The 144,179-nt window shown below is 40.2% G+C and overlaps 1 protein-coding gene and 1 long non-coding RNA gene across 4 annotated transcripts; one reads left to right on the top strand and one right to left on the bottom strand.

Annotated features, from left to right (window-relative positions):
- Positions 1-67,304: 67,304 nt before the first annotated feature.
- CPEB4 (cytoplasmic polyadenylation element binding protein 4) lies at positions 67,305-141,462 on the top strand. Of its 3 annotated transcripts, none has more exons than XM_020806715.3 (10): positions 67,305-67,444; positions 67,846-69,892; positions 95,900-95,981; positions 121,050-121,073; positions 123,908-124,081; positions 125,777-125,866; positions 128,138-128,256; positions 133,264-133,378; positions 133,632-133,813; positions 136,855-141,462. In XM_020806715.3, exons 2-10 carry the CDS (start codon positions 68,768-68,770, stop codon positions 137,080-137,082), a joined length of 2,139 nt encoding a protein of 712 aa, XP_020662374.1. In that variant the 5' UTR covers positions 67,305-67,444; positions 67,846-68,767; the 3' UTR covers positions 137,083-141,462. The 3 variants fall into 3 exon arrangements, with proteins under 3 accessions (XP_020662374.1, XP_020662415.1, XP_020662408.1); XM_020806749.3 differs by having other exon boundaries at positions 67,315-67,444; positions 68,741-69,892; XM_020806756.3 differs by lacking the exon at positions 121,050-121,073.
- LOC144586852 (uncharacterized) lies at positions 96,781-99,091 on the bottom strand. The gene is made up of 2 exons (XR_013541910.1): positions 99,010-99,091; positions 96,781-98,977 (listed from the first exon to the last, which is right to left on the bottom strand). It is a non-coding gene; the product is annotated as an uncharacterized LOC144586852 (long non-coding RNA).
- Positions 141,463-144,179: the final 2,717 nt, after the last annotated feature.

The following is a 144,179-nucleotide window of genomic DNA, read 5'->3' as shown; positions in this document are numbered from 1 at the left end:
TGGGAGGTTTGTCTAGCCCTTGCTGTGGAGCCAGAGGTTCGGAGTTCAATTTCCCCAGTACTTGGGAGAGCTGCACAGTTCCAGGATGTTCTCCCTAGGGGGAAAATAATAATCACGTACCATCAAGTTCATTCTGACTTAGGCTTAGCCTTTTCTGAGTTTTCCAGGTAGAGAACCACTCAGAAGTGGTTTAACATTCCTCTCGTCTGGGATGGTGCAGCTTGCCCATGGCCACAAAGGTTGGCTATACCCACATGGGGCACAGTGGGGAATTGAACTCCCAGTGTCTGACTCTGCAGCCAGATGCCTAAATCACTGAACTATCCAGTCAGCACTTCTGGGTTACTCTCTACCTAGAAAACTTTGACAAAGAGTTGCCATAAGTCTTGATAGCATGTAATTTTAATTATCTTGATTTTAATGCTTAAAAAACAACTTACCAATTGTTCTGTCAAATGTTTATGGACTTTTTAAAAAAAACTTTATTTTTTTTAGTAGTAAGATGAAATAAAATTACCTTAAGGGAAACAAATAAATAAAGGGATAAGAGATACGTATATTAAGAGTTCAAAAATCACAGAGAAGATTTGAATGAAGTTTGGTGAAGATTGGGTTTCAGACATCCAAGTTATACACTCACTAAGTTGATCCCCCCAGGAAATTACCCTTTAATAACTGGCTGGGGAAGACCCAATCTTCACCAAACTTGGAGGGATTGTAGAGGAGAGTGAGCAGAAGCTTCTCTGCAATTTTGGTGTCTCTAGGTGCCTTGGGGGCTGTTTTACAGCCAAGTGAATGAACAAATCAAAATTTAAAAAATTGCTAAACATTCTTTGATTTGTGATTTGTCAGGGTCATTAATTTGTGTGAAGACAAATAGATGAATTTGCAATGTTTGAATGAATTTGGTGATTTGTTTTTTAATCTGTGCCCATCTCTGCACTTAACTGCCATAACTGCCATATCACTGAGGGGCTACTTTGTAGCTCCTAATTCTTCTGCCTCCAAGGTTCCCTGAAATTGATTGTTTCAGTGTTGAGGAGTCAATAGCAAGACGAGCGCTTCGTTTTACGACGAAATCACATAACGACGAAGTTTTTGTGATCGCAAAAACGATTGCAAAACTATGTGTCCTATGGGTTTTTTTCGCTTTGCAATGATCGGTTCCCTGCTTCGCTAACCGCTTATTGCAAAATGACGATTTTCGCACAGCTGATCGGCGGTTTCAAAATGGCCACCGGGTAAAAAAATTGGCCATCCGCTGTTTTCTGGGACGGATTCCTCGCTGCACGGGCAGCGAAAATGGCTGCGCTATGGAGGATCTTCGCTGGGCGGTGAGTTTCAAGCCCATAGGAACGCATTAATTGGGTTTTAATGCGTTTCTATGGGCTTTTAAAAATCACTTTACGATATTTTCGTTCTACAGCGATTTCGCTGGAATGAATTAACATCGTAATGCGAGGCACCACTGTATATTCTATACTGTATCTGTTATTGTTTGTATTGTAATGCTTTTGTGTTATTTTAATTTAGTTATGTTGTGTTGTAAGCCACCCAGAGTGGTAGAATATACCAGATGGGTGGGATATAAATCAAATAAATCAAATAAAATAAATAAATAAATAAATAAATAAATAAATAAATAAATAAATAAATAAATAAATAAATAAATAAATAAATAAATAAATAAAAGTTGTTTACTTGCTCAATACTGTACCCATTACACCACCTGGGAATACCACTTGGCCTACAAGCTGCAGGTAGTCTCAGAGGGCATTTATGTAGTGCCCCCCCCTGAGCCACCCTGGGGCCTCTCAATTTTAGCATTGCAAACAGACATAGATAGGCCATGGTAGTATGGAATGTGTATGTGTATGTGTATGTGTGTATGTGCATTTGCAAACACCCCGTCCACAAAGGCTGGAAATGTCCATCTTGTCCATCTGCCCACCAAAAATGTGTGTGTGTGTGTGTGTGTGTGTGTGTGTGTGTGTGTGTGTGAGAGAGAGAGAGAGAGAGAGAGAGAGAGAACACTCAATTATGTTATTTTAAACAAAGCCAGAGCTGTCTTGCGGGCCTCAAACTCCCCCCCCCAGTGTAGTTGCGGAGACCTTGAGATATGATTATGTACATCCTCCATATCACATGGCAGTGATGCTGCAGTTAAAATGCCTGATGTTTGATATGCCAGAATTAGAAACCTCTTTCAATTAAAAAGACATTAGCAGGCATGACCAGGCTGTTAAAAGGACAATCATTACTGACTGCCCTGTATGTAGTATTCCAGTAAGTACCTGCAATTGACTCCAAAGAGCTCCATTGATTGAAATGGGCTCTCATCACAAGCAGAGAGAACAATACCCACAATGGGATACGGAACCATTAAAAATTACGGCAGACAAAGGTCCTGTCATGTATTTTTTCTGTTTTGTTGAGCTGCTATTCTATTTGTCCCATCATTTGGGAAATTACCCTGCAATCACTCTTACAGCTCTTCCATAAAAGGGAAAATGAGTGTAAAATCTAACAACTGGGAGCCAAATTCATCTGCATTTATCTGTTTATATTATGAAAGGGCTCTCTAGTTCCTCAGATCTTCCTCCAAACGTCAGTTTTCTCTCCCCCCCTCCCCCGGCCCTGTTTCCTTCAAGGAAAATTTGGCTCTAAACTTGATGCACATGACTTTGTGGTCAATGTGATCCTCCTTGGCAAGTCACAGGATTCAGTTCAACTTGTACTCATTCGTGTGCTCAGCTAGTGGGAAACCCTATAGATAATTCTTTTATCCATGGGCACAGTTGATCAAAATGGCTGAAAGAGGTGAAGTGAGTCGCCCCCTCCACTGTGCATTGCTAAGAGTAGCATCACAAGAGGAGAAGGGGACGACCGAGGATGAGATGGCTGGACAGTGTCTGCGAAGCAACCAACATGAACCTGACACAACTCCGGGAGGCAGTAGAAGACAGGAGGGCCTGGCGTGCTCTGGTCCATGGGGTCACGAAGAGTCGGACACGACTAAACGACTAAACACACACACACACAGCATCACAACCACACGGTTGTTACTTAGGAGATCAGGGGTGCTGCATTAACACATCCCGGTCCACCAGCCCACAGGGCTTCAATGCCCTCTGAAGTCCAAATGTGGCCCTACAAAACCTACTGGAGGTGCCCCCCTTTGTTGCATTCCTACCCCCATGCCACAACAAAAGCAATGTCTTCCCCATGAGAACCAAGGACATGCTTTTCTTTTCAAAGCGTACGAGTAACTGCCCTTTAAGGAAACTCTGGGATCAGAAATGGGCTATAAATGAAGGTATACATACCAAGTGCTTAATTTTTTTTATGAGAAACTGAGCTTTTGTTTATTTATTCTTTGCCACTATCCAATATGTTGTTGAATGTGGGTGCCACGCAGGTAGTTTCGATAGCAGAGATGTGTGAGTAGAACAGGCTGTGGACTTAGATTGGGAAACATCTAGTTCATAAACCATGTGTTATTTATTTATTTATTATTTATTTACTTCTCCTTGTTTTAAAGAGATGCTTGGTACTGAATCTGGGGCCTTACAACACCTACTAAATGATGTACTTCCAGGTCTCCATTTAATATCAGGCATAAAGGGCAGCATAGAAAATGAGGCAGCTTTACATCTCACCATGCGTTCATTTAGTAATTCGTTTTTTTCTTGTTACTCTTCACTGTAGGCACCCAGCATCACTGGAAAATTCCTATTCCAATTCTGCAAGGAATTCCCCACGTTTATTAATAGAGACTTCAGCTTCACATCCAAAATGGACCGCTTTGCCCTTCCAACACATCATTCCCTAAGTGCCAGCCAAATAAAATGCCCTACTTTTAAGAATTATGGTTTGCACCAAAGGAATGTATGCCCTTCCTCCCACCCTGTTTTCTGGTTTCTTAGCCTCCTACTTGCTTAGGAAAATGACAGATCAAAAAACAGTACCCATGAAATTGTTCCATCAATAAGACTGCTGAGGACCTCCCTCCCTCCCTCTCTCTCTCTCTCTCTCTCTCTCTCTCTCTCTCTCTCTCTCTCTCTCTCTCTCTCTCTGTGTGTGTGTGTGTGTGTGTGTGTGTGTGTGTGTGTGTGTGAAAGCAAACAATCTGTCTGAATAATACTCAGGGGGAAAAAATTAAACTCTGCTCTCTAAACTAATTAAACTGTACTGTGTGTCCTTGTGTAGTTCCTAGTGCTTTTCTGGTTCACTCAGTTTCAATAGCGACATCAAAATTGGAGCCAGGGCTCCTGAATGACTAACTCAGAACAAAAGCAGGTCCCCTGAGTATTCTTGAGCAGCCAGCAAACTGAGGGAAAGTTATTTCGGGTTAATCAATGTACTTCAGTTACAACAATCACATTTAACCCTAACAGCAGAAAGATTACAAACAAGGCCTTACTGTTCTTGGCTTAAAAAGTGTTACTAGCCAGACTGCTCTTCTAAAATGCTTTTGCTTACACAGGCATGCACATGGACATGCATACACATATACGCACACGCATACACCACGGGTTCTCATGGAGTTTTCAGGAGACAAAATACATGCTGCTCAAGGTCCAAGAAAACACTCTTGAGGGTATCTGGGGAATGACAGCAAGCCTGGGGGGGGGGCTCATTTCCACATAAGTGCATTGGGCAGAGATCTCTTTACTGGGCTCACCCAAGGCCTTTTGCTGCCTGGATCAGAGCCCATATGGCATGCTTTTTCCACTTTTAAAAAACACCTAAACCTTGCTGTACTGTTAAGATGCCAGTCCCTGCTTTTATTTATTCCCCTGTGTCTCCTCCATGGTCTGTAACAAAATCCTCTCCTGGTGGAGTTAATTAATTAATTACCTTTTTTTAAAAAAAATCCTGCTTTGTCACCGAAGAGCTTGTGGCTGCTTAATTGTTCCTGCTCTATCCCCAGTTGTCCTCGTAGGAGTCCCATTGGATAGACTGGATTGAGAAAATGACTAGCCAAAAGCTCGCCAGTGAGCTTCATGCTACAGTGTGGATTCGAATTCTCCCCTATTGTAGTTCAGTCTTCTATCCAGTAAGAGTGGCCAGTGTTTGCTGCATGTGGGGCCAAGAGGAACAGGCAGATTAGGCTGCCATCTGGACTGAGGTTCAGAGGAGATCCTGCCATTCTGTCCCATGTCTGAGTTCTTTCTCCCGGAACCCCTCCTATATGATGGATGCTTCAGAGGGTTTTCACTATGAGCTGGAGTCAGTAATATTTAGATTCACGTATTCATACGCATGTCTCTGTGTATACCTCTCTTTCATTTTTCATGGCCTGGGATAAATGTTGAATGGATAGTATGACCATCATATGAGCAGCACATGCTGATTTCTGAGTAACACGGCCAGCAGTTTTTACTAGCCTGCCCACTGAATATACACCACAGTCTTCTCTGCAAGCAAGCAGGAAATACTTGGACATCAATCTCAGGGCCAAACTACATAATTAGAAGATCAAGAATTGTTATTCCACTAGAAACACATTCCTTCAAAGCTGTTGCCTCTGTGCTTGTGAATGGAACTTCATGACCAATTACAAACCAAAAACAAGTGTTACACAAACTCACAAAGCTATAGAAACCTCATGGTGCAGTAAACAAACATCTTTTAACTCTTAAAGATGTTCCACTTCTGACTGTGACTCTGGTGCAGACTCTGTGTGTGTGTGTGTTCAGTCATTTAGTCGTGTCCGACTCTTCGTGACCCCATGGACCAGAGCACGCCAGGCCCTCCTATCTTCCACCGCCTCCCGGAGTTGTGTCAAATTCATGTTGGTTGCTTCGATGACACTGTCCAACCATCTCATCCTCGGTCGTCCCTTTCTCCTCTTGCCTTCACACTTTCCCAACATCAAAGTCTTTTCCAAGGAGTCTTCTCTTCTCATGAGATGGCCAAAGTACTGGAGCCTCAGCTTCAGGATCTGTCCTTCCAATGAGCACTCGGGGTTGATTTCCTTTAGAATTGATAGGTTTGTTCTCTTTGCAGTCCAGGGAACTCTCAAGAGTCTCCTCCAGCACCACAATTCAAAGGCATCAATTCTTCGGCGGTCAGCTTTCTGGTGCAGACTCTGGTGCAGACTCTGATGTAGAGGAAACCAGCAAACCAATCAACCAGGGAACCTAAGTCAGGTGTGAGTAAAGAATTGATAGATGCTCCTGGCGTGTGTCACAGCATAGCTTGGGCATGTATTTATTTTTTTATTTTTTATTTTTGGACTACACCTCGCAGAATTCCCCAACCAGCATGCTCAGTGGCCCCACTGACCAGGGGATTCTGGCCACTGTGATTCAATAAAGTAATATGCCCAAGCTCCGGAATCTGCACAAACTGTTTCTACTGGCATTACAAGGCTACCTGCTTTGGTAGATGCTTTTAGTCAAGATCAGGAGATGGTGTTGTGAGTCTGCTGCAGAGAACCACTCCCAAGAAAAGGTGCTGAGTCACCCTTTAGTCATCATCAGCTGCTTCCCTTTACTAGTAAGGCAGGCCTCTGCCTCTCTGCCACTTGTCCTTGTGCAGACTCTTCGGCGCTTCTGTGCTACTCCTGTCTGACTGTTCTGCTTGTCAACTTCATTTTGCTAATCTAGTCCATTTTCAGCATATCCAGATGGAGGGCTCCATGTACTAGCAATTAGAAAGCATTGTGTGTGCAGCTATTCTGTCTTTTTTTTTCCTCCTAAATTTTCTGCAGTAAGGAAAAAAGATGGAAGAAGTGGTGGTGAGGGGGATGGGGAAGAAGGTGGTTACAAGCAGAGTAGCTGAGATCCTTATAAAATTCACTGATTGAGGCAAAGCAGTGGCATCATAAAAGCTCAGTCTAAAGCTGTCCTTCCTTACCCTCCCAGTTTACTGCTGCATACAGTTCCAATATAATCGCATGTTTCATCCCATAAGATCCATTCCTAGCTTTGGCCTTGGCTCGTAGTGTCCTTGAATGTGGCTTGCAGCCATGTCTTGGCAGCTCATAGTCTTGTAGAGAACCTTGATAACAGGGGAAAGGTTGGTTATTGGCTGGAGTCAGTAATATAAATAACTGAAATAAAATAATATTCAGATTCACATATTCAAAAGCATATCTATGTATACCTCTCTTTCATTTTGGATAGCCGGGAATTAACGATGATAGATAGTGTTTATATTTATTGAAGAAAAAGGAGGAGGTGGAGGAGGAGGAAAAAGAGAAGAAGAATTGGCTCAGCAGGTGATCCAATGCTTTGGCCGTTAGACTTCAGGGGCATCCTGATAGCAAAGTGGAAAGGTGGCTTGTACAGGGGCACTGAAGTAAATTTCATGTCAAGCTTAGGGCGCTGGACTGGGTTTGACTTCCTACCCAGATTTCCTGCACTGAGCAGTGGATAGGTCAGGTGTCTAAAAAGACACAGTCCTAATCTGTCACCCTGTCTAACAGAAGCTCAGGAGGCCAACAGGATGAGAGCTCAAATGGGGTCACGGGGAAACCAGGAGGAAGCATTCGTATGCTACAGAGAACCCCAAAGTTGGTGAAGTAATATTTTTAAAGAACATAAAGCTTGAAGGGATACCCTCCCACCTTCAGCAGTCCCATATAAGGGTGTGGATGGGTCTAGGTGTGAGACTAAAATGTGTTTGGACAAATGTATTGGAATGATATAGTCTGGAAAAAGGCATTGCTAGTTGGCAGGAAAACTGAGCAGGACCACTCTGTGTTGAAACAGTTCCTGATACAGCTTTTTGTGAAGGGACACAAGAATGATTTATAAGAATGTTTGGGCCAAAATCTCGCTGAGAAAAACTGTGCGTGCAAGAGCAATCATACAATGTTTTCTTTTCTCTGGTGGGCTATTCTTTGCGTGATTGGCTTCATGACTGGTCATGAGCCTGATTTCCTAACCTGTGCACAATGGATTGCACGAAGGACAGCTGGCTGGAGGGTGGAGAAAAGCACATGATCGCTGTTCATGCTGTGGTGTCGGTGAAAGAATTCTGTCCTTGCTGTAGCTGTATTAACAGAGCAATAGGCCAGCGCTAAGCTTGTGGTAACGACATAATAGAAACTGCTCTGGTAATGTATAATTGTGTAGAACAGAAGATTTGCATGTGCTACCTCTGGAATCTATTTAGGAGTAGTGCAGAGAAAAGCATCCTAAACTTCAGCGTGGATGCCCCTCCAATGGCTTTTGTATGCAGGTTTGCTCAGCCTGTATGGAGAAGCTGTGAGCCGGAGGAAGTGACCTCAAAGGAAAGAGGGGAAGAAATGAGCTCAAGAATTGTAACCTGACCGTGGATCTTGGAATGACAACAAGGGAAAAAAAGGAAAGCAGGGGGAATCCTGTGCTTTCCGTCCCTAGTCCAGAGCACTGGCCACATGTGCTAGCTCTCCATCTCTAACTCTAATTGAGTGAGCCTCGGAGTATAGGTGACAATGATAAGCCCAGGTCTGGCCCAATTATGTATAAATATGAGTGGTGGTGGAGATGGAGAATCCCTGTTTAGAAGAGAGAGAGTGAGCTTGTGGTGGTGGCACCACTCCCCCTCCTCTGACAGAACTTTGTTTTTCAGCCATGGTCTGAAACTAAGAGGGAGCTTGAAAGTGAGAATATAATCACCTGTGTTGCAGGAATGGATGCATTGGCTGCTGTGGGTTTTTCGGGCAATAGATGTATTGTTATGTGTCATAAAGTCATTTCTGATGTATGGCAACCCTATGAATTAATGACCTGTCCTTAACAGCCTTGCTTGCAAACTAAAGGTCATGGCTTCCTTTATTGAGCCAATTCATCTTCATGTTAGATCTTCCTCTTCTTCTACTGCCTTCAACTTTTCCTGCCATGGCAAGTTCAATGGGAACAGATACATACACAGTGTATTACATTTACTCTAACAATTGGATTGCCTTTGCCTTGGGAAAGGCTGTAACTCAGGGATAGTTCACATGTTTTATACACAGGAAATTGCAGGAAGGCCTGGAGGAGTTGGAATCATATGTCAGAAACCCTAAGGAGACACTGCTAATGCCTACAGGAAGCCCTGAGCTAGATGGGCCAGTGGTCTGACTTTCTACATTGTCGCTTCCTCCACTTCTTCTCAGTGTTGACACGTGATTGCTGCCTGAAGAAGAAGACAAGATGGCATCCTCTCCCCTTGTTTGAATGAAACATGAGCCATGAAACATGAGCCATGAAACAGTTTCATCTACCGCAATTGTGAGCAACGTTAATTTAAGGGCTTCAGGACAGCCTTGGTCCTCTAAGAGGGATGACAGAAGGGCTAAACAGGGATGGCTGGTGTTTCTTCCTGTTGCCCCTCTTCATGTATCATTTGCTTCACGAGTCAGCTGCCTCACAGTCCTTAAAGGTGAGGCCAGCCCTCTTTCTTCTTATCTGTGACAGGTCAGATTCAGGTTTAGATAAGAGCTTTTGCTGCTTTCTTGTTTGTGTCCCCTGCATCTAAAGAAGCCAGTGGCATTTTCATATAGCTAGGGGTAAAATTTATTGAATCCAGTAAGACTCTTGGGCCTCCATGTATCTGATACTGGCTGCTGTAAGACTAAACCATGGGTAAGGTTTCAATGGAGGCTTTACAAAATATCGATGGCTTAAATTTCTCCTCTGTGTCTCTCAAGTAGCGGCAGTGACCAAAGGAAGTTGTGTTCATATTGATTATTTCTGTGGTCCAAGGTAGTAAAGACCAGTGAGCTAATTTTTTTTTTAAAAAAACCCCAAAAGTCTATTGGTTTCAGTATTGGTCTCCTCAGACCTGTGGATTCAACCACCATGAAGATCCTCTGAGCTAATTAACACTTGCTAATCGAATCTCCCTCATTCTCATTCCTTTTGACAGGACAGATTTAAAACATACACAGAATTTGCCATCTGTTAATTATGTGGGGAAAATAAATATATGATTAATTAGAGCCAGAGGTATGTGGAGCAACCAGGGCCTTAACACAGGGCACCAAAATCAAGAGGGTGGGAAAAAAATTTCTTTGAGAATGGCATGAACCCACTGGCTGGTATTTGCTGCTGGAAGGGTTTGAATCCACCCGCCTGGAGTCTGTACATCACTTCTAGCTACTCCTTCCTATAAAGAAGGAAACAGAAAAAAGATGCTCATAAAAAAAATCAGTACAACTGTCATAGATTCGGATTCATATGTTCCTTCACATTTCGCTCTCTTTTCCCTGTGTATGCCAGTCTCATGTGAACCATGCTTAACCAGTAGCATACCATGGCTCTAGATACCAAAACTGCTGGTTACACTGATTAGAGATGGCCACTTGTCACTGTAAAGGAGGTTTAACTATGCTTGGCTTATCTTCTGTGGGAAGAAAAACAACTGATTTACCAAAGAAAAATATGAAGTAGCTTGCTCCTTCATATTCATAGAATCACGATCCATCATACATTGAGGTCTGCTCTTCAAAGTTTTCAGAAGGAATTGGTTACATTGATAGCTCCACCCCCCTTATCATTACAGCTGCAATTTTAGAAAGTAGCTTCTTTTTTTCAAATGTAATTGAAGTGAAAATTCTGAATGCTATAGACCAATGATCTGTGGATCAAAACAGTATCTAGCCACCCACTTTGTCATTACCTCAGTGGCCACAAAAGAACATGAGATAGCAGCACAAGTTCCTCCTTCCTCAGTTAGTGAGGCCATCCCTCTAACTGGCCATTGGTGCTGGCTATAACTGCAAATAAAGACCTATTGGCCTCACTCAGCATGTACATACCAAATAACTCGAGGAATAGAATTAAGCCCTGCAGCGCCCCACAGCTCAATAGTCATGGGGCTAAAAAGAAGTTCATCTATAACAGTTTCTGGAAATGTCTGTCTCACAACATTTAAAGATGGGAGCAGAACCACGATAGCAGAGTGCCTCCTGTTCCCATCCAACACAGCCTGTCCAGGAGTGTAGCACAATCAGTGGTGTTAAAAGTCAGCAAGTGATCTAGGAGGGACAGTGAGGCAACATTCCCTCCGTCCTGCCCCTGGAGCAGGTCTTTGGTGAGGGCAACCAAGGCTGTTTCAGAGCCAATCCCTGGCCTGAAACCAGACAGAAATGGGCCCATATAATCTGCTTACCTCTGACAATATGTAAAACTGCCCAGCCACCTCATGCTTGACAACCTTGCCCTCACTGAGATATTTGCCCTAGGGCAGTAGTTCTCATATACCTCCAGACCCAGGTAGTGTTTTCAAGAGAAGGTTCAAGGCTTCCTGTTATAATGAAGTACTTAGCACAGCTGGACTCCACCCACCAATCTATCTCTGTGAGATCTTAGCCACCAAGATGACATAACTAATTGTATGTTATTTGTAATTAGTTACTGTACTTCCAAGCTCTGGCCTACTCCAGGATCCTTTCCCCACCAAGAGCAAGCAGCCTAAGACTTTGCAAAGTTTAAGGCAGGAGGCACAAATATACTAGCCATCCTTCATTGCTTGATCCTAATAATTGGTTTTCTGAGATATTCTGCCCTTGAACATGGGGATTCCATTCAGCTGTCAGGGCCAAGAGCCATTTGTGTTTCTAGCCCCCATTTAATTTGTGCATCCTCCCCCCCTTGAACACTAGCTAGGGTAGCGGCACTGCCACGTCTTGTGACAATCAGCCCCATAACACAGAGGTGAACTGCACAAAGAAAGGCTTAACTTTTCTGCATCCCAAATTTAATGCGGAGCTTGGAAAAGTAACCTATGTGGATTACATAGCCGCCCAGAGTGGTAGAATATACCAGATGGGCGGGATATCAATCGAACAAATAAAATAAAATAAATATTACAGATCCAAGAATTGACCATCCAGTGTGGCCAGCAGCTGATTGATTTGGAGAGCTGAAGTTCAAAAAGCAGTGTTTCAAAGCTTGAATCCAATCCCAGTCAAATTCACTGGGTTCCAGTTTTATATCAAACACGCTAAATAGGGCAGAGAGTGATTTCTTTAAACTTTACTTTCTTTCTAGTTATTTACTTAATTGGTTTTATACTCTACCCCCTCACGATACCTTGGGACAGGTAAGAAAGCAAACACTGTAATTATTCTCTTCTGCCCTTCCCTATTCTTGGCCACCAAAAGCCTATTTGAAGAGCAAACCACAATAAGATGTTCTTGTCAAAGTCAATGGTAAGGCTGGGGCTGGGGATCTGTGCCATGGCACAAGACTCCTGTAAGACAGGTGCACACACCTGTGAAACTAACACACGTGTGTGCTAGCATACCACCTAATTGGTTCTCTGTACAGCTGAGAATTAGAGGGACATGGTGGTGCTGTGGGCTAAACCGCAGAAGCCTGTGCTACAGGGTCAGAAGACCAGCAGCTGTAAGATTGAATCCATGCAACAGAGTGAGCTCACATCACTTGTCCCAGCTCCCACCAACCTAGCGGTTCGAAAGCATGCAAATGCGAGTAAATTAATAGGGACCACCTCGGTGGGAAGGTAACAGCATTCCGTGTCTAAGTTGCACTGGCCATGTGACCACGGAAGATTGTCTTCGGACAAAACGCTGGCTCTATGGCTTGGAAATGGGGATGAGCACCGCCCCCTAGAGTCGAACACGACTGGACGAAAATTGTCAAGGGGAACCTTTACCTTTACAGCTGAGAACTAGGTACAGTGGACCCTTGACTTACAGATGGCTTGACTTACAGACTTTTTGAGTTACAGACTTCTCTGGCCGCAAAATTTAGGTTTGACTTGCAGACTGAGATTTGACTTACAGACCAGAAAAAAACCAAAATGGAACAAAACGGCCTGTTATGGGATTAATCGGTTTTCAATGCACTGTAGGTCAATGGAGACTTGACTTACAGACTTTTTGACTTGAGAACCGCCTTCCAATACGGATTAAGTTCTCAAGTCAAGACCCCACTGTAGGTGTGCTGATTGCATGGAGATGCTCCTATATGCCTAAATTTGGACACACTGTATATTTAGGTTGGTAATGGAAAATTACTGGTATGTGTTCCTTTTCCACTGTAACAATGTCTGAAAAGAATGATAGTCTTAAGAGGACTAGCCTAGGAGGTTTTGCTGCCTGATTCAGAAAACTGAGATGGAGCCCTTCCTGATTCTACATATGGGGGCAGGGGGGGGAGGATTGAAAGTTTCATTATATTTCAACAATGGTAATCAGCCAAGGTCTACAACTGAACTTAAGGGAAGCAGCTTAGCTCAAAAATGCAGGACAGCCTGTGTGCCGTACATAGACCTGTGTTCCCCAGTAGAGTGGAATGGCTGCCCAAAAGGGCTACCATTGCTGACCTCAGATGGCTGAGACACTTGTCCTGTCCTGCTTATCTTGTTGTCTGGAAGATGTCAGGGATAATGCCAAATGATGCTGACTTCTGCAATCCTGAGCATAGGAAATCTTGATGCGACTACTCTTCTTTGTTGTTCTTGTTGCAACTTCCAGCCATCTGAACAGTCAGTATGTAGTAGTTTTACTTTTTGTTTCTGTTAGCTTTTTTTTGCCCATCCCTTTTTGGAATATAAATCTCAAATGGAGCTTCCAGACCCTGAGTGCTCATCAGCACTAGAGCTGCTTGGCTGTTTGCTTTGAGCATCATCTGCCAGTTTTCTGTGTCTCATCATTATGGAGGGTCATGTACTGGACCTAAAATATTTACCTGGTTTCCTTGTCATCATGGACAAATAATGGATAGCTGAGCCAGGGAAAAGATACTTCCTGCAGCAAAGTTCTTTGGTTTTTAGCATCCATTTTAACACGTGTAAATCCTTATGCTTTTAAAAGACACCACCATTTTAAATTGTTTATACAGTATGTCATTAAAGTCACAGAAAACAAATCCATAAAATCATAAGCATTTTGAAAAGGACTGGACTCCAGTCATTGTCCAGTTCATTTGACCATTGTGCATTCCAGTGCATTAAGTATAAGTGGAAAAAAACAGTGCATTTTCAGCACTGACTTTACTGTAATATCAGTATTCAGCGGGAGCCTTGGGTGTGAAGAAGGAAGGTCTGGGTGACTCATCAAATTGCAAATGGTTTTCATGGCATTATACAAAGCTGTAGGCAGGGTTTAACAGGGTGTGCAGACCTGAAGGATTTGAGTCTTGCTAAATTAATTGAATGTTGAGTCATGTACTTTGTGGAGTATGGAGCATAAGCACTAAAAACTCTGGAATGGGAGGCACCACGTCTGAAATTCCTACACAGAGCAGTTTTAAGAAATCAAATGTATGTGCCCATCTAAGCCTCAGCAAAGTTGAATCACTGTATATTCCACTTTTCTGAAAGATGTTTTCTTCAGTGCCCCATTTCTGTTTAACAATAAAAGATAAATGATCGGTATAAATATGAGCTAAGAGAGTGCTACGGTTATTGGGCTATACCTCCAGTCCTTTTATCTACAATGGTGTATTGAGTGGACAAGGCTCGGCAATGGGAAGGCCCCTCTTTGTCGGCACTTTGGGGATGATGCTGATGATACAGTTCAAGACTGCTAGGAGGCTTTAAAGATCAAAGATAGGCCATAGGGGTATTTATTTAAAGACAGTTCTATGATGTTTTTGATATCACAGAGTATACCATAATAGAATTATCTGGCAGCATTTTGTAATTCAGGTCAGGCTTTCCCCTGTCTCATTGTCCCTCTGATTCTTAAAACAATGAGCACTTTATCCCAACAAGAAGCTCTAATTAGATTAATCTGCTTCTGTATCTGACAGGTCAGATGTTTCTGCTGAAATAGATGTCTGCGCTTTTATTTTGTCTTTATGATCAGATTAAATTTTGATCAAGGCAGAAACAGATTTCCTGATATAGGCTTCAAAAGTGTCTACCCTTCCCTGGCTCCAGCCATTGGGAGACAATGGATGGGAGGGTGAAATGTAAAGTCAGTGTGAGGTAAATGGAGGGAGCAGGAGGTTGACCCAGAAAACTTGGGTTCAAGTCTTGCTCAACTCATGAAGCTTAATGGCTGACTTTGGGCCAATTCCTAATCTTTTTGATGGGTTTGGGTCTGAAGTAGGATAAATTCTAACTACTCTTTCTTGTGCTTCTTGGAGGAAGAGTATGAGAGGCATATGATGAGGGCACCAATCTTATGCGTTATTACTTGGAAGTAAATTCCCAAAAAATTGGTAAGGATTGCCTCCAAGTAGAAGTGCTCATGACTGGGCTGAATATTTGCAGTGACAACAAGAACAAGCGGAATGGACAACCTGTGGACCTCCAGATGTTCTTGGATTATAGTTTCTTTCATCCATCACTATAGCTATGTTGTTTGGGTTTGAAAGGAGTCACAGGAATAATGTCGAGGCCCCGAGTTGCCAGCCTCTGCTGTACATACTTACCTGGTCTGTAAGTCTCATTGAATGAAATAGGAATGACTTGCATAGAATTGCATTGTAATGTTAGGGATAAACAATAAATAACAATGGTTGTCGTAGGTTTTTCTGGCTCTTTGGCCATGTTCTGAACACAGCCAAAGAGCCTGAAAAACCTGTAACAACCATCGGATCCCGGCGGTGAAAGCCTTTGAGAATACAAAAAATAACAACTTGCTCTGTATCAATCCTTGCCCACCTATGGACTATGGGTAATAAGAACTACAGAGCTTTTGCCGCTAGGTACTTGCATACCTTGCAAGGATATAACAAATAAGTCAAACAGTTTCTCATCCTCAATGAAAAGGAATGCCTTGACATATCAAAACAACAGATGGAAAAAACAACAATCACTGTGGAGATTTTGTTGTTGTTGTTCTTTCACAAAAGCAAAAAGACCAGCCCATCATTTTCATCAACAGCAGAACTTGAGTTTGGCAACAGTTTTTCTTTTTTCTGAAAAAACCCTTCTGCTAAATAAATAAATAAATGAATAAATGAATGAATGAATGAATGAATGAATGAATGAATGAATGAATAAACGAATGAACGACTGAATGAACGAATAAATAAATAATCAGTTGAAATGCAAAAACTTCCATAATCTTGCCTAGTGGGAAGAAAGCTGTTGAAAGTTTTCCTTCCCTCCTGCAAAATGCAATAAGGAAAGATCTGCAACACTGGTACATAGAGCTGCATCAGATTCCAGGCTCCACAGAACTCTCACATACTAGGAACACTGATCATATCATATTCATAATCACCTTAGAACTGCAGAGCTGGGAAGGACCTTATGGATCACTGAATTCAGCCCCTATCAAGGAGGCCCTGTAGGGAACTGAACTCCAAACCTCTGGATCCACAACCAGATAACCAAACCACTGAGCTATCCAGCAGTTGTTAGTCACCAGCAGATAATACAGGGAAAGAGTGGGTTAATAGACCATGGCAAAGGGAGGCACTGTTCATTCTTGGAGACTTTAATGCTAGAGTTGGTGCTGATCACAATTCTTGGCCCACTTGTCTAGGCCATTTTGCTGTTATTATGGTCTTTGTGTCAACAACACATTCTTTAATACAAAGCTTCAACACAGTTTCCTGGAGGCATCCAAGATCCAAGCATTGGCATCAGCTCGATCTAATCCTCACTAGACGTTCTAGCCTTTCTAGTACAGTATTACGATCACACACAGTTACCAGAGTGCTGATTGCCATACTGATCACTCCCTGGTGTGTAGTAGAGTAAAACTGCGAACAAAGAGATTGTATCACACGAAAAAGGAAGGAAGACCACGTATTGACATCAGCAAGATGCGCGATCAAAGAAAAGTGAGGGAATTAGCCCAAGCACTTGAGGAAACCCTTCCAGGTCTGGCTAATGTAAATGCACCTGAACGATGGGAACATCTCAAGAACGCTGTGTATAACACTGCCTTGTGCACCTTTGGCAAGAAGACCAGAAAGATGGCTGACTGGTTCAAAGCCCACTCGGAGGAGCTGATTCCAGCCATCGAGGATAAGAGAAGAGCTCTAGCAGCATACAAAGCCTGTCCTAGTGAGTACAACTTGCAGGCTCTTCAAGCTGCTCGTAGCCAAGTCCAACAGGCTGCCAGGAGATGCTCCAATTATTATTGGCTTCAGCTCTGCTCCCAGATCCAGATAGCAGTGGACACAGGTAACACCAAAGGAATGTATGATGGTATCAAGCAGGCCTTAGGCCCAATACAGAAGAAATTGCTCACTTGAAGTCTGCTACAGGTGTGATCATCCAGGACCGAGCACAGCAGATGGAATGCTGGGTGCAGCACTACTCTGAGCTATATTCCAGAGAGAATGTAGTAACTGAAGAAGCATTAAATAACATTGAGTGCCTACCTGTCTTGGAAGAGTTGGATAGTGAACCAACTTTAGCAGAAATAAAAGCGGCCTTGGATTCCCTCGCCTCTGGCAAGGCACCTGGAAGGGACAACATCCCTGTTGAAGTGCTGAAATGCCGTAAGGAGATCATCAGCAGTGAACTGTATGAAGTCTTTTGTCTCTGCTGGAGGGAAGGTGGAGTACCACGGGACATGAAGGATGCAAACTTCGTCACATTGTACACGAACAAAGGAGACAGGGGCGACTGCAATAACTACCGTGGCATCTCTCTTCTTAGCATTGTAGGGAAGCTGCTTGCCTGTGTTGTGCTGAAGAGGCTCCAGGTGCTTGCAGACAGAGTCTATCCAGAATCACAGTGTGGATTTCGAGCTAATAGATCCACCACTGACATGGTATTCTCCCTCTGACAGTTGCAGAAGAAATGCAGGTAACAACAACAGCCACTCTTAGCGGCCTTCATGGACCTTACAAAAGCATTTGACTTGGTTAGAAGGGAGAGCAGGCTTGGTTAGCACAAAGAGAGTATGGCTCAATAAGAGGCTGACGACACATATCAAGATCCAGGTCTATAGAGCCTATGTCCTGAGCACACTCCTGTACTGCAATGAGTCTTGGACCCTTTGTGCATGGCAGGAGAGGAAGCTGAACACCTTCCATATGTGTTGACTCTGACGGATTTTTGGTATCACCTGGCAGGACAAAGTTCCAAATAGAGTAGTCCTAGAACGAGCTGGAATTTTCAGCATGCATACATTACTGAAACAGCGACGTCTACGCTGGCTTGGGCATGTCGTGAGAATGGGTGATGGTCAGATTCCAAAGGATCTCCTGTATGGAGAATTAGTGCAGGGAAATCGCCCCAGAGGGAGACCACAGCTGTGATACAAGGATATCTGCAAGCGGGATCTGAAGGCCTTAGGAATAGACCTCAACAGATGGGAAACTCTGACGTCTGAGCGTTCAGCCTGGAGGCAGGCGTTGCATCATGGCCTCTCCCAATTTGAAGAGACCCTTGTCCAGCAGGCCAAGGCAAAGAGGCAGTCACAAAAGCAGCAGAACCACAGAGCTGGACAGGGGACAGATTGGATTTGTCTTCAGTGTGGAAGAGATTGTCATTCTCAAATTGGCCTCCTCAGCCACATTAGACACTGTTCCAAGTCCTCCATACAGAGCACATTACCATAGTCTTTCGAGACTGAAGGATGCCTACTAAGAGTCTGGATAGGTGGAGAAAGAAAAACAGAGATAGTCACCTAGGTATTTCTATCCATTCTAAAGGAAATCAACCCTGAGTGCTCACTGGACGGACAAATCCTGAAGCTGAGGCTCCAATACTTTGGTCATCTAATGAGAAGAGAAGTTTGTGTTTAGTCGTTTAGTTGTGTCCGACTCTTCGTGACCCCATGAACCAGAGCACGCCAGGCCCTCCTATCTTCCACTGCTTCCCGGAGTTGTGTCAAATTCATGTTGGTTGCTTCGCAAACACTGTCCAACCATCTCATCCTCGGTCGTCCCCTTCTCCTCTTGCCGTCACACCTTCCTAACATCAAGGTTTTTTCCAAGGACTCTTTTCTTCTCATGAGATGGCCAAAGTACTGGAGCCTCAGCTTCAGGATCTGCCCTTCCAGTGAGCACTCAGGGTTGATTTCCTTTAGAACTGATAGGTTTGTTCTCCTTGCAGTCCAGGGGACTCTCAAGATCCTCCTCCAGCACCACAATTCAAAGGCATCAATTCTTCGGCGGTCTGCTTTCTTTATGGTCCAGCTCTCACTTCCATACATCACAACAGGAAAAACCATAGCTTTGACTATTCGGACTTTTGTTGGCAATGTGATGTCTCTGCTTTTCAAGATGCTGTCAAGATTTGTCATCGCTTTCCTCCCAAGAAGAAGGCGTCTTTTAATTTCGGGGCTGCTGTCTCCATCTGCAGTGATCATAGAGCCCAGGAAAATAAAATCTGTCACTGCCTCCATCTCTTCCCCTTCTATTTCCCAGGAGTTGATTGGACCAGTGGCCATGATCTTAGTTTTTTTGATGTTGAGTTTCAGACTGTTTTTTGCTCTCTCCTCTTTCACTCTCATTACAAGGTTCTTTAATTCCTCCTCACTTTCTGCCATCAGAGTGGTATCATCTGCATATCGGAGGTTGTTGATATTTCTTCCGGCAATCTTAATTCCGGCTTGGGTTTCTTCCAGTCCAGCCTTCCGCATGATGTATTCTGCATATAAGTTAATAAGCTGGGGGACAATATACAGCCTTGTCGTACTCCTTTCCCAATTTTGAACCAATCAGTTGTTTCATGACCAGTTCTAACTGTTGCTTCCTGCCCCACATATAGGTTTCTCAGGAGACAGCTAAGGTGGTCAGGTACTCCCATTTCTTTAAGAACGTGCCATAGTTTGCTGTAGTCCACACAGTCAAAGGCTTTTGCATAGTCAATGAAGCAGAAGTAGATATTTTTCTGGAACTCTCTGGCTTTCTCCATAATCCAGCGCAAGTTAGCAATTTGGTCTCTAGTTCCTCTGCCTCTTCGGAATCCAACTTGTACTTCTGGGAGTTCTCGGTCCACATACTGCTGAAGCCTACCTTGCAGGATTTTGAGCATAACCTTGCTCAAAGAAGAGAAGAGAAAACTCCCTGGAAAAAACCCTGATGTTGGGAAAGTGTGAAGGCAGGAGGAGAAGGGGACAACAGAGGATGAGATGGTTGGACAATGTCATTGAAGCAACCAACATGAATTTGGCCCAGCTCCGGGAGGCAGTGGAAGAGAGGAGGGCGTGGCGTGCTCTGGTCCATGGGGTCACAAAGAGTCAGACACGACTAAACGACTAAACAACAATTGCAGTCAGAAATATTCTTCTGAGGTGCATTACTCAACCTACTGTGGGGAGTGAAAGAATCCTGTCTCTGCAGCTCCACTCATCAGCAGGACCAGTAACCCTCATCAGTGCATATGCACCAACACTGTCATCCACTACAGAAGTGAAAGACAAATTCTATGATGATCTGGCAGCTACTATCCAGACTAGTGATGTGTATATTTAACTAGTGCAGGGTTTGACACATGTCTCATTCTGGTTCATCAAAGAATCCTAGAGGAATTCACACAGGGGTTCCTACATACAAAAGAATTCTCTTTGTGGATTCACCATTTTCTTTTGCATTAAGCAAGTTTAGTTTTGTCACTTAGGAATATCATAGATCCAATTGTACGCAATGGGGCTTAACACACTTTTCCTATCCTATCCTCCTGCTATCACCCCTACATGTACTCCAAATCTGCAACACTCCCCACCCCAAAGATGGGAAAATTGTTAGGAACAGAGTGATCTGGTTTTGTTTTGACAATGTATTTGCTTTTGTGATTAATGTAACAGTAAAGTTGTTGTGTCTATATCTGTTGTGAACTTTGAGTGCAATAATTGCAGGAAACTGAAAGGGCATATATAAATAAACCTGCCTTGGCTTCCTTCTGAATGAATATGCTTCAAATTACCCGACACATCTTTCAGAAGAAATGTCTCTGAGTGCAATGCAGCGCATTTAGAATATGTACACCTGCAAGCATAATTGGGCAGCAAACAACCATAACATTATTGCAATGCTAGAAGCACTTCTAGATCACGATAATCACTGAAACATCAGATTTGATATCTCTTATTAGAACTCCTGACAAAATCTAGCCTGACTGAACTTTAACACAATAGAGGGCAAAGAAATTGCTTACTGGAAGTGGGAGGCTTTATGGCTACAACTTCAGGGAGAAGAGCACAAATATAACTGCCCAAAGCAAACATTATGAGGCAGCTGACTAGACAAGAGGCATCACTCTTTCCCTACTCATGACTAGAGTTGGCAACACACACTAGGGGAAAAAAAAGAACACAGGTTTTAAAAAAGCTGGCCTTAGAAAATAACAAAAATTCTGATTACTTGCTAGAAGAGAAAAGGGCAGGGGAGTTTGATCCTGAAGAAAGTTTTTTGAAAGACATATCTTGCTTTATTATTATTATTATTATTATTATTATTATTATTATTATTATTATTATTATTATTATTATTATTATTATTATTATTATTATTATTATTATTATTATTATTATTATTATTATTATTATTATAGATTTATATCCCACCTTTCTTCCAACAAAGGAACATAAGGCAGTTTGCAACAATTTTAAAATGGACATGTGAAATTGCAAGAAAGGGGTTATCATTAAAATAGGATTAAAGTGGGAGAAATTTTAATTTCTCATTGGGTTGGAAAAGCTAAAACAAATTTAAATTTTAAAATATATTGCATTCCTTCTAAAACATTCAGTCCTGCAAGGGCATTTAGAGGTTAAACACCGGTTTAAAACGGAAGGTGTTCACCATTCAGCCAAAGGGCCGGGCCAGCCTAGCCTTTTGAGGCAAGGAATTCCATAGACTGGGAGCAGCCCCGGAAAATGCCCCCTCTCTCAGGTCCTTTACCTTACCATGCCTGCAAGTGCCTCCAGTGATGGTGGGACGAGAGAATGCCTGTGCTTGAAGGTTTCAGAGACTTGGGGAAGGGAAGGGATTAGGTGAATAAGCCTAGAATTTGGAAACAGCTCCCAGAACAGCCTGCAATTGGCATGGCTAGAGATTCTGAGACTTTTTTTTTTCTTTTTAAACTTTACTTTTACTGAAATAACTTTCTCACATTCTGCTTTGAACTGTTGGGCTCTTCTCCTCAGGTTTCCCTCCTTGGACCAGCTCTAACCCAGGCACTATACAGAAACCAAGAACCCATTGATTGGTTGGTTGGTTGGTTGATTTCATGAGCTGGCAACTCTATTCATGATATAGAATATGGAAGAAAATGTTCTATGACCAGAGATGCTGGCTTCCTTTTCTTTTATGCCATTCTGCTAATGAACCATACTCCCAGTTCCAAGTCCTTGCTTCACTGATGCATTTCAGCTAAGAAAGAAAAAAAAGGTGTGCCAAATTTCCCAGTGACCATATATATATTGCTTAGCCAGCAGAGAGGGAGCCAACTTCATAGATCAGAATGGAAACAGATTCTGGAAACAAGACATCAGAAGAGCAAAGTAATTTTTCCCAAGGGATCAATGTTTGCCCAGAGGTTTTTCTCCCAAGAGTCTTGTTACACTGTAAAGACTAGCAGGTTTGTTAGTTAGTTGGTTAGTTTGTTTGTTTCGACATATGCTTTTATGAACTGCAGCTCCCTTCTTCAGGCGAGAACAACTAATGTCAAATTAAACTTCTTAGGGTGCAACTACACTGCAATTTGATTTGCAGCCTGTATTACATCTGAAATCATAATCAGTGTCCACACAGGTGCTGCATATTGATTCATCACTCATACTAGATGCAATGCTAGTCACATTCCAGTCCACACACCTCTCCCTTCTTTCCTTCCTTCCTCTGGATTCACCACTGCTGATCCTTTTATGGTTCATTATGAAACAGCTTTCCAATTTAAAGCTTCAGACTACTATATTTCTCAAAAACATTTCCATAGAAAAATTATCATGGAACAGTACTTAACAATCTAAGAATACAGAACATCAAAAGTCTGAACAGTAATTTTGCAAAATACACCCCAAATCACATCAGAATGATTCCATAATTGTTGTTTAGTCATGTCTGACTCTTTGTGACCCCATGGACAAGAGCACGCCAGGCCCTCCTGTCTTACATGGAGTTTGGTCAAATTCATGTTGGTAGCTTCGATGACACTGTCCAACCATCTCATCCTCTGTCCTCCCCTTTCTCCTTTTGCCTTCATTCTTTCCCAACATCAGGGTCTGTTCTGTTCAGTCCTTTATTCTTTCCAGCAAAAAGGTAGAGCTTCCCTGCATCATTCAACACCCCTAAATACCAATATTATAAATTAGCAATGGACTATTAGATACTTCTGATGTTGTTGTTTTTTTTGGTTGCTCCCCATCATTGCATGCTTTGTGGCCCTAGAGAAGATTTGGGAAAGAAAATGGACCTCCAGACCAGCTGAAGTCACCCACCTTACTTTGGAAGCTTTTGCACAGTGCTTAAACTGCAGTACTGCAGTCAAGCCTCTGCTCACAACCTGAGTTCAGTTCCAGTGACCTCAGGTCATGGCTTGAAGCCAGCCTTCCATCTTTCTGAGGTGGGTAAACTAAGTAACCAGCTCACTGGGGGCAGTGAGGCAATGTGTAGCCTGCATAGTTAAATTGCAAACCACCCAAGAGAGTGCTTAAGTGCTGTGGGGTAGTATACGAGCAGCACACTTTGCTTTTAAAATGTATTATGCGTAAGTTGATTTGGCAATTAAATCATCACATCTAGATACATTAAATTTAAAAATATAGCATTTGAGTTTGATTTAAAATGAGACATTTGTTTCTCGAATTTACCTTTAAATCCCTATTACCTGTGGACCTACAACCTGCTGAACACTAAGAAATGTCACAGCCCTTTGTTACTGCTATTTTATGAGAAGGAGGCAAACAGATTAATATTGGAAGCAGATGAAACCATTGTCATTACCCTGAAGTTATCTTGTCTTCTGAACTTAGACTCCTCCACAGTGTCAAAGAGACATTCATTTTCAGAAAAAAGAGATGAGGGGAAAAAAGTGGGGAATTAGAAACTGGAAGCTTTATCACTCCTTTGAATGTTAGTGTATTTTTTTACATTTTTGTATTTCTGGAGAGAGGGCTTGTATTCCGTGCTAAACATCTGCTGGCAGAACAGCAGAATCCAGTGAAAGAGAGAGGAGGTGAACTCCTCTTCCCTATGTATCCCCCACACTCCTGGGCATTAAGACAAGAACCAATGGAGAGCCGATAAATCTCTGGAGCTCATTTTAGAGCTGTAGGGGATAGAAGGTAGGATGAAAGTTCCATAATATAGGCCATCTTTATGATGGATGTAGGCCACAGACTGGCTTCTCCTGTGATGATATAGGTTATGGAAGCTATCTGTTTCTTTTAGGAGAACGGGCAAGCTTACATCTCCCACCTATTGCAGAAAATGAAAGAATCTGAAGCAGGCATGAAGTAAGGCACGCTGGAGTCTGTGTTCTGCAGAGGTCTTTCTACTGTACTTTGATGGTTGTTGTGGGTTTTTTGGGCTCTTCGGCCGTGTTCTGAAGGTTGTTCTTCCTGACGTTCTTTCTACTTTGTTCTATAGAGGGTTACGCTTACTCCATACTGTGTCCCTGGACTCAACATATGAAAACATACAGCAATATTTTAATATTCTTTCCAGCTAGAGCTATGTACCTAATCTGGGCCTATGCTTAATTCCAGACTGATTTGGACCAATTTATATAAGCAGAATGGCAGATTTGGTGGTTCCAGGGAAGGGCAAAGCAAAGTGAGTTCACAAATCTATTCAGATTCAAGGCAAAAACTGAATCAGGCACAGCAGAAAGGGCTTCAGGGTTTTTCTAAAAGCACTTTTTAAAAGTGTTTAGTGCATAAACCTCTGAAGCTAGCCATTTGAACCTGGGCAGGCTTATAACCCTCTTTAGAGTAATGTATCATGCCTCCAAATTTCATATACATCAGTGCAAAAAAAAGGGATATGTTTTTGTTTTTCTACTAGTTGAGCTTTGTAGTTTTATATAGTGATTTGGATGTAGTACATAAATTGAATTGAATTGGGGGCAAAAATAACACCAGGTTAAACTGTGATACATTCCAAAGCCCTGATTTGGCCCCCAAACTTAATAGGGAGACCCATGCACAGTGCTGTTTTCAATGTCAAGTCCTACATATACTTAGAAACCATCCCCCCCCCAGTATTTTAGATTTCCCTCCTAATCCCAAGGGGTGGTGGGAGATGTTTTTTGCTCCAGCAATGTTCCCATTCTCTGTCCCCTTGCCTCTGTCCCCTTGCCCCTTCTACATCTCCTATTAATGTGTATGTCTGTGGTTTTGATGTAGGTGCCTTGCTAGAACATTACACTTCTCATTTCATGAAGATCCACAGCTCAGACACATGTTTGCCCATAGGTTTCCAGACTTCAGTCTTGCCAGAGACCCTTGGTTTTATTTATATTGCTGTTTTCATGGTCTTTGCCATCCTCCTAATCCTGCAGCGCCCATCCGCCCTGTTGCCATTCCAAGTTTGCCCACTTCACTGTAATGGGTGGCTGATAAAAGCAACGCAGGAATAGCAACACCAGGAATGACGGAGATGTTTTCATGACATGGGGGTGGCAGGGGAGCAGGAGTGGCTAGAGGTGAACAGGTTGACATGCCTTTCACTGAGTGAGTGGCTGCCTAAGTGAGGTATTTAAATGGATAGTTGTACCTTGCTGCCTTTAATGTGTTTTCATGTTGCTAATGTTTTTTAGTATGCTATTCATTCATTCATTCATTCATTCATTCATTCATTCATTCATTCATTCATTCATTCATTCATTTGACTTGTACAGCGCCTGCACTCTGCGAAAGTCTCTGTCAGAGTCTCTTGCGTACTTGCTAACGCTAGCTTTAATATTGTCTTTTAATGATGTAAGCTGCCTTGGCTCCTTTTAAGGAGAAAGATGGGGTAAAATATTTTAAATAAAATAATAAATAAATATAATAATATGTGAACCTCTGTGTTCCGGGGTAGCTTTGTCCCTGCTCACAGTTGGGTCCAGCTCCAATCCCCATTACAGGCACGCAGCCTCTAGTAGGTTTTCCTTGCAGGAATGGGGCCTTTGGGTCAGGAAAGTTTCCACACCCCTGAAGTAAAGGGAGAGGATTTTCCCTACAGAAAATTCTTCCGGTAGGAACAGCGAAGACAGTGCCAGTGAAGAGGCTTGCTCTACTTCTTCTAGCCACCACCCCTCCCCCCCCCCCGCCTTTTCTCTCCCTGCACCTTCCTTCTATTCCTCTGCCACCCTTCCCTCCTGTATCGACTCTGGCCCTTATACACAATTCTTAGTGTGTGAGTGTGCACATGCACCATCTGCTTGTCCCCTGTCCTTTCTTTAAACGAATAGATGGTCTCTTCTGTGTGCTTTGGAGGTGAAGACTAGGAGTCCTGGCTGCTGTTACTGCTGCTTTTTCTTTTCATATTCCCACCAGCAGCAGACAATGAATTTGAAATCTGTTATGGAGGTAAGAGGAAGGGGGCAGGGAAGTCCTGCCATCAAAACATTTAGGCCAGAATCCTGTTCATGAGGGGTTGCTTAACCTGGGTGGCTCATTGCAGCTAACTGATGAAGTGCTGCGGCATGTCGGAACTCTCGGTCACGTCCCTTGCCATGTGCCCGACGGCATGATGGAAATGTACCCCATCATCTCTTGAATTAGCTATAATTATCCATGACAAGTTACAAGAACGTTACACAAACACCAGTAGGATTCCAGCCGAAAACACACACACACACACACACACACACACACACACACACACACACACACACACATACACACACACACAGAGTTTCAAGGCCTTTTGGAAATGCTATGATGACTCGGCAGAAATTGCTGCACTGCCTGTGTGAAGCACAACTTGTAGCCCTTACGGGATATTGTCATTCTAATCCTCACTAGTGATTATGGGGAAGATGTCAGTGGGTGTGTTAGTTTAATACTGTACATCAAAAACTCATATACAATCATACAAAAATACTGTTGGGAGAAGGACGGATCAGAGGTTGCTGGTCAAACTGATGGTGTACAAAGGAGCTTCTGTTTTTCTTTCAGTCAATGCCATGAGTCAGAGGGCAATCCCACACTATACATGTAAAACAGTTTCAAACCTGTCCAAACTTGTTACAGCTGCCCATCAGAATGCCGACCCCTGGTTGTTCATTGATAGGTTACAATTTTCTAGCAAATAATACTAATCAGGAATATTGGCAAAGTGAAAGTCCCTAAAGCTGTCCAAGAGAAACATGACACCTGAAACCATTTGAGTATGGTGTGTAGACAACGGCAGGAAAGATAAGGCAATGCTGTCCGCTGAGATTCACTGCAGATTAAGTCCATGGAGTGACCGAATGTCAACATTCTTCTGAATGCTAGACAGGCAGATTACATTCACTTGAAAGTAGTTGCCATTTATTTTTTCTGGTGGATTGCTGCTTGGCTGTGTTGTTTCTGCCTGGCAATCAGGTATGTAGCCTCAGAATAAAGTAGGGGCAGGTCACTCATAAAGAAATGTGGAATACTGTACTAGAAAACACAGTATCCTACTGATCCAGGCTCTAATAAGGGGGGGGGAGGAAGCTACCCGCATGCCCGTAGTATAATTTTCATCCTCTCCAAAGGACTGTAAACAAAATCAAAGATGCATGTGCTGAAAGGACCCTCATTACTTCAGATGGCTATTCTAATCAGTTTGGAGGCTAATCAGTGTTTTCCTTCAATGGAGAGTACTGTTGTGACTTCACATAATTATGTCTGAGCCAAGGCTCTGTAATTTAATTGTACTATAGTAGGAAGAACGTCACCACACCTCGTTCTCACCCAGGGTATTTTTCCCATCTCCGCTTTGAAAGTAAAGCATTTATTTTATGAAGCAGACGATCCCAGACAACCTTGTGGATGCTCTTCACAGTAATTCCTAAGCTTGCTTTTGGTGGCTAAACCCTGTCCTGGGAAGCAAATCCCACCGAAATGAGAGAAATTGTTTCTATGTAAACATGTACAGGATGGGGAACTTAAAATGGTGGTTTGCCATTCTGAAATGCTTAATCTGGAAGAAAAGGGAGAGTAATGTGCCTCTTTTGAAAAAAGAGCTTGATAATAGCAGAACAACGGAAGTAATAGCACACTTTTTGTGTCTCTTTCCTACCCTATAATATTCTAGCTGTCATATTGTCAGACATACCCCTGCAGATATGGAGATCTTTGAAACTTTTACTTACCTGGGTTGTGCTATTGTCACACCTGCGATCCCATCCTTCAGAAGGTTAAGATCTGGGAAAACCTCAGTGTACAAGAATAGATGGAGTAGTGTGTCTTCCTTGCTCACTTTAATCCTAAATTTTTCCAATTTAATGTTATGTTGACTAGCGCTTTGCACTCAGGGAAATGGGTGTGTCAATTGCTTACTTGAAGAGCAACAAGGGATCCATTGACAGCCTTACTGGTTCAAAAGAGGTAAGATATTAACTCTCTGAAGCCCTCTATTAGTCATTCTGACCCAGCATTTCAAAAGAACTGGCTGTTTAATTAAAGGTTGCCCACTTTGTGTCAGTCAAGGTCTTCTTGGCAGGACAATATGTGCATTGTTGGTGTGGTGCTATTCCTTGTCTAATGGGATTGACTGCTGTAATGGAACTCTAGGCCTGTGTCAGGAGGAGAAGAGCCTTCCAAATGGCGCTGTTTACTAATAATAAAGATGCTAACAGCAGTAGCAGCAGCAACAACAAAAAGATGTAGCACCCTTCTCATGTGTGGTAGTTTACAAAGAACGATATGATGTGTCTCCATCACAAGAGGTTACAATCTGAAGTATTCTATAAGAAGAATAGGAGAAGGGGAGGAAAAGATGAAGAAAAGAATATGGTACTATTTCAGGGCCAAATTTTATGTTATAGCTAGCATATCATTAGAAGAGAAAATTCTCTAAGTGCTGAAAACATCTGGTTATCACAATAGGAACTGTTCACTCCTCCTGTAATTTGCAACGTAACTTGCTGTGTTAGTGAGATAAGCACAGGCTCAGTTGTAAAATCTACCAGAAAGTTTCCCCTGGAATGCTAGTCGTATTTGAGCTTTTACTGACATGCTATCTATAACGTAACACAAGAATTCCATGCTTAGTTGTACTTCTGCAGGAGAATTATTCCAGAAGCTTCACAAAAAAGTAGGGCAGTGAGGTGGGATATGAAGAAGGAAGAGAGCTGGCATGCCCCATGTGTCCTAGGAGGCAGCTACAAGCATACGTAAAGGGCAGCAAGGGGAAAAGGTAGAGTCTCCAGAAAGATCCAGAGTGTGATGGGCTCCAGTGACTTACTGCTAGCACCCCTTCCTACCTTGCGTTATCCTCATGCCATGTCTTGCAGGGGTGATCCTTTTGTGCTCCCACTAGCACCTCTGTGAGTCAGGAGCCAGCTCGGTCTGAAGAAGTGGTGCCACCAACCCCGCAGACTGCAGGTTAGGAGTGGGCCCCAAGGTTCCAGCCTGGGCCTTATCCTGCCACCGCAGACATACATGCAGACCCAGCGACCACAGTATTGAGTTTTGATCGAGCAACCATATACTTACGTGATGGCACTCCTTTGTCTTCCTCAGTTTTTTTCCCCACCTTCCCACTTCTACATATGGTGCAGAAATGCCAGATATAGTGTACTGCACAAGGTGTGTGAGTTTGCCACTCTGCCCCCTTAATGCTCTTTGCTCCAATCTGTGGTAGCTTGGAAAATACAAAAAAAAAACAAAAAACAGTTTGATTTCATTTTTACACATTCATCCAAAGACAATATATATGCCTAATTGTAAATATGTCTCTGGACTGGACGGTTCCAGACTGAGCAGTTTGTGCATGCGCGGGTATGTACAAACGTGTACGTCATGACAGAATACATGTTGATACTAAAACTGTCATATATCTAGAAACAGAGAATTTGTGAGAAGACTGTCCTACAGCTGTTCTTCTCTCTGATACTAAAGTTTCTATGTGCAGGAGTTATTCTTGGAGAAGGAACCCTGACTTTTCGGCCTGGAAGTGATGGGTACAGTCAGAACCAAGCCTTTGGCTAAAGAGAAGCACACTCTGAAGAAGGCAACAGCCACCTCTGACAGCTAACAATGATTTGTTGGTAGAGAAAATTATAGAGAAATCCTTTCCCTGAAATGTTGCTGCATGGTAAGTGGCGGCCAATTCAGTGAGAGGGCACAGTTCAATTTCTGCTGGTTTGGAGGGACAAGAGTTTTAATCAGGCAAAGTATCTGAAGGTTTGCAGACAAAACAATAGGAGCATCTGTTCCCAACCTCCCTCCACAATTGTTTCACTGCATCCATTCGTAAATTACAACCCGTTTCTCTTTCCATGGGGGCCAGGAAAGCTAACCCCGAGACAACAATCATATTTCCTTTGTAAGGAATTTCACTTCCTGCCTAATAATCTATCCTGACAGGCCACAAAGATACACCCATGGTTTTAAAATGGTCACAACAGTTGCAGATACCCTCCACGTTTTGTAAGAGAAATGTTCAAAAGTAAACAATAGAAATCAAAGTGACAACTCTTGTTGATGACTTTTCCTGGCAACTGAACAGCTAATGTGAGAAACGCTGGATTCTACAGTACTTTTAAATATTTGTTGTAGATTTATCTCACCGTTCCTCCAAAGATATATCGATACACATGAAACTGGTTCCCAAGTTGAAATGAAACAGGCCTAAGTTGTTCTCTCCTGTTAGCTCACTCTACAGGTTACCTGGAAATACCACATTTTTCCATGTATAAGACTATACTTTTGTCTAAAATCTTTAGACTAAAAATTGAGGGTCGTCTTATACAGTACATGGAAGTAAGCTGAGGAGAGAACAAAAACAAGTGGAGGGGAAAGCAGGGATCAAAGCAATCTTGCAGTGCTTTGATCCCTTTCCCCTGCACTTGCTAAGCCCCACTTAAGATTTCTTAATTTTGGATTAGAAAAGTGGAGGGCGTCTTATACATGGGGGCATCTTATTCACGGAAAAATACGGTATGTTCCTTAAACTCTTATTGCATGGGAAGGGACAGCCACAATTGCCACATAGTAAAAGCCTGACACATGAAGGTGATAGCAGGATATGCTGACATTTATATTCTAGCCCTGGGCATCCTCCAGCATCTTTTTAATAAGGACTATCCAACTAAGTGGCCTTGGCCTGAACTAAAAGCGCTTGAGGTAACTTAGTTGGATACAAATTGGCCACACAAACACCTGTCCATTAGAATACTGGAACAAATTAAGTCTCCTCTGCCTGGGCCGAGTTGTCATTGCACCTGTACAGGTGTTGTGCGGCCACAGTGCCTCCCTCCCCTGCACACTTGCCCAGATTCCTGTTCCACTGCCTTTGAGTGGTTGGCTGAGGGAGAAGGTGGAAGAGGACACAGCAAATGATGAGTGGGTTGTCCTGCTGGGGAGGTGGGGAGGGAAGTGCATGTCACCTGAGGAATGGGCAAGTGTGCAAGGGAGGTGGGTGTCGTGCGTGACAGGGCCTCAGCCTGGACAGGGATGACTTTATTTGTGCCCATGTCTACTGCCCATTCACCTTTCAGTCAACGGTCTTTTCCTGAAATTATATCCTTGCCTTTATGTATTGCAATAGTACTATAGAAATGTGAATGTTTCACTAAAGGGAATGCTAGTGTCAGAACTGGAAAGGGTAATGCATTTAACCTTTTATGAATAAAAAGGGACTTCCTCTCATTTACAACTTGGGCAGGAGACATATAAAGTCTCCCTTTTTGACCATGCTTACTATATTTCTCCTGTTTTGTCCTTCTCTCCTGTTGTTCTGAATCACTTCCAAGTTCTTCCATCTGTGTTACTAAGAGAACAGTCCTGCCTGTTTCCCTGACTCTCTTATTTCCTTTTGCCAAATTACTTTTATTGTACTTCTATTTTACTGATTGATCTATTGATGGAACTGTTCTTCCTGTTCCCGTTTATAATGTCAGAAACATCAATGAGCTGTTCCTCTTTTTATTTTTAATATTAAGGCTTTTGTGAACATAAAAAAGAGACTTAAACATACCTTAGCTAAAATAAATAATTAGATAACCATGAATGATGCATGAAATTTCTTGTTAAAAGCAACTAGAAAAATGTTGAATGCCCGGACTCTTCCCTCTTTCCTGCCTCTTGTGAGACCGGGAACAGAGACAGCAAAATGGCATCCATTTCTTCTCCCAGTCTCAGGCTGCTAAACTGCCCATTTTATGAATTCATGAGAGCTGGACCCATTTTCATAGAGAAAGATGATCCCCAGTTTTAATGATAGCCCACAGGCCTGACTATAAATATCATCTGAAATACTGCATGTAGATAAGCAAGAGAATGTGACCTTTTGCTTAATAGTCACATTTGGATGGAAGGTCATGACTAACATTATTTTGATCTTTCACTGTCATGTTCTGCAGTGCATTGTTAAGTGCCAAACCAAGAAGTGATGCAAAAAATTCATGTGTTTAAATAGAGACCTGCCACAGTGGCATAGAAAACAAAGTGAAAAGAGCCTGTTTTTAACAGCCAAGGTTGGGGGATGTGCCAAACTTTCCACATGTCTATCTTCTCCTTCCTTGCAACTAATCCTCCAAGCAATTGCCTTTTGGACCAGAATGATTTGAAACAGTAATCATCTAATGGCTTTTAACTGAAATAATATCAGCTGTAGGTCTGATGGCAATTTTTAGAATATATATTTTAATTGCATTTTAATTATTTTGCCCTTTTATTTTGCCTTTTTATTGTATTTTAAATGCTGTAAGCCGCCCAGAGAACTTCGGGTAGTGTGGGCAGCATATAAGTTAAATAAATAAATAAATAAATAAATAAATAAATAAATAACACAGGGGTCCCCAACCTTTTAACCCTGTGGACCAGCTGGGGAAGGCGGGGCACCCCCTCGTACTCACACGCATGCACAAAGGAGCATGTGCTCTCTTGCACAAGTGAGTGCTCGCTCATGCGCATGCACAAACAGTGGTGCTGCGCTCATGCAGGCACACCGGCGCTTGTACGCATGCACAAAAGGGTGGGGGAGTGCTTCCGTGCGCATGCACAAAGGGGCTGTGCAGGGGGGAGTGCGTGCGAGGTGGGTGGGAGGTCTGTCTCTGTGGCGGGATCTGGCTCAGGCCATGGACTGGCACTAGGCTGCGGACCGGGGGAACCTCTGGTCTAACAGAAAAGTGCTTGAGCAGAAGAGTTGCAGGAAGTTTTCTGGACTCCTCCCACATACACCCTTTTAAAATCAGTCTGCCCTCTGCTCTTCCATATTCGGTGGATCTGAATATTCTGCTAACTCTTTTTGTTGGCCTTCTCAGGTCTATGTCTGGTTAAGATTATTGTCTTCTGTTTTCTCTGGTTTTACTTTTTTTCTTCACCTCTGTTCAATTTTAGTTCTCTTTCATTTCCCGGACACCAAGCAGGGAAGCTGCAGCAGGCTTAGAAATGGAAGAAAGAAGGGCAAAAAAGGAGAGTTGGAGATGAGTGACAGACAGGCCAACCTGAAAACATCCGTGTGCTGGTGTGAATGAATATGCACAGCTGTGGTTAGAGAGCAGAGAGCTATCTGGAAGAAATAAGCCCAGGGAGAGGATCACAGAGGGAGGAAAGGGAAGGGGGCAGGGGAAGGCCTAGGAAGGTGGAAAAGAAGAAACAGCTGGGTTCTAGGTGTGCCAAGGAAGTTGTTTTATGAAGGGGCAAGGGTTGTGTCTAACATAGGGTCCTTTAGCACTGCTGAGGCATTGGTTTTCTGCAGTCATCTAGAAACAGAGTTAGAATGTGAGTGAAAAAACAATGGCAATTACAGACCAAAGGGCAAACCTGGGAGCTGAAAAGGAGATTTAAACTACATGTGGCAGAGAATGTGTCTTTTCTGCTATTACAGTGCTGTGTTTTCCCTCCAGGCATGCAGTTCTGTAAAGGCAGAAGTGTATTTACAAATGAAGCCTGGATTTTCCTCCCAATGGCCAAGAGCAAAATAAAAGCAAGAAAAAAAAGGGGGGGGGAGAGAGAAAGGAACCGATTCTGTGCTATGAGGCCTGCTTCCAGTGGAATACCAACAGCACTCTGTCCTCTGAAGATGCCGGCCACAGAGACAGGCGAAACGTTAGGAAGAACAACCTTCAGAACATGGCCAAAGAGCCTGAAAAACCCACAACCATTAGATCCCGGCCATGAAAGCCTTCGCGAATGTATGGTCAGGCTTTGCTCGTCCTTACAAATGGTCATACATAAATGATTAATTGCTGCACAGCCAAAAGAAAGAAAGAAGGGCCACAGACTATAGAGTAACCTAAAGAATATTGGTTCTGTAGGCCTGTCTCTCAAGGATGGCATTGTGGGTATAAAAGCTGAGAGGATACAGAGTGCTAGTGTGAAGCAAAATACAAGATATAAAGACAATACTGTTGTTGAAAAGATGGTGTGAAAAAGCTTAGTCTGTAGTTTCCATGCATCCCTAGGAAGACTGAAAGAACCATACCTGTTTTAGACTAAAGACAATGGAACAACACTATTTTGATTCTTATTGTGGTGTATTCTCAGATAAGGCACTACTATAGGACTGAATAGAACTGGTGCTACTCAGTGGGTTGGAGCACCTGACTGCAGAGTCTGGGACTGGGAGTTTTAATTCCCACTGTGTCTCCCAAGAGAGAGTTTATCTAAGTTTACCTATAGCGTGTATGGCTGAGTGGCTCCGTATGCCATCATCTGCGTGGCCTTAGGCAAGCAGCATGGTCCAGAGAGGCACCAGAAGCTAGGCCTGGTAAACTACTTTTGAGTAATTTAGACCAGGGGTCTCAAACTCAATTTACCTGGGGGCCACTGGAGGCAGAGTCTGGGTGAGGCTAGGCCGCATCAGATTTTCCACAAGAAAAGCTTTGTTTAAAAAATTCCAATGTTCTCAAATCTCTTTATTTTTTAACACAAAATAAGATGAAAAAATAAATAAACAGATTTAGAATTAATAAGAAAATAAATAAATCAGTTAATAATAATAATAATAATAATAATAATAATAATAATAATAATAATAATAATAATAATAATAATAATAATAATAATAATAATAATAATAATAATAATAATAATAATAATAATAATAATAATAAATTCTCTAGTGAGCGACTATATGTGGTTTCTTCAGTCTTCTATATCTGCTGTATTCAGATTCAAATGTCTGTATTAACAGTTCTTTAACCTTTAATCTTCTTCTAAACATGAATTGTCCTGAACATGAATGGAACATTGAAGAACATGAATTGTTCTTCTGAACATGGCTTTGCTTGCCTACTCCTTGCTGCTTAGAGACCTGGCAGCGCTTCCTCTTGCATAGCCGAGCCACATTTGGCTTGAGGGAGGAAGCAGTTGAGACCCTCAGTATGGCTTGAAGATGATCATCAGTCAGTCTGGACCTGTACTTGGACTTATTGAAGTTCAAGGTGGAGAAGAGCTTTTTGCACAAGTGTGTGCTCCCAAAAAGGCACATGGTCCGCTTGAACATTTGGGAAAACTCAGGGAAGCTGGGGGTCAATTCTCTCAAAAATTGCCCAAGCTTGTCTCCTTTTCCACTCACCTCCCTGAACTTCGCTTTGAGTTCAGAGTCGCCTGGCATGGGTACTTTGGGGGGGGGAGGCAGGAGCCAGCCCCATGAGGCAGGGCTACTGTGCTCTCCAAGTATGTGCCATCACCGCTGCTCTCACTCCTTAAACTTTTATATTAAGGTGGGGGCCACAAACTATCATCCCGCAGGCCGCAATTGGGCCCCGGGCTGCATGTTTGAGACCCCTGCTATAGACTTTTAAAATACTGGGAGGGTTGCCATTAGTTGGAAACGACCTGATGGCACACTATTATTGTTATAGGAATGACTACACCAACATCACTGTGGAATATATATATATATCTGCCTGCAACACAAAGCAGTGGCTCCATAAAGCTTTGTGGAAGAACATAGCCTTTCCTGGAATACCACTGTATCAGCAAAGTGCTGTGGTTTGGGCTCCAGTGTCTCCATTCCTGGAAAAGCTGTTCAATTATTAATCACAGACCTACTGTTGTCACTGCCAGTGGACAATGGAGTCTTTGCCCCTTTTATTTACTCCTCTTACTCAGCAGATCTCTCTCTCTCTCTCTCTCTCTCCCTCCCTCCTCCTTCACAGCTCAGCAGATTAATTGGTAGAGAGGCATCAGCGGATTATACAATATGCATATGACAGAGATCCAAGGGAAACACAGAGTTTTCTCTCTGTGTAGAAATAATAAGTATTAATGCAGGCATATGCCATTCTACAAAGTGTTTTCCTTACATTTCTTTCATTGCAGAAATGCTGCTGGTAAAAGATTAAGGATCAGCAATTGTAGGTACCGGGTCCAAATCTAGATCACAGAGAAATCAGGACTGTTGCAAAACACACACACACAAACGTATATATACACAAAATGCACTGCTGAGTTCCAAGATGTGAATTGTGGAAGTACATCTGGCTTCAAAATGAGTGTTTTGGGAAACATATGGATTCCACACCATTGGCCTCTTCTCCTCCTATTACAATTTCTTCAGAGGTAAGTATCTCAACAAACAGATTCGCAAATTAAGCCTGTGTTTCCCTTCCAATGACCAATCAAAAAACAAAGCTTGTTGGAGCGTATGATGCAGTAATTAAAGCCCATGTTAAGAGGAGCATCTGACTGGAAAGAAACTTGCTTCTGATGATGTTCTAACCATGTTATCTAGTTTGATTCTATGTGTGGAGAGCAGTAAGGGCAGGAGCCTCTTATATCCCCTCTTGTTGTTCAGGACTTGGCACAACAATGTAACCTAGTAAGAACAGAGAAGAAAAGCACTCCTCTGGCTGTGAACCACACCCAGGAAAATGCTGTAGTTAATAAATGTGCCAAGGCAACTTCCCTTCTCTGCGTCTCACTTGGTGCCATCCTTGCTTCCATGTGGAGCTGAAGCAAATGCCTTGATGAGAGGTAGCACTGGAGTACCACGTCTACATCTGCAAGGGTTTTCACCTAAGGTCTACAAAGAAGCCAGACAAAGAGGGACCTAGAACTGGGGAAAGTGACGAGCTGGGAGGCAAAAGTCAATGATTTGGGGGCACGTCATCTGTCAGAGCACCTTTCCCTCAGAACATCATTGCCATCCCACCCATTTCTCATAGGACTTGCTTCTGGCCATGCCAGAACAGGCAAAAAAAGTCACTTACAAGAAATTGCCTTCTCGGTGGTGGGCCCATCTCTATAGAATGGACTCCTGCCAAAAGTGTGCAAGGTCCCTCTCTCCTATCCTTTAAGAGAATGTTAAAGACTGTTCTCTTTCAAGAAGCATTTCAATACATTCTCATTTCAGTTCAGGTCTATTCCTGTTCAGTTCATGTATATTCCTGTTCTCCTTCATGGATTGCTGTCTTGTCGTGGCGAAGGGGCTTGAGTAACTCAGAGAAGCTATGGGCTATGCCGTGCAGGGCCACACAAGACGGACAGGTCATAGTGGAGAGTTCCGACTAAACGCAATCCACCTGGAGTAGGAAATGGCAATGTCACCCCAGTATCTTTGCCAAGAATGCCCCATGATCAGAAACAAAAGGCTAAAAGATATGACACTGGAAGATGGGCCCCTCAGGTCGCAAAGCGTCCAACATGCTACTGAGGAAGAATGGAGGACAAGTACCAGTAGCTCCATAGTTAATGAAGTGGTTGGGCCAAAGCTGAAAGGACTCTTAGCTGTGGACGTGCCTGGAAGCGAAAGGAAAATCCAATGCTGCAAAGAAAAATACCGCATAGGAACCTGGAATGTAAGATCTATGAACCTCGGGAAGCTGGAAGTGGTCAAACAGGAGATGGCAAGAATAAACATCGACATCCTGGGCATCAGTGAACTAAAATGGACAGGAGTGGGCGAATTCAGCTCAGATGATTATCATATCTACTACTGTGGGCAAGAATCTCGTAGAAGGAATGGAGTAGCCTTCATAGTCAACAAAAGAGTGGGAAAAGCTGTAATGGGATATAATCTCAAAAATGATAGAATGATGTCAATATGATTCCAAGGCAGACCTTTCAACATCACAATAATCCATGTTTATGCACCAACCACCATTGCTGAGGAGACTGAAATTGAACAATTTTATGAAGATTTACAACACCTTCTAGAACTGACACCAAAGAAAGATGTTCTTCTCATTCTGGCGGACTGGAATGCTAAAGTAGGGAGCCAAGAGATAAAAGGAACAACAGGTAAGTTTGGCCTTGGAGTTCAGAACAAAGCAGGACAAAGGCTAATAGAGTTTTGTCAAGAGAATAAGCTGGTCATCACAAACACTCTTTTCCAACAACACAAGAGGCGACTTTATACATGGAAATCACCAGATGGGCAATATCGAAATCAGATTGATTATATTCTCTGCAGCCAAAGATGGAGAAGCTCTATACAGTCAGCAAAAACAAGACCTGGAGCTGACTGCGGCTCTGATCATCAGCTTCTCATAGCAAAATTCAAGCTTAGACTGAAGAGAGTAGGAAAAACCACTGGGCCACTCAGGTATAATCTAAACCAAATCCCTTATGAATACACAGTGGAAGTAAAGAACAGATTTGGTGGACAGAGTGCCTGAAGAACTTTGGATAGAGGCTCGTAACATTGTCCAGGAGGCAACAACGAAAACCATTCCAAAGAAAAGGAAATGCAAGAAAGCAAAGTGGCTGTCCAACGAGGCCTTAGAAATAGCAGAGAGGAGAAGGGAAGCAAAATGCAAGGGAGATAGGGAAAGTTACAGAAAACTGAATGCAGACTTCCAAAGAATAGCAAGGAGAGACAAGAGGGCCTTCTTAAATGAACAATGCAAAGAAATAGAGGAAGATAACAGAAAAGGAAAGACCAGAGATCTGTTCATGAAAATTGGAGATATTAGAGGAACATTTTGCGCAAAGATGAACATGATAAAAGACAAAAATGGGAGGGACCTAACAGAAGCAGAAGACGTCAAGAAGAGGTGGCAAGAATACACAGAGGAATTATATCAGAAATATTTGGATATCCCGGACAACCCAGACAATGTAGTTGCTGACCTTGAGCCAGACATCCTGGAGAGCGAAGTCAAGTGGGCCTTAGAAAGCCTGGCTAACAAGGCCAGTGGAGGTGATGGCATTCCAATTGAACTATTTAAAATCTTGAAAGATGATGCTGTTAAGGTGCTACATTCAATATGCCAGCAAGTTTGGAAAACTCAACAGTGGCCAGAGGGTTGGAAAAGATCAGTCTACATCCCAATCCCAAAGAAAGGCAGTGCCAAAGAATGCTCCAGCTACCGCACAATTGCACTCATTTCACATGCTAGCAAGGTTATGCTCAAAATCCTCCAAGGTAGGCTTCAGCAGTATGTGGACCGAGAACTCCCAGAAGTACAAGCTGGATTCCGAAGAGGCAGAGGAACTCGAGACCAAATTGCTAACTTGCGCTGGATTATGGAGAAAGCCGGAGAGTTCCAGAAAAATATCTACTTCTGCTTCATTGACTATGCGAAAGCCTTTGACTGTGTGGACCACAGCAAACTATGGCAAGTTCTTAAAGAAATGGGAGTGCCTGACCACTTTATCTGTCTCCTGAGAAACCTATATGTGGGACAGGAAGCAACAGTCAGAACTGGTCATGGAACAACTGAGTGGTTCAAAATTGGGAAAGGAGTACGGCAAGGCTGTATACTGTCCCCCAGCTTATTTAACTTGTATGCAGAATACATCATGCGGAAGGCTGGACTGGAAGAAGCCCAAGCCGGAATTAAGATTGCCGGAAGAAATATCAACAACCTCCGATATGCAGATGATACCACTCTGATGGCAGAAAGTGAGGAGGAATTGAAGAACCTTGTAATGAGAGTGAAAGAGGAGAGTGCAAAAAACGGTCTGAAACTCAACATCAAAAAAACTAAGATCATGGCCACTGGTCCCATCACCTCCTGGGAAATAGAAGGGGAAGATATGGAGGCAGTGTCAAATTTTATTTTCCTGGGCTCCATGATCACTGCAGATGGAGACAGCAGCCCCGAAATTAAAAGACGCCTTCTTCTTGGGAGGAAAACGATGACAAATCTTGACAGCATCTTGAAAAGCAGAGACATCACCTTGCCAACAAAAGTCCGAATAGTCAAAGCTATGGTTTTTCCTGTCGTGATGTATGGAAGTGAGAGCTGGACCATAAAGAAAGCAGACCGCCGAAGAATTGATGCCTTTGAATTGTGGTGCTGGAGGAGGCTCTTGAGAATCCCCTGGACTGCAAGGAGAACAAACCTATCAGTTCTAAAGGAAATCAACCCTGAGTGCTCACTGGAAGGACAGATCCTGAAGCTGAGGCTCCAGTACTTTGGCCATCTCATGAGAAGAAAAGAGTCCTTGGAAAAAACCCTGATGTTAGGAAGGTGTGACGGCAAGAGGAGAAGGGGACGGCCGAGGATGAGATGGCTGGACAGTGTCTGCGAAGCAACCAACATGAAATTGACACAACTCCGGGAGGCAGTAGAAGACAGGAGGGCCTGGCGTGCTCTGGTCCATGGGGTCACGAAGAGTCGGACACGACTAAACGACTAAACACACACACACATTTTGGTTTATGTTGGTTTATGAAGGTTGATTATTCATTGATATAAACTACTTAAGAGTATTCAAGCAGTCTGTAAATGTCTGAAGTAAATTAATAAATGTGAGAGAGGGATTCCAGGTTACAGGAGTTAGGGTGCAAAAAGTAACTTTTGCATGATCTGATAAATCTCACTGTAAAAGGCCATGAGAAACACTCTTTGTAAGAATGCTTGGTGATCCATGTTCATACTAGTGGATGGACATAGGGCTTCCTTTGTCTAACAAAATTCCTCTGCAGTCCACAAACCAGCTGGATAAAAGTCTTGAAACTGGTCCTGCAGCAGGTTTTCAGTGGCTGACCTCCTCGGCTGAGCTCTAGGTGACAAAGGCCCTTAGCTACCAAGTGTCACACAAGAGGAAGAATGTGTGCATTGAATGACTTTGTTTTCTTTCCAGAAGTAAAGAGAAACAGTTTCCCTTCGAGCTGTTTCACCCTGTAGACGGATGGAGGTAGACACCATGTTGCCATTACTGCAGGGGTCACATAGGCCATTCAGCTGGCCACTAATAACCTCCAAAAGAGCAACCTGCCAATGTTTTCAGTTGCCTTCTTACTATTAGCAACAAGTAAGTGCACATAGGACTAGCACCTCTCACACGCCCAGGACTCCTAGAGGTTTGTGAGTGACAGGACGTTTGTTCAGCTTAATGTCAGTATGCTGTTCTTTCTATCAAGAAGGAAGAGCAGAAATACTGTTGTGTTTACATTATGAGGAACCTGGTAGGAAATAACCTTCTACTGCTTCCATCACGTTAATGGTGGGCATGCGTGTTGCTGAAGCCTTGAAAATTCTCTCCTCCCTGCTGTATCTTTGCCATTATATACTGGCTTTATCTGTCTGTGGATTCTTTCCTCCTCTTTCCCTCTCAACTGCTGGGCATTTGCCCTGTCATTTCTTCTAGCTTGTCCACCTTTCTGTGGTTATTCTCATCTACACTGGCGTACTGGCTGCATATCCTACCCCTCACAGACGTACCTGGCCACTGGGAAGCTCCTCAGCTATCTCTGAGGATGGTACCAGAACTTGAGGCTTGCATCACCTCCGCCCTTTTTCCTGAGTTTTATATCATATTCAGAAGTTATTTTCCTTCACCTTGGACTACAACCCTCTTGTCTTCCAGCAGTTTCTGTTGTTTTTATTCTTGCATCAGAATACCTATTAAGGAGAAAAAGAAGGGAAAGCTGCATACTTGCATTAAGCGTCCTCCGTCTGGAAGTGTTGTGTGTTGTCAGCCATAGTTCCATAGATAGAATCGATGGGTCTTGTTAGAGATGTAGCTAATTGTAGTTTTACACTATCCCCCCCCCCCCCCATTTCCTCTTGACACCTATCATAGAACAGGATTACAGACTGTTACCCAATAGATATTTTGGACAACAGCTCCCATAATCCATTATCAATGGTCCTGCAAACTTGGGCTTCTGGGAGTTGATCCAAAACCTTGGAAACTGACAAAATGTCCCTTCCCCAACCAAACATGGTCTTGTTTCATTTCATCCTTCCAACAAAACATAGTAGATAAGACTGAGTTAGAGAAATGGGCATATTGTTTGACCTGCTGTAAGGCAGCTTCCTAACAACCCCATGAGGTAGATCAGCTTGATCGATAGTGACTGTCCCCAACTTTGAACTACATCTCCAGTCTTAGTCCAACACTTTAGTTACTAAACTACATTTTATCTGCCACATTACACTTGGTAGAGAAGGAAGGAAGAAGATTGGTGAAATTTTTAGATAATACAACTCTAGGAAATCTGCACTTGTGATGAACTGTGTGCCAGAGAAATGAATAGTGTATCAGGATGCGGAGCTCTTATTAATCTATAATTTGACTGCCATCTGAGCAAACAGTGTGCTTAGAGCCATACTGGAGAACCATCATCTGCTGCTACCATTATCACTTCAAGACATTGAGGTTGACAAGACCAATTCAGTGTCATGGTGTGGGTGTGGGTGTGGGTGTGCGTGCGTGCACACACATGCACGATGACACTGAATTGGCCTTATCAACCTGAATGTCCTGAAGTGATAATGGTGATATATATACCATGACACTGAATTGGTCGTGTCAACCGATATATGGTATATAAATATATATATCGTGACAGATATTTCTATATATATTCTATATTAGTCTCAAAATTCACCACCTGAGATTGGGCCTTCTGCTTCATTCAAGACCACTGCAGGCTTGAGCCACTGAGGTTATGATCTCCTACTTTCTTGCGTATGAAGTCAATGAGTTTGTTTCTCAGTAAACATGTATGTGATTTGTGTGATAGAGTTACATCGGAAAGTACTGTACTGTATGGTTACTCAGCATGTTAGAATTTGACAGGCATGTCAAGGCCTTTTTTGAACTTTGATCTTTGCAGCTCTATCTGCTTGACAGAATCCATTTGTTTACTTCATATTTTGATAGTAGTTTAGGCAGTAAAATGATGTTGCAGCACATGAACAGAAGCTGATGAAAAATCATTCTCACCGGCAAACATTCACAGATAGGAAAAGTATGCACTGTGTCAGTTAAAACTGAGAGAGAACAAAAACAAAGAAAAGAATGCATGTAGCATGATATGACAAAAGTAATGAATGCAGCAGAAAATAGCACATTGAGAGCACTCCTAAAAGAGACACTTCTGGCATTAGTGGAGGTGGTGTTGCAGATAATTGCCTATGGCATTCATTACAGATGTGCATTATTGTTTGCAAATGCTGGTAGCTGTGTGGATATAAAACTGATGAAAGGGCAAAAACCTGTCATATTTTTGGTACAAATACTATATGATCATCTGCATAGATAATTCATTTTTTAACATTAGCACAGTTGCTATTTTCACCCAGTACTGTTCGGAGAGGTAAGCCACTCAATCCAGGAAAGTAACAAAGAGCCTGCTGATCTTGCAGGACGGACATGCGTGTCTTTCTGAGAACAGCTTCCTGTGCCGAAGCTGTGTAATGAGATGTTCATGCCTATCAACACTTTTGGATATAGCTCCTTGTATCTGAGATGCAGATGAGTTAAAACAAGGGATAGATGGGTCCTAATTTCTAGTTTGCTTGCTCAGTTAGAAATCCATATATGATTGCTCTGTGCCCAACTGTGCATGAGAAACTGAGGATAAATGAGAACTTCAAAGGAAAGAAATGGGTGCTTAGTCTCTTTAAAGATCAGCCCAAGGGGGTTGGTCATAGGAAGGCAGCCAGTGGATAAGTCTTAAAAATGTACGTGGACATTCCTGATTCTATGGAGCTTGATGTGATAGCAGGGAAAAGGCATTCTGTACATATTCCTAGACACCATCTTGTGTAACTTATGTATCTGCTAAGAATGAGCTCTAACAATAAGGTGCGCATTATGGGGGTACATTAATCCTGCAAGGAAAGAACTTACTATGAGCATTTGTTCCTCTTGCCTGCTTTTCCACTTTTACCTCTAGCTTCTTCTGGTCTTGATCTTTGTATTTTCAAAGACAAGCAAATAAAATCAGTTTTTGCTTATTGTTTGCTCATGTCTTTACTTAAATGTACCCTGTGCCTAGCAGGTGCTCCTGGCAACAGACAGTAAAAACATTAAAAATTCAACCAAACAGTGCCATGAGAATGGGAACAACATTTCATCACTAGTACTCTATAAAAATGTAATGTAAGAGTAGCAAGCAATTAAGGAACCTTACAAGCTTGATGGAACAAAGCAGGCTTTCTCACCTCTGCAAAATAAAGAAGGAACTAATCTCAGCTTGTTTGGGAGGGATTTCCACAATCTGGGAGCTGCTGCGGAAAAGGCCCTGCCTTGACTATCGAACACAAATCGTAGCGTCTCTAGGTAAAGGACATAGAGCAAGGCTTTCTGTGATGTTGATAAGTTACACACTCAGGCAATCCTTCACTTGGGAACTTTGGTACAATGCTAGCTGTCACATCATTGTTCTCCCTCTTTGCTGCCTTGCCCTGCCTTCTTAGGGCTCTATGAGAAACTAAAATGTGTCTTGGCTGATGGGATAAGACAACTAAACTTCACAAGTGGAATTTTCATGAAACATGAAATGAGCACAGGATCAAATGACTTTGTGAGTTGCATTTGTTACAAAAGAAAGTATATGGGTAAAGTGCAAGGTACCTGCCTGTTCTCCTGTCCCTATTTTCCTCCCACACATATACACCTCCAAACCAGACATGCCTGACAGTCTGTTCTCTTTAGCTCCCTACACAATATTCCTCTGTATAATAGTCAGAACTGGACCCTGCTGTTCGAGAAAGCAAGCGGGAATGCTTTGAATAGGCTCTCCAAAATTAGATTTTGGGTGACATTCCTTGTTGACACATCCTGACGCTCACCAGAAACCTTCCTAGAGTTTTCCCCTCTTGTCCTCATAATGTATTACTGCAAACCAAGTGCAGAGGATATTTGCTTAGTCATTTGAGCAAATACAGAGCTCGAGATGGGCTTTTGTAATGGGTCTGTTGCAATCTGTTCCGTCAGAGATTTTGAAGGCACACACCCTGCTGAAAGATCTCAGCAGAATCCGAAAGCCCGTAAGTTATGGCAAACCAGCAGGACCAGTCCAAATGCCTAGCTGTTTTTCCTGTCTTTGCGTCGTTTGTGAGGTACTCACACCCATAAATGTGTATATGTTTTTAAAATAATTGTTGAAGGACTAGTTAAGCTACATTCTAACGCAGAAATCCATGCAGGGCATTGTTTAGAGGCAGGTAAGAAAGAGCCGTACGCCCATGGCCGCTTCCATGTGTGAAAATCCTGAGGGCATCTGAATTAGGCCACAACAGCATCTCTTTGGGATGTCATTTTGTATTGTACAGCGTTGGGAAAAGAAAGTAACTGCAAATTGACATTCTCACTGCTTTTACATGTATACATTATAATAAGAATACTCTTTGAACTGCAAGCTAGAAGGGTCATCGAGCTCAGCCCCTCCCAAGGAGGCACAGCGGGGACTTGAACTCCCAACCTCCGGCACCACAGCCAGAAACCTAAACCACTCACCCTATCCAGCAGTTGCCAAACACTTTTTTTCTTTTGAAGAGGAGAGATGTATCATAATAATATTATGTGTGGCTTATTGCCAAGGTGGGGCAAGGATAGGTAGGAGGAATACGATGGGAATTATAAAACATCTATTGTTTACTTCACTAATAAAGCAAAATCTAAGCAGTTTCTAGCCTCTGGCAACTGTGCTGTTGTAACAAATAAAGCTGCTTTTCAAGTACAGCTGGCTTGGTTAATTCAGCAACAGCTTCTTCCCACATCTGACCTATGTACCATTTGCACTTTGAAATGGGTTGTTTCTTACACTTATTGAACACCTGACAATAGCATTTCACCTTTTCAGGACACATAATTCACTCAGTTTCCATCTGTATAAGCGTTCTGCCACTTTAGTAGCCAAGATGAGCAAGGAATCAAAGTTCAAGGCTAAGACTCTTGCTTATCCCAACCAGAGTAGACACACTGGAACTCATGGCAGGATTATTACTTGCGGACAATTAAGTCTCATTAGCTTTACTGTGTTTGAGACTAAAATTGAGCCCATAGTTTAATACATCCTTTGTTTCTGTTATTTTAATCTTGTTATCATATTTGAATATTTGACAGTAGTGCAGTTATAAATGTCATTAACATGATAGATGCATACTCAAAATATTTTAAAGTTTGGTGTAGATTAATTTAGTGTGCTGTTTATTAAAAAAAATAAAAGAAATTGGGCATGATACAGAGCCATGTTGCTGCAGTCATTAATAATGAATTATAATCTCCATTAAATATATGGATGGAATTTAAAAAAAATCCCTCTCCTCTTTGTACAAAGGTAAGCATGCGCAGTGCAGCTCCGCAGTGTAAGAAAATACAATTGTAAGGCCATATTTCAAACACTAACGGAATAAAACACATACACTTAAGTCCTGACAACTGTGCTATGATTTAAGCAAGTGCTATCCTAAACAAATCCCTATCTCAACAAAGGCCACAAGAAACGTTTCAGAGTGACAAATTGAGCAGGGGCCTCCTGTGTTATAACTATAGACTATTTCATGCATTGGTATAGACAGACCAGATTTTCAGCCACTAGATAGAACGAGGAGATGGAAATGATCTCATATATACAGCCACATGCCATTGACAGCGGCAGAAGGTCAAGGACACACTTTAAGCATTGTTAATTTCCTCTTCCACCAGATAAGTATGCTGCTTTTACTTTAGTGAATTGCTATTGATGTTGTTCCACAACTGGTAATTAAGGGATTTTTGAATAAAAACTGTTATTCTGCTGTGGTTAGTTCTCAGCCCTCGGACAGCAAAAGGACTGGTGGCCCAGCGTGTTTCAGAGTACCTAAAGACGTACTTTAGGAGGAGCTACAGTTGGAAGTAAAATGTCTTGCTGCAATACAACCTGGGATTATGTAGGCATGAAAGTGCTCTTCAGTAGCTACTTGGCTTCTGATTCTTCCCAGACCTGAATTATTGTAATGGCACATCTGCACAATGGGTTTGCACAATATTCTTGCAATTCTTATGTACTGTCTTACTAGTGCAGAAGTAAGCACACCCTATATTTTGGATGTGCATAAACTGGCACAGCAGGTCCTGGGACCAAGCCATAAACCCAGTTCATTATTTACTAATTAAGGAAGAAGCAGTTACAAAAAGATCTATTATCCATCAACTGTACTGTCCCTCTCTTCCCTGCAAAGAATAATTTACTGAATTACATTTACCCTCTTATCAATCATATTTTGGTGCATGCACATGATGTTAATGGATTTCCTCTGTGTTTTATAATATTGTATAAAAGAAAGAAAGGTGTCCAAGCACAATGCTTCATTTTATCAGTTTCTAAAAATAGCATTAAATTTAAGCTCGCACATTAAAGAGGTGAGGAGTCCCATGGCACTTTAACTTGTCTCTCTAGATCATTTTGATGCTTGTGTCTTCCACTTAAAAGAATAATCTGTAAATGATTATCAAGAAAAGTTGTTTGTTTGCACTAATTAAGCCTTAAACTTGGAAAAGTAATGTGGAACTAATTCCTTTTAACTAATTAATCAACATGTTCCATTCATAAATTGGGATTTATCAATATGGCACATGAAAGGAGCAAATATATTATTATTTCAATTTAAGTAATATGCAAAAAAAGGCTCTGTGTTTGTAATGACCTGCTTTCACTGAATATAATCAAGCTGCAAAGCTCTATTACAGGCTGGAAATAGCAGCAGCTTACTTTAATGAGATTGCTGGCTCTGGGCCCCAGCTGTTCTGTGCAGGGCTGTCCCCTTGCTCTGTGACCTACCAATATGTGCTCTCACCAATAACGAGACAGACCTGGTTTCCTAACATGGGGGAGAACTACTAGGCATGCCCCGACTTCCTCCCACCCCCATTTCAGGGAAGGCAAAAGTAGAATATTAAACGTGTAACCTCTCTTTTACTCAGCTTTTTTGCCTAAAGTAAGCCCCCCCCCCCCCCCGGCCAGAAAACTCAGCATTTAAAATCTAGGATCTGTACTTGGCCCAAGTGTACTAAAGAAACACTGCCAGGTTGACTAGGTATTATGTGCCAGCACGACACCGTTTTGTATGGCTTTGTGTCTTACTCCTCTCCTGCACCACGGCCCTCTGGTATGTAACAAAACATGGGGCAGGAGATGATTTATAAATCATTTCCAATATGAGTTTGGATTCTCTGGATTTTTAAATTTTATGCCAAATGCCAAATTGCAAAGCTGCAATGGGAATGTGCCAGGAGGACCTGAAAACTCTGCACCTGATCTGCATAAAGCAGCAGACTGCAGATGCTCTTGTTGCTTATACAGGGATACAGCCTAGAGACTACTAGTCACAACAACCAATTATCCATCTTCATCAGAGCCGCCGCCTCAGTATGATCAAGAGAATCCAAGATTCTCATGCATGTAGTCACTGAACGCTCTGGCTTTGAAATCTCACACTGGAGTCCCTGTAAGTCTTTGCTGGAAAACATTGAGCTAAATAGGCCATCGTACGGTAGCAATTGAAGGGGCCTGAATTAAAGTCAAGAGATATAACTATGGTTTTCTATATCACACCAGGCAGTACTCAGAGGAAAATGAAGTACATACATGCTCTTTCATTTGCTGCTTCTTTAAAGCAAGTTGTATCCTCACTCTGGAGTCCCAGAGGCAGTTCGTGTCATTCTGTCAACTCCTGCAATGTTGCTGAAACCAGTTGTATTGGCTCTTGCCTTTCCATTGGACTATTTCAGTGACGTGGGGAGGGGGGATTTGCTGGTTGGGTAACAACCTATCCTCCATATTACTTTACCCAGGCTTCGTGCTCTGGAGAGGACACTGCAGCTTCGTGTACAGCGTCAAAACACTAGACGCTGTTCCAAGTCCTCCATACAGAGCATGTTACTACAGTCTCTCGAGATTGAAGAATGCCTATGAATATCCTCACTTTGTGCTTGTCTGTATAGGCTGCAATCCTGAATATGCTTACTTGGGAGTCAGTCCCACTGAAGTCAATGAGACTGACTTCTGAGTAGACATGTATAGGACGGTGTTATATATCACTAGGATACAGTATGTAGAGCCCTGCTCACTTTGGACCTGTCTTATTATTGTCTTGTTTTATCCGAGGTACATATGCTAAGGCTGAGTGAAAAAGGATTCTTCCATGGAATTAACTACCTCAATTTTACATGTATTGGTAAGAGTAGCACCAGTCTGAAAATGCTACCCATTTCTGATTCTCAATTATTTATGCATTTGTTATATTATGTTACATGAGCTGTTAAACCTGAGGCATTTTTGCAGCATCAGGTAATTTTCAAGAAGCATATTATGTACAGCAAATCTCTTCCATTACATTAAAAGACTTGCAAATACCACCGCATGTGATGCTGTTCATTAATATTACATAATTACTACATCTGAAAATAGTTCTTTGGGCAGTAATGCCTTTTCTAAAAAATGAGGCACATGGACAGACACGCACACACGGACTTCAAGGCAGTGAATTTTGTTACGTAGAACCTCAATGTAAGGTGTATCAACATATAGTACCTTACTGCAATCCTAGAACAGGAAAGGTGGCTTTTTAATTATGTTATTAATACTTATAAAAGTGCCTCGTGCACAATTTAAATGGCTTACTGAGTTTACAGAACTAGCCTTTTGTATTGCAGCAGCTGATCGCAGAAGCTGCACAATGTAGGAAACTGGAACTGCAGTTGCATCTTTCCTCAGACAAAAGACTTGTCTGTGAACAAAGAATTTGCATTGTGCTGCTGGGGCTCTGTGCTTACGATCCTGGTTAGTATTGTGTAATGTAGGTGGAGATAGTTTGTGGGGGGCATTGTGTGGAAAAGGATATGAGCTACCGCCCAGAAACCCTTGTTTGAACAAATGTATACTTTGCTACTTTTGACTGTCTGTCACATTCATGGGTCCCCCTAAGGTGCACGGCTGTGCTGCACCCCCTCTGTGCAGTGTTTCTCTTCTTCCGTGCAAGGAGTAAACTCTAGTGAGACTTATTTCCAAGTAAATGGGTAACTGTCAGGCATTTGAGTTTTGGTCTAAATCTGGCCTATTCTATATTTAGTTCCTGGTTGGTTGCTTGGAGATAACACAAGACAAAATGGATTGCACTTTTTCTTTCTCCAATTCAGGATGAACACCCCTTGTCTCCTGTGGCACGTTGTAAAACTCCAGAATATGCATCACTGGCCCTATGATCTTGATTGGCTTCTAATGCAAGCGTCATTGTATAACTTACACTCCCGCTATATTCTACTTAAAAGTATTCAAGTTATCTTCACCATCTATAAACATGAGTTGCAGGGCAAGAAGGATGAGTCTGAGGGAAAGAATCTGCTGGAAATCAATTTTATGAATTTATTAAATTTAGATCACAACAAATGGTATGCAAAATATCAAACAACAATTAAATACAAAATGAAATACAAAGTAATGATCAGAAACATAAAAACATGCAAGATGAAATATCAGATGTAAAACAGCTTCAGTAACACATTATCTTCGGCATGATAAAAAAGCATTGTGTTGTTAACAGTTCTCCCTACCATCACCCTCCCTGTGATCAGAAACCAAGTAGCCACAGCATTGTTTAAAATGCTCTCTGTTGACTGACAAGAGCAAGAGCTTTCCTTTCCCTTGGTCAGATGATACCCTGACAAAAGGTACTTAGATTGCCTCTTTTTTGGCTTGAAATGAAAGGCACCTTGTCAGAGACCATTTTCTTGCAGACATGATAGGGCCCATCCACATGGTGTATGGATCACTGAGGGCATGGTTTAAATGGGGATGGGGGAGGCTTCATCTGCCAGTGTTTCTACTTGGAACAATCCCATTCTTTCCCTTTAAGAGCTGTTATGCACCTTTCTGGCCCAGTGGCAGGACATACATTCTTCTTGGTACCCTCACTGTTCAGCCTGGAGATACCAGCCTGTAGCAGCCTTGGCCATCATGGCTGCAGGTTTTGGGGGAGGAAAGAGAAAGGGGGGGAGGCATAAAATGGAATGGCACTGACAGAGGGAGGAATGTAAAAAAAGAATTCATTTCCCCTGGCCCTTGACAGATGATTGGGGAAGCGTTTAATTGACAGTCGACCAGGCTACAAGGGGTTGTTTGCTGTTCCAACAGGAGAAACACGCCAAATGGCACATCACCCTTCCCCCTGACCACAGCAAACCCTTGCAGCCGAATCTACCTCACACCCAAAACAGCCAGTCTGAACAGGCCTTTAAGTCTCCAACTAACAGATATTATATTAGAGGCTTACAAGAGAAGGGACAGGGTTACAGATGTAAACAAACTAATGCCAGATATGGATATGAGAGTAGGGATGTGGGAAAGGCCAAGGTAGTTAAGAAATCTGAAAGATATTTTTTTTGGTGGTTCTGCTTTCTGTTTTATTGAATCTGAAAGCTTCTGATGTAACAAGCAAGATATCATCAAGCCATGTCAATTCACCCTTTTATTGCACAGAAACCCAATATGAGTGGTGCAAGGGACCATTTTCAAAATGGTGGGAGAAGTGTTAAGGAGGAGGAGCATGGAATATAAGACTCCTGGGTTTGCCACTTTCTCCTCCAATGCAGGACAGGAAGCATGTCAGTCATGGTTAACTGGCCAGTTTATCTGAGGACTCTCGGAAGAGGTGGGAAGTTGGTGGGTCTTGGTCCGTTCCAACAAGGCACTCATATAGTTTTCAAAAAGAGAATATGCTATGGGAATGCTACGTTAGCACATCTGTTTATTTATGGAACTGCATGCTTCTTGTTATAATAAAATCTCTAAGTGCTTTGCATTAAAAACATACAAAATACTATACAAAACCAACACAAAAGAATTGAAAGCTGTTTTAAAAATAATACCTTAAAATATATCATCAATATATAAATGGAAAATAATAATTACCAGCCACTGGAGGCCTGTGTAAACAAACACATTTTGAGGCACAGGACTGGCCTGAACTGTTCCCATTCCTTTCCATAAGTAACTTTCCATTTCCCTTAGAATTGTATCTGGCAAATTTCTTACATTGATATCACTCCTGAATGGGTAACTGCTACCAATTGCCACTGTAGTTCATTAAGAAGTGTGCATATTTCACTGTGTGCACCTCTTATGGTGGTATGCAGTGTGGTGTAGTGGATAGAATGATGGACTAAGGACTCGGGAGAACTAGGTTCTGATCCATGTTCAGCCATGGAGACTCACTGGAAGTGTGGAACCGGTAGAATCACTCCTTAAATACCTCATCTACCTTGAAAGCCCTATTGGGGTCACTACGTCAGCTTTGACTAGATGGCACATAACCACCACTTCATATGCTACATAAAGGAGTGTCCTAATATGACCATATGTCAGCCTGCAACTCTTAGGTATGACAGGAAACATAGAAGATACATACAATTTTCTGTGTGGAGTAATATCTAAATAAAAACTTCATGTGTGAATTTGGCCACAGAGTCTTGTTTCAGAGGGAGGGAAGAATATAAATAGAAAAAAAGGTGTTAATCTTCAGTGAATACCAAACTACTGAACAGAATTTATAATGGACCCTGCAATTTCCCCAGGCACATAATCCAACTTTTCTACCACTTTGCAAAGAAATGTTGTGGGATGTCTCATTAAAAAACAACAACACACAATTAAATACTGGATCTCAAAATTTTGCAAAACTATGAAAAACTGCATTATAAGCCTAATTTATGAGCTTTTTTCTTGCAGAATGATGAACAGAATATTTGCTGAGTAGTCTTGAGAAATTTAGTGATACTGCTACTAATAGATGTTGTGATAGAAAAGCAAAGCAAGACGGGTAGAATGGCTGGAGGAGGGATATGGATATATACAGTGTAGCAAAAATACATCTGGCACAGCACCAAGGTACAGTGATTTGCTTTAGCTTTTGCAAATTCACTTTGCATAATAGCACTCTGGTTTACTAATCTTCCTGGCATATCTGTAATAAGCATCTATACTTGCAGGCACTTTGGGATGGACTGAGAAAAGTCTTTAGAGATTACTGGTTATGGCTCAGAATCTTTTAAAAGTTGGTTTGCAGCCCTCTCTTTTTCTTTCTTCTCTTTCTCCCTCTTCGCCTTTTCCTTTTTTTCCTTCTCCTCCTTTTCTTTCCTCTCCTTCTCTTTCTTCTCCTTCATCTTCTTCATCAACATCAACATCTTTGGTTTCTAAATACCTGCATTAGAAGGAGGAAAAAAAATCCAAATCTCCATTGGGAACAACCAGACATCCATAGATTTGAGAAGTATTTTTAATTTATTCTAGTTTGAGCAATGTTATCCCCATCCCTAGTTCTCCTAACGGCAAGAAGTATGCATGCATGCACTTATGCAGGTGAACTAAAGTCAACTGGAATGGGACATTTTCAGTCAGGAAACTACAAAGTAGGATATAAAACAGAAACAAGTGTCCAGAAACGAAGCAGAATGACTTGTAGTGTGAAGCCAACAATCTGTTTATTGCAAATACATGCTTTAAGCCAGTGGTTCTTAACCTTTTTGAAAGAAACGCCCCCTTGAGCCATTGAGGAAGTTATCATCGCCCCCCTCCCCACGGTGATGATATCTTATTTATTTATTTATTTATTTATTTATTTATTTATTTATTTATTTATTTATTTATTTATTTATTTATTTATTTATTTAAGACACTTAAATCCAATGACCCCTGAAAACAAAATTAAATTCCAAGAAAATGAAATGCCCCCCAAAAAGTAACATTTAATAATTTAGTTGCAAGTGAATTTTAAGATGCAAAAAGAAATATAAAAAGGGCATAAAAACAAATGCAGGAACTAAAAATTTCAAGAAAAAAAGTCTGAAACTAAATTAAAATTGGAGAAAAATATATATTCATGCACACTGTAAAAAGGATGCAGCCATCTTCACAGGTTTGGCTTGCTCCAGCGTCCCCCTACCGCCCCCCTTCTGCTCCAGCGCCCCCACGCCGCCCCTTTTCATTCTACCGCCCCCCTGAAAAATGAAATCGCCCCCTGGGGGGCATTATCGCCCACGTTAAGAACCACTGCTTTAAGCAACTGAACAGAAGACTGTACCCATGATTATCACCAGATAGTCAATGCAGAAATCAAACAGACTACGTAACTGGAAGCAGGAGATGGAGAAATTGTATTCTCTCTGCCAAAACAAGACCAGAAACAGATTGTGGTACTGTTCATGAACTATTATTAGCAACTATAAGAGCAAAGCTTAAGAAGAGTGCTAAAGGATGCCTAATGCCAAAATATAATTTAAACAATATTTCTGATGAATTTTAAGTCCACAGAGCAGATTTCCTTTATTGAACTCAACTGTGAACCAAAAGAACTGTGAATGAAAATCAGATATATTATCAGAGAAGAATGTGGAAAAAAAATTCTGTAGCTAAAAGAAAAGAAAAACCTAGATGGATGATGGAAGAAACACTTAAAATTGCAAACAACAGCCAAAAATCAAAATTAAAAAAATGTCAGAAGTACAGTCAGAATGCTGAATGCAGCTTTTCAGATTCTCTGTCTCTGCATGGTACAGAGAATTATTACAATAGTTGTGCAAAGAAATAGAGGAGAACGAAAGAGGAAAAACAAGAAATCCACTTCCAGAAGATCCAAGAAATTGAAGGGAAATTTAAGACAAGAATGCTGAAAGACCAATAGGGAAGCACACTATCTGACCAGGATCAAATACAGTGGTGCCTCTCTAGACGATGATAATCCGTTCCACTGAAATCGCTGTTTAGCGAAATCATTGTCTAGCGAAAAGCATTTCCCTATTGGAATGCATTGAAACCTGTTTAATGTGTTCCAATGGGGAAAAATCGTCGTTGTCTAGCGAAGATCAGCCATAGGAAAGCCGCTTTGCGAACCGCCAATCGCTGTCTTGCAAAGCTTATGTCCCGAAAACACTTGTTTTGTGAGCGCGGAGGGAGCTGTCAAAATCGTTGTCTAGCAAAAATTGGTCCCTGCAGGGACCAAATATTGTCCAGCGAAATTCCCCCATAGGAATAACTGTTTTGCGAATCGCTATTGCAATAGCAAAAAGTCAATGTCTAGCGAAAAAATTGTCATGCGGGGTAACTGTTTAGCGAGGCACCACTGTAAAGAGAAAGTGGAAAGAGTATACTGAAGCTCATACAGAGGAGATAAAAGGATGGCAGATTCCTTTGAAGAGGAATCTTACAACAAAGAATCCTCAATTCTAGAAAGTGAAGTGAAATAGGCTCTGAAAGCACTGGGAAGAAATAAATCACAGAGCTACATGGGCTACCGATAGAACTATTTCAAGCCACAGACTGGGAACACTCAATATGCACTCAAATCCCTAAGAAAGAAGATGCCAAGAATGTAGTAACTATAGGACCATTCCTCTAATTTCTCATGCAAGCAAAGTGATGCTCAGGGTGATGAAACAAGGGCTTTTTCCTTATATGGAATGAGAAATGCCTGATGTTCAAGATGGATTCCAAAAAAGGAAGATACACCTAAGATCATACTGCAAATGTCCTCTGGCTACTGGAATACACCAAAGAATTTCAGAAGATCAGGCTATGACAGCAAAACTTTTGACTGTGTGGATCACGAGAAGTTATGGATTGTTCTGAAAGAAATGGGTGTGCCTCAGCACTTGACTGTCCTCATGTGTAACCTGTATTATGGGCAAGCAGCTAATGTTAGGACAGAATATGGAAAGTATGGTTCACCATACACAAAGGTGTCAGGCAATCAAGCATTTTATCACACTATGTGTTCAATCTATATGCAGACTATGTCATATGGAAAGCTGGACTAGATTAGATGAGGGAGTGAAAATTGGTGGAAGACACATGCATAATTTATGATATGCAGATGACACCATCTTACTGGGGGAAAGAAGCACTGACTTGAAATGACTTTTGGGGAAACTGAAAGAAGAAAGTGCATACTGTAAGAGTAGAACTGCAGTTGAAAATTAAGAAGAGAAAAACAAGACTGAGTCTAGGAAGGATAGCAATGAAGGAATTGGAAAAGATAATCAAGTGTAAGGACAAAGATCTTCCACCCTATTGCATTTCTAATTATCATGTATGGGTGTGAAAGTTGGACAGTTAAAAAAGCTGACAGGAAAAAAATGATTCGTTTGAAATGTGGTGTTAGAGAAGAGCTTTGTGGATACCTTGAACTGCCAGAAAGACAAACAAGTGGGTCCTAGATCAAATCAAGCCTGAACTATCTCTAGAAGCAAAAATGTTGAAACTGAGGCTGTCCTACTTTGGACTCATGAGAAGGCAGGATCTTCTGGAAAAGACAAAGCTGGGAAACACTGAAGGCAGCAGGAAAAGAGGAAGACCCAATATGAGATGGACTGGCTCTCTAAAGGAAGACACAGGCATGCATCTACAAGAGCTGAGCAGGGCTGTTGAGGCCAGGATATTTTTGAAATTGTTCATTCGTATCATTACCATACGTTGGAAGTGAATATGCTATAAGCAGCATGCTTTGCTTTTACGGCACAAAACAACACAACTGATGGTGCTATTGATGGAAAAAAGAAAAAGGGCTTTCTCAATAACTACCGTACCTTAGCTTAAATACTCTGCTCTGGAAGGCTGGGTTGGCATTCTTTTAGATAGCATTCTGCCATATGCATGCTTGTTTTATGAGTTTTATCTTATGTTTTATCTAGCTTTTATTATATTGTAGTTGTTTCAAAGTTTTATGGTATTTTATTATTTGTTTTAGTTGCTGTTAGACATCCTGAGTGATATATACAGTAGGTGCCAGACTGGTGAGATGTGCTGTTTTTGTTAAATAAGCAAGAAAGGCCACATTAAGATTTTTTGGACTTCTAATCTTATTTTCCTATTATTAGCTGCAAACTGTTCTGAAAAAAGGGATTAAAAAGTATACTAAATATGCCTTTAAAGAAAATATTTACTTGCTTGATACACAGGGCTGTTTATGCTGGGCAACAATAGGTAACTGTCACTGATTATAATATTATGTTTGTATTTACATGGAGGTAAATCCTACTGAAGTAAATGGGACTTACACAAAGTAAATGGCACTGCAAGATTGCTCAGCAAAATGAGTTTTGTTACATCAGTGATTCTGGATTATGACAGCATTATGTGTCCTGGTTTTATCATTTTTAGAAACCAAACCACGTGACATTCACTTTCTCACACAACATTCCTGCACATCATACTGCTTAAGATGAATCAAAACTTATTATCTTTTGCATACCTGAATTATTGTAATTAAAAAAATCATTGCCATCCAATGCAAAAGCTACATAATCTTCTAGCAAATGCCTTGCAGCACTAACTCAGTGGGACCTAGAAATGGATGGTGACATTTGGTACTACTAAGTGAGTTCTATTTTTAGATTGTCAAGAAAGGAGATTTTCCAGAATTGCCTGCTACTTTTTCAGTTTCATCTTGTATGTGTTTGAATGTAAACGGAAAAAAACTCCTCTGAATATATATGGCAACCGTTACAAACAAATCCAATGAATTTTAACTCTGACATGCCCATACACAGGATGAGACCTTATTTATCCCTACTGTGTAACCTACTGTGACAAATTGCAACAAGAGTTCTTTCCCATTTCCTGCTGCCTGATTCTTTGGTGATACCGTGTTTCCCCGAAAATAAGACCTATCCTGAAAATAAGCCCTAGTATGATTTTTCAAGATGCTCGTAATATAAGCCCTACCCCAAAAATAGGCCCCAGTTAAGTGAAGCTCCGCCCTCCACTATTGTACAGCAACCAGAACATGACAGTAAAATAAAACATCCCCTGAAAATAAGCCCTAATGCGTTTTAGGAGCAAAAATTAATATAAGACCCTGTCTTTTTTTCGGGAAACACGGTACCAAGGACTGGACCTCAAAATATCTACATGCAAAACATTCTATTGAGCTACAACTCCTCCCCTTACAATTGTAGCCTTAAACGCTTCTGCTCATTTATGAAATGCAAAGGAGGGCTCCAGGGATCTCTTCACCTGCAGTTACTCCCTCATTCAGACTACTTTAACATAGGTCCAAGTAACACTGCTTTCCACTTGTAAACATCATGTATCCTCCACTACATACCATTTTTCTTACCACAAAATATCTGTAGAAGATGGAGTGAGGCCCAATGCCATTTATTTGTTACTGCTAGGAGGTGTCTGCTTAAAATTACCCCTCTTTTCAGAGCCCCTCTTTTTTGTGTGTTTGTATTATCAGGGCAACAGTTTGTTCAAGTCTGTTAAATGCTCATCAGTCAAAGCACTTCTATTGTCTCAGAAGTCCCACAGGTGTTGGGGATTCCCATTGGGAGGGCTTGTACTGAAGGTTCACGAGATCCTAATTTGAAGGTGGGGGACTGAAATGCATGCTCTAATTCAAAATAAACAGAGCAGAAAAAAGGCAGAAAATTGGGGGAAATTTTATAATGAGAATTGCAGAGCTGGACAGGACAGAGTGGTATAAATATACCAGATGGGCGGGATATAAATCAAATAAATAAATAAATATTATGGATTGAGTCCAGCCTCTATCAAGGAGGCACAGTGAAGAACCAAACTCCCAATATCTGTCTCTGCAGCCAGAGACCTAAACCACTGAGCTATCCATGTGGTGTCCAGTTGATTCTGATTTATGGAGACTCTTCTTAGGGTTCTTTAGCTAAAAAGTGTTCAGACATGGTTTACCAGTTCCTCCTCCTTTCAGTGCTCTAGGACCATGAAGTTTCCCCAAAGCCATACTGGCTGGCTTTTTCACCATGAGTATACTTTGGGGAATCAAACTCCTAATCCATGGCTTCACAGTCAGGTGCTCCAACCAACTAAGCTATACAGCCATATGAGGCATTAAATGCAGTTGTGTCCTGAAAATAGTTACTGAAGCCAGCAGTTGGGATCTGGATGAGTTGTGTCCTGAAAATAGTTACTGGCTCATATGATCCAAATCAGTGCCCATTCCAGGTGTCTCGCAGAGTTGGGAGGAATGGCCTCTATCCACAACTAACAGCCATCTAGAGTTCAAAAATAATTCTGTTTAAGCATGCCCAGATCAGAACAACAGTGATGGTTTTTCATGGAGGAGAGAACATAAAACTCAGGGCTCAGCCACAGCATGCTACTTTTGATACTCAGAGTTGTTTTGTTTTATTTTGCACACCAGCTGTTGAGAATTGCATGAAAATTATAATCCTAAATGCTTGAATATGTGCCAGGGCAGCCAGTCAGGTAGGCACCTTAGCTTTCCAGCTAAGATTCTGGATCTACGTTAAGCATTAGATGTTGTCAGACACAGGCAATATCTCAAGTGGCTCACACAAACATTTTCAATTATGATGTAATGGTTTACATAAAGAAAAGGCTGGATACCACTAGTTCAAAGGACATGGTCATCTATACAAGTGGATGTAATGAATGTGTTTGCTTGGATATTCATCTACAGTCTGACCAAAAAGACCTAGTACAGAAAAGCCTTGTTTGAATGACAAACTATGTTTGGTAAGTATTGTGAATTGATAGTCTAGAATTTCTGTTACAGTGGGGTCTCTACTTAAGAACGTCTCTACTTAAGAACAATCCAACTTAAGAACAGCTCCATTTGCTAAATTTTGCTTCTACTTGAGAACAGAAATCCAAGATAAGAACAGAAAAAAAAACCTTTCCTGCTCTTTTTTTAACCTTAGGTCATCTTAGGTTAAAAAAAATTCTCTCCCTAGTGGTAGAGTACGTATTAACCAGCTTTGCATTAGTTCCTATGGGAACTAATGCTTCAATGTACGATCACACCTCTACATAACAAAAAAACAGCCAGAACGGATTAATTGGTTTTCAGTCCATTCCTATGGGAAATTTTTCTTCAACTTAAGAATGTTTCAACTTAAGAACACCATTCCAAAAACGGATTAAGTTCTTAAGTAGAGGTTCCACTTTAGTTTCTATGGACGGAAAAGAGCAGATACGGATGAAATGGTTTTCAATGCATTCCTATGGGAAATGCAGATTCAACATAAGAACTTTTCAACTTGAGAACCACCTTCCAATACGGATTAAGTTCTTAAGTAGAGACCCCACTGGATTATCCCAACACTGTAAAAAGATGTGTGGAAATTTAAATGAGGAACGTTCACATGCATTGTTTCAAAACCATTTATTTAGCAACTGCACATTACTGAAGCCAGCCTCATCACTTTTTGACATAGGTGCTTGTTAACTTGGAATCTATGACGACTGTGGAAATAACAAACTAGTGTCTAGAGAATGCAGAAGAAGAATATTTTAAAAGTTGGACAGGTTTGAGTGTACTGCACAGCAATAGCCAGAAACAGAATGGACAACCTGGTAATTGTTATGCCAACAATTGTTAATTTTTATCATCAGCATGTAAATATACATTTTGAATGAGGAAAGAGTTCAGCATGGATGCAAACCAAGAAGGTTGGTCTCTATCTTAATATTGCACTAACAGGAAATACCATTATCAGCAAGTTGTAAGACTAATAGGAATGGGACTTTTGGAAGTCCAGGACTGCTAGGTAAAGGTTCCCCTTGACATTTAGTCCAGTCGTGTCCGACTCTAGGGCGTGGTGCTCATCCCAAGCCGTAGAACCAGCGTTTGTCCATAGACAGTTTCCGTGGTCACGTGGCCAGCGTGACTAGACATGGAACGCCATTACCTTCCCACCGTGGTGGTATGTATTTATCTACTCGCATTTACATGCTTTCAAACTGCTAGGTTGGCAGGAGCTGGGACATGTGACAGGAGCGCACTCCGTCATGTCGATTCGATCTTATGACTGCTGGTCTTCTGACCTTGCAGCACAGAGGCTTCTGCCATTTAATCCGCAGCGCCACCATGACTGCTACTCCTATACAAATACGATCAAGGAAAATCATGATAAAATCACAGACATATAAAATAGTAAGACCCTTCATATCTGGGAGTCCCCTGCACAATAACTCATGATGGCTCTCAGGAAATTAGTGCAGACGTTTCTGGCCGCGTTTGCAAACAGTGCTATTCTGTATGCAACATATGAGTCACAGTCCAAAAGTAACCTGGTCACCTTTATCTGAAGGCTAAATAACTTGAACTTGTAACTACTCCTATAATTCAACTAGATTCCTCCCTGAACCTTGTAGAATTACAGAAGTGAAAGCCCCGAAACTAGAAGGAGTTGGAGTTGCCCTTTCTACCTCCATGTCCTTCCCATGCTACTTCATCCTTGAACAGTAAGAAAAGCAACCTGCTGCAGGGTGGGAGTTGCACAGATCCCTACAACTTGTAAAGGTACATGGGAAAGTGAGTGCCAGTGGAGGGCACTTCTACAAACACTAATGGACATCAGGACTTTCTTTTGGTAGTTTTGTTTAAAACAGACACTGTTAACTTCCATCATATCAAATGAACTAAACTTCAAGAAATCTTTAAGCCAGTGAGAAGGCAACACCTGGCAGCTAGTAGCCTAATGGTTACTTAAGCTGGTGTAAGAGTAATGATGTAAACTGCAGTGACAAATTGACCTTACTTATAGTATTGGCATGTACAGTGGACCCTCGACTTACAGACTTTTCGAGTTCCAGACTTCTCTGGCTGCAAAATTTAGATTCGACTTGCAGCCAGAGAATTGACTTACAGACCAGAAAAAAACCAAAATGGAATAAAAATAGAATAAAAACCACTGGTTATGGGATTAATTGGTTTTCAGTGCATTGTAGGTCAATGGAGATTCGACTTACAGACTTTTCGACTTGCAGCCACCATTCCAATACGGATTAATTCCTTAAGTAGAGGGTCCACTGTATTCCTCATTGTGTATCATGTCACATGACTAGCATTGCAATGAGGAATACAAGCACCAACTCAGTAACTACCAGAAATTCACAGGTGCAGTTTACCCCATTCTACTTATGCTGATCTAAATAACCAATAGGTCAGCATGTTCAAAAAAGACTAAGTTATACCACGTTTAGAAATGACTGAAGGTCTCTTAAATAAACTAAAGCCAATATACTTGCTAAGTTGCTAGGCACTTTGTACCATTCAGTAAATTTCACAAGTTGACTTCAGTAACTGTAGACTTTAATTTCTGTTTAATTTACAGCTGAATTCTCATTTTTGATACTAGAAAACTCTACTCGAAACACATTTGTAGACTTTGATACATGGTCTTCCACATCAATTTCTAAATGATTAGCACCTAAAACGATCCCCATTCCATCTCTGTCAAATCTCGGAAGCATCTCTGAATTGTCCTTATTGCAGAAACCATGCTTTTTGCCTGCTCTGTCAATGCCTTAGCCTGGTTCGGGAAGTTCTCAAGCTATTTCCTTTGGAGCAAATTCAATCTATTTTTTCAATTTCTATTTATTTTTGAAGCACTTCACAGACCTGATACTTTCCACAACACTTCTCTCTTGAGATGTAAGTTGGTTGTGCAGTGAACTCTCACAAGAAGCAAGTTCAGCAACCATTTATAATTTGAAACATGTATATATTCATCAGACAGAGATGAATGTGCCTTGATTTCTACGATTTTCCATCTTTGCACACCTTGATTTTCCATTTTCATACATATACCTCACCACACAGAAACCTTACACCTGGAGAACATGAGCTCTCCATGTTTCAGCAGTTTAAGCTATGATCTTCATAAGTTGGTTCTAACATTTACCTTCCTTTAAAAAAAATTCTCAGTTGTGCCATCACATTAACCCTTATTTGCCATTCAAGCCTCCAGATTTATTACAGTTACAATACTGTGTACAATAATTCATAACACCAATTATACCCTTTGCTGAGAACAGGAAAAGTCACTTTCTCAGTCACTGTTTCTCAGTCTGTGATGGAAAGACAACTTTACTGAGGAACAGCTTTTATAAACCATTTACAAATCTTTATGTATATGATATTCAACAACATAACCTGTGCAACAGGATTTCAGCCATAAAGCATTTCATTAGATATTTTCTATTTTCATATTATGAAAATCTATTCTAACACTGATGCAGAGCCAAGAGGTATCAATCGTGTCTACGTATTCTCCAAGCTGCAGGTAGAAGCAGGTGCAGTAATGCAACATCTTCTGTGTGCACAGGGCCACTTATTTCCAACATGTGACAGTGATAGAGCATGTCAGTCACTTTTGTTCTATTGTTCTCTTGTAAGTTACTATGATGCAGGCAACTTCATTTGTTTTTGTTTTGTTTATCAAGGGAGAGTGAAATCAGATTAGTTTGGGCCCAATATCCATGAGGACTGTTCTGTCTGATTCTTCTTTATACTGTCATTTGCTTTAGGGAATGAAACAAGACATAGAATTTCTACCTGTTCTGCACAATCATGAGTCATCTCTGAAAGATGCTCCAAATCAATCCCATGTTTCCTAGCTATTCTTACATGCCATTAAGTTGCCTCCAACTTATGGCAACCCTATCAATGAGTGATCTCCAAAATGTCCCATCCTCAACAGTCCTGCGCACCCCTTGTAAACTCAAGGCTCTTGCATTTTTCATGGAGTCAATCCATCTCATATTTGGTTTTCTTCTTCCCTAATAATATCACTGGTTTCAAAAAACAGGTTTTTTTGGTTCACAGTTTGAGTTTAGTAATACAAATCTGTTCTTTATGTGGACTTAAAATTCATCAGAAATGTTGTTTAAATTATATTTTTACACTAGAATTTTTTCAGTACTTGTCCTCAGCCTTACTTTAATATTTACAGCTCCTGATCAGTACCACTATCTGTTTCTGGTCTTGTTTGGTACAAAGAATACAACTTCTCCATTCCCTGCCTTCAATTACAGTCTACTTTATTTCAGTACTGGCCATCTGGTGATGTCCATGTGTATAACCATCTATTCGAATGCTTGAAGCATGTATTTGCAATAAACAGCTTGCTGGCTTCATAGAATTCTACAAGTCCCTCTCCCGCTTTGTTTCTGAACGTTTGGTTCTTCATTTCCTATTTCTGCATTCCAGTCACCTTTAATAAGCGTATCTTATTTCGACATGTGATCAATTTCCTCCTGGATGCTTGTGTAAAAGCATTGTTTCATCTTCTTCAGCATCTGAAGCACATATATGAATGATGGTATGTTGATAAGTTTTCATAGAAGTCATGATGGATATGATTTTGTCAGACCTTGCATTACAGTCCCAAACTACATGTGCTACATCTTGCCTCAGTATAACAGCCACTCAATTTCTTCTGTCATTTCCAGAATAAAACACTTTGTCGTTCTCTGACTGAAAATGTCCACTTTAGTTAACTGATACCAAACATTGCGATGTTGAAATGTTCCATTTGTTGCTTTATGGTTTTTAGTTTACCTTGATTCATATGCTGAATGTTCCAATTGTGCATGTTGTGTACTATTAAATTTTCCTTTCATCTCTGTGCATGTTGGCCACTAGACATCCTTTCGGTTTTAATCTTGCAACAGCACTATTCATACTTGCCCTTTCCCCTTCCTCTGCATCTCTAAATGGTGCTCTCAACGAATCCCATGTTTGCTAGCTGCATTAAACAATTTCCCTCAGCACCCATACAGACATTAAATCAGTTTTCGCTCTGTCCATGAGTACAGGGATGTACCTTTCAAATTGGAAATCTACTGTGTTTTCCCACTGCTACATGCAAATAGGATAGCTATGTGTAGCTTGTTAAACCAATTTATTGCTTAAAATAATGACTATTAAAATAGTATACTGATTGTCTATTTGAGCTTGGAAACCTGTTCCACTTGTTACCAAACAAACAGACACTCCCAATAAGCTCTTGTTTGCTATTACTGTAAAGCTCATACTGGACATACTACAGTTTACAGAATTAAAATGAAAGTCTTACTAAAATAAAGACCCTAGCACTATCAATGAAAAATGCTGTACAGCTATTCTGTTTTCTGTCAACTTTTTTTTCCTGATAAGAAATTAGATCAGACAGAAAGATAACATAATAGAAGATACCATGATCTCCATTCTCTGCCCCCAAAATTTCATGTTTGAGACAGTGTGACTACAGGACAAAAACCTTAAGATTGTAGCACATGCAGTTCCAGCAAACCAATCTCAGGCATACCTTAAAAGAGGAGTAAGGAATCTTTGCACCTCCATATGCTTTGGTCCATAAGTGCTAGGCAGCATTTGAGTTACAGCTCAAAACATCTGGAGGGCCGAATGTTTCCAAGCACTATCTTACCAGATTCAGTGTCAAAACAGAATTCCTGGTACCAAATACTGTACAGTGGGACTTACCTCTTAGCAAAATATGTAAGATGACCATTTTTTCCTCCCACCCGACAGCTATTTTCCAAAGAAGGAAAGATCGTGCTGTACGCAAGCACCACCCAAGTTCTCAAACTGCTTAGAAGGCCACGGTGGACTCAACTCACTGGATATTTTGCTCCACCACTTTGAAGGATGTCTCTCCTTGCTCGTTCTTTTCTTTCTTCTTAACTTGTGAAACAGGCTGCAAAATTATATGTTCAGGCTCAAATACTGTACAAACCACAACACTGCAGAATTAAGAGATATTTTCATTGTCCTATGAGAAGCAGTGAGCTCAGAAAATCAGAGTATTTGCATTTTAGTTTTCTCTACTGTCTCTTCCCCATCTTTACTGTCCCCAATGGTAATCCTCAAATCAGAATGAACATCACACTTTGAGAGGGACCCTAACTGTTATCCCCACAGATCACAAGGGCAGCACCTCTGCTTCCTTCATCAAGCTCCTGAAACTCCTACCTCCTAGGAAGAAACAAGCGCCATAGAAAAGGAATGACAAATACACTGAAAAATGCCAGGCTGCTCAAAGCAGGCCTTAAATGACCTCCAGATCCAACCAAGGAGCCTTCCCCTCCCAGATTCCTACTACATCATCCCTACTCAGAGTATGCTTGGTTTCTTGCCCCACCCCGGACAGTTATAATGAACCATCTTCTAGTTACACAAAATCCTTCTCTACAGAGGCAGAAAGCTGAGCCCTGAACGCGATAAACCTGCAAAAAGCTCATTCTTTACCCACCCACCCCAAGGGATCCAACTACCCAAACAACCCCAGGAATTGGACTGACCAGACCTTTGGCTCATTCCCCAATGAAGAACAATAATCTGAAGTAACCAGAAAAGGGGGGGAGAGGGAGCGAGGGGGGGTAGTTTAGCATCCCATCCATCCCTGGCAAATAACATGCCCAGGGTAATAAGAACTTCCCAAGAAAGACGCCCTCCCTGGTACTCCCCCCCCCCCGCCCTACCTTCTCTCCTTGGCATCAGCCCGCCACGCATTCCAAGCCGCTGGCTTCCGGGTTTTCTCTTCAGGACACACGCCGAGACCCCGACTCGCCGGTCAACTAAGAGCACCACAACAACTGCCACTGCCGCCTCCCCCCGCCCGGCCGCCCCCCCCAACCGCTGCCGCCCTGCCCCTCGACGCTCAATCTTCCGAGCAGCTCCCGCCCGCGTGCTTACGCGAGGCGCAGGCGGGAACTGCTGGAGCCTGCCGTCCAATCCGAGCACTGACACGGTTGTGGGCGGGTGCCTCGGAAATGATAGGCAGAGCGCAAGCCCTGGGCAGGGAGGGGAGAAGCGCTGAGTGGGCTCCTTTTGCACCAGTCCCCATCCAGTACAGAAGGAGGGGAGGCGGGGCTGCACAGAATCCTCGCGATCGCCTGTGTGCGCGTGAGGGGAGGAAGAGGTCCTGTAATCTCCCGGTAGATGATCAACGTCTTCCCTGCGGCCTCTCGTCTAGCGGCGGAGGGAGGGGAGAAGGGGGCGTGGCTTTTGTCCGAGCAAGGAGAGAGAGGGGAGGAGGCGTGGCTTAGCTGAACCGGAAGTGCCGCGCTGCCTCTCTCCAGCTGGTTGTCATTTCGATCGGAGGCTCCGTCCTGTGGAGACGACGGCGGCGGCGGCTGAGGCTGAGGCGGCCGGGCCGGAGCGACGCACCGGCAGATTGACAGAACCACTGCCCCCCGCCAGCCTCGCAACGTGAAAGGAGAGACCCCCCCTCTTCCTACCCGCAAAACGATTGTTTTACATGAGGGGCAAAGAACAACGCCGGGAGGAGCCAAGGCGGAGGAGAAGCAGCAGCAGAAGCAGCCGCCGCAACACCAGCCGCCCCAGAGCCTCGGCAGCGGGAGGAAAGGCAGGACCTCTGGGAGCTGCGCACACCGCCGGCGACACCTCCTTCTCCTCCCCGTCGTCGTCGTCGTCGTCGTCCTCCTCCTCCTCAGGAGCCAGGCTCGACACCGCCCCTCCCTGCTCTTTCGCCACTTAAGCGGTCCTCGTGACCCTCCTCCCTTGTGAAGCCGGCTCCCATGGGGGAGAGAGGAGCCCGGCCCCCCGCCAGCGCCGTCCCCTCCCCGCCGGAGACTGCTCCCCTCCTGAGGTAAAGTCCTTCCCTTCTGCGCGGGTGGAGGAGGCGATATCCCCTGCTCGCTCGTTCCCCCCCCCCCGATGCCCCCCCCGCTCGCCCGCCGCCACCACCTTCTTTAGAGTAAAGGCGGTATCAGCCCCGTCTCTTTCTCTCCCCCCCCACCCCTCCGCGTTTTTTCGTGACAGGCTGAGGGAAGGTTTCCTCTACCAAAATATTCCTAGGTCAAGGATTTTAGCCAGGTCCGCCTCACTTGCTGTCGCACCATAAATTATTCCGCTAATGGTTTTTTTTTTTAAAAAGCAAAGCCTAACGTATGTCCCCTATGTATTATTTCCCTCCTCCTCCTCCCCGCTCGCCCCCTCCCCCCCAACACTTGACTGCTGATTTTCTGAGGTGAAAATTTTCCTTTGCAGGCAGCCACGATTCATTTGAAGGACACACAAATATCGGATCAGAATAGGAGGCGAGCTTGGAAAAGCAGGAACCCACCCAAACAGCAGCAGCGGCAAGAATCCACTCTTCTGCTCCTGCACAATTCAATCTGTACACATACGCCCAACACTACCGAATACTAATATCTACTAGAGATTAAGAAAATAACAAATCTTTACGCTTTTCCCCGCATTTACATAGAAAGGCCTTGTAAGAAGGGCATCTGCATAGAGCATATTACTCATACATACAGTTCTCCAAGGCAGCAGTACAGGTGTGGGGAGGGAGCCTTCCTATATAGTTCCTTTATTCCTTTGAGATCCTGAGGTAAAATCTTTACATTTTAAGCATCAAAGACTGTTAGAATAGAATACAGATATATATTAGATTATATAGAATTTATTAAATTATTCCAAATCTAAATATATTTTTTAGAGGTGTGAAGGAGTGAGGAGTACCAGATGTCATGGTATTTTCCCTGGGCTAATGCTTACATGGGCAGGCTGAGGCGGTTGATAAGGCAAGAAAGCTAAAATAAATAAATAAATAAATAAACCCCTCCCAGGAGTTTTGTTTCATCCCAAATTCATTCCTGTGCATTTCCTTTTAGGAAAAGGAAATCTCTTATTTTGTTAACCAAAGATTTACTTTCTATTTTTTTTCCTGGCTGTTGGAAAGAAGCAAAGACGAATTGACCCATGTCAATGTTTTAAATTCTTCTCACTTGTAAGAATCTAGGAGTAGTATCCAAATCAGATATCCTCAGTGTGTACGTAGAAAATAAGTGGAAGATCTGTTATAAAAATTTTCATTTCATTTGCTTTAGTAGAGGAATATAAACATTTTAAGGTTTGTTTGTTTTGTTTTTTTTTTCAGGCGGAATTCAAACCCTAAATAAAATAAATGGGGGATTACGGGTTTGGCGTGTTAGTGCAAAACAACACCGGGAATAAGTCAGCTTTTCCAGTCAGATTTCATCCACATCTGCAGCCTCCACACCACCATCAAAATGCAACCCCCAGCCCTGCTGCTTTTATAAATAACACAGCTGCCAATGGCAGTAGTGCTGGGTCAGCTTGGCTCTTTCCTGCTCCAGCTGCCCATAACATTCAGGATGAGATTCTGGGGTCAGAAAAATCTAAAACTCAGCAACAGGAAAAACAAGACTCCCTAGAAAAACAACAGCTTTCCCCTAGTCAAAGTCAGGAAACAGGCATGTTGCCTGATTCTGAGAAAGCTAAATCTGAAGAAAACCAGGGGGATAATTCTTCTGAGAATGGCAGTGGAAAAGAAAAAATAAGAATAGAATCACCAGTGTTAACAGGATTTGATTACCAAGAGGCTACAGGGCTAGGTACTTCAAGCCAGCCCTTGACATCTACTGCATCTTCTCTGACTGGTTTCAGTAACTGGTCAGCAGCTATAGCTCCTTCTTCTTCAACAATAATTAATGAAGATGCAAGTTTCTTCCACCAGGGAGGGGTTCCTCCTGCTTCAGCTAATAATGGTGCTTTGCTGTTTCAGAATTTTCCACATCATGTCAGCCCTGGTTTTGGGGGTAGCTTTTCCCCTCAGATTGGACCCCTCTCTCAGCACCACCCTCATCACCCCCATTTTCAGCATCATCACAATCAACATCAGCAACAGAGGAGGTCTCCTGCAAGCCCTCATCCACCTCCATTTACACATAGAAATGCTGCTTTTAATCAACTGCCTCACCTTGCTAATAATCTTAACAAACCACCTTCTCCATGGAGCAGCTACCAAAGCCCATCACCTACACCATCTTCTTCATGGAGTCCTGGTGGTGGTGCAGGATATGGTGGGTGGGGTGGGTCCCAAGGGCGAGACCACCGCAGGGGACTGAATGGAGGAATAACACCCCTGAACTCCATCTCACCCCTGAAGAAGAATTTCCCAAGTAATCATATCCAGTTGCAGAAGTATGCACGGCCTAGCTCCGCTTTTGCTCCAAAATCTTGGATGGATGACAGTTTGAATCGAGCTGACAATATCTTTCCTTTTCAGGTGAGATTTTCCTTGTAACAGTAATGTATGTGAATGTGCTAAAAAGTTGCATAATTGACAAAACTGTGCCTTTATTTCCATCATTAGAATTGTACAGTTGAGAATTCATTTTGAAAATGCACCTCTAGGACATAGATACCTTCTGACACTTCCAGTGCCACAATTTCTCATCTCTAAATCATGGGTGATCCATATTATGCTTTTCAGAGAAATAACTATAGCCAACTTGGCACATTTATTTTGTTGCTAGTTTGTTGTCAGATTGGTATACCTGATTTATAAAACATTAGCAAGAAATATGATTAAAATTGTTTTTACAAATGGGGTGAATAAAATAGTTCCCAGAACAGCTGAAAGTGTGAGTCCCCCTCTTTTTTAACCATATGGAAATAATGTTCTGTGTGCAGCTGAATCTTGCACCTAGTCTGGTTAAAAATACATTTGTAGCTTTGTAATGCAAAATTTCTATTTAATTTGGTGCAATGCTTCTGTTCTCTTTTAGATCACCTAAAGTTAGTTTTTTTAAAATGTTGAGTGAGTTTATTTTCTCCAGCAAGGTCAATAGATTTTAGTGGAAGATTATAAATAGTTACTAAAAATAGGTATACCCTGTTTCCTCAAAAATAAGACCTAACATGAAAATAAGCCCTAGTATGATTTTTCAGGATGCTTGTAATATAAGCCCTACCCCGAAAATAAGCCCCGGTTAAGTGAAACTCCTCCCTCCACCATTGTGCAGCAACCAGAAGAAGATGACATGACTGTATTTGAATAAGTATAGATTGTTGTACAGTACATGAAAAAAATCCCCTGAAAATAAGCCCTACTGCATTTTTGGAGCAAAAATTAATATAAGACCCTGTCTTATTTTTGGGGAAACATGGTAGACGCACTCTGGGCATTGGCCTGTTCTATTCAAATGTGGCCTTCTGCTATGCACTTTAGATGTATTTGAAAATGTTCTCCTGTTTGTTTAAGTTAACAGCCATTAAAATCTTCCAGGCAAGCAGTATCATGAACATTTCCAACTTATTTTTCAGGTTATCTTTGGTCTATAATTAAATTTGCTGCTTACTTGTATTTTAGACAATATCTTGAAACCTTCAGGTACATGGATTCAAAGCAAAGATTGCAAAAATATTGTTGCATTTCTAGGCATTGTATACGTAGATAGATGGTGTGACCTAGTTTTGTTGTAATTTGAAATGGAAAAACTGGTACATGAGAAGAATAGAAAATCAGTGTTAAATACTGTCTTGAAGTATAATGCAGTTTAAAATCTAGTAGTGCTGGTGAGGGGACTGATATTTCTGGTTTTATCTTGTACATCTGGCACATACAACTCTTTGGTAAGCTTACTTCTATTAGTGAGGCTGTTTCAGTTCATGTTACATAGTCAGAAATCTTGAAATAATTTTGAAGACTGGAAGCAGAAGACTAAATTTAACATTTGAAACCATTAGCAGAAGAAATCATCTGAAATTGTGCAGGCGGTAGGGAGGCACTGAGTCTCACTGCAGCAAGACTTAGCTCTGTATTTTATTCATTCTGGTAACGCAGAAAGAGCTACACTGTGTCAGGAAAAAATTGTGTCCTTGCTCCTTTTATGAAGGTCTCAAATCTATGACGTCTAGAGATAGGTTTTAATTTTGTCATATAGACATAACATTTCTTTGTTGCTACACTTTGGGTTATGTTACTAGTCTTAATATGTGTTTATTTTGATATTTCATTGTGGTAGAAACATAATTTGCAGCAGTGTGTTGGTGTCGCTTTATGCCGTAAACTGAAAGCCATGTGAGGATCATATGTGACACAATTTTAGGCCTAACAAAAGCAGGATTTTAATGAAATGCCCAAATTGTTGCTAGTGCTAAGCAAGTCAAGCGTAGGGCATCAAAAGAAGAACTCAGCATTATGGATCCAGAAAGTTCTCACATTTGCCTTTGTCAGTATGAAATCTATGGTGTTTTTCCTCTCTTCACATATAAAATTTTGGGAATGGTTCCTTTCCAATATCTAAAAACTAATCTGTTGATCTTTAGTGTTCAGGTGAACAAGCAAGGTATATACATGATCAAAGTGTGTGCAGATATGTGATTATGAAACTTCACAGAAATGAAGAACTGTAAATACAGCAATATATTTTTTTTTCTCTGGAACTCCTTGTAAAACTGCTTGGGTCCATGTTTAATATTGCTGAACGTTCTATCTATGTAGAAACAGAAGGGCTCAAGTGTTTGCTTGATTAACCCCCTTCACTGATCTCTTCTTATTTTATCATTAATTCACAAGCAGTTTCCTAATATGAAAGCAGTTGGCTCCTTTTTGTAAAGAGAGGTTTCTCAATGTTTATATAGCTATAATAATCATGACATTCTCTTATAGAGATACTGGGCTTGTCGCCATGTATTTTGTATACAGATCACATATTTGTAAAATTTAAAAGGTTCTTTGGAGCAGTACAGAACTGTTTTCTTTTTAAAGGATAGTGCCTAGTGTTCATGAAGATAACTGATAAGAGCTGGCTTTAAGTGTAGGTCCTTTCCTGTGCTTCTGTTCATTCCACTGTAATATAATGCATATAAATGGATAGTTTTGTAACCACCACCAATAAAACAGGATAGTAACTGAGTGCTCTTGAAAAAGTCCTATGGCTAGTGTGGAACCTGGGTCTTAGAGTTACAGTATGGTATTATTAATTGGTCTTGTGTCAGCATTTGGCATAAGTTCCTCTGTTACAGAACAGGAATAAAGATTCCATGCTGAAGAGTAGCTGAGGGGGAAATAGTACTCACTGTGAGTGGCATGGCAGTCCATAGGACAAAACTAGGAATGCTAATTGCCAGGGAATACGTCCAGTAACAAATAGAATCCTGCTTTCAACAGTAGGTGTTGATGATCCTCTACCACTGATTTTCCTATGTGAGATATTCCAGTGTTGCATGAGAGAACACAGAGGAGTTCCACAAACTCTATTATTCAGCTTTTGATGAAACTTAGAGGCCCCTTGGTGCTGTGAAAGTGAGCAAAATATTGGTGAGCTGTTAAGATGTTTGAAAACATTCTGGTAGAGAACTAATCTGATGCTTTTATAATGCAGCAGTGCAAACTGGTATTTGGACTATTGCAATTGAAGCTGCTCTCCAGACGTCGAATGTAAATCCATATACATGCATGCACACGCACAGAGTGGAACAGTTATACTTACTCTCTATGGCCTGTAGTATTTGCTGTCTAAAGAACAGATAAAGGATAGATAGCAGCTGCACACTAATGTTTGATTTTCATTCTTATCCATTTGCCTCCGTAGTAGCTTTTTAAAGATGCAAGGCAGTATGGATTGTTCTATTTTGGATACAGTCTGGGATTATAAAGCAGTTATGTATAAATTTATGTCTTTGAAGCCATTATTACCTGGATAGTAAAAGGAGAAGACAGCTATATGCAGAGCCAGTATAATCTGCAGCACAGCTCCATTTCAGAAACCCAGTGCAAGGCTGGGGCACATTCTCCCTTTTGTTTTAAAGAGCCTCTAGTGTTGTCAGTAGTAGTACACACAGATGCATCTGATACGATAGTGCATGATATTTGTGGCCTAGTATGGCGGTTGGTAGTTACTCATATTGTTAGGCCTGTTTTCTGTTGCTGTGAATATTTAGTTCTTGGGATGACATCATAATAGTTAGAAAAGAAGATGACCAAGTGATACCTGCTAGCAAAGTGGCTGTTAAAAAAATTACAATTTCAGAAATGTTGCCTGATCTGATTTAAATATTCCCTCAACTATCTTTGATTATGTGATCTGCTGAAAATTCGCAGAATAGTAAAAAAAATCAGTATATTTTACTGAGGAGATATATAAAAATGCTTTGACTATTTGAAAGTGCTAAGTAAACATAGTGGTTGCATTTGCACAACACAGCAAGGTGGAATTCAAGCTTACCAGAAATGAGGCAGTTTTGTTTTGCAACCTGCCTTGTTGCTCCTGCTTGTAAGTGGAAGTGGCTGAAGGAACTGCTCACTGCCTACGAATGTCCAAACCAAGGACTCTGGGTTGCCTTTCTCCTGATTATGATTAGGACTTATTATGAATTCAGACATCCATATAAGAAAATTGTGGACAGAAATCTGAGGGTTTTCTGCCTTAGCACGCAATGGCACTTTTCCTTGTTCCCAGGAAGTTTTGGAGTGCTGTGCAAACATAGCCTATGTGGAAAAGCAGAATGTACATAATCACATAAATATCACATTCTATTTCTTTGCAATCTTTCTATTTTCTTAAAAAAAGAGACCAGAAGTGTTTTTTTTTTTAAATAGACTTTTAAAAAACGACCTGGTTGCTTCAGCTACAGATCAGTTTTACTGCACATCTGTTTAAAAAACTCTGTTGGTTAGAGCTTTCATCAGGAATTTGTGCTCCAAATTTCAATTTAGAGTGTAGTATCTGATTAATGATTCCCTAAAGATAAGATATTTATTTTATTTAAAATGTTTTTGGCTTGCCTTCTCAAAAAAGACGAAAGGCAGCTTATATGATTAAACTACAATATTTAAAGCTAAGAACAGTAAGTATACAAATATTAAATAGGACTAAACAAATACCACACTAAAAAAAGGAAAACAAAAAATACTAGTTTTTCCTATTTTGAAGGGAATAAATCGCAGTAGTTAAGAAATATTACCAGGCTGCTTTTTTAAAAATCCATTTGCCTTTGTTTCAAAAAGATCTCATTGCCTTTTTGTTGCTTTAGTTTTTTGGATCACTAATATATAATGGGGTTGCATATTGTTGTTGGTTTTTGCTGGTGCGCACTGCCTTTAATTTGCAAACACTTGCTTCCTGCTGTGTGCTTCCTTGTAGAAGTGAAACACCCTGCTTGTTTTGTAATAAAGAGGTTAAGGTTGAAAAAGGAAGATATCCTTAATGATTGGCAAAAGGTATTTTTCCAAGTGTGTACTTATGCGTATTGCAGTAATCTGCAGCAATTTTAAATACTTGTTCTGAAATCAGTTGCTTTATTATATGACTCTTAAACATACTTATTGTCATTTTGCTCCTAAAGAAACATTTAAAGAGAACTTTTCTCCTGAAATTGTTTTTCACCATACATAATTCTATTAAAATCAATGGACTACTTGCATCAGTAGCAAGTAAGCTGTTAATTATGCTATTGGTAAGGTTTTGGTTGTAGAAAACAGATTTTTGTGATTTTGCTGTATTAAAGAATTGAATTCTAATTTTTAAAAAGCTGTGTTTCAACATCTCTTCATTTGCATCATGGTCATATTTTTATTCCACTTCAGCTTGCTGTGGTAATAAAATAACATAGTTTTGACATAGTTGTAAAAATTGATTAGAATTTTTGTCTTAACATCATCAAAGTCTTATGTTGTTGAACAGGTACATTCCAGATTTCAGTGTCTTGGAAAGGTTTTTACTGCAAGGTGCTTTGACGGATACATTATGTTCTCTAAGTGGTTCCCAATCTTTTTCAAGTCATTTTATACTAGTCAGGTAACCCCCTTTATATAAAAGGCATTTTCAATAGGGTAAAGTCATATCTTCTAAGAAAGTAGAGACTTCTTTCTCCCCTACCCCAAAGGACCTGTTTCTGACACACACACACACACACACTCACTCACTCACTCACTCACTGACTCACTCACTGACTCACTCACTCACTCACTCACTCACTCACTCACTCACTCACTCACTCACTCACTCTTTTGTGCTTCCTTGACAGGGGCTGGATTGATGATCCATAGGGTCCCTTTCAGCTCTTCAGTTCTAAGATTGTTATTTAATATCCTGCTTGGAAAGATCAAGGAATAAATTTTTAAACAAGGGCTCCAACATATATGAGCTGACCCACAACCCCCCCCCCCCAGCAAACACTTGGGGGATCACCACCCTCATGTTGGGAAACATTGCTCTAACTTAAAAAAGAAATCACCCATTCAAATGGAACTATAAGGGCAATAGCGACAGTTATTTTATATATTGCCCAACATTGATTTACTGTATATTTGTTTAAAGATGTTCTGAGAACCAAATAAGGACTGCATGGGTATGTCACTCCAATATATTCAACCTTTTCTTGATTTGGTACAAACTGAAATATATCCAGCAGAAGTAAGATAGTTTTTATAGTAAAAGGGAGCTCTTTTCCTCTAGATCCCTGAGCATTTCTGTTAAATGTAAACATTTCCTCATTTATAAGTCTAAGAATAAATGAACATATAAATGTGTATGAAACCCAAGTATTAATTGGAGGTGCATACAGCCAAATGTTTGATCTCCTTCAAGTTATAGGTGCATGGCAATTCTAATCTCATATCACAATAAAGGTTCCTGCTGTTACCATCATTTCATGGGACATCTCTCTTCACGCTTATATAGCAAGCAAATAATTTCACTTCAGAGTGATGCAAAAAATGGAACTTTGTACCAGTGGGTTAAAATATGCTCAGTAAACATATTTGTGTATTATTGTAGCTTGGAATCGAGATGCAAAAAAGAAAATTGGTTGGAACATCATGAGGTTTTTTTGGTGCAGAAAGCTGATTTAAAAATCCTGTCTCATTGGTTGTGCAGACACGACACTCTTAAATGGGAAATATTTTTCCAGAAGTATTTAAGGTGGTTCTTCAAGAGTACAGTGGTGCCTCGCACTACGATCGCTTTGTTTAACGACGAAATCGCATTACGATGAACTTTTGCAATCGCCTTTGTGATCGCAAAACGATGTTTCTTATGGGGGAATTTCGCTTTGTTATGATTGGTTCCCTGCTTTGGGAACCGATTCTTCACAAAACGACAATTTTCTAACAGCTGATCGGCAGTTTCAGAATGGCTGCTGGGTAAATAAAATGGCTCCCCGCTGTGTTTCGGGACGGATTCCTTGCAAGACAGGCAGTGAAAATGGCTGCCCTATGGAAGATCTTCGCTGGACAGTGAGTTTTAAGCCCATCGGAAGGCATTAAACAGGTTTTAATGCGTTTCTATGGGCTTTTTAATTTCGCTTTACGATGTTTTTGTTCTACAGTGATTTTGTTGGAACGAATTAACATTGTAATGCGAGGCACCACTGTAGTTTTAAGGTGGCATATTTCAACATTAATTCATGCTGCTGCAATATCAATGTACCTAACAACACTATGTGGTTGTATGTATGTATGTATGTATGTATGTATGTATGTATGTATGTATGTATGTATGTATGTATGTATGTATGTATGTATGTATGTATGTATTTATTTATTTATTTATTTATTTATTTATTTATTTATTTATTTATTTATTTATTTATTGGATTTCTATCCCGCCCATCTAGTCCAAAGGTCTACTCTGGCGGTTTACAAATTTAAAAACAATAAAACTAAATAACATATATTATAGATCCAACGTGGTGAAAGTATAAGAAATTAAGATATGGCAGGAGGGGAAGCCTGCCCAAATAGGCAGTTTATTCCTGGAAGTTTATTCCTGAAAATATTTAAGAAACAGAATGGATGTATCCCTGTTCTGTAAACAGTGCTTTAAATTGCTTGGGTCATCAGTAAACTTTGTTTCTGATCTTATACTCTTCAAAGAAGTCTCACTTTAAAAGATGCAGCATTACTTTGTTATCATTGTTTGCCATACCCAGTCAGGTTTTTCAGCTGGTGTTTGATATTGTAGTATTTTATGGATGAGATTGTCTCATCTTGTGAAGTGCACGATAGAAACTTTCCGCAATAACCTGTTCATTATACAGACATAAACTGTAATACGTGCTAATACTTCAGTCCACCTACTTAAAGAGTAAATTGAACAAATACTGGTTCAGGAACTCATTGTGCTGCTGGCTTGAGAGAGCGCTAAAAAAAAGTAGATGCAATAATATTATGCCCCCTTTTCCATTTGCAGCACTAGTATCTTTGCAGAATGGCAAAATTCAGGGTCACTGTTTCCAGTTTGCTTTGTCATATGAATGGTATCAGTGTTTGAATTATGGAGGTCTGGATGCCTTACCTTATGTGACAATCTCTTTGCTATAGTTCGTAAAAGCTGTGGGATATGACTTGACTACAATTGGTAGTAGTCAAAAGCTAGGACTTGCTGATTTGATTAACACCTGACTACTGTACATCTTTTCCTCCTATACTTTTTACCTGGTTAAACCTTCTACTATTATGGTGGATTACTGTTGATGAAATGCTATAATTTCTGATACCGTGGGAAGTGCGTGTGTTGACACTTGGCCTGTGTCCAGAACAAATTGGAATAAGACAATTTAGCTATTTATTGCTGCAAAAGATGCAGATTTCCCAAAGTTACATTTAGACCGAACTTTTTGAAAGAGGTCAGATTTCTTATACAGTGGTGCCTTGAGTCACTTAACACCCTGACCTAAGAATGTTTTGAGTTATGAACAGCTCCGAGCACTAAATACTGCTTTGACTTACAAATGAAAACAACAACTTTCCTGCCCTTTTTTTTTGACCTAAGTTTATCTTACGTCAAAAGAAGAAAAATTATCCCCTTAGTGGTAGAGTATGGATTAACCGGCTTTGCATTAGTTCCTATGGGAACTAATACTTTGATTTACGAACCGTGCCTTGACATAAGGACAAAAAACAGCTGGAATGGATTAATCGGTTTCCAATGCATTCCTGTGGGAAATGGTGCTTTGACTTACAAACGTTTTGACTTACGGCCACTGTTCCAATACGGATTAAGTTTGTAAGTCAAGGCACCACTGTAATTAATATCAAAAATCAATAATATTGGAGCACTTTTGTGATTCTTAGAAGTATGTGGTTTTGAATAATTCTTCCTTTATTCATCTTTTGAAGTGATCCTTTATCCAGTTTAGCCTATGATTCCAAGCTGTTTTGTCTCTTTCTTCAATTAACTAGAGGGAATCTAAATGTGAACTGATAAAACAGATGGATACTGTTGTGAGTTAAACCAAGTATTGTAGAAATTCGAGTCAGTGATAGTTGTGCAATCCAGAGGTATGTCTTCATGCATTACTGGACATTTTGATGAAATTTATTAAATATTTCAAAATAGTATCTAAGGAACCTTGAAAAAAATTATTCAGTTTTCATTGAGCTTGTGCTGCTATAGAAGCTGGAAGTCTTTTGCTGTAAATTAAACAGATAGCTGCTGCATTAATGTTTCCTTCTACAAAAATACATTCAACATGAGAACTTTACTGTAGATGTAACTACACAGACGTTTGTCCTGAGTTGATCTAGATCTCTTTGTAATGCACTCTGGCATTTAAATCACTGTTGCTGTTTACACAGAAATGTTTATTATCTTGGAAATGTGTTTCAAGTGCCTACGTAGCACACAACCCCTTTTTCCCTACCCTTCTCTGCTATTGGCACCACCCTTACTCAACCCTTTTGCTGACATTCAAATCCCCTTTAAAATGTTTAACAAGTGAAATAGTGCTGAACTGACAAGACATGATAAGTATTTGAATTAGTGCTGTTATCAGTTTAGCACTGTAGCGAGCTAGCTATACTAGGAAAAAATATTTTAGAAAATGCAATTTACAAATTGCATTGCAGTTGTAATCCTTACCAATAAGAACAGAAGGCACTTGAAAGAAATAAGGTTCACTTCCAGATCACATCCCACTCTGTGCATGATCAGTGATGTTAACTGGACACACTCAACAATGACCATAAAGAACTTTTAACAGGTGATCATGTAAACCAAAAGCAATACAAAATAATGCAAGTGGAAATGCTACAGAAAACCACAAGCCTTGCTAGCCAAACAAAATATACTGCATATCCATGCTGAAAAACTGGATCTACTTGTGATTAGCAATAATGTTAAGTGACTGACAGAATAAATATTGAAAGGAACAGGGAGAAACGTAGCAGAAACAGTGGGAAAAATACCCATCTAGTGCTCCCTAAATTTCTTATAAGCTTCTTGAGTGTTGATTAGATTCATGAAATAGCCTGATGCTATTGGTATGTGTATCTGAGAAACAGCTGCTATTTCATTATCTGTTGACAGTCTTCTATTTTTTTTATGGGGGAATGTAGTAATTTAGTAATGTAATCTTTATTAGCCAGGCTGTCATTAGCACAATTATGTGCTTGTTCTTTGTAGACTTTTCCATTCAGTATCCTTTGTACCATCTGTTAAGGCAAAACTTGAGATATATTACAGCAGACTGCAGTAAATTCAAGTTCTTGTGCTTTGTTTTGGTGTTGGTCAGTTTAAGTATTATGCCAGCATATTCATTATCAATTCCTGTAGGTATTCTGACTGTCACAAAAGTAACTGTACAACTTGGTGCAGGTTTCATTAGGTTCATGGACAAGATTGTTAACTAATTTACAAAATAAAGCCACTATCTGTCAATGAATGCCATATCATATTTTACAGAAGAGCACAATAGAATAACTTATGAAGACTCTCTTCATACTTCCCATTGTAGGCATGTTAGTCTGTTTCCCCATGTGTAGCAAAAATGAAAACAAAAGGGTTGGACTCACTTTATACTCAATAGACTTTGAATCTGTTTTTACATTTTAGTCTTCATTCTAGAGTACAAACTACAGTGGACCCTCGACTTACAGACGGCTCGACTTGCAGACTTTTCGAGTTACAGACTTCTCTGGCTGCAAAATTTAGGTTCGACTTGCAGCCGGAGAATCGACCTACAGACCAGAAAAAATCCAAAATGGAACAAAAACGGCCAGTTACGGATTAATCGCTTTTCAATGCATTGTAGGTCAATGGAGGCTGGACCTACAGACTTTTCGACCTGCAGCCATCATTCCAATACGGATTAATTCCGTAAGAAGAGGGTCCACTGTAAAAAAAAATGGACTTGGAACCTTATTCACCTCCAGGGATCCTGACGGTTTACACAAGACTGCAAAGACCTGACAGTCACAAAGCGTGTTTTGAAATATTGTGTGGAAGCTGTCCTGTCCTATAACATTTTGGAGTGAGCGTAGGAAGCTTCTGCATACTGGCTAAGACGGTTGTAAAGTCCAGTACTTCCAAAGACATTACATAGTAGCAATTCTCTATCTTATTCTGAGATACCAGACATTGACCAAAGTCCTGTTGCTTAGTGTAGTAAACTGCACAAAAGTAGGCTCATTGAGCATACAGAGTCATTCACTAAATCTCCATTGATTCAATGGCCTTTCTCTAGTGCATTTTATTGCACTAAACAACAGAATTCTGGCCATTATTTAAACCAGTGGTTTCCAACCTTTTTGAAGTTATGACCTCCTTTTATAATAGCCATGTAACCTGTGATCCTCCACCATATTTGTATAAATAGACCTTTGTCATCGTTCATGACATGGCAGCACCATCAATGATGGTGCTTGCCCTTCTACTGCTCCTGCCACTTATTCTGCTGCCAGCCCTTCAAAACTGGAAGGGGACAGGCTGGGGAAGGTTAACAGTAGGGAGAAAAAAAGGTAAAGGGTATCAAAGATGTACTGGGGTGGTGGTGAAAGGACATTGTAGCACCCAGGGAGGGGGCAAAACCTTTGCTTGGAGATGATCTCCCTCAAAAACTGGCACAAAGCTTTCATTGCACTTGCTGCAGAAAAAGCAGATTGTTTGTTTTTGTGTTCCCCTCCTGGAGGTTTGCTGAGTGTGTCTTGCCCTCCCCTTTTTTCTCTTCCTTCTCTTTAGGCTCTCAGAAGTGATGTATCATAGTTAAAATCTCTCATTTTTTGTGGCAGCAGAAGCAGTTCTATCTTTATCCTGGCATTTCTGTGTGTTTGAAAAAATAGTCCTGGTCATTCTTTCTTGTAACACAACACACGCACACACACATCCTGAAAACACTTTGTAACCCCTTGGGGATCACAGCCTCCAGGTTTGGAAACCATGGGCCAGGGGTGTCCAACCTTTCACCTTCCCTGGGCCACATTAGAAGATGAAAATTTGGTTTGGGCCGCATGGGGGGGGCAGCCCTAGCCATCCTCTGCAGCCCTGCTCCAAGCGCACTTACCGGCAGCTGCAGTCTCAGACAGCAGAGGCTGCCAACATCGACTCCGGTGGCTTTATGGGGCCAGGAGGGGGTCCACCTATTGATGGGGATGGCGCAATGCAGTCACGCAGCTGCTCTCCCCTCCCGCTCCTTCCCTCTCTCCCCCCCCACATTGTGATGTGCCCCAGCCACATTCCAGCTGCAAGTGCCGGCAGTGTAACTTCCGGCAGTGTAACTTGAAACTTTGGAATTTCTTTAAAAATAAAAAATTGCACTGGGCCGCATTATGAGCCGACCTGGGCCGCATGCGGCCCTTGGGCCGCAGGTTGGACAAGCCTGGATTAAACCATGGAGGTTGAGAAAGTAACAGAATTTTGTTTTCTTCCTCATAGCAAATCATGTATAAACATTTGCTTCACATATATGAGTTCCCTTTTGGAATGTTAAAACATGAAACGAAAAGCAGAATCGCAAGTGATTTGTACATCTCATTTTTACTGTTTTACAGGGTAGCAGGAGCCTGCCACTCTTTGATGAGAATGATATTCAGTAGGCACTAGACCAAATGTCTCTAAATAGAAGCCTACCTCCATTTTAGAGACTGGTTTATTCTTATTTTTCCTTACTTGCATCTTTATTGAATCATCCTGGTAGTTGGCTGTGTCTTGACTCCAATGCTCTCTGTCTTTAAAGATAAAGATGAGAATCTTGTTTATTTTTGCTGGAATAACTGCAGTGAATTGCTGCCAGTCAGTGAGTTGCCACTTATTTTCCTTAAAGCATGCCAAGTTGCGTGACGGTTGTGTTGATGAGCAATACAAGGGGGAACACAATAATTAGTGGCAATTTGCCTTTATAATTTATGGCATTGCACCAGTACTGGTGTAAACAGGATTCTGGGCAACATCTTAGTTTTATTACAGATAATGTGATTTCTTTAGGATGTTTTATGGTTTTTTAAAAGACAAAGTTGTGCTTCCATGTGTCTGTCTCTTGGTTTCTTTAGTGATACTTGAAGTGCACAGTAAGCATGTGCCCATAGGAGTGCATGTTTAGCATATGTTATTAAAATTTAGTGAAGTCAAGTGGGCCTTAGAAAGCCTGGCTAACAACAAGGCCAGTGGAGGTGATGGCATTCCAGTTGAACTATTTAAAATCTTGAAAGATGATGCTGTTAAGGTGCTACATTCAATATGCCAGCAAGTTTGGAAAACCCAACAGTGGCCAGAGGATTGGAAAAGATCAGTCTACATCCCAATCCCAAAGAAAGGCAGTGCCAAAGAATGCTCCAACTACCGCACAATTGCACTCATTTCACATGCTAGCAAGGTTATGCTCAAAATCCTCCAAGGTAGGCTTCAGCAGTATGTGGACCGAGAACTCCCAGAAGTACAAGCTGGATTCCGAAGAGGCAGAGGAACTAGAGACCAAATTGCTAATTTGCGCTGGATTATGGAAAAAGCCAGAGAGTTCCAGAAAAATATCTACTTCTGCTTCATTGACTGTGCAAAAGCCTTTGACTGTGTGGACCACAGCAAACTATGGCAAGTCCTTAAAGAAATGGGAGTGCCTGACCACCTTATCCATCTCCTGAGAAACCTATATGTGGGACAGGAAGCAACAGTTAGAACTGGATATGGAACAACTGATTGGTTCAAAATTGGGAAAGGAGTACGACAAGGCTGTATATTGTCCCCCAGCTTATTTAACTTATATGCAGAATACATCATGCGGAAGGTTGGACTGGAGGAATGCCAAGCCGGAATTAAGATTGCCAGAAGAAATATCAACAATCTCCGATATGCAGATGATACCACTCTGATGGCAGAAAGTGAGGAGGAATTAAAGAACCTTGTAATGAGGGTGAAAGAGGAGAGTGCAAAAAACGGCCTGAAACTCAACATCAAAAAAACTAAGATCATGGCCACTGGTCCCATCATCTCCTGGGAAATAGAAGGGGAAGATATGGAGGCAGTGACAGATTTTACTTTCTTGGGCTCCATGATAACTGTAGATGGAGACAGCAGCCACGTAATTAAAAGACGCCTGCTTCTTGGGAGGAAAGCGATGACAAACCTTGACAGCATCTTAAAAAGCAGAGACATCACTTTGCTGACAAAGGTCCACATAGTCAAAGCTATGGTTTTTCTTGTCGTGATGTATGGAAGTGAGAGCTGGACCATAAAGAAAGCAGACCGCCGAAGAATTGATGCCTTTGAATTGTGGTGCTGGAGGAGGCTCTTGAGAATCCCCTGGACTGCAAGGAGAACAAACCTATCAATTCTGCAGGAAATCAACCCTGAGTGCTCACTGGAAGGACAGATCCTGAAGCTGAGGCTCCAGTACTTTGGCCATCTCATGAGAAGAGAAGACTCCTTGGAAAAAACCTTGATGTTAGGAAAGTGTGACGGCAAGAGGAGAAGGGGACGACAGAGGATGAGATGGTTGGACAGTGTTTGCGAAGCAACCAACATGAATTTGACACAACTCCGGGAGGCAGTGGAAGATAGAAGGGCCTGGCGTGCTCTGGTCCATGGGGTCACGAAGAGTCGGACACGACTAAACGACGACGACGATTAAAATTTATGCATTCATTCTTAAATGTAGAAAAATTATAATCCACAGTGGAAATGCATGGTCCCATCCTGTGTGTGTGCAAAGCAGATCCTAATGAAAAGATTTAGGAAGGATACACTATATTGTATTTCTTCATCACAGCAAGGGATGTTTCATTCCAGAGTTATTCATGTGGCAGCTTTAAGTATTATTTTTCTGTAGTAGAACTGCCCAGGCTTTAATTTGTGGATGCTATTTAAAGGATGCACCTGGAAAGATCTTACTGGCTGTGGAGAATGTTTACAAATATTACCAAAGGAACAACAAGGAATCTTAAACACATTTATTTGGCACAATGTTTTGTGGACTATTATCCACTCTTCAGATGCATAGTGGAGTCTCCATTTATAGACATTGGCTGAAATTCTGTTACATAAGTTTATGTCAGTCAATGCTGATAATAGCAGATGCAAGTTTTTAAACCTCATTTAAAACATTCTATTTCCTTTCTTCTGGTTCTGAGAGATCTCTTTTGCCCAGAGGAAGCCTTTGAGAGCCTCAGTATGTGTGCATGTGAGCGTGCACTTTTGTGTGTGTCTTTAAATTAGGAATATTGCTGACAGTCTGTTACCCAAAGGCCTGGCCCTATTTCTCAAAAAAATTAAGACCCTAGGGCTGTCACCAGACTCAATGGGTTCAATTCCCCCCCCCAGCGTCTTCCAAACCATCAAAAACAGGGTCTTGGACATAGAAGGGCAAACACTGTTTAGCGCGGCCCTGAAAGTCTGCTCCCCGCTGCACTTTCAGCTACCCCTTACCCTCGGACGCAGACCCAGTTACCTACATCATCTAGAACAGCCACAAGACCGCTGGGCATTCACCCTCGCTAGATGTAACATAGTACCATCAAGTCTAGTGCAGGGTAGGTACAAGGGCTTACCAACAGAACTGAGAGTTTGCCCATGTGGCCAGGGAAAGACTGAATCCCTGCAACACATGCTATTTTATTGTACACTGTACAAGGACATCCGTCTGTCACATCTGACGGCTTTTCTCCTCTCTCATTCCGGATGGGCAGACCTGAGGAAAATACAATACCTTCTATGTGACCTTAGTAAGGAAGTCACTCTATCCACTGCTAGATACGTCCAGGCCATTATTCAGAGACGCCGCAACATGCTTCCCCAAAACGAGGGGCTCCAATTACGATTTCCTGGCACCTCCTCTTGCCTGTAATGAATCTTTCCCCAGTATTTTATTGTGTTATTATGTTATTTATGCAGCATGCCAATAAAGGTTTCTGTTTCTGTTTCTAAATTAGGAATAAAAGCCAGTGGCTGATGGCATCAGCAGCTTTGCACAGGCACACTTCACTAACTGCATTCTGGCCATTGATACAGTAGTAGGGAAGGAAGGAGTATGAAATATTTTAGACGGACCTCTACAGTTGTAACCATATTAAACCTTCCGTGGCAAAAAATGAAAATAGATTGTGTGCTTCCTTTGGTAGTAATATTATACCAGAATAAAATCTTTGCATAAAGAGAGATGAAAAGCAATAGAAACAGATCCACTTAGGTTCTCAGAACACTGAATTTAAAAAATGTGTTAATGGGAAGTGAAGAATCTGCACAAAATAAATAGTAGAATGACTTTTTGCTCTCCAATACTTGTCAGCCAGGTGGAGGGAAAATGTCTAGTTGATGTGTGCATGTCTAGAGTGGCCGTATAGACCAGATGGGTGGGTTATAATCAAATAAATAAATAAATAAATATGAGCTAAATTTTGTGATAGTAGGTGAATCAATTTTTTTAGAATAATGTTTGTTTTCTCTGAATGCTGTACTCTTATTGTATCCCATGATTTCTAAGAATGGATTTGCTGTAATTGGATGCAAGAAATAGGCCCATAGCTATGCTGTCTCTGAGCTCCTTGGTCTTTTGACATGTACTGAATGACTGCAGAGCTGTTTTTGATCCATGAACGCTATCTATTAGTAGCTTTTGCAGACACTGTTACAAAATGTGGCAGAACTAAAATTGGCATTGCACTCATTATTGGCAGTTTCTCATTAATCCAGTAACCCATTCTGGAAAGTTTCAGACTTTTCCTTAATGTTCTAATGTACTCAGAACTAAATGTTAATTTCCTTCATAGTCACATATGGATTTGGTTAAATTTAACTTATTTTTTTCCCTTCAGAAGGTTAAAACAAACTTGTAAATGTTGTCAGCCTGAATAGATTTCTTGGTACACTGCTACAACTCAGCAGAATGATAACATCTACTGTATTAGGAATAGCCCATATGGCTCCTTGACTTGATGATCCATAGAGTCTTCTCCAGCTCTGTAGTATTAAGCTGCTGCTGATTTTTAATAAGCTTCACCCGTACTTGGAGGAATATGTGGTAAATATATATTCAATAATATATTTAAAATAGATATTCAAACATACAGTATTTGAATTCTCTTTACTATACCTTTAATTACACAGATCAATTCTGATGTGCACTGCTCTTTTACTTTTTCATCTACACATCCTCTTAGTAGTACTGTTACAAATGTGAAACTGCGGGTGAAACAAAGTATCTTATTTTTGACTATCTGTTTAGGCTTTGACTGTGAGAAGATTGGACTTCTATTTGTTTTTGTTTTGTTTTTGACATTTTTTTCTCCTCTTTGACTTTGGGGTATGTTGATCACATTGCAGAGAAGATCTGAAATTTCTACCTAGCCATTTTGTTTTCTATGATGGAAATGTGACTGATTATGATTTTATGACTTGATTCTAAATATGAATTCTTTTTTTTTTATAGCTTTGCAGGGCATGGTCCCTCAATGTTGTTTCCAGATTCTGTAATGCTAACATTTGGTTAAGCTCTGTTCAACCTTGTATTTCTCTTAATCTTTGCTTACATACAATTATATTGCATTCTCCTGTCTGTACATAGTTTCCATGGTTGTAAAAGCAATTGACATTGTGGATTTACCATGTATGTGTACAAATTTAATCTGAAAATATTTCAGCAAGAAGCATGAAATAAAAGAAAAACATTTTGGCACTAAGACTAACTGATACAGTATATCGTTTTCCTGAAAATAAGACCTGACCTGAAAATAAGGCCTAGTAAGATTTTTCAGGATGCTTGTAATATAAGCCCTACCCCCAAAATAAGCCCCAGTTAAGTGAAACCCCTCCCTCCACCATTGTGCAGCAACCAGAAGAAGATGACATAACTGTATTTGAATAAATGTAGATTGTTGTACATGAAAAAAATCCCCTGAAAATAAGCCCTAATGCGTTTTTTGGAGCAAAAATTAATATAAGACCCTGTCTTATTTTTGGGGAAACATGGTATTTTAAAGTAAGCTTCCATGGAAGATCATCCACTTCTTCAGACATATGAGTTGGAATACAGAGATTGCACAGTAAAACATTCATGTCAGACTCTAAGAATCATAGGCTTATGATTGCATTTCACACCGGTAATGATCCATGACTTCTGTTTGGTATTCAGTTCTTTTGTAGTCTGGTTCTGTAAACATTCTAACAAAAGACACAAAACAAGAGAAAAGAAAAAAAAGAGATGTAGCACTTTAAAGACTATCTGTAAGCAGTAACATGATTAAAGGAAACAGTAGAGGAACAATACAGTGGTGCCTCGCTAGACAGTTACCCCGCATGATAGTTTTTTCGCTAGACATTGACTTTTTGTGATCGCTATAGTGATTCGCAAAACAGTGATTCCTATGGGGAAATTTCGCTGGACAATATTTGGTCCGTGCTTCGCAAACCAATTTTCGCTAGACAATGATTTTGACAGCTCCCTCCGCGCTCTCAAAACAGGTGTTTTCGGGACCTAAGCTTCGCAAGACAGCGATTTAAACAGCTGATTGGCAGTTTGTAAAGCGGCTTTCCTATGGCCGATCTTCACTAGACAATGATGATTCTTCCCCTTTGGAACGCATTAAACAGGTTTCAATGCATTCCAATGGGGAAATGTTTTTCACTAGATAATGATTTCGCTAAACAGCGATTTCAGTGGAACAGATTATCATCGTCTAGTGAGGCACCACTGTATAGAGAATAACATTTTTGAGTCTTGTTCTGAGAGATGGGTCTGGTAATTGTGAAGAAAAATAACAGATAACATCATCATTATTGCATTTAGTAATTGATATGGATATGGTTTCTTAAGTTATTGCCAAATGTAATAATTATGCTGTTATCTAATTTATTTTCCTTCACAACTACCAGACCCCTCTTTCAGAACAGGCTCAAAGGTAGTTTGTCATTCTATATTATTTCTCGACTGTTTCCTTTAATCATGTTACTGCTTACAGATAGATTTTAAAGTGCCTCAACATCTTTCTTTTTCTTTTTATTTGTTTTGTGTCTTGGAATATTTAAAGAACCAGACTTCAAAAGAATTGAATACTAAATAGAGGTCATAAATCACTGCAGGTATGAAGTGCAACCATACCGTACGCCACTGTCTCTTAGAGTGAGGTAGTTAAGCAGTGGCCTCACTTGCTTGGTCAACTTTTTGATTCTTTGCCCATGTTGATAGCACATCTCACTGCAGGTAACTGTGAATATAATTGTGTGACCCTTCAGAAAGGAGCTAATATAGTATACAAACATGATGTGTGGGTGGAATCATGAAAATATATCATTTAGTTTTCGTTTGATTATAAATAAATATATGTAATTGTAAGGATGACTTTAAACAATTTATAATTCACTGAAGGGAAGATTTAGTACAGGCGTGGACAAGGTGTTGCCCATGGGCTGCAAATAGCAACCTATGAGACCAAATGTGGCCCCCAGCACTCCTGGGCTGCCCCCCAAGACCCAAATGGAATTGAAAACACAATAAGATATACATTAGAAACAATTACGTACACTATAAACTAATTAAAATACAGTGATAATTAAAAATGATAAATTTTAACAAACTATCTTAACTAAAAATGCCATTCAGAGACTTACTCATGATTGTTAAAAGCCTGCCTGAAAAGGTGGGTCTTCAGCTATTGGTAAATGGATAAAAGGGAGGGGTCCAGCCTGACTTCCTGAGGGAGATCATTCCGTGATCGGGAGCAGGCATAGAGAAGACCCTCTAATATTCCCCCATCAGATGTGCCTGTATTGGCAGGGGAACTGGAAAGTGGGCCTCTTCTGATGATCTCAAGATTAAAGAAGCCTCATATGGGGAGATCTTGATGCAGCTTCCTAATCTTGATGCAGCTTCCTGATTCTGACAAGTGTCTAAGGCCTCAGTCCTAAATACAGCTAACAGAGACAGAGAGCAAGTGCCACTGAATTAAGTTAAACTGAGTAAACGTGTTTGCGATCATGCTGTACATTACAGCTTTCTGCTAATTGAATGTATTTCACATTGAGACTGAGATGCAGTATTTATAATTCTCCTGTTGCTGTTTTGGATTTACTCTTTAGTGATTTTATTGTGACAATTGAAATTTACAGAACTACTGATTTTGCAGTAATAATCTGTGTGCTGTACCATGTATGAGAGGCACCAGTATCCTTCCTAATTTTGCTGTTGTTTCATTCATGCATGTAGATGTAAGAAGGGATACACCAAATCCCTTTCAGTGTGGTTAGGACAGGTTCGACCAGTAAACAAGTAATATATGTAGTAATTTATTTGTATTCTGTTTTTAAGCAGTAATGCTTGCAGCAGCTTGCCTTGAAAACATATGCATAACATAGTTATAAAAATACAACTAGCTTTTAAAACTTATATCAACCTCTTATTTTTTAAAAAAATGTTAAGATTCGAAATGAAATGCAAACACACTTCTTTAGTAATTTGACATATCTTTAGTAATATGGATCACATATGCATTGGAGAGAAGAATTCATTTTTAGCAACCATTCCTACAGTAATTTTAAACATAATTTCCTCTATGCATTTAGTACACAAGCATTACTCTGCTTAACCATGGAAAATTACATAATGACTTCCAGTGTCGAAAATGAAGAAATGCCAGCAAGACTTGTATATATCATTAAACAAAACACCATTGCTAATTCCATGTGACAAGAAACTTCATTTTACTTAGCTTGAAAGCCAAAGATTATTGCTTATATTTCAGATAGGCAAAATATTTGGCTTAATATTATTCATATTTAAAGAACTGCTGCAAGCAACAGTAAATATAAAATCAATTGATATTGCTTACAGTAATGTTCATATGTGTTGAACTGATTTAGAAAAGACTAATTGGGACTGTCTGTTAAAGTTGCTTCCTGGACTAAAATTCTTCTTCCCAAATTTATTAATGGATGACATTATGACATTAAAACAAGTAGTTTTTTTGATACATACAGAGTGTTGAAAATCAAACAAAGACAGACTGCAATAATGGAACATAAAGCATAGTTAATTGTGGATGAACAGGAAAACTAAATTAGGAAGATATGTGTACTTTTGATCTTTCTCTTTAGCTGAACATTTGCTGTTTCTCTCACATGGCAAACCACAAAAGTATGCTTTAGGTACCATTGGCTATTATAAATTGAAAAATACTTAAAGTGTGTAGCAGATGGACTGTGTACAATGGAGGGAATGTGTACAATGTAGGTTATTTTGTCCTTGTTAAATGTGTATGGAAATTCCTATGTTGATTTAATAACATTGAATGACATTTCAGAGGGTGCCATGTAATCTTGTTACCTGGAATATTAGACAATTTGGAATATCAATATTTTCAGGAAATTGAATCCCAAGATTTGCAGTTTTTATTGCACACCATCTGAATCTACACCCAGTTATATAGTACATAGTAAATGCCATTCTGTATTGAAATGCTACATTAAAGGTTTAGTGACCATTTAAAGTACAGTGGTGCCTCGCATAGTGATTGCATCGTATAACGATGAAATCGCTTTGCGATGAAGATTTTGTGATCGCTTTTGCGATCGCTTTCCGATGTTCCCTATGGGGAAATTTCGCTTTGCGATGATCGGTTCCCTGCTTGGGGAACGGATCATGGCAAAGCAAACAGCTGATTGGCGCCTCGGGAGGAGGGAGGGAGGAGGGGTGAAGGGCCTGGCCCCAATCCCTGCGCGCAGCAACCCCTGGGGCGCCGAGCCAGAGAGCAGTTGCGGCGGGCGGCGCTGCAAAGGAGGAGGCGCCCGCCGGGGACCGGGATCAGGGTGGCAGTGGCTGGACGGGGGCGGCGGTGCACCAGAGACCCCCTCCTCGCCCGCCAAGGAGACCGGGAGTGCAGGGTTGGCTCACTGGCGGTGGCTGGCGCGCCCCTTCTCTCTCCTCCTCCCCACCCCGGGCGGCTGCCTTCTTCCAGCCTGCTGCTCACCGGCCTTGTCCGGGTGTCTCCCTGGCTAGCTGGCGAGCCGCGTTAGGCTGGCACGCCCCTTCCCTCTCCTCCTCCCCACCCCGGGCGGCTGCATCCCTTTAACCCCTCGCTCGCCTGCCTTAGCCGAGTGTCTCCCGGGCTAGCTGACTGGCTGGCGAGCGATCGGTGGCCGGCACGTCCCTTCCCACCCACCCCTTCCCCACCCCCCTGCGGCTGCATTCCTTTAACCCCTCACTCGCCTGCCTTAGCCGGGTGTCTCCCGGGCTAGCTGACTGGCTGGCGAGCGATCGGTGGCCGGCACGTCCCTTCCCACCCACCCCTTCCCCCCCGGCGGCTGCATCTCTTTAACCCCTCGCTCGCCTGCCTTAGCCAGGTGTCTCCTGGGCTAGCTGGTGAGCGATCGGTGGCCGGCATGTCCCTTCCCCACCCCCCCTTCCCCACCCCCGGCGGCTGCATCCCTTCAACCCCTCGCTCGCCGGCCTTAGCCGGGTGTCTCCCGGGCTAGCTGACTGGCTGGCGAGCGATGGGTGGCCGGCGCATCCCTTCCCACCCACCCCTTCCCCACCCCCGGCGGCTGCATCCCTCCAGACTGCTGCTCACCGGAGAAAGACCCTCCAGCCCACCTGTTTGTACCCCGGGACAGCCCCGGCAAGGAGGCCGGGCGTCCTCCAGGGCTGGCTAGCAGTGGAACTTGGCTTTGCTATGATCAGTTCAGATCATAGCAATGCTTTTATAACAGCTGACTGGCGGTTTCAAAATGGCCCTCCGCTGTTTCTGGGCCAGATTCCTCCCTTACCGAACAGCGAAAATGGCCGCGCTATGGAGGATCTTCGCTGAACTGTGAGTTTCAAGCCAATAGGAACGCATTAATTACGTTTTAATGTGTTTCTATGGGCTTTTTTGCCCCGTATAGCGACGAATCCGTATAGCGACGATTTTTCCGGAACGGATTATCGTCGCTATGCGGGGCACCACTGTACATGCAGGCTTTTCAGGTATTGAATATGGGAAGACAATTTCTTCCCATATTCAATATGGGAAGCATGACAGAAAGCACACAATTTGTGCTTTCTGTCATAAATGATTGTTTGCCATAACATTTAAGCTGCTTAAGATTTTAATAAATCTTTCAAGATGTGTATGTTTTTTGTGAGTGCAAACTTGAATCTGTCATGCTACTGAAAATTAGTAAAGTGAGACGAGTCAGCAAGATAAATAAGATATACTGTAGTTGAAACAATTCATGTGAGGATCTTCCCAATATAGGGTTGTAATGTTACATTTTCTCTCTCTCCATGTAAACAATGTATAAATATTCAAGGAGTTGGAAGTATCACTAATTGTTTATTGCTATATTACTGTTTGAGTTTAAGTGTAGTTTGTCGTAGAATTAGTTGAACTGAACTTTTAGAAGAGGTAGCTGTGTTAGTCTGTGCTAACATATAAGGCAGAAACAGAAGAAAAATAAAAAAATAAAGAAGACAAAAAAGAAGTGGCACATTGAAGACTAATTGCTGTATTTTAATATGAGCTTTTGTGGACAAGAAGAAGTGGATTTCTCCACAAAAGCTCATATTAAAATAAAGCAGTTAATCTTTAAGGTGCTGTAACGTTTCAGTCTTCTTTTTTTATTTTTCTTTTGTTTTTGCTTGAACTGAATTTGAATGCTTTAATATTGTGGCCAAAATCCTCCAGTGTAATCTGTGCTGATGTAGGAGAAGGATGTTACTTGACTGGTACAAATCAGAGTCCCTGCTTCAATTCCTCATTATTTCAATTCTGTCTCATTCTGTGTAAGCTGCATGAGACCTGGAATAGAAGCAAAAACTCCTTAATTTGTGGCAGTGTGCTGCTGCTGTTCATGTCATTTTTTCATGGGAAATGAGTGAAATGCCAGATGATTGGAGGATAGTTAATGTCCCTATCGTTTTAAAAAAGGAGAAACCTGGGAACTACAGATAAGTCAGCCTGACATCAATCCCAGGGAAAATTCTGGAGCAGATTATAAAACAGTCATTCTGCAAGCACCTAGAAAACAACACAGTAATAACTAGAAGCCAACACGGGTTTGTCAAAAACAAATCCTATCAGACTAATCTGATCTCATTTTTTTGAATTGGGTAACCTCCCTGACTGAGAGAATGCTGTAGACGTTGTATATCTTGATTTCAGAAAAGCTTTTGACAAAGTGCCCCATGATATTCTGATTAGCAAGCTAACTAGGTGTTGGCTACAGAAACATACCATATTTTTCCTTGTATAAGACGCCCCCATGTATAAGATGCCCCCTCACTTTTCTAACCCAAAATTAAGAAATCTAAGTGGGGCTTAGCAAGTGTAAGAGGAAAGGGATCAAACACTGCAGGATCACTTTGATCCCTGCTTTCCCCTCCACTTGTTTTTTCTCTCCTCAGCTTACTTCCGTGTATAAGATGACCCTCAATTTTTAGTCTAAAGATTTTATACAAAAGTATAGTCTTATACATGGAAAAAATATGGTACTCAAGAGAGGGTGATGATTCATGGCTCCATCTCAAATTGGGAGGAGGTAACAAGTGGTTTACCCCAGTGCTCATCAATGTTTTTCAATATTTTTCTTCATAACCTGGATAAGATGGTCTAAAGAATTTTGATTTGTATATGACACAAAATTGGGTGGAATAACTAATACCCTGGAAGACAGAAACAATATTCAAAATGATCTGGATAGACTTGAGCACTGGGCTTAAAAACAAAAAACAAAACAAAAACAGAATGAAATTCAAGAGGGATAAGTGCAAAGTACTGCACCTTGAAAAAAGAAAGCAAACATGCAGTTACAATACGGGGGATACCTGTCTCAGCAATACTACAGGCAAGAAGGATCTTGGAGTCATTGTAGATCACAAGGTGAATATGAGCCAACAGTGTGATGTGGCTATTAAAAAGGCAAATGCTATTTTAGGCTACATTAATAGAAGTATAATCTCCAGATCCTGCGAGGTACTTGTTTCCCTCTATTCAGTACACATTAGGCCTCACCTTGAGTACTGTGTCCAGTTCTGGACACCCACTTCAAGAAGGATGCCTACAAATTGGAACAAGTTCAGAGGAGGGTGACAAGGATGATCAGGAGACTAGAAATGAAGCCCTATGAGGAAAGACTGAAAGAACTGGGCATGTTTAGCCTTGTGAAAAGAAGACTGATGGCCTTATTTGTCCCTTCCAACTTCATGATTCTGTGATTCTATGTTTGCCCATGTTTTAATTAGAAATTAAAAGTCTATACTGATTATATTTGGCAAACAGGATCTTGATGGATATGAGAGAGAGAGAGAGAGAGAGATCAGATGATATATATGTTCACTGTTATATTTCCAAAATACTTTTCCAAGCTTAGTATACATAAGCAGGTAGCAGAGGCCACTCAATATAAATATAGGAACTGTACACAAGGGCAATAAAACTATTTCTATTGGAAGTTGTGAAATAAAGTGCCTTCAATATTAAATGTATTTCCATTTATCCTTTAAAATGTATAATTTAGCTCTGCAGCACTTGATAGGAAAATTTGTAGAACTTCAGCACAGCCATGAAAGCATGCTGCTTATATACCGCCCCATAGTGCTTCAAGCGGTCTCTGGGCAGTTTACAAGTTAATTATGCAGGCTACACATTCTCTCCCCCCCCCCCCCAGGCGAGCTGAGTACTCATTTTACCAACCTCGGAAGGATAGAAGGCTGAGTCAGCCTTGAGCCGGCTGCCTGGGATTGAACCCTGGGTCGTGAGCACAGTTTTGGCTGCAGTACAACAGTTTAACCACTGCACCACGAGGCTCTTCATTGCACATCTGTGTCTAATTCTCCTTCTTGGGCAGTGTCTCAAATAAATCTGAGAGTTTCCTGAGTATATCATTTCTGTCACACATAGGTCTCTTGCACTTTTTAACCTAAGGGGCTGATCAAGTATGTATGGTGCCTAACTTCAGTGAATCCATAGCTTCTGTAGTTCCTTCTTTTTTGAGCCCTTGGTAGATACATCTCAACTGTATGTGCACAAATGGGTGCACACACAATTATTTCTATGTTTTTACTCATCTGCTGGTATCATTCTGTCTAAACTAGTATTTGTATTTAATTGCAGGATCGCACAAGAACCTTTGACATGCATTCACTGGAGAACTCGTTAATTGACATAATGAGAGCTGAAAGTGATTCACTGAAAGGTAAACTTGGAATGCTATTTTTAACCAGTAAATTATTGGAATAACATATTTGCAAAGAAAACAAGTTTAGTATTTACAGAATGGCTAAGGAGGTTACTTTGCCCTTCTGTTTACTAGTTTGCCCCATTCAAGACCACCTTTTTCATTTATCTCAAGAGAAAGGTGCAAGTCAAATATTTGTATATGCTTGTTGCCTTCCTTTTAATGATACAATTTAAAAAAACAAGTCATACTGTCCAGAGTTTGAGGTGTTTAAAATTCTTAATGCTTTTAAAACATGGAGTTGAAAATTAAAGGCAGTATATGAAATTCTCCTAGCCAGTTGGCATATTTTTTGTGAAATAATAGTTAAGGTGTTGTGAGGATATCAGAGGCTTTGCTAGAATAGAAATGAACCAACAGGGCCAGCCTTTCACCGTGTAGATATGGTCTTGCAAAACAGAGATCAAGTAGAACAGGTATATGTATGTAGAATTGTCCGTGTTTGGAATATTTCAGGTAATGTTGTTTTACCTTCCTTTGTGGTCTGATACAGGCTATAATACAGAGTGATATAGAATTTGTGGCAAGTTGTAGGCAACGTAATGCAGAATTTGTCAAAGTAATGTGCACAGTTCAGGCAGCTATGGATAGTGACCAGTTACTAGTCCTATTCCATAATTTAGGGCTTTTCAGTTCCTCTCGGTGGTATATTTATTTTATTTCTATTTTATTTAAAATATTGTTATCTTCCCTTTCTCCTGGAAAGGACCCAAGGCAGCTCCATGAAATGTAGTTCCCATTTGCCAAGAGGCATCTGTGTTCCAAAGCCAAATGATATTTTTTATATATAAACTACATTTTCCTGGTGGAACAAAACAAAAATAAAAACAAAACTATTGTAGCAACTTAAAGATTGATAGATTTTTTTTAAACTGTGGCCTTCATCAGCTCTGGTATCTGACTGTGTAGCCAAAGACTGGAAATTTGATTTTCTACTCTGCCTTCCCAGATAAGAGACAGCCTGTATTGTCTTAGGAAGGCTAAAGAGTTCCAATGGTAAACTACTTTTAAATACACTGTACCTAGAAAACTCTGGAATGGGTTGCCATAAGTTAAAACAAACTTAATACCACACAGTTGTTAGTTTTTGTGGATTACAACCCACTTCCTCAGCCAAAAATCAAAACATTCTTTTTCTTGATATAACTCTAATGTTATCACAACATCTGAAAACAACCACCCATCTGTTTGAAAGACAAAAGCCTACCATTGGTATCATCTGACATAGAAGCTGATTTCTGCACCTACTACAGAATAGTCTTATAATCAATCAGTACTTTGAATGTTCATTTTTGGTGTTAATAATGACCTTGTCATTTTGAACATTCATTTGTCACCCTTTCTTACCCATCTATTTTGTCTTCATTTTGTTCCATGTACTCTAGATATTTAAACCTCTCGCCTGTTATACTCCTTATATTTTAAGAAGAGGAATGTAATCCATCAGTGCTGATACTGAAATAAATCACTCTAAATTGCCACAGACCTTTTTTAATTTTTGTTTTGTTTTCATTATTTGTTTTCTTTTCATTATTTTTGTTTTGTTTTTATTATCATTATAAGACAGTTACCTCTTTGAAAACTAGTACATTTTGCATTTTATTGACTTAGCCAAAGGCCATCCACCAACAACCCAGAGTAGGCTGAGGCCTAAACAGTGCTGATCTTTGCCACTCCTGGACAGTTACCTGAAGTCCAAAAAATACTAATTCAGAGGAACATTTAAGGCTCTGGCAAATATAAGAACAGCAGTACTAAGCTTTTGCTTAGCTCCATCTGCATTGCTGTGGACACCAATAAAGTCCAGGCTCACACAAAATGAATTAAGATCTTCTAATCTCTAAGTTTGTACTGAAGTCTGGTCAACACTGTCAATAACACCATTCCTGCATAAACCTTTGGCAGATATGTCTGAGAGTTTGTGTGTTCTCTACACTTAACACAAAGAATTAACTAACTCTCTGCTATTTGATAAAATGAGCAATACTTCTATTAGCTGTGAATTTAAGTACTTGGGGGATTATGGAAGCACCATAAATGATCATATATGTGTCCTGAAAATAGTTTGAAATCAAAACATCCCTGCGCATTTTGAATTCATATCTGTAGAAAACAACAGGTTATGCAAGTTAATTGTCTTGTTGAAGGTCATTGCTGATACAGTAATTTTAATTTACATGTCTGGGAGTTTCATACATCTGATTCTTTATATACCCACTTTGTCCAAATTTTTCTGCAGTTCATTACTGATCTAGGGTAGCTAGAGTAGGTTTAGGATCTTCCTTGAAAGTACATTTCTTCTTTTGTTGAGAATTACCTTAACATTTTAGCAGTGCTTCTAGGCTCAGAGAATCTCCAGAAGCTGACAGACTGGTTTGCTAGTGTTTTTGCCACTCATGTGTGGTGTGACAAGAAGTAGCTATTACTGTCACAATCCTACATAGCTATTTAAGGTGGGGAATAAATAATGCAGGTAAAACTTGTATAGAGACCTGTGTAGCAAGCATCACCTTTGTTTATTACTTTGAGAGACTGAGAGCAAATAATGAGTTATCTTAACCTTTCTAGAAGCTGGAACCACCCAGCATAGTATAATGTGTCAAGAGGTGTATTCTGGGAACTTCCATGTCTTGAGTAATAATAAAGAATCTAAGTTATTGTTTAATTTCAGCTAGTTGTTACTAATGCTAGCTTCCAGAACCTTTCAGAAGGCACCTTTATGTTCTTCTATTAGGTGGTAGTTGAAACTGTTTCTTCATTGCCTTTTTTTCTGGGGTTGAGTAGCTTAGAGCAGTGGTTCTTAACCTTTTTGAAAGAAACGCCCCCTTGAGCCATTGAGGAAGTTATCATCGCCCCCCTCCCTGAGGTGATATCTTACCTACCTACCTACCTACCTACCTACCTACCTACCTACCTACCTACCTACCTACCTACCTACCTACCTACCTACCTACCTACCTACCTACCTACCTACCTACCTACCTACCTAGTCTCCCTCCCCACCCGGGTGCGAGGCAGCGCTTCACGGGGTGAGGATGAGGACCCAAGAGACCCTTTCCTTCCACCCAATCCACACTCAGTGCTCCCATAAAGGAGAAAGGCGAGATGTGGCAGTTAGAAAGACCTGGATCATCTGGCAGCAGCACCAGCACCAGATCTACTGCCAGCACTGCGGCTGCAGTCGCCTTCACAGGTTTGGCTCGCTCCAGTGCCCCCTACCGCCCCCCTTCTGTTCTTTTGCCCCCACACCGCCCCTTTTTGTTCTACCGCCCCCCTGAAAAATGAAAGCGCCCCCTGGGGGGCATTATTGCCCATGTTAAGAACCACTGGCTTAGAGCACATGCAGATTTCCTCATCTCTGAGTATCTGCAGCTAAGTTCCATTTAATTGAGAAAGCAGTGGTCAGTGTATTGCTGAGGGACGATAACCTGAACGATTTCTAGGCTGATGTGTTGCTTTTCCAGAGAGGCAGAATCCTGTGGTATGCAGAGATGTCAATTAGGCCCAACTTTTCCTGTTTCAAAATACTTTCCCTTGGTGTAAATGTTAAGGGTAATATATGTGTCTTTATCTCTAAAAGATACAGTGGTAGTAACAATTCATTGAAACTGTCACATGATTTTAAAAAATCTTAGTTAATCAAATATTTGAGATCAATATCAATACTAAACTGAGTAAAGCATAATATATATTTTTGTAGGCAGTGCCAACCTATATCACAGCACCACCTTTTCACATTCTGTCTCCTCATATGTCATCTTAGAGAGATGTCTCTGCCATTCATAGCCGTTGTCTATACTTCTATTAGTTTTAAAAGTTTTGCCTGTGTATTATGAGGGGAGGACCTTTTAAATAGATTGATATGACTGGATAGATGACTGAGCCTTGGTTTTAAAATAACATTAACTATGGTTGAAACTATAGCCCTATTTGGTCATTATCAGAACAAGAATAAGTATGGCGGCTAGAGGGGTGTGCTCTAGCCTTGCTCTGTTTCCAGTTTCATTGTTCTCTTATACTTGAAAGCCAGTGAGTCTGAAGAAGAGTGCTCATGCCTATCTGAGGGTGTTCTTGGTGTGAACCAAGACCTTGGAAAATAAGCATCCTGGCTCTCCTTTTCAGATTTATTGCATTCCATATTTAAAAGAACAATGAACTTGGAAACAGAGGGAGTGAGGTTGGCATGTTTCTCCCTGTATGTGGTAAGTGTGTCTGCTTTAATAATTGCTGAATAAGGTTAATGTAAAGGAGCACGGAATGAATTTTTAGGCTTGTGCCCTTTCTTCCTTCTCCATATATTGCAATTCCCTACCTTCCTAGTTCTCAGCAAACTATAATTTCCGTTACATATAAACTCGAAAACCATACACCAGAATGAGTCCCTTATCTGTGATTCTTGTTTGCAGGGCAAGTACAAACTATACTTCTAAAAAGGTTGCTGATGAACCTTCATATTTTGAAGAATACAGTCCTTTTGTTAAAACAGAATTGCTTTAGTATCCTTTAATAATAATTCAGTTTGAGTTAATTCTTACTAATTGAAAGACAGTCTGTAGATTAAATGACAATTATATAGCTGACACAAGCTAACTTTTGCTTGAGTTGCAGTATTAATCTAGCAGAGGTACATTTTTTGTTTAAACTACCCGTATTTTTCGCTCCATAAGACGCACCTTTCCATAAGACGCACCAATTTTTTAGGAGAAGAAAACAGGAAAATATAATCTGTTTTCTTCGCTCCATAAGACGCACAGACTTTCCACACCCCTGTTCTGTGGGAAAAAAGTGAGTCTTATGGTGCAAAAAATACAGTAGTTTAGCTATAAAGTAGGCCCATATGCAAGGATACATAAAATATTAGCTTACTGTTCATTGTGGTTGCCAGTGGCGCTAGAGTGCTTTGAAATAGGGCATAATCTTTTCTCCTCTTCACCGATGTTGTAAAGAAAGTAAGAAGCAGTGGGGCATTCTTCTACAGTACCTATTGCTTAGTTAGGTGAGACTCCTTTTTAATTACTTCTGTGATGCTTAGTACCAGTGAGAGCTCTGGGAAAGCAACCTTTGTGTTGCAGAGAATCCTGCTCTTCAGAGGGCCAGGATTATTTTCTCCTCAAAATAAGAGGAGCTGCTGAATGGATTTCTGAATGCCTAGTTGCATCGGTTAGATCTTCTTGGCCTGGGAAATATTCCTTGTGTTTTCTATTTGATGCCACACCCTGATAAAGGCTGGAGAAAGTGGGCATAGCTTCCTTTCATAATCAAGCAATCAAGGTTAGTGTCCTTCTCTCAGTAAATCTGATCTAGCACTTGATGGCTGTCAAGGGTTTTAACTATCACAGGCTCTGTAAGTATGAAATGCATATGTTAATTTAGTTCCAGTATTGCTAGTTTGCCTTTGCAATTTTTAAAGAGTCTATTTATATTATTTATTCAGCTAGAATTTTAAGAGGCTATCTCTGCAATACAGTATTCAGGATATGTATCAGCAAAATTATTTAGTGTTCATTGAATCAGGCTGTCAGTTAACTGCAAATAACCAGCAATATAAACACTGCTTCCAGTACACTGCTCTTCTTTCGGGATTATGTTTCCCTTACAAATAGTATGAGATAATTGTCAGAAGGCTTTATTGCTTTTGCTTTTTTTTTTTTTTTAAAAAAGCAGATTCTATGGTAACTCTAGAACACTTTCTAAATTTCATGAAATAGATTGGCATAGTGGATAAAAAAGCATAGTTAACATCTGGCTGAATGTCTGGCTCTGTACTGTACATGTTAGAAGGACATAGGTAAGGTTAGATTTTGATCACTGAAAATTCTGAAATTTTCTCAAAATTTAGCAAAGAAAGGTGGGAATGGATTGTAGGCAAGTATTGTATAAAAAGCAGTAGTTGCCTTTGCTCTTTCAGCTTGGGTTTCCTCCCTCCTTGAAAAGCTATTGTTTCTGATGATGATGGTAGTTAACTAAGAACACATAGGTAATTCCTGCTGCCTTGCTTTAGTTTGTGTACACACAGCTGGATTCCATCCCCCCTTCTTCTCCTTTTTACATCTGTTTTAATAGTTGGAGATAGTTGGCTATCTCTGACATAATGTCACAGGCAGTCACATTCTTACTTGAAGGAGCAGGGATATAAGTCTCAGTGTGTTTCTATTGATCTTTTTGGTCCATATGCTATTCTTCTCGCAAAGATCACAAAGATCATGCAGTCCACTTCTTTCTTTTTTTCCAGTAAGAAACCATATCCAGTAAACAAGTTTTGAAGTATGCAAAGGGAAAAAAATTACAGTTGCAAGCAATATGTATAGTCTGTGCTATAAGGGCCTAAATAAATTCCTGGGGAAAAATGAATTATTACCTTACTATTTTGTAAGAGCTATCCTGGAAAATGTCCTATATTCTGGTAACTGAAAATAAATGTCTTTTGGCCCTGTTATGAATAGCTATGCCCAGTGCTAACTGGTGGCATGCGGTCTTGCAGTGGAATACTAGGATCTAATCTAAATAGCAAAGGAAGACACTCTTTATTACTGATTTGAACAGTTGTCTTAATAAGTCCATCATATCTGAAGCAATGTTGAGTCATTGCATGTTGCCTAAAGAACTGATAAACCTTATGAGTTGCTTTCAATGTAATGTTCCTGCTCTGTAACAATGGTAAGAAAAACTTTTTTTAAAATTTAAATCATCAAAACAAACAAAAACCCCACCACCTGCTTAACAATCTTGGCTAATAATTGCTGATAGGTTTGCACCAGGCATATTTTTTTTGAAAACCTGCCTAAGAAAATGTCCATAGTTTATATTTGTTTTTTCTCATTTATAGGCTCTTGATGGGGGCAATCAAGGAACCTCACAATGTTAAAAAAATTAAAAACACAATAAATTATATATTTAAAATAAACTATAATTATAATTAAGATACACTGAATGAGTAAAATGTTTAAAATTTTAAAAATAAATTTGCTCAGCTGAAAAAACAGCATTCAGATACTCAGTTATGATTATTAAAAGCTTGCCTGAAGAGGTGAGTTTTCAGCTGTCACTGGAAAGATAAAAGGCAGGGGGCCAATCTAAACTGCTGAGGCAGAGTATTCTCTTGTGTCCCCATCAAATGTCCATTTGGTTGCAATGGGACGAAGGGGAGGGCGTCCTCTCATGGTTTTAAGGACCGGGAAAGCTTGTATGAAGAAATTCTATCATTCAGAGTACTTTGAAGGCGTGTAAGTTTAGTTAGAAGCAACCAAATAAAAGTAATATTATATTGCAAGTTATCATGGTTAGTAATGCTCAAAATATTACACTTTTACAGAATAAGTCTTTTATGGAGAAATTTATAATCAAATTTCTTTTATGGAGAAAGTCATAATCAAATTAGTGATAGGAGAGTAGACACTTTGAGATTACACTTCAAGTATCATTTAAGCCCTATCAGTTCCATCGTGTACAACCAATCAAAGAGTTGCAGTATGGTTTTATACATTATTCCTTTAACACACCTTATTTTATAGAGAAAGACATGCCCCTGGCACATGAACAGTGGAAGAACAGCACACTAGCTGAACACTGAAATACTCCAGGGTAACAGATTATGTTATAATAATAGCTTTCTTGAAACTGTAAACAAAATGCTTACATGGAATAATGTGGAAATGTTTTAGGGAAGTGTGGGATATGTCCAGAGCTCCAGGATTTCTTAGACTTTTCCACCCTGTGCTTCTGCTGATTCCCAAACTATATGGGTGACATTATCTTCTGTGCACAAAGCTTACACATCATGTGCTGTAGCTGTACACAAGGCTAGAACACACAATGTGTAGCTTTAGTCATAAAAGGGCATTAAGTCTGCAGAGGGGGGATTTAACGTGAACACACAAGCATATTACTGCAGACACTTTGAGTAGAAAAAATTCCCCACAGCTTTACTGGCTGCAACTGAAGTATCTTGACACAGTGTAGGCCACTGATACCAGTACCAGATGACCTTTTTGACAGCTGATGAACTATCTGACTCAGCATACCAGTTAAGGAGAGCCATAGTTCAACAGGCTTACCAAAAGTTATGGCAGAATAATGGCAAGGAACTCATATGAATGATACAGGGAGAGCGGGCTGGGCTTATCTAGCAATGACTGAAGAGGAGTGACATGCTGGACAATGTGATGCTGTCTTAAGTGGACTGAATAGGAAGTAACAAATTTTTATTATTTTATTTATTTATCTTATTATAGGCTGCCTTTCTCCTGATAAGGAGACTCAAGAAAGTTCACAGTATTAAAAAGAATAAAATTAAAAACACAATGAATTATAAATTAAAATAATTAAACTATAACACTGATTAAAATACTCTGAATAATTTAAAACATGAAACATTTAAAACTATCTTAAATAGAAAATGGAATTCAAAGACTCAGTTATGATTATTAAAAGCCTGCCTGAAAAGCTGGATCTTCAAAAGCATAGAAGGGAGGGGGCTGCCCTAACCTCCCAAGGGAGAGTGTTCCACAGCTTGGTAGCAGCTGCAAAGAAGGCCCTCTCTTGCGTCACCATCAGACGTTGTCTAGCAAGGAGAGACAATAGTCCCAGGATGTAGAAATGGCTATCAGTATTTTATTCAAAGGTAAGAGCCCAGTGTGTTTCGGCCAATACACTTTCAGCCTTCTTCAGGGGCACTAACATTGCACTTGTATTGAATCTCTCTCTGAGGATTTTTTAGGGACAGTTTCCCACTCTTTTTCAGATAAGTGCATGAGGCTGTTTTGCAGTGTGTGAGCACATAAATCAGAAGGTTTTGACAATGGCAGAACTTGAAGTATTAAGCAATCTATGAGCTATCCTGAACACATTATGTTGCATGCTATATATAATATCTATTATATACTTATATTGTGTCACCCCAGTGAATGAAAACATACTTATTTCTTATACCCTCCTAGTAAGCAATGTACCCTTGAGCATTATTGCTTAACTTATTTCTATATGTAATTGTTTTAAATGGTCTGTGAATGGTTCTAATGATGTGAATCAGATACATCATTTTTAGTGCAGAATTTGTTAGATTCTTTTTAATATTTGTATACTTAACTGTTCTAGCTTTTAAATATTGTCTTTTAATTATGTTAGCCACCTTGAGTCCTTTTTAAGGAGAAAATACACAGAGAGGGGGGGGAGAGAGAGTCCCTTGTTCTGTTCTCACAGTGGCTAGTTAGGTGCATATCAGAGGTCTCAATGGAGAATATGCATGTAATAGTGCATGCCTATTTGTTTTCTCCAGCAGCTGAGTAGCATACTGCCTTTAGTAAGTGGAATGAACATGGAGCTGTTATGACCAGTGGCTATTCATGGTCTTATTTCCCCATGAATTTCTCATTCTCCTTTGAAGCCATTCAAGTTGATGGCCATTCCTATATCATGTGGTGGATAAAGGCTGGTAGGTCTTCCATAGCTTCACTATGGGCTGTATGAGACATATTTGCTTTTGTCTTTCCTGACTCTCCCACTATGGAACTTAATTGGAGTACCCAGATTCTAAGATTGTGAAGGAGGGGGAAAATCTTTGCCTAGGACATTTTCTCACACTGCATGTATTTCATATTCTTCTATTACGCACTCCCATCATCTTTTTTCTTTTTCAAAATTCCAGAACACATGATAATGTAATTATTCTCATATGGGTTGATTTTGAGTGTTTTAAATTCTTTTCTAATTTCTGACTTTTCAGTGTGAACTTAATGTAATGTAGGGAATTGAGGATTACAGTTTCTGTCATTTCAGTTATATGGTGCCATTTCTCCCAAACTGTGCATGCAAGGTGGTTTACAATGTGGCTAAAAAACAGTAACCTTAAGGTCATTGAACTGTAAAACAGTGTAATTCATTCATTCATTCATTCATTCATTCATTCATTCATTCATTCATTCATTCATTCATTCATTCATTCATTATTTTTACTGCCCATCTAGCAAATTTAAAACACATTATAAAATACAAAGAATGGGGAGGGGGGGGAAGAAACAGGAAGCAAGAAATATTTCATGTAGCCAGGACCCAATAGTATTTTTAGATTACCTTAACCCAAGTTGTATAGAGCTTGGAATTTACAGGAAACCTAATTGGGTTTTTAAGGTAAGTGAGATGTTTAAGCAGTAACCTTAGAAGTGCCACCCATTCAGTGAGTTTCTATGATTGAACAGGGATTAAGCTTCAGATTAACCACTTTCATCCACCAGACATTAGTTTAGGATCAAACCAGTTTACTCAGATTTAGATGGAAAGGAGAAGTATATCGGAGTCATCAGTTTATTGCTGGTTCCAAACTCCAAATCTCCAGATAGGCTCTCTGAGTTAACATATAAAGGTTAGCTACCATATGAGAATACCTGAGGGACTCCACTATAATAATCGGTCTTTGAAGTTCTAATTTCTATCCAGATTGTTAAATAAAAGTTAAAATATGTTTCCTTACTCTTTCATCTGTTTGCTTCTTCACTGTTTGTGTTTTTATAGAGTCATTGAGTAGGGGAGTTGGAAGATAACTATAAGGCCATAGAGTCCAACCCTGTGCTCAATACAGGAATCCAAATCAAAGTATACAGTATATCACAGAAGTGAGTACATCCTCTCACATTTCATAGATATTTTAGTAAATCTTTTCATGTGACAACACTGAAGAAATGACACTTGGTTATAGTGTAAAGCAGTGAGTATACAGCTTGTATAACAGTGTAAATGTGTTGTCTCCTCAAAATAATGCAACACACAGCCATTAATGTCTAAACTGCTGGCAGCAAAAGTGAGTACACCCCTAAGTGACAATGTCCAGATTGGGTCCAAAGTGTCAATATTTTGTGTGGCCACCATTATTTTCCATCATTGCCTTAACCCTCTTGGGCATAGAGTTCACCAGAGCTTCACAGGTTGCCAGTGGAGTCCTCTTCCAGTCCTCCATGAAAACATCACAGAGCTGGTGGATGTTAGAGACTGTGCATACCTCCACCTACTATTTCAGGATGCCCCACAGATGTGCTAAAGGGTTTAGGTCTGGAGACATGCTTGGCCGGTCCATCACCTTTATCCTCAGCTTCTTTAGCAAGGCAGTGGTCATTTTGGAGGTGTGTTTGGAGTTGTTATGTTCGAATACTGCCCTGCGGCCCAATCTCCAAAGGGAGGGGATCATGCTCTGCTTCAGTATGTCACAGTAGATGTTGGCATTCATGGTTCCTTCAATGAACTGTAGCTCCCCAGTACTGGCAGCACTCATGCAGCCCCAGACCATGACATTCCCACCACCATACTTGACTGTAGGCACGACACACTTGTCTTTGTACTCCTCACCTGGTTGCTGCCACACATGCTTGACACTATCTGAACCAGATAGGTTTACCTTGGTCTCATCGGACCACAGGACATGGTTCCAGAAATCCATGTCCTTAGTCTGCTTGTCTGCAGCAAATTATATGCGGGCTTTCTTGTGCATCATCTTTAGAAGAGGCTTCCTTCTGGGACAACAGGCTGGACACCAATTTGATACAGTGTGTGGTGTATGGTCTGAGCACTGACAGGCTGACCCCCCAGCCCTTCATCCTCTGGCAGCACTCATATGTCCATTTCTCAAAGCCAACCTCTGGACATGATGCTGAGCACGGGCACTCAACTTCTTTGGTCGACCATGGTGAGGCCTGTTCTGAGTGGAACCTGTCCTGTTAAACCGCTGTATGGTCTTGACCACCGTGCTGCAGCTCAGTTTCAGGATTTTGGCAATCTTCTTATAGTATAGGGCTTAGGCCATCTTTATGTAGAGCAGCAATTCACTCAGATAGTTCATGACCATGAGGTGCCACGTGGAACTTCCAGTGACCAGTCTGAGAGACTGAGAGCGATAGCACCTGCTCCCCCTTCACATCTGAGACTTGTGACACTAACAGGTCTCATGACACCAGGGAGGGAAAACAACTTTTTGTTGCTGTTGTTTAGTCATTAAGTCGTGTCCGAAAAGAATCTTTTAGACTCTTTGGGCCCAATTTGGATATTGTCATTTAGAGGTATGTTCACTTTTATTGACAGCGGTTTAGACATTAATGGCTGTGTGTTGCACATTTACACTGTTATACAAGCTGTATACTCACTGCTTTACATTGTAGCCAAGTGTCATTTCTTTAGTGTTGTCACATGAAAAGATATACTAAAATGTTTATGAAATGTGAGGGGATGTACTCACTTCTGTGATATACTGTACATGACATGGCTGTCTATTTTTCTCTTGAATGCTTCTAGCACTGGAGTGGTCACCACCTTTCAAATAAATTGGTTCTATTGTCATATTGCTCTGATAGGTAGGACGTTTTTCCTGATATTCAGCTGAAATCTGGCTTCCTGTAACTTGAGCTCATTATAATGTGTCCTAAACTCTGGGATGATGGAGAACAGATCCTGCCCCTCCTCTGTATGACAGTCTTTCAAGTATTTGAAAAGTGCTATCATATCTCCCCTCAATCTTTTCTTCTCAAGGCTAGACATGCCCAGTTCTTTCACTCTTCCCTGATAGGGCTTGGTTTCTAGTCCCCTTATCATCCTTGTTGCCCTCTTCTGAAGTTGTCTTGTAAACAACTGTGTGTCCATATGCAAGTTTTTCTATCCAACCTGCACCTAGTTAGTTTGCTAATCAGAATATCATGGAGCACTTTGTAAGATGCTTTACTGAAGTCAAGATATATTACATCTACAGCATTCCCACCATGTACCAGGGAGGTCACCTGATCAAAAATGATATTAGTCTGGCAGGACTCATTTTTGACAAATGTCTGTTGGGTTCTGGTTATTACTGCATTGTTTTTAAGATGTTTACAGGGTGACTGCTTTGTAATCTGCTCCAGTATCAGGGTGACTGATCTGTAGTGTATTTTCAAACATCGACTGATGTAGAAGATGGAGAAACTCATGGCATGTGAGAAGTAAAAGGAATTAGACACCCTCTTGCATATGGGTTTTGCCATGTTTGCAGGAACAGTATATTTGGTAGATTTCTTTATCTAACCAAACATTTTGGGTTGTTTTGTTTTAATATGCCATCAAATTACATTTAATTTATGGCAACCTTAACAGGCTTCTCAAGGTCTGTGAGATGTTCATTGATTGGATTACCAAGGCCAATCCCCAAAAAGTTTTTATGGCAAAGCCTAAATTTGAACCCATGTCCCCTGAGTGTAATCTGATACTCTGTTCACTACACCACATTGGCTTACAAGCTACTAATTACTTTAGAATGTTTTATATTTTGGAACATTTTAAGTTTGTGTTGAAAATCATCCTAAGACTTTCATGTTTAGTTATTTTTTTTAGTTAACACAAATTCAGTAGCAGTGCCAAAATCTTTTGAGTCCTGAATCGACATGGGATGAATAAAAAAATGAATTGCGATATTTGTTAAAAATTGCTGATTCATTAAATATTTGTCCCTTTGTATTCATGAGTTCTTCCAGAGACCCTGACAAATATGGAGGGACAAATATTTGTCCATTTATTCATCCCCCATACAAAGAGAGGGAAGTCAATCCTTCCCTCTCTTCCTATGGGCCTGCCAATCAGCTGATTGGCAGGCCCATCCCCACAGCCTATCCCTCACCACTTTTCTCTCCCTCCCTTAGCTGCTGCCGCCATCCATCACCGCCTGCTGAGATGGCCTCCACAGCCATGGCCTGCCATAAGGGACACTGAATTTAAAAGATTTAAAGTAACATGAACTGGCTGTAGCATTTCTTTGAAACATTGCTTAAAAAAATTTAACACATCATTGTGGAAGACAATGAAACACTTAAAGTATTCTTTCATGCACATACCTTGCTGCAGATATAAATCTTCATTGTCTTCTGCTTGCATGCAAGGATGAGGAACTGTAAAGTTCTTGCCAGCAAGGATGGTGAGGAGACTTCTGGAGCCTTCAGAATTCTCATGATGATAAGAACAAATGTTTTTTTCTGTGCAAAATGCCCCTTTTGAATAAAATAGTACAGTGGGGTCTTGACTTACGAACGGCTCGACATATGAACGTTTCGACTTACGAACCGCTCTCATAGGAATATATGGACTCGACTTACGAACTTAGATTCGAGTTACGAACTCTTTTTTTCCCTTTTTTTTAAAGCTAAGACATCTTAGGTTAAAAGGAAAAAAGAAAAAAAATTATCCCCCTCTAGTGGCAGACGGCGGAATAGCAGCTTCCCATTAGTTTCTATGGATGAAAAGAGCAGATACGGATCAAATGGTTCTCAATGCATTCCTATGGGAAATGCAGATTCGACTTAAGAACTTTTCGACTTGAGAACTGCCTTCCAATACGGATTAAGTTCGTAAGTCGAGACCCCACTGTACTAGTTGTGCCATTACATGAATTGTACAAATTGTCCCAAACTAGAGTGCTTACTGCTTTAAGGATTGAATGCAAAATAAAATGCAGAACTCTTCAGGGAAGAATATGAGATCTTCGACTTAGTCCTACGTACAGAATGGGAATCTTGCTGTGTTTTAAAATTCCTTGTTGAGATGTCTTGTGTCGGGACAAGCCTACATTGATGAAAATGAGGACTTTAAAGTATTTTCCCCCATCCCTGTATTTTGCCAGGGATATGAAATTTCTATTCTCGCCATTCTCCTGCCCTACAGTATTTGCCTAGCTAGGACATTTTGTTGCTTAGAGTGGAATCTGAAATGCTGCTTCCTACTTTTACTACTATTAACACTTAGGTTTTGCTGCCCCTTTCAAACTATGTTGTTGCCCTTGTCTATTTCCCTTGCATCTGAAATTGGTTGATTCACTGTTCTGCTTTGCAGAATGAGCCTTGCCCCCCAGGTCTTCACATCTCTAGCTCTCAAGCTTCCTGCCTTTTCAAATATATCAATAACTTAGAAATCTTGGTGTTTCAAAATTGTGATCCTCAGCACATTAAACGAAGTTGGTTGGAGCCTTGTTCTCCATATACTTCAGTAATAAATGTTCATACTCTGTTTCCCTTTGACCAGTTTATGCTGTCAAAACTCAAATATGTGAGACAGAAATTTGAATACTAACCACTTCTAGGTATTTGTCCCATACATAATTTATCCATACGCTAGTATTTGTCGTCTCCTAGAACTTTTTTATGCCTGTAATGTCTTTATGCATGTAACTTTACTAATTTGGATCTGTACTTGTTTATCAGTCCAGATAGGCGGGATATAAATTCAATAAATAATAATAAATAATAATAATAATATCACACCAAAGCAAAATACTTAGTATCTTTGGACATTGTCTTAAAAAAAGTTTGAGTACTTGCGTAACAGTCCTTTTTGCTGAATTCTGTATCTTTTATATAAAGCATCATTTTAATCTAGCAACTGGAAAATGGCAATTTGCCATAATAAAAAGGATTTCTACTTGACATAAGAAAACATCAGTTATCTTGGCTAACTTTTGGGTGAATGCTGCTTTTGAATTGTTCACTTGGCTACAAATACAGGTTTTTCAGTTCACTGAATTCATTTAGACCACTTGGCAAAGGGCATGGGAGGTGCTATGTAAAACTTCACTTTCATTAAACCAACAAATATATCATTTGGAAAAAATTTAATTCCCAAAAGAGCAAATGCAACAACCGCAGTGGTAAGTTCATTCAGCACTAAGCAGTCTACGATAGGGTAGGGACTAATAAACTGCTACTGTGATGAAACCTGCTTTTCACTTTTGGTATCTAAAGAATTTTCAAAATCCTCACTAGGGCTTATTCCTGGTTTAGGTTTAGGGTTCCATAATGATGAGTTTGAGCGGGAGGGTGAAATACAATGGTCTGAAAAGAAGTGAAGCCAACTTAAAAAAAGAGAAAAGAAATCAGGAGTATGGTTTTATTTTGAAGTGAGCTTTGCAGACCCACTGTATCTTGAAATAAATTCTTATCCAGTACCTGCCCAGTGCCTTGTACTTTTGTAGGCTTTTGGAGGGCTTTTCATCATTCTAATTTCAGATAGTGGATTTGCTGTTCTTACAGGTTTTTGACTAGCTGTACCTCATGTGAGGTATTTATATTTCCCAGAACTGATTCTGATTGTGATAAATGCTGTTCCAGATGTTATGTAGAATGTGAAGGTGGTGTTCCATATCACCCTGTTTGTTAGCTGCAACATCAGGGGTAACAAAGCAGAACAGTATCTTAATCTACATCCTGATGACATTTTGTGAATTTTATTTTTGTGTTTTCTTGGATTGAATTGCTTATCCAGCTGTATACAAGGCTAGGAAGAGAGAATCATCTACTCTGTTTTCCATATTGAACAACTGTTTCTAATATTTTACATTTTTAATTTTTGGTACACAAAGCTGAATTGAAAACAGTACCCCTTCCCAACAAAAACCAAGGATATCACCTATTCTTTACCTTCAAGGGCATTCTATTTATTGCCTGAAGATAAACTATGATATAGATACTTTGTGGCCTAGTATTTAGGGCAGTGGTGTGTGCCCAAACTGGGGAAAAAAGGGGGCGGCGGCGTGCTGCCGCTGCAGTGGCAGAACTGGAAGTGGCAGCAGAAGGGGGAATCCCGGGCATGGAGGTGCCTCAAGACCCCCACTCCAGATCCGCCGTCAGCACCAGCTACTCTGGATCCTGACCCACCGCCTGTCCAGGCACCAGCACTGCAGTTGCAGCCGTCTGCTCAGATTTGGCTGGGGGGGGGGACAGAGGGAGTAGTGATCCAGTGACTTATGGCCCGCATGCCGGCAGAAAGGGCTCCGCGTGTCAGCTGTGGCATGCGTGCCATAGGTTCACCATCTCTATTTAGGGCATATCACTAGGAATCTAAGAGAAAAGCCCACCATGTATAATATGAAAAGGTCCTGATCTTTCTGATACAGCTTTTGAAAAAGTGGCAGCCAGTTGGTGGTGAAGGAATTTTGGCTAAGAATTTATGCTTTAAAAAGCATTAGGGGTGGAGGAGGATGGCACAATGTATCAGAAGAACCTTCTACTCTACTTGCAGGATACACATTTGAAAGCATCTTGTTTGTATTCAGTCCTTAGTTTTGTTACTTTAGGATTGTGATATGCAAGCCAAGAAAAGAATTCTGGAGTTGTTTTTATACATGTAAGAGACTTTTTATGGGATTCAAGTTCTTGTCAAAATCTATTTTGAGAAGTTTAATTCAGAAAATTTTGGCTCTGAAAATTACAAAAATTTGAGAGCACATTGGTTCTATCAGAGGTAACTTCCTGCTAATGTCTGTAATAGAGTTTGAATTGTTCATTTTTATGGTATGTCTTTAGATGATGCATGGCCTTTTTTCTTGGAAGTTGTTTGACTTATGTTGGTTTAGTTGTATGGATGTTTATTTCAGTTTGCCAAAAGAAACAGTTGCCATTCTCTTGTTCATAACCTGCATGTTTACATTTTTAAAATGCATGTTCTCACATTAGGCATGGCCATTTTCTAGTCTGTTTCTGTGGATCCTGCTTTGAGCATTTCCGTATAAAAATATGAACATTAAAATTATAGGTAATTTACATATAAAGTTGATACCAACTCAGTTTTGTCCATATCAAAATTTGAAGAAGTGAGCAGTCCAAAGGATACCTGGTTCAATCCTCATATTAGTCTGGGGAATGTGGATCAGGTTAGGTTGCTGAAAAAATGTGGACAAAATAAAGTTTTCCAGCATTCATGACTCACACTAGTGCATGTTTAGCTAAGGTATCATTCCTTATGAATACTTTGAAAAACTCAGATTCTACGTGTTGAATCCTCTGAGCCACAATATACATCTCTTGGAAATACCCTGAAAGAGGCTAGAAGCTTTTCAATTCTGTAGTTTAAATTTCAGGTGCTAGAATCAATAGTGTTTGTGACATAGACTTGGAAGTCTCTCTTGCATTGTTGTGAAGTTATTAATATGAGTTACAGGCACTTGATGTTATTAATGTTACAGTTCAAGTTTACTATCAATGAATTCGTACATTTTAGTAGACTTTTATTAAAAGGTGCCCCACTGGAGAAGCCTGTAATTATTTTCCAATTCAGCACATATAAACTGATGATCAGTCTTTCTCTACCTGGCACCCACCAGAGTTTGTGGACTACAGTTGGTCAGAGATGATAGGAAATGGAGTCCGAAATGTGTGAAGAGCTCCAAACTGGATTTTCAGTGTTGCTTAGGTATAGATTCTGATGCAAATGAAGATCAAATTTGGAAAACCAATCACATTTTAATTTTAGTTCCCCCCCCCCTTTAAGCAAAATGTCAGATGTAGGATGATCGGGTGTATTAGCATTATGAAGCTACAGATGCCTTTCAGTTTCTCATACAAAAATTTAATTAAATTTTATTAATTTTTAATTAAATTAAGTAATATAAAATGTATTAGATAGGCATTATTTTATTAAATAACTTATAGTATAAGCCGATTACTGGTAAAAATATATATTGAACATTCCATCTGAAGTTTAGCTCCAGAAATATTGAGCAATCCTGGCATCCCTTGTTCAGACAAGGTAAAGCAGATTAAGCAATTCTGAGGACATTTATTTGGAATAGTATGTTTCAGTATTTCCAGAGGTACAGAGACAGTCAAAAAGCAATGGATGTTCAGCCTGGAGCTGTTACAATACTGAACAGACAGTGCAATGCCATCATTAGCAAACAAAGAACAAAGGCTAAGTTTATAGCCAGAGTTAAGTACCTTGTGGCACTTTCACTACAGTTCTCGTTAATTGACCAGATAGGCGGGGTATAAATGGAATAAATAAATAAATAAATTTTCAGTAATCTAGTCACTAATGACAGATGATGGGAGTTGTAGTCCAAAAACAACAGTAGTGCTTCAAGGTACCCTAGAGGATGGGAGACTTCCATCTTTCAGAGCCCTGTGTCTTGTTTGCAGGTGCCTTCACCCTTTCTGGGTCTGGTTCCCACCATTGGTTCTACTGACCATGTTCTGTTCTGGAACTAGATTAGTACTGAGTCAGTATTGTATAGAAGTAGAGTGGTGGAGCATGCTACAGACCAACTTTGCCGGCTGGCCACTGTTTCCATTTGTATATTTTAACAGACTTTTGCAGGATAGTAATGTCAGCTGTTCCAGTAAGTGCTTGTTTGACTACATATTCAGTCCTATAACGTGTGCTGCGCTTGCCAACGTTACCCTGCAGCAGTATTAATATAGGATGATGAACAAGGGGAATGGGAAACAAGCATCAGTGAATAAATATTTCAGCCTTCCTAGACATTCCTTTTCTGAAGTAAGTCATTATATCTTGCTGCTCGTTAATAATAAAAGCCAGTTTTCAGAGTTTGAGAGTTACTTTATTTAATTGAAGAAATACTGTGCAAAAGAAGATCTTTCATGAGTTAGATAGTATATGCCTGCCCATGTGTCAAACCCATCAAATAGCCCTTACATGCATTTCTTACTACATTGCTGACTGATTCATATATTGTATTTTATAAACCATCTCTCATACCTATGACTGTAGCTAGATTTGAGGATGAATTTAAGGTTAGGATTATTACCATTCAAGAGGACTAGAGAAGGGCATAGACTGTATAAATTGATTCTGCCTAAGATTCAGCTTGTTATAAGTAAATGGTGTGTGTCCTGTTAGTCCTTAGTGGTTTAATTCAAGTTTCACACAGAGCGCTAAGTGTGTTTGTGTGCATGGTTGCGCATGCACACAAGCATGCACACAACTTTTGGATAAAATCTGCTAAGGTCCTGAAAATACACTTCTCACATAAAAATTGTTCTGCTTTGTTGCTGTTGCACTATAAACGTAATGTACAGTCCTCTGTGTATTTGCTTAAAAATTGTTTAAACTGTTGATTTTGATTAAATAATTCTGAGCAAAGATTTGGACAGATAAATGATTCAGATTTAACTTTAAAAAAATCAAACATGATGTAGCATTTTTCTTTAATAGATGTGCACAAACCACTAAATTAGAATCTTAAATTATGAATGATCATATTTAGCAAAGTTATTTTAAAACTACTGGAATCTTTAATACTTATTTCTTTATATGAGAAGAAACATGTCCTGATTTTTTTTGTGGATTTCCATAATACAAAAGTTCTGTTATCGCTGTTTGTGTTCATTTATCAGGCATTTTAGCTATAAACTGCTTAACATGTGATTCTCATATCCCCCTTTTTTGTTGCTGTCAAAATGAAAAGTTTGTATTCAGAGCAAGTGGGTCAAAAGACCCAATAACATTCCAGACTGCTGAATGATCATTCTTTCCATAGGCAAAAAACAAAGAGCTTTTGCCTTGAATATATTATTATTTTCCAAATGATGTTGAAACTAGTTGTTTAAACCTTGTGGCATGCTTATACATGCCAATATAATCCTAGCAAGAAGCTTTGTGAATGAATCATGTATAAAATTTGAATTTCCAGTTATCAAAAGCTCTTAAAGAACATAGTCTTCCCATGCATTCAAATTGTTTAGCTTGCAAGCTTGGGAAGAGAGTAGCACCTGCTTGAGGGGAAATGCTGTAACAAAGTGCTTATGATTAAGCACTTGTTGTACTATATATTATCTGTATCTGTAAATGGGTGGTTCTGTGGAAGCTTTTCCAGATGTATCATATGAAGCTTCCCAAACATGTCAGGCTAAATAGTGGGTTGAATTCAAATTGGGAATTGATTTTTCCAAATGAAAAGTGCAGTTCTTGTTCTAGGCTTTACTATTTCTGTGATCACCTATGGGGATATGGTCAAAACCCATTCTGTACTATTTTTAGAAAGTTTGAGATGAGCTTGTCTTGAGATATAAAGATATTATTTTTAGTAATATGTGTTCTTTAGTATCCTTATCTCATTGGGAATGATGTATTAGATGAACCTTTCCTATTGTTTCATAAACGTGTAGATGGAATGTAGTTGACAATAGTTCTGAAATTAATTTTTTTGTTTATGAAAGTATTTTTAGCCTACCTTGTATGGATAGATCTCAGTACAATCAATAAAAGTAAAAACTGGTCAAATCCTTTAAAATACTTAAAATCTACAAAACAGGTTGTTGTGGTTATTGTTGTTTTGACTTATATATTGTCCCAGAGCACACTTTGGGCTGTTCACACTATAATTATATAAGATAGCATAAATAATAAAAACTTTTAGCTCCACAGAATTTTTTGTTTTAAGAAAAGATATATTGCTCACCATTTTGGTATGCTGACAGATTTGAAAAATCCAAACATACCAAAATCTGTACAATTTTAATAAACAAATATGCTGGAATACGATAGGATCGAACTGCTGACTGGAGTAGAGCTCAAGGATTTTTATGTTTTTTTTTCTGTCTGTTTTGTTAATCACATCCTTTAAACTCAGGAAGCCTCCAGATTCAAATAGGTGAATGCAGTACACGGCAGTTGCTTTGCTGTGGGTATTCCTATAGAAGAAAATATATACCATGAGCTGATTGAGCAGCTTTAAATGTTTACAATTGAAGGTGCCTTACTAATGCAGACATTGATCAGTTGGTACTACTCTGACAACAGTGGCATCCTGAGGTCTTAAGGACAAGATTCCTCCCCCAGGCTTCATTGTCTGGGGTACACAAGGTACTAGCTTGTTGGAGGGCTGCTTTATTTTGGAGACCTGTGATCCAATCAAGTCTCCCTAACCTCCCTTCATGATGCATGAGTATCATTCAAACTTAATCTGTATGGTTCAGGAAATATTGATGTAATGCTGGCGTGTATTTCTGGCAAATATGATTGCTGCTTTAAGTGTGGAATTGCTCAAATGCAGAACAAGATGCATTATTACTTGGTAATGAGAGAAGTGAGCACCAGATGCCTAGAACAATTCCTCTTTTTAAATCAGATTCTGTCCTCCTCCTTCTTTTTCCAAACTTGTTCCTCCTTCAGAGCTCTTCTTGGACTATCACAGCCTCACATCTTCTTGTCGTCCTACCATGGTGAAGATTTTAATCCTGTTAAATTATTTTCATCTCTGCCCTATTTCAGATTTTGAAAACTATAAACCAAACATATAGAGAGTGTAGCATTTCTTCCCAGTATGGCGCATTAATTCTTGGTCCTAAATAAATGAAGACTAGTGCACACTTAGAATTTTATTGGACAAATTAATTTCCCAAACTCCATATTTACGCTGTGTATCTGTTGTGGTTAGTGCATGGACATATCTAACATAACTAACTGAAATACTTTTCTTCCTTAGTTCTTATTGTAGGGTTGAGAGCAGATCATAAATGCATGTCCTTATTTTTGACATTTGTTTTTACTTTACCTTTGTTGAAATTGAGTGCAGTTGACACTTTTTTTGTTGTTTTCTGAACTTATTGACAAATCTGCAAATTATACTTTTATGAACGTCTGGTGTAGTAGGAGTGCTAATAAATAGAATGAGACTACTTTTTGGGATTGTATGAATTGATATTTATATGATTTTGGTCAGTTGTGGGGCTAAATTAAATGGTTTAAATTATGTATGAAATGATAATGGGGCAAATGGAGTACTACACATTTAATCCAAAACCCTTATTTCTCAAATATCCTGAGTTAATGGGGTGTTTTGTAGAAAACAATTATTTTGCTTGTTTACATTATTGAAACATTTCACTAAAAACTCTCACAAAGCCCTATAATTTCAACTGTGCCAAAATATTTCTCATTATGGGCCAGTTTACACCAAGTGCAGAGAATGAAATGCTTTTTGTTAGGAAGATTCAGAGTGGTGGGGTGATTAATTTTGAAAACAGATTACATTTCTCTGTCACAATAAATACGGTTAAGGATGAAGTTACAGATAGTTTTCTGAGATGCCATGTCATTTGAAATTAAGATTGAGAAATTTAGGAATGAAATCTAGGTTCATAATCAAAGAAAGCAGAGCAATGTAGCATTAAAATGGCATCTGTTTTTGGTCTAAATGGTTTTTGTTTTGTTTCAGAGATTAGGCATATGATAATATAATCTGAACTGAGGTGCTCCTGAAACAATAGGCTTCTTTTGGGTAAATGACAAAAGTACTGAAAAATGGTTCAGTAAATATGATAGGTATTCTCTTAATCTATCACAATTTTTAATGAGCATTCTATGAAAAGTACTGAGGTGACAAGCTGCCAGTTGAAAACTTCTGCTTAAATATGAATCACAAGTGCTTGAAACTATGGAATGGTTCAAACGGGAATAACACACCTCATTTAAGAAATGCTTTGAAATTGTGTTTGTAGTACAGTCTAAGATTATGCATATATAAAGGGCATAGATGCCACTATATTTTCAGTGAATAGATGAATATTTCAAAAAACGTTTGATGAAGGCTTTTAAGCTGCATGTTTAACAGTAGTTTCTCCGAGGAATCAGAACTCTAGGCAGCTTAGAAATACAGTAGTCAGAAAACCTGATGCATGGCTGCCTTCTTTTCTTGATTTTGTTTCTGTCAAAAACAAACGTGTAGGGATCCACACAGTGGCAGTGCAGCAAGCTTGCCAATTTAATGTCAGTCTCTCATGTAGGAATTGCAGCTATGCTGACTAGCTTGTGAGTCCACCAAACAAGGACAGTTATGTTGAATATCTGGTTTGTTAGCCAGTTATAGATGAAAAGCAGGGTTTTGCAGCTTTTTAGGCAAGCACACTCTGAAAACACTTGAAGCTCTGTCAGACACAGATGACAGAGCAGTATACCTATATTTTTAGTTCAGGAATTACAGAAACACCTCTGACTATTCTGCATCTATAAACAATGAAATATTTGATCTTAAACAGGAATTATTGTCAAGACTTTCCATCCCTGTCAGTTTGGAGATTTAAACTCATCTTATCACCAAACAGTTGACAGTTCTCTCCAACTTCAGCCTCCCTAAGCATACTGTTGATTTTACCTGAGCTGTGTGTGACTATGTGACTGAAGCACCATTGCAGTTTGTCTGAATGGTTATGGGAAAATGAAGGTGGAGAGGGAACTTCTGCCAAAGGTTATGTTGTGCAGAAAGCCAAGCAAATTTGTTGGAGCTGGACAGGATAGAGAAAAAGCAACAGGCTTTTCAGAAGGAGAACGCTTCATGGGTCTGCATTATCTTTTTAACTCCTAATAACTTCAACAGTTGATGCTTATTATTCATAAAAAGTGGATTGTGTGAGCTTTTCGGGGAGTGGTTCCTAGTAGTTAATGTTGAATATATTATGATGTAAGGCACTGACTGTGTGCATGGCCACACTGGACCCACACACAGATAACAGAAAACCATTATTCACTGTTACTTTGTGCATGGAGTGTGTACCGATGCTTGAAAGCTTTTTAACAAGGTGGTAGGGTAGCATCACTGCTTTTTTTTCTTAATTGGCATCACATAATATTTGCCCATTTGTTGGAGGCACAAGCTAGAGTCTTGGAACAGTGTCCACAACCTGTTAGCAAGAAGTAATAAATGACAAACTAGAGGGAGTCCTTGAGATGCAGCTAGAAAGTAACCTATGTTAATGTATCACCTCTAATCGACAGAGCTCTTCAGTAGTTCAGTCAGATAGATAATGTGCTGACAAAATGGCTTGCTAGCTGTCGGGTTTAACTGGGAGATGCAGGCTGCTAGCTATTAACCATCTTGTTCTTCTCCTTATGGTAATTATAAAGTCTTTTACCTGTGCAAGTTTGTAATGAAGAAGTTGGTTTTTTGAAACAAAATTGCATGGTGTTTAGGAGAGGAATAGAACAGTGGGATGCAGTCTTAGCAATTTGAGAGAAGCACTCACTGCTAAAAAAGTTGCAGATATGCAGGATATACTAGAATACTAGGATATAACACAAAGCTGCTAAGGTTTTTCAGATCAGATCTACTTGCTAGCTAAAACATTATACTGTATACCCAGAACAAGAATATGTGGAGATGGATGTGGAGACGGGCAGAACAATTCTTAATGTGGTCTTGCAGTGCACTAAAGCTTGAGAACCACTGACCTACCATGAAGGAGATGAAGCAATATATTTTTAACAATGTTTGAAAGGTTGTTTTTCTTCTCATTTGACATGCAGCAAGGACATATGGGAGAAGGCGAGGTAACAACATTCCTCTTTAATTTTCTGATGTATAAAATGTCTCATGGGACTCCTAATGCACAATCTGCTTTTGTAAGGAAGACTGGAAACAGGTGTTTTTTTTTTAAAAAAAAGCCAGACTTCCTCAGTTTGCATGCTGTGGTAATCTTTAATAACTGGTCATAGCAACCTCCCATAAGACTGTCCAGAAAAAAAACAGTGTTATTATATCACATTATGGGGTGAGGGTGTGTCAACAGTATTTCAGCAACATAGACCAGAAACTAAAATAAAAATGTTAGGTATATACGTTAGGGGGTTGTCATCTAGAGAAGCACCTAAATGACTTGGGCTCCCTGTCTCCCACCCACCCATCCTGAGATGTCTTTGACCACAATCTACTGTAATTAGCATTGACTTTGTTTCAGTCTCTTATGATATTGGGGGAAGGCATCATTTCTGATATCTATTTAGGTATAGACCACTCTGACAAATGGTTTCATACTGTCAGTGTGCTATGCTATGCTCCTCAAGAGTCCATTGGTCTAATTTGACTCTCTTTTGTGAGCAATCTGAAGCTCTCTGTGTTTGAGAGGTACCTGGAGTTTTAGAAGTGTGTTTTGAAGGGTTCTTCAGCCTCATGGAGCTGGTTGGGAGTTACTGCTTGGATCATACTTTTTAGATTTGTGGGAAATTTTTTTGTCATTTGTGTACATGAAACCTGGCAATTAAAGTCACTTAGGTGCTTTTTTGAAAGTATCAAGCAAGAGAAGTGCATTGCTAGGGCTGCATCCTCTAAGCAAGCATGCTGATCCAATAATTTTAGACATGTGACATTTATTTGATTTGCTGTGTGCCTAGTTCAGGATGAGGGTGAGGAAGTTTCTTCTCTTAATATATTTTTCATAATAAGAGTAGATTGTTTAGGGGAATTAACATTAAAAAGGGACTCTTGTAGAACTTTCTGGATTAAATATTTATATTATTAAAGAAGACTCATCCCTATCAGTGGTTTTCATTAGAAAAATAGCATTTGCAGAATGCAGATGATGACAAATGATTGGAATGGTTGTGCTCATCTTTTAAACTGGAAAGTTATTTTGTTGTGTTTGGTAAACTGGTAAATTACTAGGTCACTATTACTACCTAGAATTCTGTTGGCATACATATTCACCATGTCTCAGTGCTGTAGTGATGCTAGTGCCCTGGCTAGTTAATCAAATAGCTGAAGGTTTTTGTGAAAAGGATGTGGGTCTTCCTTTCACTTTTATGACCTTAGCTCTTAAGCAATGCACTATGACTCTAGAGACTGGTTCCCTAAAGTTGCCACCTCTTAAGAGGTAAGAAGTTTGTGGCATTTTTATTGCTGCGCTTGCTGCTGAATAATCAAAGCACACACATAACTGGAATTTTGGAAGTGGAAGTATCACGACCTGTATAACATTGGCATTTCAAAGTTCTTCATATCAATGTTTGCTACCTGTTCAACTTTCCATATTATATGAAGAATGACTTCATTTCAAAACTTTTGGCATGTATTTTCAGCATTTTTATGTGGTCTGAACAAAATGGCATAGCAGTGACCCTTGTGGAAAAAAATCTGACATTTTGTCACGTTTGTCTTGAATATGAATATTAATCTAAAACTAAGTAGCAAATTTACCAAAAACAAAGAGGTTTTTTTTCTTGAAATGACAGAGGAAAAGTGCTAAAATGGGCAGTTTTATGTAACCTGGGGATGAAACAGAGCCTCACATATTATATATAGAGTAAGTTGCCATAGCATGGGACACCTTATACAGTTCCTTGCAGAGGATGATTTAGAGCATAGTTTTTCTAATTGATCTGTTGTAGTCTTGCATAAGGTCAAAGTAATGTTTACTGCCAAGTGAAGACATTTTCTTGCACATAGAAAAATAATATGTGAGACATAAGACTGCATTATCAACCATCTTCTGTAGTTTAGAACAGCATAGCTAAAAATATTGATGGGTGAGCTCTGGGACATGTCTGATTGTTTTGGAAATAAGCAAAAATGTCCCTTTCTCAGGCATATTGGATAGTAGCTGACTAATTTCTGAGCCAACCTGAATTTCTCCCTTTAGTCCTCTTATTGTAAGTGGCAGTCATGCTCAGGTAGTAGCAACCCTGCAAGGAGGCAAGACTGGGAGCTTTCACCCTGCCCCTCACCCCCATCAGGCTGCAGCCACTACTGGAAAATGTTTTTCCCCAATGACATTGCTAATTAAAATATTAGAATGTTAAGGAGTAGTAGTAGAATGAAAAAAAATCTAAAACATTTTATGTTTGTTTTTGCTGGGCAGCTTTTGTTTGGTAGGATATTTTAGTGGCTTTTCATATGATGGCCATTTGTAAGAGTTAAAAGCAAATTAGATACAATATGTTTCATTTAAACTATGCTGCCATATGGACTAGATAAACTCAATTTGCAGTGTCTCAATGTGTTTTGATTTGTCATTGAGGAATTTTTGGCTGCATTACTGTAATATTCCTATGCACATTATTTAGAATTGAATTAATTTCTGTGGTTGTTGAGAACAGAATTAGATGACATCTGAGCATAGGAGGTTTTTAGTACTTAATCATTTAATAGTAACACCCCCTCCCCACTTTTTCCAGTACTTTAGTTTAACTGACATCAAGTAGTACTGGCTATCTGTGTAGTTAATGATGGATCTTAGCGTACTAAGGTATCATATTATTTTTAAAAAAAAAATTGGATAGAAAAATGCTTGTGTAGCAGTTGGTATTGAAATAATTATTGCTGTGAAAATCATTGTTCTTCTGTTAGTATGTTTTGCCTTTTGTTTTCTTTTGTGTCTCTTTCAATGTAGGCCAGTCCTCTCTGTTTCCAATGGAAGATGGGTTTCTGGATGATGGACGTGGTGATCAGACTCTCCATAGTGGCTTGGGATCACCCCATTGCTTCTCCCACCAAAATGGCGAGCGTGTGGAACGGTACTCCCGCAAGGTGTTTGTAGGGGGTTTGCCCCCTGATATTGATGAAGGTATACTTGTGTAGCTACAGTTACCAAAACTAGCCAACTATCAGGCTTAATTGTGACAGGGAGAACGAAGTATCTTAGATTGCAATGTTCTAGCATCCTGATAGTGTGTAGTATTTTTAGGCTGTGAAAATAATTATCTAAGCTATGAGCTGCTAGGCTATGAACTGTGAAGAAAAGGAGTTGTGAGCTGCACCTCTCATGTAATAGGTTTTCTCTCCATCTGGTTCAGTCAGTTACATATTATGTTGAATGACATCATAAAACTCTTTATGAAGGCCTTTTATTGTGGATATAGTTGTGCTTATGCCTTACTGTTAGTGATATTAACATAGGCCCAAATTTCAGATAATGCCGTGCTTCAGAGAAAGGAAGGGAGTAACGTGTATGGCATTGTGTCTTTGGAACCACAATATTTCACTGAGGGAATTATTGTTCCTACATGATTTATATTAAAAAACCATTTAAGTGTAATAGATATGACTGGGACTATGACCTGTAGATGAGAAAGATAGTAAAATATGTCTTAACTTGAATCTCTGCCAGGTAAGTGACCTCCCCTTAAATCTGTCAAGGCAACTTATTACAAGGATATAGTAAAACTTCTTTTTTGAAGAATGTCATAATCGGAAGGAATTTCCTAAGGATGTCAAAATCTTAAATATATTTGTTTTAATTTGGGCCACAGTTTCTGCCAGACTACAAACGTCCAGTATTTTTCACACCTCCTTTCTTTCCAAACAAAGCATTTTTGTTGCTTGCATGGATATAAAAGAATCTGACAGGCTTGTGGCTGCATCAGAGATGATTGGCTTACAAATGCTTTGGAGAAAGAAATTCTGAAAGTGGGTGAAATCTGGAACATAGTTGGGGGGTTGATATTAAATAGTAAATAAACAGATGACAGCAGATAAAGCATTTGTGATAGTTCTGATACTGTGTTCTGCATTTTTACTATCTGTACTAGCTTTAATTTTTAGCTTTTAAAGCAAGATGGAGTAGAATAATCATTCTGCCTCTTTAAAAAGCTATATAGTTTGATTTTTGTAATATCTGCCAGCATGCTAGTCACCTGAGCTAGATTTGAAAATGGAAGAAGGCTTTGAAATGGCTGCAGCAGTGTTTGCTTTCTGCTAATGTGGTATGCGCATGCTGTCTGCATATTTGTCTCTGTACCTCTTACATAACAGCTTTCTGCAAGCACTGCTGAAGTTAGTCTGAGGTCATGCTCAGATAATGTGCACAGATGTGGCTTCAGCATGTGATATGAGCAGTGGGCATGACTAGACTGTGGGATATTCTTTTCCCTCCTCTCCCAGACTTTTTCAAGGCTGCTCTTAGGGGAGGCTGCACAGCATTCTGATTCAGGCTCTGCACACTGTCTGTGGGAGAATGCCTGAAGCTAGGAAATGATAGTACAGTACTCGAGATTTTCTGATTTCATTCCTTAGAGTGGGCTGCTAGAAATTGTTATTTGGTAACCTAAAAGACATGGCTGTCTTCTTCATTATTAAACATATGTTTTGACTTGTCAAGCCTTTTGACAATTTCAGCTGTTTCAGGGTTGCTGAAAAGACTTGCAGACTAGACAAAAGGATTACTGCCAAATTACCTGAAAAGGCTGTACATTGGGCAGTTTTTTAATCAGTGTTAAGACTTTTCCTACTTGTCTTTCCCCCTTGCCCTTCCCATCTGCAGATGAGATCACAGCTAGTTTTCGTCGCTTTGGCCCTTTGATTGTGGATTGGCCTCACAAGGCTGAAAGCAAGTCTTATTTTCCTCCTAAAGGTAACAATTATCGGTCTTTTTGTCACATTTTTGCTACTCAGAGTAATTAATGTCCCCCTGTCAAACAGGTTAGGCTGAAAGATTATGACGTATCTTGTTTATCTTTGTGTGCTTCATGGATGAGGTAGCAGTTTGAACCTTAGCACACACTCTGGTTGAAATCTGACACTTTGTGCACTATGCACATAGTTTTTTTATTATCATGAAGCCATTACCTTAGGACATGGTTATATTATTCAAATGAACTGAGAGCTGGATCAGGTTATTTGAAGTCAGTTTAAAATCATGTGGTAATCACAGTCTGTGTTGGTGTGTACATCCTCATGGGACAATTTATAACCCAATTGTAAACTCTGCAGTGTATTGGTGCAAGGGATTTAAAATCACGATGTGTGTATCTGGAGAATTATTTTTTATGTTTATTTTTCCAGCTGGCTGCCCCAACCATGCAGATTCATCATTTGGGGGGATGAGGGTGGGGAGAATGGTGAGCTGATCTGCCTTCCTATCCTTTGTCAGTGGAATCCCTTCCCACTCCCCTTGTCAATGGTTGTGCCTGTCCACCTTGAGCATGCCCACTCCAGCCCCTGACACACATACCCAGCTCTCTCCCCACCTGTGGAGGGGAAAGAGAGATGGTCACCCCCCCCCCCAATGTTACTGGATCCACATTATTTGTATATGTATGATCATCCCAAACCACAAAAACATTGGTCCCAGGTATATGTCCCATGGATCCACATAATTTTTTTATATGTAGAGTCATCCCAAACCACATTGGTCCATTTTAACCACCTGTGAAGGATGGACCAACACACACACTTGGAGAACTAGCACAGCAACATAGAAATGGGGAGCAATTCCTGACAGAGGAGTGCACATTGAGCAAGTTGATTCATAAAACATGGAATTAAAATAAACAGTCCCTGGCAGAGGAGTTAAAAGAACATGTTCCTGAACAGAAAAACGTGAGTCGGGGTGTGTGTGGAAATGAGCTTCCTCCTACACCAGGAAGACACCTTTCACAACAACAACAAAGCGACCATTAATGTATGCTATACATGATTCAGATCCAGTAGCTGTTGGTAATGGGATTGAGCTCTCAGTCATTTTGCAAATTATAAAGTATTTTAGGTTCTCAATTTGTCTGTATGAAATTGTATGAAATTTTGTATGAAATTGTTTTTTAATGCTGTTTTCATCATAAGTCCCCATTTCAGGTGAAGGATTGATGAAAATATAGTTTCGTTTTGTTTCTCATGAGAAACAAAATTTTCAAATCCTTTCATATTTGTGATGAAAAAAAAATCTTGAGATTAAAAAACACCCTTGAATGTGGGAGAACCAACTGATTTTTCTCTTAAGGCCCTAGGCTTTGGATGCTTCAAAATCTAGGCCTCACTTCCTGTGTATTCATTAGGAATGTGAATTTTGCCACCTCTTGTTCTTTGTGAGAAGCTGAGGGGTAGGGTGGGGGACTTCTCTTTGCTGTTAGATTTCTTTGGGCAAGAAATCCCTGCCCCAGAAAACTGTACACAGTCTAACAAGATCTCTTAGAAGTTTTGTGGTCATTTGTTTCTGAAAATGATTACAATTTCTATGTAAATTTATTGAATTATTGCAATTCCTGTTCAGAATGATTAAATTACAGCAATTCTTGTACAAAATTATTGTACTTCATGTGCAGAATGATGTTCTTTCATCACAAAATTCTCTACTTCAACCTTATACAGTATAGCTGTTGCAAATGCAGGTGGCGTTCATCTGTGCAGGATTTGGCAGTTTCCTGTACAAAAGAAAGGGCACAATGAGAAAACTGAGAACAGGATCTTGTTTTCCTGGAAATCTCACTAGTGGGAGGGAAGTATTGGTAGAGCAAGACTTAAAATACCACTGAGAAAAAGATGAATTTTGAAGAATTTGCCCTAATTTGAATATGTCATATTGAAAATACAAAGAACCTGTGATTTAAGTTTAGCTGTGGAGGAAGACAAACTTATAGTTTTGGGACCATGACCTCTGTAGGGGATTCACCAGGTATAACCCAGTCTTCAGATTCAACTCTGTTATGGGAAAGAAATAGAAGAAGATTTGAGTCTTAGAGTTTGCTTCCTACTTTCTTCATGGACCAGAACTTTTCAGATTGTTTCTCCAAAAAGACAGTTACTATCTAAGAATGTTTATAGGAGTTATTGTGTACACATTTGAAAAAATGGATACCTTCAAGTCTCAAAACTTGAAAAAAAAGTAAGTCCTGGTTTCTTTATTTAGGATATGCATTTTTGCTGTTCCAAGATGAAAGCTCTGTACAGGCTTTGATTGATGCATGCATTGAAGAGGATGGAAAGCTCTACCTGTGTGTTTCCAGTCCTACAATTAAAGACAAACCGGTAGGTGAAATAACTATATTACACTTCAGCAGTCTGTAAATGTGTACTTCTACAACCACATGTTTTCAGTGTGTACTAGCCATTTTTATCTTGGGTTAACTAATTGCAACTTATAAGATATTTTCCTAAACAGTCCCTGCCAAGTATTATATCAACGTTAGCTAGCCTTTGGGAAGCCACTACAGATTCAGCCTAAATTTCTTCTGTGCAACTATAACTCCAGCTTTCTCTCTCAAGTTGCAATCTTGATCCCATCCCAGTGTGAATTACAACCAAGGATGCCAGAATTCTTCTCTGTGTATTTCTTTCTTTCTTTCTTTCTTTCTTTCTTTCTTTCTTTCTTTCTTTCTTTCTTTCTTTCTGTCTGTCTGTCTGTCTGTCTGTCTGTCTGTCTGTCTGTCTGTCTGTCTGTCTGTCTCTCTCTCTCTCTCTCTCTCTCTCTCTCTCTCTCTCTCTCTCTCTCTCTCTCTCTCTCTCTCTATCTATCTATCTATCTATCTATCTATCTATCTATCTATCTATCTATCTATCTATCTATCTATCATTTTTGTCCTGCCTTTCTCCTTTAAAAGACCCAAGATGGCTTACATAATTAAAAATACAATATTTAAAAGCTCAGTACAGTCGGGTCTTGACTTAAGAACGGCCCGAGTTAAGAACATTTTGACTTACAAACCACTCTCATAGGAAAATATTGACTTGACTTACATACTTAGATTTGAGTTACGAACTAAAAAAACCCACGTGGGAGGCAGGGAAAGTGCAAAATTTGAACTTTCAGTTAACTGTTGGCCAGTGAAAAGGGTGCCTGTCTGCTTCCTCACTCCTCCCAGCGTTTACAGAGTAGATTGGGAGACAGTCTTCGGACTGCCTGGTACTGTCCTGCCTGGACTGTATTTTCCCTGCCTTCCCTGAACCTTTCTTGACCTAAGAAAAAAAGAAACAAAATATCCCCCTCTAGTGGTCGAAGGCAGAATAGCAGCTTCCCATTAGTTTCTATGGACGGAAAAGAGCAGATACGGATCAAATGGTTCTCAATGCATTCCTATGGGAAATGCAGATTTGACCTGAGAACTTTTTGACTTGAGAACCGCCTTCCAATACGGATTAAGTTCTCAAGTCAAGACCCCACTGTACTAAAACATATGTAAAACAATAGAACACAACAGTCCATTTTAAAAACCCTCTGAGACCACTAGTCATTGAGGGAAAGTATGGCTGAAGAAAAAGGTGTTGGCTTGTTTACATAAAGACAACAAAGATGGGCCCAGCCTAGCTTCCCATGGTACGGGGTTCGAGAATCTGGGAGCAGCAGCAGAAGACTCTCTCTGGTGTCCCCACCAAGTGCACTTGTGAGGGTGCTGAGATCGAAAGGCCTGGTTATCTTAAAGCCTGGGCAGGCTCATAGAGAGAGATGCGGTCTTTTAGATAGCTTGGACCCAAGCTGTTTAGGGCTTCATAGGTTAAAACCAGCACTTTGAATTATGCCTGGAAATGGATCGGCAGCCAGTGGAGCTCCTGTTAATGGGGGAGTTATAATTTCCGTGTAACCAGCCCCAGTTAACAACCTGTCTGCAGCGGTTTGGACCCTGTGGAGTTTCTGAACAGTTTCCCAAGGCAGCCCCATGTATACGGTGTGTTATGATAATCCAGCTGATATGTAACTAGGGCATATGTCACTGTGGCCAAACCAAATATCTAAACAACAACAACAACAACAAACAACAACAACAAAAAACAAATAAACGGGTGAGCTGATGTTCAACTGCAAAGGCACTCCTGGGCACCACTGAAACCTGGGCATCCATGCTCAGGGATGAATCCACGAGCACCCTTTAGCTGCTTCCATGCAGAAGCAAAAAACCTTGATAATAGAGAGTGAGAAGCAGAAAAGGAAGAACTTTGGAGGACCTCTTGGGCAGAGTTCTTTGCCTCCCTTTTGGCTCATGTTGTAGTGAGTCAATAAGTGGAGCCAGCATTGATAGTTAAAAAACTTTGTTTCTTAAAAAAATAGTTGTTCATCTGAAGCAACTTTTTGTTGTTTTCAGTTGTTACTGAAAGCTTTCAAATCACGCCTCTGCCTTAGGGAAGCACTGTGGATTGGTTTAGACTGGCCGTTTCTGCCATAGAATGCATGTTTATAAAAGCATATAAAGGTTCACATTCACATGAGTTCTGTTGGGTCCACACACTTTACCAAAGTAGTAGAGCGAGCAGCACTGGGAACTGTTTCTTTATTCTTAATAAAATTCTTTTTCTGCATTTTGTCGTAGTTCTGCATATGTACACAGATTTGTTTTGATGGATAAGCCACCTGTGACCAGAGAACTAGATGTTCTTCAGAACAGGAGAAATAGAACAAAAAGACTTGTGTGCAGTTTGCAAACAAAACTCTTTGTAATAATGTCCATATTTGCCATAATGGGTTGTAGTAGACTGAGATTGTATAGAACTGTGTATAGAAATATACCTGGCTGGATAGCTCAGTGAGTTAAGTATCTGCATACAGAGGCATAGGCTGCAAATTCAATTTCCCACTGTGCATCTCAGAAGAGCTCAGCCTGTATAACCTTGGGTAAGTTGCACAGCCCCAGGATGCCACCAGAAGAAGGAAATGATAAACCACTTTAAAGTATTTTCTGCCTAGAAGACCCTGAAAATGATCACCATAAGTCAGAATTGACTTAACACCACATAACTATTTTTAAATGGAAATATAGTGCTGTAAATTTGACCATATTTTTTAAATTTTCCAATCCCAATTTTGTTAATACATTTATCTAGAAACCTATTCATATATAAAGCACAGAGTGCTTTATGCAGTAAAAGCCTGAGGTACAGTGAACTCTGATCTGTAGGTTTGGTTATGGTCCTATTGACAGGAGCAAAAGTTGTGGCTGCCTAGTGTAAGTAAATGCTAGTTATTAGCACCTGTCTTGTTGTGATAGGAAATAGTGGAATAATGTTATCATGAATGTAGACTTTTGTGTACTTTCTGATAATATCCTTCAGGAAAAAAAGCTTAAAAATTTATAAATAAGCAAGGAGAGAATATAAGATATGGCTTTGCTGTTGGTTAATGGAACTTACATGTTGAGAAAGTGTGAAGGCAAGAGGAGAAGGGGATGATAGAGGACAGTGTCACTGAAGCTACCAACATGAATTTGACCAAACTCCGGGAGGCAGTGGAATAGAGAAGGGCCTGGTGTGCTCTGGTCCATGGGGTCACGAAGAGTCGGATTTGACTTAACGACTAAACAACAATGGAACTTATGGTCTAATGCAGGGGTGTCCAACCTTTCATCTTCCCTGGGCCACATTAGAAGATGAAAATTTGTTTTGAGCCGCACATAAATTTTGTTTGGGCCGCATGGGGGGGCAACCCTAGCCATCCTCCGCAGCCCCGCTCCAAGCGCGCTTGCTGGCAGCTGCAATCTTAGACAGCAGAGGCTGCCAGCTTTGACTCCGGTGGCTTTATGGGGCCAGAAGGGGGTTCACCTATTGACGGGGACGGCACAATGCAGTCATGCAGCCCCCCTCTCCCCTCCTGCTCCTTCCTTCCTTCCCTCTCTCCCTCCCTACTGTTGTGATGTGCCCTGGCCACATTCCGGCCCAAGTGCCAGCAGTGTAACTTGAAACTTTGGAATTTCTTTAAAAATAAAAAATTGCACTGGGCCACATGATGAGCTGACCTGGGCCGCATGTGGCCCTCGGGCCACAGGTTGGACAAGCCTGGTCTAATGGATCCTGGTGTTTGATGTTGAGGAAGAGATTTCTTGCTAACATTGACTAGTGCCTTGTTTTAGTTTTGGTTTTCCCTCATATTGTATGACTGAGCTTACTTGATCCATCCATATTAGATAATTTCACTGTTGTTTTTCACATGTTCTTTTTATACCACCACTTCCTAGAAATGGTCAAGGCACATTACAATTTTAATCAACAGCTTTACCTTCTAGATTCAGGTTATTCCTAGAATTGGGCAAGCATCTTGTTTGCTTTGTTTGTTTGTAGCACAACAAAGCCAAGTTAATGTTGGTTGACTAGTATGAAAAGAAAAGAGGAAGACTGAGAATGGGTCAGAGGGTCCTCAAAAGCAGAGGTGCTTTTGAGCATTATGGTTCATGTTTGCTTCATCCAAGAAGTACTAACTTTTTCTGTGAAGGGAAGGATTGGTCCCCATTACTACACTTCCAGTTTTTGCACAGCAGTCTGGACATAGCAGCCCTGATCTTTTATCCTGCAAAATGGGGCCAGTGAGGTTCTTGGATTTAGCTTGGTGATCCTCTTCCCAGTTAACAGTATGTCAGACCTATACTAGTACACTCTTTATGTGTTAGGTCCTGAGAAACAAACTTCCTGGACTGGTTTCAAGTGCTCACTTCCTTCTGACCCTACCTAACAGCTAATTTGTCTTGTGAGAGATATAGGTCAAAAAAACTCCTTGCACTAATGTTCTTGGTATGCAACATTGAAGGTTGTGCATACTACAACTGCTCAAGACAGCTATGCAGATGATGTAAGCTGGTCACTTAGCACAGGCACTCTTCCCACTCTAGTAGCCATTTATGATCCTACAACAGTAGCTTTTTGTGTGACAGAATGATTCTGTGACTGTTTGGATGGATGGATAGGCAAGCAGAGTCTAAAAGCCTGTGGGTATGTGACCATACAGTTAGCTGACTGCAGAGCCAGAAGTTGGGAGTTCAGTTCCTCATTGTAACTCCCAGGAGTAGAGCCAGCCTTTATAGCCTTGGACAAGCTGCATAGTCCCAGGGTGCTCCCAGAAGAAGGGAATGGTTACCCACTTTTCAGTACTCTACTTAGGAAACCCTGGTAAGGGTCACCACAAGTACAAATTGATTTGATGGCACTTCAGGAATGCAGCATTTCTTTATTTCTTAGCAAAATATATATTGTAATATGTGAACAATATGAAAAAGAATTTTTTTTTTATTGTCTGCTTGAATTATTGGTTGTCAACTCTTCTGCTGCTCTCCACTGCAGGTTCAAATCCGACCTTGGAATCTTAGTGATAGTGACTTTGTGATGGATGGCTCACAGCCTCTTGATCCACGAAAAACCATTTTTGTGGGAGGAGTTCCACGACCCCTACGAGCAGGTATAGTATGCAGAGGACAAGAAAAATGGCTTGTTGATTTTGTCCAAGCTGCCTTACTGCAGTGAAGAGAACATTGTGTCCTTATTTCTGTTACAGAAATATGCCAGTGCTTGCTAAATTTAACTTCTGCTGACACTCCAATTATTTCCAGATAAAAGAGTACAAATAAACATCCTTGCCTAGGGCCTAGAAAGGAAGGGGATTTATGTATGTAAAGTATCTAGGTAAATTGTTTGTTACTACTTTTTTTTAGTGGAGCTTGCAATGATCATGGACCGGCTGTACGGAGGAGTTTGCTATGCTGGAATTGACACAGACCCTGAGCTGAAGTACCCAAAAGGAGCTGGGCGTGTTGCATTTTCTAATCAACAGAGTTATATAGCTGCTATCAGTGCCCGCTTTGTTCAGCTGCAACATGGAGAGATAGATAAACGGGTAAGAGCTAGAGCACAGTCTTTTTATTACTCAGCATTCTTTGAATAGCTTCCCTCCACATACAACTGCCCATGTATGACAGGAGAAGAGGCCTTTTAAAAAGTTCTCTTCTCTCACTCCAGGGATATCCAGGGATAGCTGGTTTTAAAAAAATGTTGCCCCAAAGAATTGGATATGTAGTTTTCACACTGGGTTTTTACTACCTTCTGGCACTTTCTAAACTAGTTGTTCCCTCCAGAAACATTTCCTGTAGCACAGCATAAGCCTGTGTTCCTGATATTATCTTGTTACCTCCGCATGACTTGCTTAATGTTCGTCTCTTTTTCAGCCTTTCTATTTGCTTAGAAGTAGAATTATCAACTCGCTTGTCAGAGTGGAAGGTATACTGCTGCATTGTCTCCATCCATTTTTATAGGATTTGTGAGTCTGCTTCACAAATTCTGTTTTAATTTGGAGAGGGCTATGTAACAACGATATACAGTCACCTACATATCATCTGATACTAATATTAAAGCTACCTGTTTCACATTTATTTGCAGCCCAAGCCAACAAAAGCAAGAGGATCTTTGCCACAATTGCTTACCTTCCATATAGTTTATTGACATATTACGAGAGCAAGGTGGATTATGAAATTGGCATTGCTTTGCTATGGTGGAATGGCTTTCAAGCCATTTTTGTTACTGTTACATTGTTCTGCCTTTTCCTAGCAGTTTGACAACTTCAGCGGTTCTGTGACTCAGTAATTCAAATGTCCTAGTTTATTTCATTATATTTTTAGGAAGGAGAAACAATTGGTGAATACTGATCTGTAGGCCCAGCACTTCTCTACCTTGGGCAAGCTGTCGTGTTCTCATTCGCAATACTTAATAATAGCATAAAGATTACATTTACTGGTGCTTAATAGGATTAGCTGAAATGTGAGTGAGAAATAAGAATGATTCAGAATGTATCCACACGATCCCTGTCCAAGACCTTTCTGGATAGAATCAACTTTGCATAAAAAATGTGCCACATAGGCAATTCGTCTTGCTAGATCTCCATATTTAGAACTTGAGTCTGTGGAAGTATTACCTAATGGGGAGCAGAGCCATATATAAATGTTCAAACAGATGACTGGCTCTGTCAGGCTGTACAGTAGTGATCAAATGAGGTTTTTCTTTGATGAAGAAAGGATGAATCTAGCCTTAGCAGGTTTGTGTGAATTCATTGGAGTTAAACAATGCAGTGGCAGTCATCTGTTTGGCAGTTGTGCTGGCACAGATTCTTGCAGATGATGGCAATTCTGCTGTCATATGTGAAACTCTGGATTGAGAACTGTTCTAATTTGTGGCTTGATGTGGTCGAGTTATCCCTATAGAACCCCTAATCTATTTGTGGTTCAGGTTCATGTTGTGTAAATGTATCCTTGAAATTCAAAATACAGTATACCAGTGTGCCTCCCAGCTGTGTGGAAATTTACACATAGGCACTTGTAAGTATTCACCTTGCACATACATGCTGTACTTGTAGCAAATACCACTGCAGTCTGTCCAGGGAGCATACTGAATGAAATGAGAACTTATTTTATCCTTGTTTAATATCTAGCTATTTTTGTTAACTGGTTCAAATAGAAAAAAATGGTACATGATCTGTGATTGGATTCCTTCATTTTTTAAAATAACAGTAAATGGTGTTTGCAGTTGAGTGGGTGGGGTTGAATTGGATCAGTTACAGTTTTTATTACTCAGCATTTTTGAATGACTTCCCACCACATACAACTGCCCATATATAATAGGAGAAAAGGCCTTCTAAAAATTTCTCTCCCCTCCCTCCAGGGATATCCAGGGATATGTGGTTTTTAAAAAATGTTATCACAAAGAATTGGATGTGTAGTTTTTCCTGATCTGCATTCTGTCTTTGAACCAACTATTTACCTGACATATGGAAATTGTGTATTTTGTTCTGTGAGGCATGGATATGTCATAGAAGCGATATGGATCATGAAAATGGGATCAGGAGAAGGATTAAAGCTCATTCTCCTTGCCCTGCAGTCTACTTCCAAGTCAGGTTTTGTCATGCCTTTTTAAAAAACCAAAATGAATCCAGTTGCACAACTTCACCTATCTTGTAAGCTGTGACTACACAGAGTCTCTCTAGTAGTCATGCAATTCTTACGTTTTTATTCCAGTGCTCTGAATTTTCTGTGCTTTTGGAGCATTTAAATTCCCTTAATAAAAATGCTTTCACATGATCAACATTAACTTGATAAGCTGTCAGCTCAGGACAGATTCAGTTTTGTATATTGTTATCAACAACATAATATTCCTCTGTTGCCATGATTAAACACTGATACAATCAACATTCACTGTGTTATATTGAGAAGCCAGTTTAGCCTTCTCCCTTGGGTACATCAATTATAGTGTGGTATGTTCTTCATATGTATAAGTACCCCAAGACACCCTATCAAAACAGTGTTTATAGACATGCATATGGCCTAGCATATTGCCACAGGATATGGCAATGTTTTCTAACTAGGATGATTTTGAAAGGTTAGGGAGATCCATGGAAAGTAAATATATTACTGTATGTTAGTAAAATGACTGTAATACTGAAAGATGATGATGATGGCAATGATGATGATATACCTTGTCCAAGGAGCCTAGAACATTATATACATTGCCCCATTATGTCTTGATTATATGCTCTGGGTTAGGTTACATATGCATGGTTGCCCACTACTTTTGTGTCTAGGTGGGAACTTGTACGCAGTCTGAGTACTGCACTACTTCCCACGTTTAGTGGCAATGTACCTCTGAATAAAGGTGGATGGATGACATTTAACAGCAATGAGCTTTTTCTTTCATGTCCTTCTTGTAGACTTCCTGGAGGGTATGTGGTTGGCCACTGTTAGAAGTAGGATGCTAGGCTCAGTGGACCCTCTGTTTGATCAGATGGGTCTCTTCTTCTCCACTGAAGAATCTGTATGAACAGTTGGCTTGCCATTGGAACCTAAAAATAGAAAATGTTGGGAGTGTAACCTTTCTCTCTTTCTTCCAATACAGGTGGAAGTTAAGCCATATGTCTTGGATGATCAGCTGTGTGATGAATGTCAGGGGGCCCGTTGTGGTGGAAAATTTGCTCCATTTTTCTGTGCTAACGTTACCTGTCTGCAGTATTACTGTGAATATTGCTGGGCTGCTATCCATTCACGCGCTGGCAGGGAATTCCACAAGCCCCTGGTGAAAGAGGGAGGAGATCGCCCGAGACATATTTCATTCCGCTGGAACTAAGTGATTACTGCAATGCGTTCATATGCAGGCCTCAAAATAAGTGCACTCTTCTGTTCTCCCGATTCCCTTGCCCTCCCTTCCTCTTCTCTCTTACTCAAGATAGCATGTCCTACTGTTATAGTATGTAACTTAACAATAGTGTAACAAAAGAATGACCTATAACCATATAGGTATTTTGTAGAATCTTGTCATTAAACTGTATAGGGAACGCCTTTTCATATGGATAACACAGCGCATGAAAGCCAGGTTCTCTTACCTTTACTTACCCAGGGGACAGTGCTTTCCTGCTATCTTTTCTTGAAGGGAGAGAGAACAATATTAAGAGAAGAGAAATGAAACAATAGAGTATTTTGTTTTTTAATTAAATTATTGCTAATAACAAAAATCATTAGAATACTTTTATTAAAGTAACCACAAGATAGGAAAACTATGAGTCTATTCTGACACTTTGTCCAATCCGCCCTTCCCTTGCTTTCCCCTCTACCCCCCCCCACCCAAAGCTCTGGGGAGCCTGTTTTCTTGCCGCCTATGATTTTATAGCAATGGAAGCAGTTAGCCGTTAACCTAGTAACAGGAAAGAGCATGTTTAAAGCAACAAAAATGCATGAGCAAGGTTTAAAGCAGCATTATTTTTTATTTAAGGGTTCCGAAGCTAAATTGTTTAGCACAGTATGTGTGTCTCACCGTGCCTCCAACTTCCCACCACATTCAAACTTTTACTAATTGAGTAGGCAGAGCTTAAATCTGTGTTCTTCATCCAAGCAATCACATTTTAAAAGTTCCCGAATGTAAATCCTGGGTCAATTTACTATGGGTGGGTGGGTGGGGAGTGCACTTATTCTTTATTGTTGTTGTCGTTGTTGCTTATTTTTTAAGAAGAAATGTCATTATCAGAATACAGCCCTAGAAATCCTACCAAAGCTAAAATAATGACAACTAGTGAACTGGCAAGTCCTCTCCTGAAGAACAAATGTATAGATTTTATTTTTGATGGTTATATAGATCTCTATATCCTAATTTACTAATGTTAATCAGGGGCCAGCTTTGCTCTCCATTTTGACATGAAATACAAGAATTTAAAGATATACCTCAAGATTATCACACTGATTCCCACCCCCTCAAAAAACACTAGTAATCCACTCTTTAACAACAGGAATCAAAATTTGGCTATTTATTTGGCTGACTCTGGGATGTAAAATGAGTGTTATAATGCAATCCTATGCATGTCTACCCAGAGGTAAGTCCCACTGAATTCAATGAGACTTACTTCCATGTAGAAATGTGTAGGATTGCAGCCTTAATTGCCTAAGGAAATTGTATTGTAGAAAGCATAAGAGGGCATTTGTGAAGTTTGTTTCCAGGGATGTTTTGCACTGTTGGCTGAATGAATAGGCATACACATCTGCAAAGAAGAACATGCTTGTCTTTCAGCAGAGAACAAGTGAGGAAAGAGTGCAGGGGCTCTTAACACAGAATTCTTTTCAGAACCTAGCCCCCTAAAATCACTAGGCTCTAAGTCAGCAAATTGCTGACTAATGCAGTGAGGGGTTTTAAACATGTAAGTGGGAACACAGCACATGTTCAAGTTAAGGCGCAAGGTGGAGTTGGTTAGTTTGAAATTGTCACTTGATGCTCTGTCAGTCTGAGAAAATTGATAGGAGTGAATGTGTTCAGCTGTTAATAATGATAAATGTAGCAGTGTGCAAAACAGCCGAGTTCCTTGGCAATCTGAACTGGCATAGTTACCACCATAAGACTCTTAAACCAAAGACTTGCCTTAGCACAGCTGCAGGAAAAAAAACATCTCTTCCATAAGCCCACTCCCTCCCCATTCCTACCCTCCCAATTATCTTCGAGAAGCAGTTTTTATTTTCAGTACATAAAACATACCTTGTTATTTTCCAAAGGTCAAAATGGAGACATTTGCTGTCTATTCGTCAAGTAGAGAAGGGAGCTGCTTTTAATGAAATCCCTGCAAACATTGACAACAGTAAACACAAATGGAGAGTGCTCTTTTGTAGACTGTCAGGGACCTTTTTCTCTGAAGTAAATAATTATAGTTGGAATATTCCTTTTAATTTTTTTAAACGCTTGTAGGTGGCTTGGGGTGTCTTATTGTGCCGATCTACCCAGTGAACAGGTGAGATGGGTTACCATTACAAGAAATAACACTGTTTGAGAAGTAGCTTTGAATAATAATTTTTTCCCTTTGTACATGACCTGCTGAATTTCGGTACAGTGTTTTTGTAGCTAACTTATTTTGTCATGCACATAATGTATATTTGTTATGCACTACTTTTGTATATCTTGTTTTTCCAACAGTGAGCATTTTTAGGCACACTTTTCACTGACGGGATATCTCTTTATGCAATACCTCAATTTTTCATATTGCAAAGAGTAGCTTTTTGTACTTTTATTACTGAGAGATCTTCATATACTTCATTTTTTAATATAAATAATTTTAATAAATTTTATTTTCTTATATTCTGCTTTTTATACATTTCAGTGCTCTGCATACATTTTGAATTATGGATGTTGTGCACTGGCAATGCTATTTTAGAATTTGCAGAGAAAAGAAAGCATGTTGCTTAAACATCTTTAGCCCAGCACCAGGTATTTGGTGTACATATAATTTAAGAAATACTTATATGTAAAGTTGAGACTTAAAAAAAAGACATTTTTAAAAAAGCATGAAAGTGACAAATGAGAGTTTGTCTTTAGACCCTTGAAATTTAATGCATAAGCATAGAATAGAAGTTTAAAAGTAACATCCCAAAATGTCTACCGCTTCTTAATAGGTTTTTAAAAGTAATACACAAATGCAGATGTTTTTTGGTGAATGTTTAGCCATTTTTAATCTTAACAAATTGATGTTAGGTGTTTGCAGAGATGTGTCTGCTCTTTTAAATCATATTTAAGGAAATAAACCCAAGCCTGCCCAGTGGTGGGCATGTAATGTTAGTATGCATGACTAATATTAAAAGAAAAATGTTATTCTACTAATATTCACTTGTGGTGATTGTGTGAAAAGCGTGTTTACAGATTATTTGGTTACACTTCAATTTACAGGGCATAAATGATTATCTATATTACTCTGTACTCAAAATAGTGCTAATATAATATGTCCTTTTGATTACATGGGAGGTGGAGTTGCCATGTCACTCTGAGCATAACTAACATGAAATTAGTGTTAAAATGTTAGGGTATCACTTTATTTTGAAGGGATGTAAACAAGCATGTCATGTTCTTTCATAAGCATGGCACTGGCCATGTATTTACAAGTAGTTACAGAGTAATTACATGGTTATTTTTGCAATGTAAAATAAAGTGTTTCGGATTATTTTGTATGTAAAGGAATCCCCACTGCCCCGTGCTTTTTTGGTATATAGTATCTACTTCTCCATACACAGACCTCTGCAGAAAGCAAATCTTAAAACTTGCAGTGAATGACTTTAGTGTTTTATAAGGATGCTGTTGGAAAGACTTGATAATTCACCCCTTTTTTGTTTCTTGAAGAGTTAAAGCCTTCTGTTTTAAAAGGTGATTTAAAACTTGAATGTGATGAATTGTGGCAAGTTAACTTCAAGTTATGTGCAATACTTATTTCAGACTTCTGGAAGATCTTTGCAGTGTAATTCTTTGTTTTTAATTGCAGACATTTAAAAATGTCATTTTCTACTGTTCTAGTAAATCCTCTTTCTTGCTGGTGTTTCTAAAGAAAAGAATCAGAAATCAATCTTTCTACTAATGTAAATTTGAAATTATTTTTTAAAAAAGGAATAAAAGAGGTTTTGGTCATTTGCTTTATTTTATTATCTTATTTTAAAGCTACTGTGATTGATAGCATTGTAAGAATTGGGACAATATTGTATTCAACTGTTTTATTTTTTATATTTTTAAAATTTAAAGTATAATTAGTTTTTATAATTTTCATCAGATTCTTTTGTTATATTTTTTGGAATTGAAACTTTTAGCAAGTGGGTGTCTAGTTTTTACTAATCCCTAATATGTTTTCCCCCAATGTAATGCTCATATTATCAGAAGGAAAAGTTATTTAAGTATGTCAGTTACTTGTACTACTTGGCTGAATTTCCATATAGTTTTTACTGTGTATGGGGAGGTTGTAGTATTTATTATAGCATTTTAAATAAGGGTAATTCATTTTTTATTAAAGTCATTTTCACAATTTAAGTTCATATTTTTGTATGTTCTACTCTAAGTTATAACACAAGTTTCTTTTTTAAGAGGGTTCATTTGTTGAAGTGCTAGTGAAAAATTAATGTTATTAAATAGTTTGCAAATGACTATTTATACCAGTATGCATATAATTTTTAAATATTTGTAATGTGAGATGTTGAATGAATAAAACTTTTAACGCAATTATTGCTAGGCCTGTTACTTTGAATTCTTCAGAGTTGGGACATAATGATTTACCTTTTCAGCTGGGTCAGGAGTCTGTCTAGCCCATTATTTATCAAGGAGCTGTGTGGTGGAGTGGAAAGAATTTTTGGTGAGAAAATAGCTGTCTCAGAATCAGATCTCTGCTCAGCCATGAAGTGCATTGGTTGACCTTAAGGCCAGTAATTTCTCAGCCTTGCTTGCATTTATTTTATTGCTGTTAATGGTAGCAGTTGTAAAACATTGAATAATGTGTCCTGGAAACAACTAACATCTGTTTTATTATGTTTTATTTGTTGCATTGTTCCATTTTCTGCTTTGGAAGAAATGTACAACAACATAAAACATTTGTGAAGAATTAGCTAATTATGTGCTGTGTATACTACAGAGCCAGTGAAATACAGAGGACAAAGTTTTGGATTTTGACCAAAGAGACTGAGGTTCAGATTTCTGGTCCAGGAAGGGAACAGAAGGAACAAAAAGAGGAACCCTAAAAGATATACTAGGTTTAATATACCGTATTTTTCACTCCATAAGACGCACCTCTCCATAAGACGCACCAAATTTTTAGGAGAAGAAAACAGGAAAAAATAATCTGTTGTCTTCGCTCCATAAGACGCATAGACTTTCCATCCCCCTGTTTTGTGGGAAAAAAGTGTGTCTTATAGTGCGAAAAATACGGTAGTTAAATTTATTCAAAGTCTTGCAGGTCTTTAGGAACAATATTTAACCAAAACAGTCTGCTATATAGTGAGTTGTAAAAAAGCTGGTTAATACTATTGCCTGTGAATTTCTTGAGTCTTACTTCAATCTAATAAAATTGGCCATTACCTTGGGTCCTTTCCTGATACATAATTACATAGTATTGACTTTCATTGCCAAGGCACAAGGAAATCTGCCCTCTTCAGTCCTGTCAGAAGCCTTGTAACAGGTTCTCCCGTTGTTCTGGGATGCTTTTGAGTCCTTGATCCTCCCTCCCAGTGATTGTCAGCTGTGGTTGAACATGTATCATTGCTGGGCAAATTGAAGTCCAACAGTAGGGATAGTCCTGAAGGACTTTTCCTCCAGACATTAGTGATTATGGATAATGTGCTGTGAGGATAAGTCATCAGCTGTCTTCTCAAATGTCACCATGGGGGATGAGCCAGATACTATTTATATTTTGTAAATTTGGTACTTGGGAAAGATCTGCTGTCTCTGGCGGGAGTCTCATGTGACTTTGGCATGAATCTTCAGCAGACTCAGCATCCTGGCATTTATTTTTAAACATACAGCCTTCCTTATGTCAGCTAGACCAAAAACAAGCAGCCAAGTGTGTTCAGTCACCTGCTTCCACTTAATGTTCTTCTTACTCAGTCACTGGGGACAAAGGGAAACCCCGTGCATGATTTACAAATAATGGAATGCTGGGTGATCAGTGTAAGGCCTCTGAGGCGGCAAAGTATGTGACAAGAAGAATGTGAATCATTGGAAAGTTGGACAGCTTGGCAGACTGCAGAAGGAGTTTCACCAAGTCTGAGGTGAGGCAAGCCTGGCTTCTTGTGGATTTCTCATTTATCCCATCAACACACTTGGAACCTGCTGTGGGAAGAAATATGTTTATGTTAAGTTCATAGCTAAGGCCTTGGCCTACATAGGACCAGCTTTCTCTCTCAATCTCTCTCTTGCAATGAAAATCTTTTCCCAGATAGATGAAGATAAGTATGCCGTTGATGTATTTGTTGCATGCAGACTACATTTGTAGTTGAAATAATATTAGGAATAAATTACACTTGAAGCCTAATGGTGAAGTAGCTTCTATTCTGCCTGAAGCAGTTTATACTTTGCAGACCTAATGAGAACATACTGTTTGTATACATTGTCTTCTGAGCTGTCCTTCATTTTATCCCATCTGTATATGCAATTAAGATGGAGGGTCAGTCTTAGAAAGTCCTGCATAATTTCTAGTAGTCTGATGAAAAATGTCAACTTGACTAGAAGTCATTGAAGCATTTTCTGAATCCTTTGGGATCACTTGATGCAACACATCGGCTGAAATCCTGTTGCACCATTACATAAATAGTGCAACTTTAGAGGCAAATTGGTGTAAGTTAAGAAATCTCCATGAACCTGAACTGTTCCACACAAAGCTACACAACTCGGTATGCAACAGTTAATGTCTGTGAAAACTTCTTAACTTGAAGCAATTTGCTCCCAGACGTTACACTATTTACATAAATGTGCAATGGGATTTCAGCCACTGCCTTCCAGTAGTTACTCTTTCACAGCCTGAAGTCCAATTCACTCTTCAGATCTTGTATTTCAGTTGAAAGACAAGGTTGTCATTATCAGCCTGGAGACCTGACATGTACCTTTTAAATACCCTTATGCAGCAGGAAGCATTACAATGACTGTTCCTCTCATCTGTTCCCGTTCTTACCATCACTACCATAGACAGCAAAACTCAGGGTGTGCTGCTGTACAGTAGGCGAGAGAACAATACAGATGATAAGATTGCAGAGGGAGAAGTAGAGTCTCTTTCCTCCTACTGCATCAGCTATGTGTCAGTTTCAGAGATGTATGTCCTGCCTTTTCGATCAATTAGAAAAGAGCCACATGCCTCATCTTATCATGATAAGGTCCTGCCAGTCTAGTTGACTTCTGAGTATCTGCTGGGTGTGCACACTGTTGGGTGGCCTTGTTTGTTAAAGGACTACCTC

This window comes from Pogona vitticeps, chromosome 2 (assembly GCF_051106095.1).
Source record: "Pogona vitticeps strain Pit_001003342236 chromosome 2, PviZW2.1, whole genome shotgun sequence".
NCBI classification, from domain to species: domain Eukaryota; kingdom Metazoa; phylum Chordata; class Lepidosauria; order Squamata; family Agamidae; genus Pogona; species Pogona vitticeps.
Note: the sequence above shows the minus strand (reverse complement) of the source record. Positions and strands in the feature narration are given on the sequence as shown.

Excerpts from the sequence above, each read along its gene's own strand:
- CPEB4 (XM_020806715.3), top strand. The coding sequence starts at position 68,768 with ATGGGGGATTACGGGTTTGGCGTGTTAGTGCAAAACAACACCGGGAAT. Across the intron at positions 69,893-95,899 it reads ACAATATCTTTCCTTTTCAG|GATCGCACAAGAACCTTTGA; the intron begins GTGAGATTTTCC and ends ATTTAATTGCAG. Across the intron at positions 125,867-128,137 it reads GTCTTATTTTCCTCCTAAAG|GATATGCATTTTTGCTGTTC; the intron begins GTAACAATTATC and ends TTCTTTATTTAG.